This window comes from Oncorhynchus clarkii, chromosome 5 (assembly GCF_045791955.1).
Source record: "Oncorhynchus clarkii lewisi isolate Uvic-CL-2024 chromosome 5, UVic_Ocla_1.0, whole genome shotgun sequence".
Taxonomy (NCBI): Eukaryota; Metazoa; Chordata; class Actinopteri; order Salmoniformes; family Salmonidae; genus Oncorhynchus; species Oncorhynchus clarkii.
Genome location: NC_092151.1, coordinates 22,870,720 through 22,980,879, shown reverse-complemented (window position 1 = coordinate 22,980,879; position 110,160 = coordinate 22,870,720). Strand labels below are relative to the sequence as shown.

Below are 110,160 nucleotides of genomic sequence, written 5' to 3'. Positions count from 1 at the left end.
AGCTTTTTTGTTCCTAGAGCATTTAACCGTCTTAAAATACAGTTCATTTTCTTTTTGTAGGGTACGAAAATGTGGTTTTCTGTTTATAAATTTACATTTGTGTATATGAAATTTGGCCAAAAGAATAATGAAATGAATTACATAAAAATGCTTCAGCTTATTTCTATTGTATGTAAAGAATCCAAACAGTACATCTCTCCACAATAGTGTAAAATCTTCATAAATGTGTTCAATTATAAACCAACTGATGTCTTGCCACAGTTATCTTACAATGCCAAAAAAGATGCAACACTGTTTCTGGGTGGTCATTACAAAAGGAGCAATTTGAGTTGATGTTTTCCTTAAACCTCTTCGTATAGTGGTTGGCAGGATAATATTTATGAATAATTTTAAAGGAAACTTCCTTAATTTTGTTAACAAGTAGGTATGTGTGTGGCAACATCCAAACTTTTTTCCAACAGATATTATCAATAAATCCATTCCAATAAGGCATGACATACAACATCCTACTGAAACAAGGTTGGTATCACTCTGTTGTTGAATGGACCAAAAGAGAAACAAATCTTTCCTACTGATGAGTCAACAGGGTCAATAGAAGGTAGGCTCTGAGGGTCAGGTCTTGACACGTTCCTGAATAACATAGCAACACCTGAGGGAATGGCATCTAAAACAATTGCAAAATCTTTAGGTGTTACAGGGACCTTGTAAAGTGATAAGAATTCTTTATAACTGAGTAAAAGACCCTCTGCATTTACCAGTTGGTTGACCAATAGGATATTATTTCGGAACTAATATTCTAAAAACAAATTAGTATTTTTATACAATATATCCCGATTATTCCATATATAATATCTGTGTGGAGAAAAATTGTGTTTATAAATTAAGGACCATGACAAGAAAACCTGCTTATGAAAAGCAGAAAGTTTCACGGGAACTTTGTCAATATTATAATTGCAAAACAACATGAAGTTAAGGCCACCAAAAGTAGAGAAGACATGATGAGGAATAAAATTCCAGATAGAAGTGGGTCTTCTTAGGAATTGTTTTATCCAATTGATCTTAAAAGTATTATTTAAAGTAGAAAGTCCAGAAAATTCAGTCCACCATTCTCATAAGTGTTCATTACAACAGTTTTCCTAATGTAATGGGTACGGTTTCTCCAAAGAAAGTTGAGAAGCATCTGGTCTATCTCCTTGCTTATTTTACTGTCAAGATATAAAGATAGAGCACCATATGTTAGTCTAGAGATACCTTCGGCCTTGGTTATTAGGACTCTACCTTTTAAAGATAAGTCCCTCTGTTGCCATTGATTTAGCTTCTTCTGAGTTTTTTTTAATAAGAGGGTTAAAATTTAGTAAGCCTCTAGACTTCTGATCCTTTGTAATGGTTATGCCTAAATATATAAGTTATTATTTTACTGGAATACCATAATATGAAGGTGTCACACAATCTTTGACAGCTATGAGGTCACATTTATTAATGTTAAGATATAGACCAGACGCTTTGGAAAAGGATTGTATCACATTGATCGATATGGGAATTTGGTTAGCGTCTTTCAGAAAAAGTGTAGTATCATCAGCCAGCTGGCTTCCAATCATTTCTTTACCAGCTATGGAAATACCTTGTACAGGACTATTATTTAAAGAATTTGCAAGAAGTTGGGTGATTAATAAAAACAGGTACGGAGAGATAGGACAACCTTGCCTAATTCCTCTCTTTAACTCAAATCTAGGTGAGGTGCCATATTTAATTTTGATAGAGCTGTTACCATTTGCATAGAGAGTCTTGATAGCCTTACAGAAAAAATCCCCAAAGCCAAGTCTCTCAAGGGAGTGGAAGAGAAACTGATGCTCTACTGTGTCAAATGCTTTATAAAAACCTACAAATAATATGAAGCTATCCTCAGTTATTAGGTCTGAGTAGTCAAATATGTCTAATACTAGTCTGACATTGTTAGAAATATGTCTGTTCCTCATGAAGCCAGACTGTGTTTCATCAATGATTGCATCCAAGACTTCTTTAATTATTTTTGCAAGTAGTAAGGTTAATATCTTATAGTCATTATTAAGAAGACTAATTGGACGGCAGTTATCGATGAGCAGCACTTCTTTTTAGGCTTAGGTATTAGTGTTATTAACCCCTGACTCATTGTAGGAGGGAGAACATTGTTTTTAATACTCTCTAAAAAGACTTCAAATAGGAAGGGAGCTACTTGTTCAGAAAATAATTTGTAAAATTCTGATGTAATTCCATCAACACCTGGGGATTTATTGTTCTTTAGATGTTTGATATACTCTATAATCTCTTCAACTTTGATGGGTTCATCACACTGTTTAGATTCTATATCACTGATAGAGTGAACATTATTCAGTGAGTTAAAAAAACATATCTGTGGATTCCTGACTGTACGTAGAGCTATACAATTTTCTGTAAAAATTGCTACAGTATTTAGCGATTCATTTTTGGTCATCTGTAATAACACCATCAATGTTTAACTTATGGATAGTGTTATTTTTAGAGTGAAATTTCTCAAGTCTAAAGAAATAGGATGAATTATGATCTCCCTTCTCAATCCATTTTTTCCTAGATCTAATAAAGGCTCCCTCTGCTTTTAATTTATATATACTGTATTATCCAGTTTATTTTGTAACTCAATTAGTTCCATCTTCTCCTCCCCGAGAGGTCGGCTGGGGACCTCTGAGAAAGGGAAGTTATCTTAATGATCACCTTTTCCTCCTCAGCTCTTCTGGTTTTAGCAAGATTACCACCATATTTTCTAAGATATTTGGACACCTCAAATTTAAAGAGCTCCCAGTTCTTGCAATATGATTTTTCTTCACAAGCCCTTTCCCAAAAGTGTGAGAGCAGATCTTTAACCTCAAATTTAACTATATCATTATTTAATAATGAGCTATTTAGCTTCCAGTAGGATGCCCTACCAAAGTTAGTATCGGGGTAAATATTTTGATATCAATGTAAATAGCCCTATGGTCTGTGAGGGGAGTAGTACAAATATTTGTAGTAACACACTCACTATCAATACATTTTAATATAAGCCAAAAATCTATTCTGGATTGTCTGGAACCTGTTTTGTTACTCCAAGTAAATTATCTGTCGGCCGGAAACCTCTCTCTCCATAAGATCAAACTTTTCCATAAAAAGTATTAAACCCAAATTCTGATTGGTTGGCCTACCTGGGGACCATCTATCAATTGAATTATCTATAGTAATGTTAGAGTCCCCTCCTATCAATAATAACGAATTGGGAAATTTAGGTAACCAATGAAGTATATTTTTCTCTATAGATTCAAGCAGCTCATCATTCTCATGTTTGGTGTTGTACCTGTAGAAGTTTACAGTAATGAGCGTAATGTCATTGTAACTCATCATTCTCCTGTTTGGTGTTGTACCCGTAGAAGTTTACAGTAATGAGCGTAATGTCATTGTAACTGATCACAAGACAAATAAAGTGACCAAAGGGGTCACATTCCGAGTGTAGAATATTACCACCAAAGGTATTTTTCATTGTAGTGACACCAGCGGAGTGTTCAGATCCATGGGAAACCCAAATATCGTTGCCCCACTGTGACCTCCAGAAGTTGGCATCAGCCGAAATTGAGTGAGACTCTTGAAAAAAGCAAAAATCTGTTCGAAATTGTTTAGAAAATAAAAATAAGGCATTGCGCTTCACATTGTTTCGTAACCCCCTAGGATTAAGAGAAACTATAGACAAAGACAAAACAACAAAGATTATATAAAAGTATAAACTGTAGTAGGATGAGTCAAAGACTTATGGGGCAGTGAACATAAACGATAAGGAACCGAGATCTGCACCATTTAAGTCAATTTAAAGTGAAAATAGCTTATTCCATAACCTTTGAGCTAGACGTTATCTGGCTTTGAAATTCAACTCAACTGAAAATTATGTTCAAGACCAAACCAAGGGTTCTTGTAGTAAGAGAGACTAAAAACCCTCTTTAGTGTAATCAGGAACTATTCTGAGAAATAATTTAAATAAAAGGGTACCTACTATTTTAAGCGCATATGAAAACTGATCATAAAATAATTGAATAAAAAATGTTTTACATATAAACGTTCCTAAGACCTTTTTTGGAAATAAGTATTAATAACTAAATAGAGCAATAACCATGTAAAGTCAGAGCAGACCTGTATGCCCTTTAAAACAGTATCTTAGTTACTGTATACATTTAAAAAAATACAGCTTTCTATCTTCTTCGTAAGTTTGTAAACAAAATAGGTATTCTGGTCATACAAGAACAAACTAATACATTGAAATACCTGAGTATTCCTGAAAAATAGTCACCTGATGTTTGTTAGGTAAACAACATACGGAAAATGAGAATACCATGGCTGAAACAATCAACCTGTTCCTTCTAGTGAGATTTTAGGGAGGAATATGGATTTCTAAACCTTTGATGAAGCCTCGTTCTCCGACGAAGTAAGCAGCCTTTCCCTCATTTCGTGCTATCTTGATCGTTGGCCACAACTTGTTCCTTCTTTCTATGTCCTCCGGGCCAAGATGCTCGGTGAAACGCATACCATGGCTCTGAAGGAATGCATTCTTCCTAGCAGCTTTCCAGTGTCATGACGTTGGCCTGGGGGTAGGTTTATGACAGTCATAAATACCTCTTCCCCCCTTTTTCCTCTCTCTACCCTACTGAGATTACATTTGCAAAACCCTTGGTTAACATAGAGATTCTGGGAACATCAGAAGGTGGGGGGAAATTAACTATATTCTGGCAATCCGATCAATTGAACATATGCGGTGGTACTTAATGAATATGATGTCAGTTCGGTTGTCATCTGAGACATTCTCATCAATGATAAGATGACATCAACTCTACAGTGGAAAGTCTACACATCAGAGTTATCGAATTCACATGGAATTGTTGTTCAATCTAAATGTTTGAATATGAAATTATTCGTGATGGGATGAAATGTGATTTTAGCTTCTAAAATGTGAGATTTGGGTTTTCATAAGATAGGGCTGCTCAATCAGTGGCCCACCCCTGTGAAGGGACATGGGCTATAAAACTTTTCAAACACGCCCTCCTCTCCCTTCCTATATCAGCCCTTGACGACAATATAACTTCCTGTTCCGAGGACTTGAGGATGACGGTCCTATGTCAGAATGGTTCAGATAATAACTACAGAACGAAGCCAACATCAGCGTGAGCTTTGGTTGCAAATGGTATGAACTTTGAACTCTTATTCACTACAGAAGTGATACCTCCTAGCAGTTGAGTTAGCAACCGCAGATGCAAATGAGGGTTAGGAAGGAACAGACAGAGTATCCCGTCTATCACCCAACGACGTTACTACAACGTATCCAATTGACAACCAGAGACATTCTTCAAAGGACTCGGTTGGGTAACACGGCCTTCCATTCTACCACCAACCTACCGAAGCGCAGCTCAGAGTAAATATTTATTGCATTTTCCTTTTCCAAATGGGTGGTAATTTAGAATGCACAAGATACTGTATTTACGATAGCACAGCTTCTTCCCTTTGTTCCTCAGTCTTCCCGCTCTTTCACTCAAACCCAACCCCTTTTCTTTTGTGTAACCAGCTGTCATATCTGTTCCGCCTGCTAGGGACGTTTTCCTTTATGACGTAATTTTTAATCAAGTTATGATTTAATTATGTGTATGTGTAATTATGTGTGATTAGTTAGGTATTTAGTAAATACATGATTAAACCCAATTTTGTATTGCTGATTCAAATTGTTAGCCAGGGTTCGTGCAGATAACCAAGAATTTACAACTTTCAGATGAGACTGAATTAAGATGGCGATTAATATTGACTGCTATTGATGTAAAATATTACTAGATCTTTAAGAGTTTATTCGGAAGATAACAGCTCTATAAATATTATTTAGTGGTGCCCGACTCTCTAGTTAATTACATTTACATGATTAGCCCAATCAGGTAATATTAATTACAGAGAAATTATTTTATAGAATAGCATGTCATATCACTTCATCTGGCATAGCCAAAGACACGACACCAGACAGCGTCCCTGTAGAATCTGGCAGTGAAGAGGATGATGATACCCCTAGGTCTTGAATCGTTTTGCTGTTGCTTCTTGCCGAGGCGATGCACAACGTCGATAGTATCACCAACTTTGTTCTTCTCTGCAGGCAAAACTTCTTGGCAGATACGGATAGCCTCTCCTCGCACATCTTCATTCTCCACCTCTGGCAAGCCGTAGTCTCAGGTTCCATTTTCTTGTGTATTGTTCCAGATCAGTGAGACGTCTATGGTAGACATTGTTATTCTTTCCCACCCTTTTTTCAACTTTTGCCACTCTCGTTTTCACATCCTTGATTTCACCACATGCAAACTTCAGTCTTTTTCAAGCCTTCGATAACCATGGTGTTCGCGCCTACCATTTTCTCAATGGCGTCACACCTGGAGTTGATGAGTAAGGAGAGGGTAGCCACGATGTCAGAGTTTATGTTGGGTTTTTTGTAGGGTGGAGGTTTGCACGGAGTAACCGGTAAAGAGGGGAATTCGTCATCTTCAACAGCATTCGAAAGCACGATATTATCCATAGGCCAAGCGTAGTTATGGCAGTTGTCTATAAGCACGTTTCTCTCTTGTTGATTAGCAATAGAACGGCTAACTTCTTCCTTTCTTTTTTTGTCACGACTTTGCATGGACATGCCGAAATAAATTAGCCAATTATTATTTCCAGTCACAGGAAAGTTCTTATATCTTGAACAAATAAAAATAGTAATGACTGTAAACTTGTTTTTTTCCCACAATCTTTCTGAAGTTTGGTACGGAGCTCGGTAAAAAAGCGTTTGTTCAAGACGCCATCTTGGCACCTCCTGGAAATATCTTTGATGTCGTTGTCAGGCTCAAACCACGTGATTGGGTAATTATTGGGGTGCGGCCGGTTTGCGTCAGTGCCGTATTACAGCAGTTTGGGGCAAAAAAGTCTAAACTGAGTAGCAGTAGTAGCCTCCCACACTCATAACCCACACACGTTCAATGTTTCACTTAACTTGCTTTAGCATAATATTTTTTAACAAGAATTTAAGCTTTCTGCCAATATCAGATATGTGTTTGTCCTGGAAAATGTTCTTGTTACTTACAACCTCATGCTAATCGCATTAGCCTACGTTAGCTCAGCCGTCCCGTGGACGGGACACCGATCCTGAATTCTCATTTACAATGACGCCTACCCCGGCCAAACCCTAACGACGCTGTGCCAATTGTGTGCCGCCCTATGGGACTCCCAATCAGGCCGGTTGCAGAGGTGGAAAAAGTACTCAATTGTTATACTTGAGTAAAAGTAAAGATACCTTAATATAAAATTACTTGAGTGAAAATAACCCAGTAAAATACTACTTGAGTAAAAGTCTAACAGTATCATATTTTAAATGTACTTAAGTACAGTGGCGAACAAAGTACTAAATTGTCATACTTGAGTAAAATCAAAATCAAATTCCTTATAGGCAATTTCCTTTTTTTTGACAGCTAGGGGCAACTACAACACTCAGACATAATTCACAAAGGAAGCATTTATGTTTAATGAGTCCACCAGATCAGTAGCAGTAGGGATGACAAGAGACGTTCTCTTGATAAGTGTGTGAATTGGACCTTTTCCTTGTACTGCTAAGCATTCAAATTGTAACTAGTACTTTTGGGTGTCAGGGAAAATGTATGGTGTAAAAAGTACATTATTTTCTTTGGGAATATAGTGAAGTAAAAATAGTCAAAATATGAATTGTAAAGTACAGATACACCAAAAAACTACTCAAGTAGTACTTTAAAGTATGTTTTACTTAAGTACGTTACACCACTGGCCGGTTGTGATACAGCCTGGAATTTAACCGGGGTCTGTAGTGACGCCTCCAGCACTGAGATGCAGTTCCTTAGACCGCTGCGCCCCCTCGGGAGTCCAACATGGCTCAGACCAGTGCCAGTGGTGCTCAAGCCAGGAAACAAAGGGATCCATTCCCATTACAAGAGACGAACATAACTTCATGATGGACATAACTTCAATTTCTTTGACTAATAACAATAATTTGAGCTGTATAATGGAAACAATGGTCCCAAAACTGCTAATTTCAATTTAAATCAAGCACACCTAAAAATATTTTCAGGTGACCTATATCTGATAATAAGAGCAAATAGAGCCCCAACAGGGATCAAGTGGTGTAACATTAAGACATACTGGAGAAATGTTTCCAAAACTTCTCACTTCAGGGCCTTTGTCTGTGTCACAGGCTTTGACAATCAGCTTGCCAGAAAACATGCAAATGATCAATACCACACAATGATATGAGTTTGTAAAACATTAGGTGGATGCTCTGCTCAACATGAGAAATTTTGATTCAAAGGTACAAAACAGTTAATATTTACGTTGTATTCGGAAAGTATTACCCTTCCCTTTTCCACATTTTGTTACGTTACAGCTTTATTGTAGAATGTATTAAATACATTTTCCCTCATCGATCTACACACAATACCCCATAATGACAAACCGAAAACAGGTTTATAAAACGTTTTAAATAAAAAACATAAAGACCTTATTTACATAAATCTTCAGACCTATGCTGCGTTCATGTACTAGTTGGAACTTTAGACTTGCTAACAGTTTGTGGTTATATATGTGCCGCGTTCATGGATTCAGCAAGTCGGACATTTCCTTGTTCCAACAACATGTGAAGGCAGCACTACTCTGAGCTAAGGCCCCACGTTTTAACCACGCCCACCATTTGACGCAGTAACCAGACGATTTCCTCTTTCGCCATTTTTTGTGAGCGGATTACATCAGACCACTAGCCGTGTGCCTGTGGATGGGTCAATTGGACGTACACGACTCTTAAATGAAGGTACTTTTTTGTTGTTGTTGCTCTTACTTGTAAGCGATTAAGTTCAAATTACTTTTATGTTGTGAGTGGTTGATCTTATAATAGCGTGGCATAAAATGACCTTGATCTCGAGTGATTCGAGACATTCGCAGTCACACTGGATTTGGGCTGGAAGTGACAGCAAGCTAACGATGCTGCTGCTAACTACTACTAGTTAACTTACCATACTGTCAGATACGCAAGTTAATGAACGATGTAGTGAGATATGTCAGCTATAGCTGACAGCTACGTAATGGTGGTCACAGCTAGTTAGCTAGAGTTTGCTATTTGTATTGTTTACTAGTTACTGTAGCTAACGTTATCTCCTTTGCTAGCTAGCTATGTTATTAGTCTTGCCTAGTCATAACTCATAAAGCTAAGGTTAGCCAAGCGGTGGGTGTGTTCTTTCTGTCAGTCTTGTTTTGAAACATGTTAATTAACAGGGTTAGGGGGTTCGTTTTTTAAAGGTAAGTCACTCAGTGACCAAGGTGTGTGTGTGTGTGTGTGTGTGAGAGAGAGAGTGACCATGTTACTTTTTCGCCGTGCTTCCCCAGTGACCCCAGCCAGGTGTTAACCCTGTGTGTATCCACCATGTTGAATGGGGTGTTCAGGCTGCATGGCCTGATGGTGGCGTCTCACCCCTGGGAGGTGATTGTGGGCACCATTGCCCTGACTGTCTGTCTCATGTCCATGAACAACCTGGCCACTAGCGACCAGATCTGCAGCTGGAGCAATGGCTGTCCCAAACTACAGGAGGTGAGCTGGCCTGGCACACAATAGAAAGTGGACCCTCTAGGACAATTATTACGTTTTATTCTATTCTACCAAGATTAGTGTTGCATCTTAAAGCTGCTGTGACACCACCACAGCAAAGACATCCGTCATGTTTGGAAAGAATATTAAATAGAATACTTTCTCCTTCTACAGAGAATCCTAAACAGTGATGTAATCATTTTAACGGTGACACGCTGCATGGCCATCGTGTACATCTACTTTCAGTTCCAGAACCTTCGCCAGCTGGGCTCCAAGTACATCCTTGGTAAGTCTCATTTCACAAGAACTGTAACAATACAAACATCTATTGTCTTGTGTACATTTACATGTAACTAACACCCACCTGATGATGTATGTTATGATTGTTAATATGTAATGGTCTGTTCTGTGTTGCCTCTAGGAATAGCAGGTTTTTTCACAGTATTCTCCAGCTTTGTCTTCAGCACCGTGGTGATTCACTTCCTGGGGAAAGAGTTGACAGGCCTAAAGTAAGCATCCTCTTACTTGACTCGCCTAACCGTCTTTGAGAATAACTTTTCCAGATGTGAGATGCGCAACACCTCACAATATTCTGGCCTATTTTATTTTGTTATATTACATAATGTTTTTTACTATAAAATATGATACATTTTTGGCCGATACCGATATCTGATATTTTCCTCTGCAAAAGAAAAGATACCCGATATTTAAAATTATAGTGTTCTTTTAAGCATTCTAGTACAGTTTAATAGTTAACCCACACGGACACAGCGGTCTAAGGCACGGTATCTCAGTGCAAGAGGCGTCACTACAGTCCTTGGTTCGAATCAAGGCTGTATCACATCCGGCCGTGATTGGGAGTCCCATAGGGCGGTGCACAATTGACCCAGCGTTGTCCGGGTTTGGCCAGGGTAGGCCATCATTATAAATAACATTTTTTTTCTTAACTGACATGCCTAGTTAAATAAAGGTTACACACTGACCAAAAAATGATTTTGTTTGCATTTACGTATGTTCCCATTACTAGTAAAACATAATCAAAACCTATTTCTTTCACTTACTTGCTGTGCTGTTTCGTTGTTTAGTCGTTTCGTCGTTTCATTCTCAACCTGGATTTCTATTGAACGCCGTTTGGGTCTTTGCGTGTCAAAAAATAAAACAATGACCAGTAGAAAACATTATTTGTTATTTTTGTAAAAAATAAGCTTGTTGACCAATCAGGACCTAAATATGACTGCACGTTTCATAATAATTTAACGAGTTAATACTTTTTTTAGATATTGATTACACATTGATTACACTATCACTTGTATTTCATGTCACAACGATTAATCGATACGTATGCTATGATGCTGGTAAAGTTGTCTCGCGCACCTACAGTGCTGGTCGTGTGTGTGTATGTATGTGTGTGTGTGTGTATGTATGTATATGTATACTGCTCAAAAAAATAAAGGGAACACTAAAATAACAGATCCTAGATCTGAATGAATGAAATATTCTTATTAAATACTTTGTTTCTTTACATAGTTGAATGTGCTGACAACAAAATCACACAAATTATCAATGGAAATCAAATTTATCAACCCATGGAGGTCTGGATTTGGAGTCACACTCAAAATTAAAGTGAAAAACCACACTACAGGCTGATCCAACTTTGATGTAATGTCCTTAAAACAAGTCAAAATGAGGCTCAGTAGTGTGTGTGGCCTCCACGTGCTTGTATGACCTCCCTACAACGCCTAGGCATGCTCCTGATGAGGTGGCGGATGGTCTCCTGAGGGATCTCCTCCCAGACCTGGACAGTTGGCATGCGCCAACTCCTGGACAGTCTGTGGTGCAACGTGGCATTGGTGGATGGAGCGAGACATGATGTCCCAGATGTGCTCAATTGGATTCAGGTCTGGGGAACGGGCGGGCCAGTCCATAGCATCAATGCCTTCCTCTTGCAGGAACTGCTGACACACTCCAGCCACATGAGGTCTAGCATTGTCTTGCATTAGGAGGAACCCAGGGCCAACCGCACCAGCATATGGTCTCACAACGGGTCTGAGGATCTCATCTCGGTACCTAATGGCAGTCAGGCTACCTCTGGCGAGCACATGGAGGGCTGTGCGGCCCCCCAAAGAAATGCCACCCCACACCATGACTGACCCACCGCCAAACCGGTCATGCTGGAGGATGTTGCAGGGAGCATAACGTTCTCCACGGCGTCTCCAGACTGTCACGTCTGTCACGTGCTCAGTATGAACCTGCTTTCATCTGTGAAGAGCACAGGGCGCCAGTGGCGAATTTGCCAATGTTGGTGTTCTCTGGCAAATGCCAAACGTCCTGCACGGTGTTGGGCTGTAAGCACAACCCCCACCTGTGGACGTCGGGCCCTCATACCACCCTCATGGAGTCTGTTTCTGACCGTTTGAGCAGACACATGCACATTTGTGGCCTGCTGGAGGTCATTTTGCAGGGCTCTGGCAGTGCTCCTCCTGCTTCTCCTTGCACCAAGGCGGAGGTAGCGGTCCTGCTGCTGGGTTGTTGCCCTCCTACGGCCTCCTCCACGTCTCCTGATGTACTGGCCTGTCTCCTGGTAGCACCTCCATGCTCTGGACACTACGCTGACAGACACAGCAAACCTTCTTGCCACAGCTCGCATTGATGTGCCATCCTGGATGAGCTGCACTAGCTGAGCCACTTGTGGTAGCATGAGACGGAGTCTACAACCCACACTAGAGTGAAAGCACCGCCAGCATTCAAAAGTGACCAAAACATCAGCCAGGAAGCATAGGAACTGAGAAGTGGTCTGTGGTCACCTCCTGCAGAACCACTCCTTTATTGGGGGTGTCTTGCTAATTGCCTATAATTTCCACCTGTTGTCTATTCCATTTGCACAGCAGCATGTGACATTTATTGTCAATCAGTGTTGCTTCCTAAGTGGACAGTTTGATTTCACAGAAGTGCGATTGACTTGGAGTTACATTGTGTTGTTTAAGTGTTCCCTTTATTTTTTAAAGCAGTGTATATATAAGCTAGCTTGCTAGCTCATGGATGCAAAACATCTGTTTCAGTAGCTATAGTTAGCTAGCTAACATTTAAAATAACTCTAATTTATGAGACAGTTTTTAGTTGATTAATTGTGGTCGGGCCCATCTATGTGAAGCTAGCCACAATAAGGATTAGCCACAATAGTGGACTTTGCGGTTAGCCATCATAATAAGTGTATTGCATAATTCTGCTATTTGTATTAATTTGCATTGCTGTCAATTACACTTTTATTTTGAAGGCAAACCGCAAATTCCACCAAGCTAAAGCTAGCTACCCCAGAAGTTGCATTTGAACAAATTATAACAAGTCTTTTTTGACATGTAAAGACCCAAACGGCGTTCCATAGTATGTATGTCTTGAAGCTAATAGCAGCGACGCTATTACTGTGTAACTGCCGTAGGGCAACATCTGAAAAATAGCTCACATGGTAGTTAGTGTGTACTGGTGCTCGACCAGTCGACGAAAGCCAACTAATTAATTTAATTATATTGGCTTTAATGGATTTCGCATTTTGAGTTATCGCGCTGAAAATGTCCTACTCTTTCAAATGACTGCTTGATCCACACAGCAGACTTTGTGGGCTAGGTTATGAATGCTGTGTTGCACGTGTAGCACAATACTTACGTACGTAGGTACGTCAGCTTTGACATTGGTTTTGCACATCGGCGTTAAACTAAACATGGGCCGATACCGATGTTTGCATTTTTAGCAAATATCGTCCGATTCCGATATGTTCACCGATTTATTTTTTTATTTTATTCATTTATTTTTTTATTTATATCGTGCATCCCTACTATTAAATTGGTGTGTCATGACTGGTAAGTGCTCAGGAAATGAGTGTGTCTTTTCTGCTAAATTAACAAAACAAGGCTATTCCATAGGCTTCTATAAGAAACTCCACTGCTGAGGTTACTACCTTTTTGGAGATTGTTTTACAATATATAATATAACCAGTTGATTTTAAGGTTTCAGTAAATTGATCTTAAATGGCGCTTGTTTTTATTGATATTGTTGGGCAATTAGAATTTATTTGTAATAGTTATTATAAATTAGCCATTATTGCGCACTGTTGGCATATACACTAAACAAAAATATAAATGCAACATGTAAAGTGCTGGCTCCATGTTTCATGAGCTGAAAATAAGATCCCAGGAAGGTGTATTTCTCTCAAATGTTGTTCACAAATTTGTTTACATCCCTGTTGGTGAGCATTTATCCTTTGCCAAGATAAGACAGCCACCTGACAGGTGTGGCATATCAAGAAGCTGATTAAAATGGCATGATCATTACACCGGTGCACCTTGTGCTGGGGACAATAACAATAACAGGATAATGAACACAATTGCATTTTATCGATCTCAGTTTGAATGCCAAAAGTAACATGACGAGATCCTGATGCCCATTTTGAGGGCCTTTTTTAAAGGTATGTGACCAACCGATGCATATCTTTATTCCCAGTCATGTGTAATCCATAGATTAGGGCCTAATTAATTTAATTAAATTGACTGATTTCCTCAAATGAACTAACTCTGTAAAATCAATTAAATTGTTGCATGTTGCATTTATAGTTTTGTTCAGAATATATACATGCGCACCCATTTTTTTCAGTTTGGGCATTGTTCTAAAAATACCCGATTATTATTTTTTGAGTACTCTGAAAAAAAGTAAAGTGAGGACTCGAACAGTCAAATCCCAGTCCTTAAACTTGTCTTACACGTTATCCAGAACTTCTTTATGAAATGTAACTGTGTTTTCTCTCCTCAGTGAAGCTCTGCCATTCTTCCTGCTCCTCATTGACCTATCCAAGGCCTGTACCCTGGCCAAGTTTGCCCTTAGCTCCAACTCACAGGTAAGCAACCTCTCTCAGTGACTTCCACAGAGTATATAAAACACTAATACAGTGCCTTGCGAAAGTATTCGGCCCGCTTGAACTTTGCGACCTTTTGCCACATTTCAGGCTTCAAACATAAAGATATAAAACTGTATTTTTTTGTGAAGAATCAACAACAAGTGGGACACAATCATGAAGTGGAACGACATTTATTGGATATTTCAAACTTTAACAAATCAAATACTGAAAAATTGGGCGTGCAAAATTATTCATCCCCCTTAAGTTAATACTTTGTAGCGCCACCTTTTGCTGCGATTACAGCTGTAAGTCGCTTGGGGTATGTCTCTATCAGTTTTGCACATCGAGAGACTGAAATTTTTTCCCATTCCTCCTTGCAAAACAGCTCAAGCTCAGTGAGGTTGGATGGAGAGCATTTGTGAACAGCAGTTTTCAGTTCTTTCCACAGATTCTCGATTGGATTCAGGTCTGGACTTTGACTTGGCCATTCTAACACCTGGATATGTTTATTTTTGAACCATTCCATTGTAGATTTTGCTTTATGTTTTGGATCATTGTCTTGTTGGAAGACAAATCTCCGTCCCAGTCTCAGGTCTTTTGCAGACTCCATCAGGTTTTCTTCCAGAATGGTCCTGTATTTGGCTCCATCCATCTTCCCATCAATTTTAACCATCTTCCCTGTCCCTGCTGAAGAAAAGCAGGCCCAAACCATGATGCTGCCACCACCATGTTTGACAGTGGGGATGGTGTGTTCAGGGTGATGAGCTGTGTTGCTTTTACGCCAAACATAACGTTTTGCATTGTTGCCAAAAAGTTCAATTTTGGTTTCATCTGACCAGAGCACCTTCTTCCACATGTTTGGTGTGTCTCCCAGGTGGCTTGTGGCAAACTTTAACCGACACTTTTCATGGATATCTTTAAGAAATGGCTTTCTTCTTGACACTCTTCCATAAAGGCCAGATTTGTGCAATATACGACTGATTGTTGTCCTATGGACAGAGTCTTCCACCTCAGCTGTAGATCTCTGCAGTTCATCCAGAGTGATCATGGGCCTCTTGGCTGCATCTCTGATCAGTCTTCTCATTGTATGAGCTGAAAGTTTAGAGGGACGGCCAGGTCTTGGTAGATTTGCAGTGGTCTGATACTCCTTCCATTTCAATATTATCGCTTGCACAGTGCTCCTTGGGATGTTTAAAGCTTGGGAAATCTTTTTGTATCCAAATCCGGCTTTAAACTTCTTCACAACAGTATCTCGGACCTGCCTGGTGTGTTCCTTGTTCTTCATGATGCTCTCTGCGCTTTTAATGGACCTCTGAGACTATCACAGTGCAGGTGCATTTATACGGAGACTTGATTACACACAGGTGGATTGTATTTATCATCATTAGTCATTTAGGTCAACATTGGATCATTCAGAGATCCTCACTGAACTTCTGGAGAGAGTTTGCTGCACTGAAAGTAAACGGGCTGAATAATTTTGCACGGCCAATTTTTCAGTTTTTGATTTGTTAAAAAAGTTTGAAATATCCAATAAATGTCGTTCCACTTCATGATTGTGTCCCACTTGTTGTTGATTCTTCACAAAAAAAATCAGTTTTATATCTTTATGTTTGAAGCCTGAAATGTGGCAAAAGGTTGCAAAGTTCAAGGGGGCCGAATACTTTCGCAAGGCACTGTATATGTATGCCAATAAATAATATTGGGACTCAGCTGTTGTCTCAAGAAACAGTGGCTGGCTACTGGCATTTTTGGAGTAACTCACTATTATCATAGCTTTTCTGATGTGAGACTTCTGAACTAACATTTATGCAGGAGCTGCCCTCTTGACCAGCGGAACAGAGATTCTTTAAATCAATGGGATTTAGTGGTTTATGTAAAGGGAAATCCTAACCTATATGTGTGTTTTTCTATATAGGAGGAGGTGAGAGAGAACATCTCTCAGGGCATGGCTATCCTGGGTCCTACCTTCACCCTGGATGCCTTAGTGGAGTGTCTGGTCATTGGAGTGGGCACCATGTCAGGTGTGCGTCAGCTGGAGATGATGTGTTGTTTCGGCTGCATGTCTGTCCTGGCCAACTACTTTGTCTTCATGACCTTCTTCCCTGCCTGCGTCTCCCTGGTCCTCGAGGTAAGGATGGGCACAGGAATAAAGATTCTGAGCTGTGTGTCTGAAATTTTGTGTGTCTACGTTTGAGCTTGTATGTGTCTGTTCTCTCTGGTTTTTAAGATAAGAGTTGGCATGTGAAGGGAGTGTTTTCAGATGTGTGTGTAACATCTCCTCACCTCTTTGTGTGTGTAGCTCTCCAGGGAGAGCCGCGAGGGCCGTCCCGTCTGGCAGCTGAGTCACTTTGCCCGTGTTATGGCTGAAGAGGAGGACAACAAACCAAACCCTGTTACACAGAGGGTTAAAATAATCATGGTAAAAATTAACCAACCTTAGCACTACCCCGAACCCTTAGTTAACAACCGTAACCCAGACAGTCAAGATCATATGGAGAAATAACAGCATAAAGAATGTGGTCTCTTCTCTTCCTGTAGTCTCTAGGTCTGGTTCTGGTCCATGCCCACAGTCGTCTGGTGTCAGAGCAGCCAGGTCAGAACCGGACAGTCGTTGGCGCCAGCAGTAGTCTAGCTCTCGATGGGCCTACAGTCCAGAGGATGGACCAAGACTACACTCTCTGGCCGATACCGCTCACCAGGTAAGTCATTATATCACCTCTCCCACCTCTGGGTGGTGGACTGGACTATTTCTAGAACATTCTCCCTCTGCCCTTTTGTTCTTGGTGACTCGGCCTCAACTGGGGCGGCAGGTAGCCTAGTGGGTAGAGCGTTGGGCCAGTAACCGAAAGGTTGCTAGATCCAATCCCCGAGCGGATAAGTTAAAAATCTGTCGTTCTGCCCCTGAACAAGGCAGTTAACTCACTGTTCCTAGGCCGTCATTGAAAATAAGAATTTGTTCTTAACTGACTTGCCTAGTAAAAGTTAAATAAATAAAAAAGAAACTGAATCTGTGAAAGCAAAATCTTGGAAAGTTTTTCAGCTCTCTCTTCTCTCGTTAGTATGGAGCTGGAGCAGGTGATAACCCTGGGTCTGGCTCTGCTGCTGGCTGTGAAGTACGTCTTCTTTGAGCCGGCTGAGACAGAGTTGTCCCTAAAGAGCCCCATCTCCACCTCCATCTCCGCCCCTGCACTGAGCCATAAGGGGGCTGAGGACTGCTGCAGGAGGGATCCTGCACCTGCTAAAACATCCCCGACAACCAACAGCACCCCAAACCCTTTGGCTAAAACTGATTCTAACATAGCGGCCAAAGAGGAAAGAGGTAAGCTGAGCCAAGGTTATTGTGCTTAATTTGTTTTGAGACTCCTCTGGTTATACGTTTGTTGGTCTCATTGTTATCTTTCTCCCCTCCACTTTTTTTCTCTCTTACTCACTCTCTTTCTCTCTGTAGTTGAGGTGATTCAACCCCTGGTGGCCTCAATGTTGCAGAACGGTCCCTTCTCTCTGAATGGACCTCTCCCTCAGAGTTTAGGGGACAGTGTGTGTCCCCCACCTCCTTTCTTTACCCCAACTCCAGACACAACTACGTCTCTCCCCAACCCCCCCTCCCAGCCCCGCTCACTGGACCAGTGTCTGTCCATCCTCAGAAACCCTGAGGTGAGCTTCCCCTTTACACAACTGCGCTCAGGATCCAGCACCATACTATGTTAAACACAACTGTATTAAAACACAGAACAACCACTCAACACTTAGAAATATTACCATTCTTTGCTCACAATACTTAAACACGGTTCCTTTTCAGTCAATCAACTTCGGTACAACATACTATGGGGAGTTGCACTATCGTGACTTTGGTTGAAGGATCTACAATCACGCCTGACAAGGCCAATAAAATCTTCACCTCGCTGGAAGTCTCTTCTTCCACAGGTGATAAGCGTGACGCTCGGATTCATTCCTTAAATGATTCCGCTTTTAAAACAATTGGAACACGAGACTGTTTTGCATTGCGCAAACTGTCCATTATTGGTAGAGCTTGCTCACCCCCTGGACGTTGTGTGCTGAAGTTTGTATGGTTCTCATAAGTTTCCTAATCACAAACAATCAGTTATTCTTCGATGGCTAACGTGACCGAAACAACAAAGGCTAATAAGCCGGGTTCGTGACCATGCCCCAATGTCTGTGATGGTTGTATTTTATGTCTTGGCTCGGTGCATGTCCTTGATTTTTTTGTGTATGAGACTAGGGGACGGCTGGCACTGTTCCACTACTAGTGGGCGGAGGTTCTCTTGTCAATAGTGTAGGATTCTTTAGGGGTCTTGGTGTTGTTGATAGTGACTTCTTCTCCCGGGTGCCTGTACTTTGTCTGAGTTGCGGCGACGTTTCAAGTCGTTGGTCATGTCGAATGTCTCCTGGCTCCTATGCACTCTTTTGCTGGTTACGTGAGGCTATTCAACAAGTGGGTGAACAAATTATGTGGGTATAGCCCTGCTGCCTGTGTCTGCCTTGGTTAAGCACCGCTTGCCTCTCTTCCCAGAAGGATTTCGGTCCCGGTCGCTTGGTTATTCTAAACGGACTGTGCTGCCGTCAGAGCCTCCTGGCTAACGTCGTCTAGCATGCATAACTTCCTGTGAATGAAGCTTACTAGTGTCTCCCCAGCGCTTTGGCAACCCCATTCCTATTCTCAATTCCTGGAGTTGGAGGGAGTAGTGAGAGGGGGCTTGCATGCTACTCCTATGAGGAAGTAGCCTCCGAGCAGCTGCACCGCTCCACAAAAAATGTCTGTGACGACAGTGCCCCACGTCTTGTTACGGAAAATGGGGTATTACCAATGGTCAGCCATTGCCCTCTGTGCCCAGGCTTCATGCAGGTTATACAGAAGCACAATATATTTTGCAAGCTCGTCCATGTTTAACCTGTTGAGTGTAGGGGGCAGTATTTTGATGTTTGGATGAAAAACATACCCAAATGAAACTGCCTATTTCTCAGGCCCAGAATCTAGAATATGCATATAATTGTCAGATTAGGATAGAAAACACTCTAAAGTTTCCAAAACTGTCAAAATATTGTCTGTGAGTATAACAGAACTGATATTGCAGGCGAAAACCTGAGGAAAATCCAACCAGGAAGTGCTGTTTTTCCTGAAATCTCTCTGTTCCATTGCATGCCTTCCCTCCATTTAAAGGGATATCAACCAGATTTCCTTATGGCTTCCACATGGTGTGAACAGTCTTCAGACATAGTTTCAGGCTTTTATTCTGAAAAATGAGCGAGAACAATCACATCGCGTCAGTGGATGGCTGGGTGCCAGCAGAGTTTTGCATGCACAACAGCTTGGAGCAGACATTTTCTCTCACTCTCATATTGAAAAAGCTATGGTCCGGTTGAAATATTATCGATTTATTTATTGTAAAAACAACCTGAGGTTGATTTATAAAAAACGTTTGACATGTTTCTACAAACTTTACGGATACTATTTGGAATTTTTGTCTGCCCGTCATGACTTGCACGAGCCTGTGGATTTCTGAACAAAACGCGCCAACCAAATGGAGGTATTCTTTCTTACAAAAGGAACATTTATTGTGTAACTGGGAGTCTCGTGAGTGCAAACATCCGAAGATCATCAGAGGTAAGCGATTCATTTGATTGGTCACGAAAGTCAGAAAAGCAATCTACTTTGCTGCTAGCTGTTTGTAATGTTTTGTCTACTGAGAGAGATGTCCTAACATAAACGCTTGAATAGCTTTTGCTGTAAAGCTTTTTTGAAATCTGACACGCCAGGTGGATTAACAACAAGCTAAGCTGTGTTTTGCTATATTGCACTTGTGATTTCATGAAAATTAAATATTTTTCAGTAATTTAATTTGAATTTGGCGCTCTGCAATTCAGCGGATGTTGACGGAAATGATCCCGCTAACGGGATGGGTGCGCCAAGAAGTTGTAATGCCCCTCTGGTACCACGTGTTCCATGGTATTCACAGGGTTCAAGGGTTATATCAATCTCCACAGAGTGGGAGTAGTAAATTGGGCGATTCACTCTCTGTCCACAACGGGTAACCCCTCCCCCATAGGTGGCTCATTACTGGGATTCATTGCTGATTCCTGCCTGTATCTCACTAGTCCCTAATGAGGTCTCTAGTGAATAAGGTTATGGAACCTGTAGGCGATTGATGGTTGGTAGCGAAGTCGAGGGAACAAGCAGGGTTGGACACGACCATGCTATTATCCTACACACAGAAATTAGCTGTCTTTCTCCAGCTCAGCGCTTTTCATTCCTGGGAATAAGATTTGATTACGAATCGCCCGTCTGTTACCACAGAAGGGGTCAGTTTTTCAGAGAGCCATCTTTCCTATTCCCAGCTAGGCTACAAGGTGCTAAAAAGCTGGAGAGCCAATACCTGTCGCCAGTAACCCCCATGATAATGTTTTTTCCCCTGGGTCTATTTTTAATACGTGTGGTCCAGTGCTGGGTGCCAGCCAGGCTCGTTGTGACAACAGTACTGTCAATCGGGCTACATCACTTATTGCTGGAGCCATGGGACCCATTGTGGGTCAGACTTTAGGTAAATCTTTTTTTCAACTCAAGTTCCACAGTGTTCACGGATGTCAAAAGTGTTGTCTCCCACATGTGAGTTTGATGAAAAGTGTCCCTTCTCCACATTCACACAGACTGTTGTCAAGAGTGGTGGTTCTTCATCCATTTCCAATCTCTCCCAGTCCACAAGGTGGCGTCCCGCCCCTTCAGATGGAATGTCACTGGAGGCTCACTGTCTGTGAGTGACGCCAGGGTACAGGCTACAATTTGGTGTATTCATAACAACGTACAGGAACTCAAGTCCTTCTGCTCACCCAACCTAGAATTCCTTACAATCAAATGCCGGCCATATTATCTCCCAAGATAATTCTTGTCAGTTATCGCCACAGCGGTGTACATTCCCCTTCAAGCAGACACCAAGACGGCCCTCAAGGAACTTCACTGGACTCCATGTAAACTGGAAACCATATATCCTGAGGCTGCATTTATTGTAGCTGGTGATTTTAACAAAGCAAATTTGAGAACAAGGCTACCTAAATTATATCAGCATATTGATTGCGCAGGTGTAATACACTCAATCACTGCTACTCTAACTTCGGCAATGCATACAAAGCCCTCCACTGCCCTCCCTTCGGCAAATCTGACCACGATGCTATCTTGCTCCTACCATCTTATAGGCAGAAACTCAAACACGATGTACCAGTGACTAGAACCATTCAACGCTGGTCTGACGAATCGGAATCCACTCTTCAAGATTGATTAAGCGGACTGGGATATATTCCGGTCAGCCTCAGATAACAACATCAATCTATACGCTGACTCAGTGAGTTTATAAAGAAGTGCATTGGAGATGATGTACCCGCTGTGACTATTAAAACCTACCCTAACCAGAACCTGTGGATGGATGGCGGCATTTGCGCAAAACTGAAAGTGTGAACCACCGCATTTAACCATGGAAAGAGGTCTGGGAATATGGCTGAATATAAACCGTGTAGTTATTCCCTCCACAAGGCAATCAAACAAGCGAAATGCCGTTACAGGGACGAAGTGGAGTCGCAATTCAACAACTCAGTCACGTGACGTATGTGGCAGGGTCTTCAGGAAATTACGGACTACAAAAAGAAAACCGGCTACGTCACGGACACCGACGTCACACTTCCAGACAAACTAAACAGTGCCACCGTCGCGGCCCAATAACAAGGACTGCGCCTCTCCTTCTCCGTGGCCGTCAGCAGCAAGGCTGCTAACCCAGACGGCATCCCTAGCCGCGTCCTCTGAGCATGCGCAGACCCAGCTGGCTGATGTGTTTACGGACATATTCAATCACTCCATTCATTTTCTGGTGTATTTTCTATGTGTAATCTGTTGTTTAATGGTAAGATACCGGACTCCCTTGCAAAAGAGACCTTGGTCTCAATGGGACCTTGAAAATAAAGGTTAAATAATTAAATAAACATGAGCACACAAAAGGACAAAAGGTGAGTGATGATCCCCTACCTGGGACAGCAGCCTATTTTTGTTAATGTAAAACATGATCATATATGAAACAGACCTGTTCTTGTGTTGTGTGCCAAATAGTCCCTATACTGAGACACATACTAACATTGGGTCAGTAAATATGCAAAGGGTAAAATGTTCCACTGTCTCATTTGTTAATCATTGACCCATACAGACCAACGTTAACAGTGCTATTCCTTTGTATAACACTATAGTGGTAGGCTTGATTACCAACAACGACGAGACGGCCTACAGGGAGAAGGTGAGGGCCCTCGGAGTGTGGTGTCAGGAAAATAACCCCACAATCAATGTCAACAAAACAAAGTAGATGATCGTGGACTTCAGGAAACAGCAGAGGGAGCACCCCTCTATCCACATCGTAGGGACAGTGGAGAAGGTGGAAAGTTTTAAGTTCCTGGGCGTACACATCACAGACAAACTGAATTGGTCCACCCACACAGACAGTTTGGTGAAGAAGGCGCAACAGTGGCTATTCAACCTCAGGAGGCTGAAGGAATTTGGCTTGTCACCGAAAACCCTGACAAACTATTACAGATGCACAGTCAAGAGCATCCTGTCGGGCTGTATCACAGCCTGGTACGGCAACTGCACCTCCCTCAACCGCAAGGCTCTCCAGAGGGTGGTGAGATCTGCACAATGCATCACTGGGGGCAAACTACCTGCCCTCCAGGAAACCTACACCACCCGATGTCACAGGAAGGCCAAAAAGATCATCAAGGACAACAACCACCCGAGCCATGGCCTGTTCACACCGCTACCATCCAGAAGGCGAGGCCAGTACAGGTGCATCAAAGCTGGGACCGAGAGACTGAAAAAACAGCTTCTATCTCAAGGCCATCAGACTGCTAAACAGCAATCACTAAGTCTGAGAGGCTGCTGCCTCCATTGAGACCCAATCACTGGACACTAATAAATTGATCACTAGTCACTTTAAATAATGCCACTTTAATAATGTTTACACATCTTACATTACTCATATCATATGTGTATATACTGTATTTTATACAATCAATTGTATCTTGCCTATGCTGCTCGGCCATCACTCATCCGTCCATATATTTATATGGACATATTCTCATTCACTCCTTTAGATTTGTGTGTATTAGGTAGTTGTTGGGAAATTGTTAGATATTACTGCGCTGTTGGAACTAGAAGCACAAGCATTTCGCTGCACTCGCATTAACATCTGCTAACCATGTGTATGTGACCAATACAATTTTATTAGATTTTTTGCAAATTTTTACTCCTGAGCTGACTTAGGCTTGCCATAACAAAGGGGTTGAAAACTTACTGACTCAAAACATTTCAGCTTTTCTCAATTGAATACTTTCTGAAGGCACTGCATGTGTTAATATTGATATGTATTTATAGCTCTCTGACTATGCCTCTTTCCAGTTGGGCGCTCGTTTTCTTAGCAATGCCGAGGTGATGGAGCTGGTGACATCACGAAACATCCTGACCTATAAGCTGGAGGCTGTCATGGAAACACCAGAGAGGGGCGTTGTCATCCGGAGAGAGATGCTATCATCCAAACTACCATCACCCTCTGCCTTGGCCTGTCTTCCTTACAAGGACTATGACTACACTAAGGTAGCCTACTCCATAGGGACTACAACTGCCACTAATCCAGTTTACTGAAACAGAAAGTAAGCTTGGTCTGAAATCAACCCAGTAAGGTCTATTGTGGTCCTGCCCTCACCCATCTCATGTCTTCCTCTCTTATCAGGTGATGGGCACCTGCTGTGAGAACGTCATTGGCTACATGCCCGTGCCAGTGGGAGTTGCTGGCCCTCTCCTATTGGATGGGAAGCAGTTCCATGTTCCCATGGCAACGACGGAAGGCTGCCTTGTGGCCAGCACAAACAGAGGATGCCGGGCCATCGCTGTGAGTGTAAAGTATACGTCTATTGTAGTTTAACTCTTTGTCTCCTCTAACCTTCCTTTCTCTCTCCAGTTGAGTGGCGGTTGCAGCAGCAGGGTGCTAGCTGACGGTATGACGCGGGGTCCTGTTGTACGGCTGCCCTCAGCGTGCCGGGCTGTAGAGGTCAAGACCTGGCTGGAGACCACAGAGGGCTTCAGGACCATCAAGGATGCCTTTGACCACACCAGCAGGTCAGGGTCAAGGGTTAAAGGTCACAGACACCTCAGGGTCAAAAATATCAATATATAGGTTGGGTCATGTTATAATGATCAGATTATCCAATCATACCTGTAACCTCACCTAATGTGGTTTATAGAACATAACTGACCCTAGGTCGGTGACTGGAGGCAACTTCTAGTTACTCGGATCTCAATGATGGAGTTTAAATTGGCTGTCACATAGTATTGTTCTGTTGTACAGTAGTTGCATATTTGCCTCTGTCTGTTAGGTTTGCCCGTCTGGACAAGCTATTGGTAGGTCTAGCAGGGAGGAACCTCTACATCCGCTTCCAGTCCCACACTGGAGACGCCATGGGCATGAACATGCTCTCTAAGGTCAGACTATGCTCTGTGTGTGTGACCATTCTAAAAGGTAATACAGTGGATCAGTAAAGGTGTCCATTTTAGAGAGGCTACATTCTTCAGAGGAATTACTTACTGGTGATTGAATGGACTTCACAGAATAACAAGAATGCTGTTTCTGGTGTCTAATAGCACATATTAACTGTCTCTGTGTGTCTGTAGGGTACAGAGCAGGCAGTGAGCAGGCTCCAGCAGCAGTTCCCTGAGCTCCAGGTTCTAGCGGTGAGCGGAAACTACTGCACTGATAAGAAACCTTCAGCCATGAACTGGATCCTGGGCCGGGGAAAGTCTGCTGTGTGTGAGGTCACCGTCCCCGCCAGGGTGGTCCGAGAGGTAAGTTACAGCTACAACAACCACACTCACACACAACCACACACACACCCACAACCACACTCACAACCACACAACCACACACTCACAACCACTCACAACCACTCACAACCACACACACAGATACTCAAATGGAGACACACACACGCTCAAATTTGTTGGTACCCTCCACAAAAAAAAAAAAACACAATTCTTTCAAACTGTAATTGGCATCCACCATTGTTTATTCCATATTTAATAAAAACCTGACTTTGCTTTCGATTTTATTATTCAACATAATATTGTAAATAATAAAATGGCATGGCCAAAATGGCATGGTAACCTAATATTTTGTTGCACAACCTTTAAAGGCAATCAGTGCAATCAAATGTTTTCTGTAGCTCTCAATGAGACTTCTGCACCTGTTAACAGGTAGTTTGGCCCACTCCTCCTGAGCAAACTGCTCCAGCTGTCTCAGGTTTGATGTGTGTCTTCTCCAGACTGCAAGTTTCAGCTCTTTCCATTGATGTTTGATGGGATTCAGATCAGGACTCATAGAAGGCTACTTCAGAATAGTCCAATGTTTTGTTCTTATCCATTCTTGGGTGCTTTTAGCTGTGTGTTTTGGGTATGTATCCTGTTGGAGGACCCATGACAGTCTTTCTGACACTGGGCAGTACGTGATAGTCTTGATTTCATTGTGACCTGCACAGATTCAAGGCATCCTGTGCCAGGCGCAGCCCCAAAACATAACCGAGCCTCCATGTTTCACTGTAGGTATGGTGTTCTTTTATTTGACTCAAAAAGCGATGGATGGTGCGATCAGAAACTGACATACCTTCACCTTGGAGTTCAGCTTGTATCTCTTTGGCAGTTATCCTTGGTTCTTTTTCTACCATTCACACTATCCTTCTTTGTGGCCGCGCCCAGGGAGCTTTGGTACAGTTCCATGGACCTACAACTTCTTAATAATATTTGCAATTGTTGTCACAGGAACATCAAGCTGCTTGGCGATGGTCTTGTAGCCTTTACCTTTACCATGCTTGGCTATTATTTCTTTCTGATCTCATCAGACAAATCTCTCCTTAGCTTTCTCTGGTCCATGTTCAGTGTGGTGCACACAATGATACCAAACAGCACAGTGCCTACTTTACTCTGGTCCATGTTCAGTGTGGTGCACACAATGATACCAAACAGCACAGTGACTACTTTACTCTGGTCCATGTTCAGTGTGGTGACCACAATGATACCAAACAGCACAGTGACTACTTTACTCTGGTCCATGTTCAGTGTGGTGACCACAATGATACCAAACAGCACAGTGACTACTTTACTCTGGTCCATGTTCAGTGTGGTGCACACAATGATACCAAACAGCACAGTGACTACTTTACTCTGGTCCATGTTCAGTGTGGTGACCACAAGGATACCAAACAGCACAGTGACTACTTTACTCTGGCCCATGTTCAGTGTGGTGCACACAATGACACCAAACAGCACAGTGACTACTTTACTCTGGTCCATGTTCAGTGTGGTGACCACAATGATACCAAACAGCACAGTGACTACTTTACTCTGGTCCATGTTCAGTGTGGTGCACACAATGATACCAAACAGCACAGTGACTACTTTACTCTGGTCCATGTTCAGTGTGGTGACCACAATGATACCAAACAGCACAGTGACTACTTTACTCTGGTCCATGTTCAGTGTGGTGCACACAATGATACCAAACAGCACAGTGACTACTTTACTCTGGTCCATGTTCAGTGTGGTGCACACAATGACACCAAACAGCACAGTGACTACTTTACTCTGGTCCATGTTCAGTGTGGTGACCACAATGATACCAAACAGCACAGTGACTACTTTACTCTGGTCCATGTTCAGTGTGGTGACCACAATGATACCAAACAGCACAGTGACTACTTTACTCTGGTCCATGTTCAGTGTGGTGACCACAATGACACCAAACAGCACAGTGACTACTTTACTCTGGTCCATGTTCAGTGTGGTGCACACAATGATACCAAACAGCACAGTGACTACTTTACTCTGGTCCATGTTCAGTGTGGTTCACACAATGATACCAAACAGCACAGTGACTACTTTACTCTGGTCCATGTTCAGTGTGGTGCACACAATGATACCAAACAGCACAGTGACTACTTTACTCTGGTCCATGTTCAGTGTGGTGCACACAATGATACCAAACAGCACAGTGACTACTTTACTCTGGTCCATGTTCAGTGTGGTGACCACAATGATACCAAACAGCACAGTGACTACTTTACTCTGGTCCATGTTCAGTGTGATGCACACAATGACACCAAACAGCACAGTGACAACTTTACTCTGGTCCATGTTCAGTGTGGTGCACACAATGATACCAAACAGCACAGTGACTACTTTACTCTGGTCCATGTTCAGTGTGGTGACCACAATGACACCAAACAGCACAGTGACTACTTTACTCTGGTCCATGTTCAGTGTGGTGCACACAATGATACCAAACAGCACAGTGACTACTTTACTCTGGTCCATGTTCAGTGTGGTGACCACAATGATACCAAACAGCACAGTGACTACTTTACTCTGGTCCATGTTCAGTGTGGTGACCACAATGACACCAAACAGCACAGTGACTACTTTACTCTGGTCCATGTTCAGTGGGGTTCACACAATGATACCAAACAGCACAGTGACTACTTTACTCTGGTCCATGTTCAGTGTGGTGCACACAATGATACCAAACAGCACAGTGACTACTTTACTCTGGTCCATGTTCAGTGTGGTTCACACAATGATACCAAACAGCACAGTGACTACTTTACTCTGGTCCATGTTCAGTGTGGTGCACACAATGATACCAAACAGCACAGTGACTACTTTACTCTGGTCCTTGTTCAGTGTGGTGACCACAATGATACCAAACAGCACAGTGACTACTTTACTCTGGTCCATGTTCAGTGTGGTGACCACAATGATACCAAACAGCACAGTGACTACTTTACTCTGGTCCATGTTCAGTGTGGTGACCACAATGATACCAAACAGCACAGTGACTACTTTACTCTGGTCCATGTTCAGTGTGGTGACCACAATGACACCAAACAGCACAGTGACTACTTTTCTCCATTTAAATAGGCTTAATAACTGATTACAAGATTGGAGACATGTGATTCTAATTAAAGAAACAAATTAGTTTGATATATCACTATAATTGAATTATTTATATTTTCTAAGGGGTACCAATAAATGTGTCTGTGGCATTTTAGAATATCTCTGTAGAATAAGAAATAATTCATCTCTTTTCACGTCTTCTTTGCTTTATTCTATGACATACCAAATGCATGCAAGTATACATGTATAATACATGTATCTAATTCCATCCCTCTTCGGGAGGAAGGAAGCATTATTTCAATGAGCTGTAAGGTACCAAGAAATTTGAGCTCGCCTGTACGTTGAGACACAAGGTACATACACACTGAGACATACTGACTTGGAAGAACTGAACATTTTAGACACTACAGTGATTTTCCCCCTTCCTTTGTTTTGAGATGATGCTCTCTGTCTCTCCAGGTCCTAAAGACCAGTACTACTGCCCTAGTAGAGTTGAACATCAATAAGAATCTAGTGGGCTCAGCCATGGCTGGTAGTATAGGAGGCTTCAATGCTCACGCTGCTAACATCGTAGCTGCCATCTACATTGCCTGTGGACAGGTACTTAAAAAGAAAAGTCTGATCTCCTGAGATTCTGTCTTACCTAAACCAATAAAAATATATTTTTTCCTATATAATCTCCCTCCCTTCTCTCTCTCTAGGACCCAGCCCAGACAGTGGGCAGTAGTAACTGTATAACTCTGATGGAGCAAGTGGGTCCTGAAGGAGAGGACCTGTATATCAGCTGTACCATGCCCTCTATAGAACTGGGCACTGTAGGAGGGGGCACCAACCTGGCACCACAACAATCCTGTCTACAGGTACAGTGTGTGTGTGTGTGTGTGTGTGTATTAACCCCTCCAATAAGGGTATGTATTAACCCGTATGCGTGTCCATTGTAGATGCTGGGTGTGCAGGGTGCCAGTCTAACTGGTCCAGGGGATAATGCCCGTCAGTTGGCCAGCGTGGTCTGTGCCACCGTCCTGGCAGGAGAACTGTCTCTGATGTCCGCTCTCGCCGCTGGACACCTCGTACAGAGTCACATGACCCACAACAGGTAAACTACACTACCCATAACCCCCCGACTCACAGTAGGTATACTACACTTAACCCTCATGGCTCACAACTACACTCCAGAGACCTCTTCTAAAAGGGAGAATGCTACTCTGTTCACTCTATTCCTGAAAAAGATTGGTGACTGCTTTACTTTCAATGTTTCTTTTTCCCTCTCAGATCTGAAGCCAATGTGCCACAAATAGCTCAATCCCACTCAGAGGAGGCTGCGTGACAGATACATTACAACCAATCACAATGAGCCTTCTAGTGATAGAGGACCTGCAGTGAATTCTGGGAGCTGGAGGATTAGCCCAGTGTGAGCATGCTCCTTTCATCTCAGAGCATCCAGCCTGCAACAATACATCCTCCTACCCAGAAGATGGCTGCTGTTTATTTATTACAACAGAAATAAAACTGCTAATGGAACAGTTTTGGAAAGGAGTGGTTTGGGCTGGACACTGGGGGAGAAGTACTTCTGTCTGCTGCTAACCTCAGATATCTGACTCGTCACTTGGTTAATACACAGTGCAGAATGGAACTCAAAGGACTCTGTTTATTCACTGTGTGTGCAGTGGGATTGTCTGAATGGAAAAAAAAGATTTTGTATTTTATGATTTTTTTTACTTTTGCAAATTCACAAATGTGCCATTGTCTTTAAAATGGCCACTGGAATTATGTGGACAGACTGACCAAGTTGAAATTAGAATTTAATTTGAAGAAGGATTTGGCCTTTAACCTCTGTGTGCACACAGCCACACAACCCCCTATATCATGGACAACAGGTTTGTTGTGATCAAATGCCCTGAAGTAATATATATATTTTTGTAATGGGTACATTCTAGAGGCACACATTCAGTGGATGTGCCAATGATCAGCTTCTTACAGTATCCGGAGAAGTGACAGGGCAATATGATACTGTAATCTGTGCAGGATTGGGCAGAATGCAACCCAAATCTCCTGACTAAATCTTTGGTTAAAATGTTGCTAAGGGTGAGATATTTTGCACTAAGTTGCCAAATAGTTGTTTGAGAGGCAAGCCTAGTATTGCTGTAGATCGTTTCGTTTCAAATTAAACCTGCCATACCTCCTGATTTTAATGTATTTAATTTGTTGAATTTGTTTTATCGATAATGTTGGATGAAAATGTCAAACCAAGGTGCTAGCTATAATGTGAGTGTACAGTATGATTGAGTGTTCTTGGTCTGAGTATATATGCCTTACACTGCAGTGTTTTGAGGTACCTTTTAATTGGGAATGTGTAAGAAATGGTTTGACGGTCTCTGGGCTTGATTCAATCCGTAGCACTGAAAATCCGAGGTATATTACAACTTGAAATTTGAGCCGACATATGCAGCGTTGAAACATTGCCTTTTAAATTTAAATTTCGCTATTAGTCTGCCTTTTAAATGGTGTCTAAACCACTACAGTTGAGGTTTGGGACTAAAGTTGCATTGCTTCAGCGAGTGTTTAGATGTATGTGGGAATACCGGATGAAACAGCCATACAAGTCGCATTCAATAAACTGCTTTTAAGAGACAACCTTTTCCAATAAATAAAGTTCATGTTTGCTATTTGTTGTAAAGCAGCTCACTAGTGGTCTATCGATTTGTTGGGATGCTTGGCCTTATGGCAGCATTTCCCAAACTCGGTCCTCGGGGCCCATATTTTGTTTTTTGCCCTAACACTACACAGCTGATTCAAATTCTCAAAGCTTGATTCGTTTATTTAAATCAGCTGTGTAGTACGAGGGCAAAAATAATGTGCACCGCTTGGGAAACCCTGCCGTAGGTTCATTCCAACAAGCCATATGTCAACTGGTTTTCGTCACAACCTAAATACCAGGACTCATTGGCTTTCTGTATAATTATACTGACATTGAGTTTGTAGATGGTGAGAGAAGGAGGGGAAACTAGGATTCAAAGCACACTGAACTGGAGAAAAATTTGAATTCTATTTTTCTTTCCAAACAGAGCTAAAGAAGTGCCACATTTTCACAGTATGGGTTTAAATCAATCCCAAGAGATTTTGCATGACTACTTTTATTTACATTCAGTGCAACTTAATTCATAGGAGAGATATTGGGGCAGTTTCTCAGACCCACATTGTGCCTATTCCAGGACAAATTAATGTAGAACATGCATTTTTAGTCCAGAAGTGGACTCAATCAGAGTGGGGGAAACCAGACTTATTGGATGACTTTGCACATTGGTGAACGTACAAAGTAAAAATCACTTGATCCAGTTGGGGAATGAAAGCCAGTATACAGTTCACATCCTCCAAGGATATTTTATGTGAAAATCAATTTCTGCTGATTGCAATATCACAATTAAGAGGTATATGAATTTGACATTAACCCCCAAACCCTTTTAGTTTCAAATAGGTATCTGAAATGAAAGACTTCGGTTTTCACTCAGTGGAGACAGTCATTGTTTCACTGAAGTGCCCAGCAGGAGACCAAGCTTCTGTCCTCTGTGAAACATAGGAGCTGTCTAAATACCTTGAAAGGGCCTGCTTCCTTCCTCCCTTTCTAGAAGTAATGACTGACCGAACATCAGCCCAATTGGATAAGTGAAAGTCAAGTTTCAGGGTTGATTATTTCAATGAAGGGAGAAGAGAGGAGGATAATCAGGTATTGGAACTCGGGCCTAGGCACTTCTCTAGTGATTTCATATGGGTGTACGGTCTATCAGCACCCTCTCACCTACCCCATTCCAAAACATACTGGGTTATCTCCCCAGTCTAAGGCATATGGAGTCGATTCAGTCACAAAAAGCATCTGCAGGCATTTAAAAAATGACAGTTCTGAAGCAGAAATGGTTGCTGACATTATATACAGTTATAATCAAGATATCTAAAACCCCAACTCTAAATTGTGCTGCTACATCATGTCATCACTAACCACGTTTCCAACCAGTTTTTATGCGAAGTTATATTGTATTTGAAAAAAAAAATCACAACAGCTGTGCTAGAAACTAACTTTCAGTAAATTGTTTTAAATGCCAACAGGTCATTTGTTCGTTCAACATGTTGAGATCTTTGTGTCAAATGAATTACAAGTGAAATGGTGGAAATACTTTTATGCACAAATATTGATATAATCATAATATTGTGAGTCACACAATGATATGGTGTGTGGAACTCCCACTACGACTTGGGAAACCATGCCGTTTATTAGGCTAAATTATGAATTTTACAGGGTAATGAAAGTGCAAGGTGATGAGTTTGATGCTCCTTTCCAATAAATAGAGGATTTTATTCCGGTGACATGATGATCGATGCTTGACAAATATAAATATTCTCGCTCTAATCCATAATAATCTCATGTAGACTAGCCTACCAGCACTGTATCTGCGAGTTGTTGGCTAGAGCGCACGTGCCAAGACAAGAGTAGGCACATTTGCTATTTATGGCAACAGCGATGGAAGGACATGGGATTTTAGATTTTTATTCAGTACATGAAAACTTAAGTGAAAAAGTGCACCGTGTCATCACGCACTGATTTTTATCACCAACAAGTCAGTTTGGTGGAAACACCACTGGTGGGAAAATTCTCATTCTTTATGCAGATTTCTGAATATTTGCATGAAAATCTGTCCCCAATTGGCTGGAAACCTAGCTATTGACTCAAGTACAACCACCAAAATAAAGAAACAAATACATTTTCAACATTTGAAAACAAAATAAACTTTTAGTCTCGTCCCTCCATCAGCACCAGCAAAGTGGTGTTTTCACCAGGGAGACAAAGACCAAAAGGTCAAGTCTTATGTCATAGGGGTCATAATTCAATGACAGCCCTCTACACTTTTTTTTTTTTTACAAACACAACATTCATTCTAGGGGGAAAAAAGAGGCTAAATTGTTTTGTTGTACTTGAAAAATTAGCAGCATGAGAGTAAGCTGTGACACCACTGATTATTATAAAAAGCAAAATCAACACAAAATAGGAACACTCCATTTCTTAAAAAAAGGTCAACTACAAAAAGCAGGACTAAAATAGAGCCATGTTTTTTCTTTATGTCTTAAATTGCTTTCTTATAAATTTCTTAACGCATACATTTATATATTATATCTCTGCCAGAAAATGGATTTGTTTTATTTTTTACATTTAGGCTATTCTCACAGGTCTTTCTGCATTAGCATGCTAGCTAATGTGGGAGCTAGCATAAGAACTAGCTTGAGAGCTAGCATAGGAAACTAGCATGAGGAGCGAGCTAGTATAAAGAACTAGCATGAGGTGTAGAATGGGAAACTAGCATTGACGCTAGCATGAGGGCTTACATTGAAGCTAGCTGGAGACCGAGCTAAAGACCAAGCATGAGGACTAGTTAGTGTACACTAGCATGAGGGCTAGCTATGTTCGGGTTGTCATGGTATGCTATGTTCAGAACAGTCTTGTGTGGACAGTGGTGTAGTGAGTCCTGTGAACCTCAGAAGAGAATAGGTTTCACTGATGTTTTCTCCTGGACGTAGCCAGTGAAACGTTTGAGGAACTTGGGGTACTCCCTCTTGGCCACGGCCCTCAGGACTGAGGCAGGAGCCCAGCCTCCCGGGTTCACTGAGATGAAAAGGAAATACACGTTACACAGGATATCACAAAGAACAGGTTCATTCACAACACCTGTAGATTCATATACAATATATAGTCTAATGATATTGGCCCTGCTTCAAATATCACAAACCCCAATTGAAGAATACATAGTTATTGGTACTGTATATAAACTCAGCAAAAAAACAAACATCCTCTCACTGTCAACTGCGTAATAATGTGTCCCTGAACAAAGGGGGGGGGGGGGGGGGGGGTCAAAATAAAAAGTAACAGTCACTATCTGGTGTGGCCACCAGCTGCATTAAGTACTGCAGTGCATCTCCTCCTCATGGACTGCACCAGATTTGCCAGTTCTTGCTGTGAGATGTTACTCCACTCTTCCACCAAGGCACCTGCAAGTTCCCGGACATTTCTGGGGAGAATGGCCCTAGCCCTCACCCTCCGATCCAACAGGTTCCAGACGTGATCAATGGGATTGAGATCCGGGCTCTTCACTGGCCACGACAGAACACTGACATTCCTGTCTTGCAGGAAATCACGCACAGAACGAGCAGTATGGCTGGTGGCATTGTCATGTTGGAGGGTCATGTCAGGATGAGCCTGCAGGAAGCATACCACATGAGGGAGGAGGATGTCTTCCATGTAACGCACATCGTTGGGTTGGCTTTTTATGACAACAAGCTCAGTCCGATGATGCTGTGACACACCGCCCCAGACCATGACGGAACCTCCAAATCGATCCCGCTCCAGAGTACAGGCCTCGGTGTAACGCTCATTCATTTGACGATAAACGTAAATCCAATCATCACCCCTGGTGAGACAAAACCACGACTCGTCAGTGAAGAGCACTTTTTGCCAGTCCTGTCTGGTCCAACGACGGTGGGTTTGTGCCCATAGGCGACGTTGTTGCTGGTGATGTCTGGTGAGGACCTGCCTTACAACAGGCCTACAAGCCCTCAGTCCAGCCTCTCTCAGCCTATTGCAGACAGTCTGAGCACTGATGGAGGGATTGTGCGTTCCTGGTGTAACTCAGGCAGTTGTTGTTGCCATCCTGTACCTGTCTCGCATGTGTGATGTACCGATCCTGTGTAGGTGTTGTTACACGTAGGTCTGCCATTTCGAGGAGGATCAGCTGTCCGTCCTGTCTCCCTGTATCGCTGTCTTAGGCGTCTCACAGTACGGACACATGCAATTTATTGCCCTGGCCACATCTGCAGTCCTCATGCCTCCTTGTAGCATGCCTAAGGCACGTTCACGCAGATGAACAGGGACCCCGGGCATCTTTCAGAGTCAGTAGAAAAGCCTTTTTTGTGTCCTAAGTTTTCATAACTGTGACCTTAATTGCCTACAGTCTGTAAGCTGTTAGTGTCTTAACGACCGTTCCACAGGTGCATGTTCATTAATTGTTTATGGTTCATTGAACAAGCATGAGAAAGTGTTTAAACCCTTTACAATGAAGATTTGTGAAGTTATTTGGATTTTTACGAATTATCTTTGAAAGACAGGGTCCTGAAAAAGGGACGTTTCTTTTTTTGCTGAGTTTACATGGCTATTGTAATACTGCTTATTTGTCCATTCTAGCAGGTCATCTGTCGTGGCTATCAGAGTGATTTAGGAGGTGAGCTCACCGTTGGCGACGTAGGTGATTTTACAGGTGATGTTGTCTCTGCTGATCTCTCTGTCGCCCTCTGGTGGGCTTACCAGGGTCTGGCAGATCATGGCGATGTTGATTTTGGCACGGACACACCTGTTGGTGGGCTGAGGGGGGACAATGACATGAAAGATCATCAATTCACAAGCATTGACCAAAGAAAATACAATATAAATATTTGTATGTATGTTTAGTCTCTACCTTGACGAACCTGGTTGTTATTGTAACAGACCCCCCCCCCCCAAAAAAAAAATAGATTAAGGTCAGTCTGGGGAATCAGGAATTCCTGGAAAAGCCCATCTCAAGAAGACTAAACTGAGATTGACCATGGCGTTGTCGTGGTCCACAGAGAAGTTGCAGACCAGCCAGGTGTCTGGGTCGCCAGGGGTAGGGGGGGTTATACTGACCATGGCATTGTCGTGGTCCACAGAGAAGTTGCAGACCAGCCAGGTGTCAGGGTCGTTCTCGTTGTTAGCCAGGATCTTCCTCATGGCAGACAAGTAGAGCACATCTCTCTGAGAGGCAGGCCACACCCTCTGCAACACACACACATAGATTTTCCTTCCAGTCATTTAGTAAACACACTTAAAAGGCACTCTTTAAAGGGTCTTTATTGTGGTGGGATGTTCAGTGCAACACATTTTAAAAACGCCGAAGGCGTCTGGGTTTGAAACCTTGGCATCTGTGTTTTACTCATTCTCTCTTACCTTGTGTGTCTGATAGACGATAACAGCATTTTCTGATAACGTCTCCACAACGTTGAAGTTCTCAATAGTAGCTGAATTAAAGTAAAGAGAGAGCAGAATAAGAACATATCAAATAAATCACTCAATTATTGAACATTGAGACCTTACTACAGAGATTGGCAACATTGCAGAAAATGACAGTATTGAAAACTGAAGTGCCAGATGCAATTCAGTGTTTTAAAAACATTTATCAAGATCCTGTTGTTAGAATTTAAGTGATCTGACAAATAAAATGACTTTACAATGCACTCCAGGGATGGTGCACCTCCCCAGCTTTGTTTGCCTTACATAATGAGCCCCTAGCCCAAACGATAAGGTAACATTAGGAACTACAAAGTATTACCATCTGAGGAAAATAGCATAAAAATCACCTTGTATGCCGAGGACGTGCTAGTTTTTAACACTTGCCTCCCAAAACTAACAAATATGTTGGAAGGATATGGTTACAATTCAGGACACAAACTAAATTATACAAAACACAAAATCTACTCTAACTACACCCAATCACAGGAAATATAATAGAAGGAAGCATGAATTCTGCTCTGAATCAGAGAATTCTACAGAATGTCAGGACATCCGTCTGTGAGCTGAAGTGCAGCGGGGTCATGCAGCAAGACAATGATTCAAAGCACACAATCAAGTCTACATGAAAATAGCTAAAAGAAACAACTCATTTTAAGTTTTGAAATGGCCTAGTCAAAGTCCCTAATCCCAATTGAAATCGTGTGTCAGTTTATGCCTGAAAATTCACAAATGTCACTGAGTTAAAGCAGTTCTGCATGCAAGAGTGAGTCAACTTTCCTCCACAGCGAAGTGAGAGACTGCTCAACAGCTAAAAGGTGGCACAACCAGTTAGAATGGAAGGGGGCAATTACTTTCTCACACAGGGGAATTGGGTGTTGAATAACTTTGTTAAATAAATAAAATAGGTATACTTTTGTGTTATTTGTAAACTCCGGTTCCGTTAATCTAATATTAGGTTTTGGTTGAAGATCTGATAATTCAGTATCAAATATATGCAAAAATAGAGAAAATGAGAAATGGAGTAAATAGGTTTACATTGCCGTGAAAACGTAACAAAATACATTATAAAGCTATAACAAATAAGCCAACTATCCAAAATATTAATGAAGATATAGAGATGGTCACTTCTTCCCTTAGATTTCAGCTCTAGAATAAAGGCAGTGAAAATGAATAGTCCATAGACTGCTGTATTTATTCCCCTCTCTACCAGCAGAGGTCCCCCCAAAACAGTTCAACCTCTGGGACAAATTACTATCAAGGATCATTACACAGGTGCACCTTCTGCTGGGGGACAATAAAAGTCCAAATGTGTAGTTTTGTCAGCGAAGCTTTTATTCAGCGTCTCAGCGAAGCTCATCTGAGTGCTCGTCATCCTCACCACGGTCTTGACATGACTGTAGTTCGGCGTTGTAACCAACTTCAGTGGGCAAATGTTGACCTTTGATGGCCACTGGCACGCTGGAGAAGTGTTCTCTTAACAGATGAATGACAGCGTGTATGGCGTTGTGTGGGCAAGCGGTTTGCTGATGCTAACGTTGTGAACAGAGTACCCCATTGTTGGTGATGGGGTTATGGTATGGTCAGGCATAAGCGACGGACAACGAAAACAATTGCATTTTATCGATGGCAATTTGAATGCACAGAAATACAGTGATGAGATCCTGAGGCCTGTTGTCGTGCCATTCATTCACCGCCATCATCTCATGTTTCAGTGTGATAATGCACGGCCTTATGTCACAAGGCCACTGCACGGCCACTGTACACAATTCCTGGAAGCTGAAAATGTCCCAGTTCTTCCATGGCCTGCATACTCACCATACATGTCACCCATTGAGCATGTTTGGGATGCTCTGGGTCTACGTGTACGACAGCGTGTTACAGTTCCTGCCAATATCCAGCAATTTCGCACAGCCATTGAGGAGTGGGACCACATTCCACAGGCCACAATCAACAGGCTTATCAACTCTCTGAGAAAGAGATGTGTCATGCTGCATGAGTAAAATGGTGGTCACACCAGATATTGACTGGTTTTCTGATCCACGACCCTACCTTTTTTTTTTAAAGGTATCTGTGACCAACAGATGCATATCTGTATTCCTAGTCATATGAAATCCGTAAATTAGGGCCTAAATAATTTATTTACGGCTACACAAAGGGGATGCCGGCAGGACATTTTAGGCATTATCAAGTGCTTGTCAAATTGTGAATGAGTGACTGATATGGTGTGTATAGCCTGCGTAAAAAAACAAAGCAGAGCTCATGCCTTTCAAGATACCTTTTTCAAATCATAATTAGTCATCATGCAGCCTTACAATGTATTACAAATCTAAACATACGTTTGTAGAACAACTAAAGTTACATTAATAACTCTAAATGAAGCATATAGCAGGACCTATTTCTTTGTTAACTGCTCAACACAGAATAGCCGCCTGTGCGCACTCCCTAAATTGTTTGGAGAAAATATCCTTTCTATTTTATTCAGCTTTGTTCAATTGTATTCTTCATACTATAAAATAATGCCACGGAAGTCGAAGCAAATCTTGTCTGCTAAATGAATAGCCGTTTGGCATAGCCAGATCAGGACCTAACATACGGACAACTCAGAGTATGCTATTCTGTGGTTCTGAAATAGACTACATTTTCTTCATATCATGTTTCTTTAGACCTGTCTAAAATAAATCATGGATTTATTGTGAAGGTGTAGGCTACAGTGGGGCAAAAAAGTATTTAGTCAGCCACTAATTGTGCAAGTTCTCCCACTTAAAAAGATGAGAGGCCTGTAATTTTCATCATAGGTACACCAACTATGACAGATAAAATGAGAAAAAAAAATACAGAAAATCACATTGTAGGATTTTTAATGAATTTATTTGCAAATTATGATGGAAAATAAGTATTTGGTCACCTACAAACAAGCAAGATTTCTGGATCTAACAGGCCTGTAACTTCTTATTCAAGAGTCTCCTCTGTCCTCCACTCGTTACCTGTATTAATGGCACCTGTTTGAACTTGTTATCAGTATAAAAGACACCTATCCAAAACCTCAAACAGTCACACTCCAAACTCCACTATGGCCAAGACCAAAGAGCTGTCAAAGGACAACAGAAACAAAATTGTAGACCTGCACCAGGCTGGGAAGACTGAATCTGCAATAGGTAAGCAGCTTGGTTTGAAGAAATCAACTGTGGGAGCAATTATTAGGAAATGGAAGGCATACACGACCACTGATAATCTCCCTCGATCTGGGGCTCCACGCAAGATCTCATCCCGTGGGGTCAAAATGATCACAAGAACGATGAGCAAAAATCCCATAACCACACGGGGGGACCTAGTGAATGACCTGCAGAGAGCTGGGACCAAAGTAACAAAGCCTACCATCAGTAACACACTACGCTGCCAGGGACTCAAATCCTGCAGTGCCAGACGTGTCCCTCTGCTTAAGCCATTACATGTCCAGGCCCGTCTGAAGTTTGCTAGATAGCATTTGGATGATCCACAAGAAGATTGGGAGAATGTCATACGTGCAGATGAAACCAAAATATAACTTTTTGGTAAAAACTCAACTCGTCGTGTTTGGAGGACAAAGAATGCTGAGTTGCATCCAAAGAACAGCATATGTGAAGCATGGGGGTGGAAACATCATGCTTTGGGGCTGTTTTTCTGCAAAGGGACCAGGACGATTGATCCGTGTAAAGAATGAATGGGGCCATGTATCGTGAGATTTTGAGTGAAAACCTCCTTCCATCAGCAAGGGCATTGAAGATGAAACGTGGCTGGGTCTTTCAGCATGACAATGATCCCAAACACACCGCCCGGGCAACGAAGGAGTGGCTTCGTAAGAAGCATTTCAAGGTCCTGTAGTGGCCTAGCCAGTCTCCAGATCTCAACCCCATAGAAAATCATCTTTGGAGGGAGTTGAAAGTCTGTGTTGCCGAGCAACAGCCCCAAAACATCACTGCTCTAGAGAAGATCTGCATGGAGGAATGGGCCAAAATAGCAGCAACAGTGTGTGAAAACCTTGTGAAGACTTACAGAAAACGTTTGACCTCTGTCATTCCCAACAAAGGGTATATAACAAAGTATTGAGATAAACTTTTGTTATTGACCAAATACTTATTTTCCACCATAATTTGCAAATAAATTCATTAAAAACCCTACAATGTGATTTTCTGGATTTTTTTTCTCATTTTGTCTGTCATAGTTGAAGTGATATGTGATACCTATGATGAAAATTACAGGCCTCTCTCATCTTTTTAAGTGGGAGAACTTGCACAATTGGTGGCTGACTAAATACTTTTTTGCCCCACTGTATGTGTAAGGTAGTTGTTGTGAAAATGTTAGGTTAGATTACTCGTTGGTTATTACTGCATTGTCGGAACTAGAAGCACAAGCATTTCGCTACACTCACATTAACATCTGCTAACCATGTGTATGTGACAATAAAATGTGATTTGATTTGTTTATGTTAATTACGGTCAATTACCGTGAGATCAACAGTTATTTGCTTGACAATCACCGGCTGACGAAATTTCGTGACCGCCACAGTCCTAGGTGAGACAGCATTTTGTACCATTGCAGAGGACAGAGCTCTTTTTTATTTATTTAACTAGGTGAGTCAGTTAAGAACAAACACTGATTTACAATGACGGCCTACCCCGGCCAAACCCAGACGACGCTGAGCCAATTGTGCGCTGGCCTATGGGGACTCCTAATCACGGCCGGTTGTGATTCAACCTGGAAATTCAACCAGGGTCTGTGGTGACGCTTCTAGCACTGAGATGCAGTCCCTTAGACCGATGCTCCTCAGACCAGAGCTTTTAAATTTTCTGAATCTAAAGGTGAATTGTGGTATGGAAAAAATGAGTTATTTTCAGATACTTACAGTTAAAGGATTATTTTGAAAATCAGATCAAAATGAAAGATACAATACCAAATGGGACTATCATGTCATTCGAAATGTTATATAAACAAGGAACATCCAAGACAATTTCTTCACTCTGTCATGACCTGATTGCTTCTAGAAAAGATTCAACCTTTTATATTAAAGCAAAATAGGAGAAGGAATTAAAGACTGATATTTCAGAGGAAGATTGGGACAATATATGCAAAACACAACATACTTCTACAAACGTAAGAACATGGCGGGAGTTTTGTTGGAAAAATATATCACACCTAGAATCAAAAAGCACCCGCTAGGTAAACAACAACCATGCTGGTGTCTGTGTGGCCATGTAGATGCCAACCACACATCTTTTGGGAATGTAAGAAATGGACAGTGTTCTGAGAGAATGTATGTTCTGTAATAAAAGAGTCCCTAGAACCTGTAATGTACCGTGGCAATGTTCCAGGAGTTGTGACTAACAGTGATAGATACTTGATTTATGTTTGCCTTGCCGTTAGTACAAAAGTCATTACCAGGATTTGGTAAAAAAGTAGAATACCCAAAGTCTGAAGAATTGTAAAGTATAAATCAATAGATTTTTGCTATGGAAAGATTTACATATGCCTTAACAATTAAAACATTTTCTTTTTAAAGAAACTGGGAGAAATTGCATGCTTTCACAAACCAGGCTGACCTGATTCATTAAGTTAAAGAAAGACATGGTAAAAAGTCTTATCATAATTGCTTTCATATATTGTACTGTGCTTACCTTATGGCAACAGTTGTTTTGTTTGTTTCTGCATTGCTATTGCGAAGCTCTGTTTTACATAGAAAAAAATTGAAGATGAAACTTACTTTCCCAGTCGTTGCGTACATCTGTGTCCCAGAAATAGTGGCACACCTCGTGTCCGGTCACTCCCTTTACGGAGTGAGTGGCCTTCAGGGGGTCCAGGACAATACCGTTCTCCTCTACCTCTCTCCTGTACACCTTCACAACACACATACAGATGGAAGATGTAGAAACAGGTGTGGGACTCAAACTGCTCCAGTTGGCTTAGATGATGGGTGCATGTGTTATTCATGTACATTTTTATTACATTTGTATAACAAGACTGACAGTGGCAATATAATCATCATCTCTCTCCTCTCGCTCTCCCCCTCTCTCCTACCTTCATCTCCCCCTCCTCCACCACCAGCTGCCAGTTGGCGTCTCCGCCCATATCCTGCAGCGAGTAGGTCATGTGATTCTGCACCATCTCCTCCACCTATCACAGTCAACCAGGAAGAGGAAGGGACAGACAGGGTTAAAGGTCAGAGACATAAATGTTCACCGATAAATATAAAAGTGATACAGGAAAGACAAGCCAACGCTTGTATTGTGAGGTAGTCGCTATGACATGCAGAGGCCAGTAAATCTGTGTGCTAACAGACAATACAGTATTATCTCAACAGCAACATAGCATCGTCAGAGGGGCAGCCAACATCATGCTGGAAGCTAGCCTCATGCTGAAAGAGACAGATGCCTGTGGGGTGAAAGTGTCAGACACACACCGACAGACAGACAGACAGACAGACAGACAGACAGAGACACACACACACAGACACACACACGAGACACACACACACGAGACACACACACACGAGACACACACACACGAGACACACACACACGAGACACACACACACGAGACACACACACACGAGACACACACACACCGACAGACAGACAGACAGAGACACACAGAACACACACGAGACACACACACACACACGAGACACACACGAGACAAACACACGAGACACACACACACACACACGAGAGACACACACACACACGAGACACACACACGAGACACACACACACACGAGACACACACACACACACGAGACACACACACACGAGACACACACACACACACGAGAGACACACCGACAGACACAGACAGACACACACACACACAGACACACACACAGACACCGTCACACACGAGACACCGACACACACGAGACACCGTCACACACGAGACACCGACACACACGAGACACCGACACACACGAGACACCGACACACACGAGACACCGGCACACACGAGACACAGGCACACACGAGACACACACACACACACACACACACACACGAGACACACACACACACACACGAGACACACACACACACACGAGACACACACGAGACACACACACCGACAGACACACACACCGACAGACACACACACACACACACACACACACTGACAGACACACCGACAGACACACACACCGACAGACAGAAAGACACAGACACACACACACCGACAGACACACACACACAAACAAACACACAGACACACACCGACAGACAGACACACACACCGACAGACAGACACACACACCGACAGACAGACAGACACACACACAGACAGACAGACAGACACACACAGACAGACACACACACAGACAGAGACACACACCGACACACCGACAGACACACACACACACCGACAGACAGACAGAGACACACACACACCGACAGGCATACACACACACACACACACACACAAACAAACAAACAAACAAACAAGACAGACACACACACACAAACAAGACAGACACACACACCGACAGACAGACACACACACCGACAGACAGACACACACAAAAACAAACACAGACACACACACACAAACAAACAAACACACACACACACAAACAAACACACACACACACACACAGACAGACACACAAACAAACACAGACAGACACACACACCGACCGACAGACACACATACGACAATTAGAGTAGAGAGAAAGAGAGGCAAAGAAAAAGGGGGAGAGGACGAATGAAAGGGAGAGAATGATGGTGATAGGTAAAGTAAGGTGCTCAGGACTAAAAGAGGTGAATAACCTTGTCGGCAAATCTGTGTGATCCCATGGTGGAGTAGACATCTCCTGGGGGAACTGGACTGGACCTCTGTATCCTCCACTTCTCAGTGTGAGACTAGACACACACACAGGGCCAGGATCAAACATATGTACTCAATGTAATACGAAGATGTATCATTATTATTATAGAATGAGATGTATTCTATACCAATTGAGGCCGAGGGGTTTTGCCCTTGTTCTGGTACCTGTTCCTCTATCTTGTCTTGTCTGTCAAGAGCTGCTTCAACTGCATCAAAAAACTCATCCTCATTGATCAGGCTGTTAGGCCCCTCCTGGAGAGAGCGAGAGAGGAGATAGAGACAGAGAGAGAGAGAGAGAGAGAGAGAGAGAGAGAGAGAGAGAGAGACAGAGAGAGAGACAGAGAGAGAGACAGAGAGAGAGAGAGAATAGAGAGAGACAGAGAGAGAGGATAGAGAGAGACAGAGAGAGACAGAGAGAGGATAGAGAGAGACAGAGAGAGGATAGAGAGAGACAAAGAGAGACAGAGAGAGGATAGAGAGAGAGAGAGAGGATAGAGAGAGACAGAGAGAGGATAGAGAGAGACAGAGAGAGGATAGAGAGAGACAGAGAGAGGATCGAGAGAGACAGAGGGAGGATAGAGAGAGACAGAGACCAAGAGACAGACAGAGAAAGACAGAGAGAGAGAGACAGAGAGAGAGAGAGACAGAGAGAGAGAGAGGAGGAAAATAAGGATTAAGAGAAGAGAGCAACATGGAATTGATTACCAGAGGATGAGACTGAGATGTATTTTCACCTGCCTCAAAACAATCATAGAACTGACAAACCATACAGGAAACAGTCTTCTCACCTCGTAATCAGGGCCTCTGAAGTGAGACTTCTTCTTGAGCTCAGAGAGAGCAGACTTGTAGCCCTCCTCTATCCTCCTCCTCTTTTCCAGCTCCTTGTCCAGTCTCTTCTGCCAGCTGTCCTCTCTCTTCACCATCAGGTCCATGCAGTGGGACAGGGTGGCCAGGATCCCAGCTGTGGTGGCCTTGAACGTGATGGCTTCGCCCTTAAAATCTATCCCATTGATGTCCTTAGGGCTCAGAGACTGGAATACTGAGCAGGAGAGGAATATTTGTTAAAATGGATGTTTGAAACATTGATTTAAGACAGAATGAACCTGTTTAAAATGTTTCTCCAGTCCCAAAGCCTTCTCTGTCCATTACATAAGAGAACAAGAACTACACTTGCTTTTTCAGACAGAATGCTAAAAAATAAAATGATCAAAGTTTGAACTAAGTGGAAACGTTGTAACTTTTCTTTAGAGGATATTCTGCTTTACTTACGCTTCTCCTTGCTGCCGTTGTTGTTGTGGATGAACTCTCCATCTGACCGAGTGTTGGGGAAATCATCCTCATCATCATCCACAACTTGAGAGAGGAGGAGCAACAGCGAAAGAGAAGTCAGCCATGGTCATACAGTACACTAGTTCCTACAAAGTCCCTGCAGAGCCACTAACAGAGCCAGAGTAGGGTAGTGCCAAGAGTTGCTTGTGCATGCACCCAGCCATAGAGCATGGCAGGCAAACAGACTAAACTCTACTGTACTCAATGCCACAACAATGCCCTGGCCTCTTCTGCAGGAGCGAGGGATGGACGGAGGAAGCGAGAGAGATGAGAGGGGGGATAGAGGGAGGGACTTGATGGGTGACAAAGAAACTGTTTGATTGTCTGTGGTCATTGACAGCTGTCGCTTGGCACGGTGACAATGCACAAACTCTACCACGAGCAAATGTTCAGGCAGCCCAAAGATAGAGCGATGGATGGAAAGAGGGAGAGAGAGCAAGAGAAAGAGAGAGGGGAGAGAGAGAGGGGGGGTTAGAGGATGGCAGAGAAAGTGGGAGGGAGAGAAGGGGAGCGAAAGAAGGGGAGCGAGAGAAGGAGAGAGCGGGGGGGTTAGAGGAAGGCAGAGAAAGTGGGAGGGAAAGAAGGGGAACGAGAGAAGGAGAGAGCGGGAGGGAGAGAGGGGGGGTTAGAGGAAGGCAGAGAAAGTGGGAGGGAGAGAAGGGGAACGAGAGAAGGAGAGAGCGGGAGGGAGAGAGAGAGGGGGTAGAGGAAGGCAGAGAAAGTGGGAGAGAGAGAAGGGGAGCGAGAGAAGGAGAGAGCGGGAGGGAGAGAGAGAGGGGGTAGAGGAAGGCAGAGAAAGTGGGAGGGAGAGAGGGGAGCGAGAGAAGGAGAGAGCGGGAGGGAGAGAGCGGGGGAGAGAAACAGAGCGAGAGAGAAAAGAGACTAGAAAACCTGCATCTCAATAATGGGGCTGACAGAACACATTCCTCTAAAGATTCTGCAAATGTTTCCCCAAAGCCAAATATTTTCGTGATCCTCACATTTGGCATTTCTTATTTTTGTGGTATTCCATTGTTTTTTGAGTTAGGTAATATTTTGTGACCAAAAGTTTGTGGCAATAAGTAGGAACCCATTGGTTTTGGTCTCACAGATCAACTGCATGTGATTTTTCTTCCCACTTGACCTCCTAATACTGGGTGGCTGTCTAGTTAGCACTGAAGACTTGATTGACAAATGCTTCTGATTGATTGATCCATTGATGGTCTTACTTGTGTCTCTCTGCAGCTCGTCCTTGGAGACGGCATCGGCACAGCCGTCAAAGTATTTCTGCAACGTGTCGACCTGTCTGCACAGGATGTCTCTGAACGTCTCCATCTCTGCCAGCTTCTCCCTCAGGCTGTGGCCCTTCAGAACCAAACGGGAACGCATGGTCAGCAAACACCCTGGGCTCTATTTTAACGAACTTAACGCAAAGGTAGGTCTGGGGCTGTGTCAGAAATATTTGTGAATTATGAGCGCAATAGCTGGCCGTAGCGTGAAAGGGACAGGTTTTGATGTATAGTTGTGACGAGGGCTTGGCCACTCACTGACCAATCGACACGTTTCATGGCTTAATACACGTTTCGTCTTAAGTTCTGTATTGACTGGTTATTGACTGGTTATTGACTGTCTCTGCGATGTCATCAACTCCAATTCGGATGAGGGCACAGAATATTCTCTTTGTGGATTGATACAGTTGATTAAATAACATAGGCTAGTAATGAGTAATAGCAACAAACAGTCAAAAATAATCCAGTGTTTGCTCAATAAAGTGTTGTGTTGACACTAGACAACGTTGTAATTGGCGTCAATGAGTATAGGGCTTTACGCATCGCACTCCTCAGATAAAACATACTTTGCTCCTGTAAATCGTATTGTATGTGAGGCACGTCCTAAACAAGCAAGATATAGCCTAGGCCTACCGTTGATATGGCATTATAGGACTGAATTATTTGAATATGTTTGGAGGAGTTTGGTAACTGAACAAGAGGCGCTCTTGGGAAATGGACACAGGTCGAATGGAGTAGCCTCTGCACTGCAGGTAGGCCTGTGTGAATTGTGAGTAATGGAAAAGCCTCAGGAGTAGACCATTTAGAAACCTTTCATGGACAGGCTCCTTGGCTAATGTACGGCCAGGATAAGACACCAGACTCATTGCGGTTGAACCAGATTTCATTTTAGTAGGGTAAGGGTAGCCTGTAAGGGCTTGTTTTTTAATCAAACAAAACAGAAAACAAGCAATAACTAAACATTTTCTAAATGTCACCAAATCACATCATCTCTCGTCCCCTGATAAGCATATAGCCTACATGGAGGGGTTTACACACATCCAAAATAATAACGGGAGCTGGCGAAAATAAAGTATAATAGCCTACATAAATAAAAAGGGGATACTCCCAAGCTTGATATTTTAATAAAGCTTTGGTGATTAAGATGTATTTCAAGGCGGTCTTACGAGCCAAACTCTTCATAATAGTCTTGACTACTTGGCGAATGCATTGGGAGGAACAAATCAATAAATGACCAGCCTTCATTGAGGAGAGGGGAGGCTTTATTGTCAATCAAATGAAACGAAATGGGGAAAAACATAACTTTTTTATGTTTCTATATACACAAGGTTTACAGGCACAAAAAGCACATCTCTTTTTCCATGTGTATTTGGGCACGGTGCTTCACAGCTGGACAGACTGTGAAAATCCATGCCTCGTTACCGCAAAGACCAGCTTTTGGATCATCTTAAATATCCCCACCAGCGCTGCCTGAAATTGGCACTTTTGGCACACATTTCTAAGGACACACCTCAGATATTGCCCCCACTCCCACTCCCACCTCAACGCAAGCGAGCTCATATACAGTAAGACAGGTAAATAACTAATCCTGGCACAACAGAAAAGCACCAGCTTTATCAGGTCAGAAAAACGAGCAGGAGTTTGATAATTGCACTGGCTTAATGTCAGCTGAAAGTAGTGTGTGTGTTAAGTCAAGACTCACCTTGAAGGAGGAGGTGGATGTGGTGGAGTAGCCGCTGGTAGCAGACGTGAGAGACACCATAGAGCCATGTCTTCTCAGACTGGACTCTGAACCATACCCAGACTCAGCCTAGACACATGGCGCGAGAGAAAGACATTAACAGATATGAAAGTATATATCGAAAACAGATATCATTAACTTTACACAACAACACATCAGCAAAATATCAAGTCTATTAAGGGGTGACATACAATCACCACATCACATCAATATATCTACCACCAAATGTAACAGATCTCAACTTGCTATCACACAGTCAGTATATTCAGTTACTAAACCTCAACTAGAAAACCTAATGATCAACAAGCACCTTCACCTCTACTAGTCACACTAGGACAGAGTATGAGGTTAATGCAAATACTCTCCATCCCTACTTATTTTCTCTCTGTCACAGAGTTATTTCTATGACCCTGAAAGTGCAGTAACCATAGAAATAGAATGAAAGGGAAGAGCATCTCCTTTCAAGTCAATGATGGCATAATGCATGGACTTGCAGTCATTTTGAGTGGAAGTAAAAGCAGGAAGTGTAGCCTTCAACCTGTGCTGTGATTTGTTGATTCAACTCAACTAACATTACACAAATACATTGCATAGGCTTTTATCACAACCATAATTGTCACATCCGGTCAGTGATCTGGCATCTGGCAAAATAGAGTCGCAGCCGCTATTTTTTACAACTTCTCTGGCAAGACATTTAACTTGTTTAGTATAGTCTGTTTGTAACACTACTCACTACTGGTAGCTGTATAGTCTGTTTGTAACTCTACTCACTACTTGTAGCTGTATAGTCTGCATGTAACTCTACTCACTACTTGTAGCTGTATAGTCTAACTCTACTCACTACTTGTAGCTGTATAGTCTGTAACTCTAGTCACTACTTGTAGCTGTATAGTCTGTAACTCTACTCACTACTTGAAGCTGTGTAGTCTGTTTGTAACTATACTCACTACTTGTAACTGTATAGTCTGTAACTCTACTCACTACTTGTAGCTGTATAGTCTGTAACTCTACTCACTACTTGTAGCTTTATAGTCTGTAACTCTACTCACTACTTGTAACTGTATAGTCTGTAACTCTACTCACTACTTGTAGCTTTATAGTCTGTAACTCTACTCACTACTTGTAACTGTATAGTCTAACTCTACTCACTACTTGTAGCGTTATAGTCTGTAACTCTACTCACTACTTGTAACTGTATAGTCTGTAACTCTACTCACTACTTGTAACTGTATAGTCTGTAACTCTACTCACTACTTGTAACTGTATAGTCTGTTTGTAACTCCACTCACTACTTGTAGCTGTATAGTCTGTAACTCTACTCACTACTTGTAACTGTATAGTCTGTAACTCTACTCACTACTTGTAACTGTATAGTCTGTTTGTAACTCTACTCACTACTTGAAGCTGTATAGTCTGTTTGTAACACTACTCACTACTTGTAACTGTATAGTCTGTAACTCTACTCACTACTTGTAGCTGTATAGTCTGTAACTCTACTCACTACTTGTAGCTGTATAGTCTGTTTGTAACTCTACTCACTACTTGTAGCTGTATAGTCTGTTTGTAACTCTACTCACTACTTGTAGCTGTATAGTCTGTTTGTAACTCCACTCACTACTTGTAGCTGTATAGTCTAACTCTACTCACTACTTGTAACTGTATAGTCTGTAACTCTACTCACTACTTGTAACTGTATAGTCTGTTTGTAACTCTACTCACTACTTGTAGCTGTATAGTCTGTAACTCTACTCACTACTTGAAGCTGTATAGTCTGTTTGTAACACTACTCACTACTTGTAACTGTATAGTCTGTTTGTAACTCTACTCACTACTTGTAGCTGTATAGTCTAACTCTACTCACTACTTGTAGCTGTATAGTCTGTAACTCTACTCACAAACAGACTATACAGCTACAAGTAGTAACACTACTTACTACTTGAAGCTGTATAGTCTGTTTGTAACTCCACTCACTACTTGTAGCTGTATAGTCTAACTCTACTCACTACTTGTAGCTGTATAGTCTGTAACTCTACTCACTACTTGTAGCTGTATAGTCTGTAACTCTACTCACTACTTGTAGCTGTATAGTCTGTAACTCTACTCACTACTTGTAGCTGTATAGTCTGTTTGTAACACTACTTACTACTTGAAGCTGTATAGTCTGTTTGTAACTCTACTCACTACTTGTAGCTGTATAGTCTGTAACTCTACTCACTACTTGAAGCTGTATAGTCTGTAACTCTAGTCACTACTTGTAGCTGTATAGTCTGTAACTCTAGTCACTACTTGTAGCTGTATAGTCTGTAACTCTACTCACTACTTGTAGCTTTATAGTCTAGTCTGTTTGTTTGTGTTGTTGGTCTTGGCTAGCTTAATGATCCGGTTGGTTGCTAGCTAGCAGTCAATCAAGTGACTGCTAGCACAGTCATGAAAAGTGGCATGAGGGAAGCACTACAATATTATGTTTTTCTAAGTAGTGAGAACACCAGGGAGCAGGCAATGTGGAAAAGTCATCTTTAGACAGTTATTTCCTTAAATATAGCTTTGTAATTGACAAAAACAAGCCGAGAAGAAAATAGTTTTTGAAAAGGGTCACGTTTTTGCTGTGAGCCAAATGTGGTAACCTAGTAACACACAATGTCAGAATGCGGTCTAGGTGCTGTGGTCCCCCTATCTTATCACAACTGAGCAAGTTTTCCATCATGGTTCCCAATCTTGAGCCCAACCTCACCAACTTTGGGTCAGGCTGAGCTTTGTTGGGGAAGGAGAGTACGTGGCTGAAAACCTACTGCTCCAATCTCAGTGGATCACTGCTGTAGATGTCTACTCCTACATAGCCCTTCCAAATCAGCAAAAATAGGAAATATACTTTTTCTCACCAAACCCCCTACGCCAGTTTCTTGAATGCCACAACTTAAATGCACATGAGCAAATATGGAGTGACTGGGAAGTGAAGTCCCGATTCAACTTGTATGAAAAGACTATAATGGTCAGGTTCTGGAAAGGAAGAGTTTCTGACCATGACATAGAGCTGCAGCTGTACTCTCCTTCAGCCTGACATGAAAACAAAAAAGCAATTAGATATGATGCAAAACAACTTGTCTTAATCTGTATCTCATAAACAGAAAGTAATTTATTTTAAGTCAGGGACTATACCAGGGAGCTATTGCTAGTGTACCCATGAGTTTACCAGTCAAATTTCCAGAGTTAGCACTTCCAAGCACCTTCTATTCTTTCCATTTCTATGGCAGCAATGTAGTGTGACCATGGCAACAAGGATCATGACAACCACAGAGCGATGTCACAGGATGACTTCCTGTAAAAAAAGTGAGGATGGATGGAATCCCTCTGGCCTCTCCCTTTACAGCTCTCTGACTTACATTACCCATAAACTTAAAATAGAGGGGAAGGGGGAAGAGAGAAAAGGAAGGAGGAAAAGGGAGAGAGATTGGGAGGGAGAGACTGGTGGGAAAAGAGGGAAGCTCTCTCTGGAGATTACATTATTTGACATGGTGATTCACCCTGTGTGAAATAGCACTCAGAAAATATGACAGATACTCTGTGGGGCCTAGTATTACAGGAGTTAAGGGTTAATGTGGAAGAGAGCATGTAGCATAGTTAGTAAACAGCAGCACGTGATATGAGCGATGGAGAGAGATGTGAAGAGAAGTGAAAGGGAGCAGATTTACAGCCTTGCTCTATCCAATCGTAGCAGTAGGATCAAGTTACAACCTGCCCATTTCTTGACAGATAGCTGAACTAGTCAATTGAGTTGTTACAAATTTCATCCTAGAAGCTGAGTTGTTTAGAGATAACAGCTAAAAAAACAAACAGCAGTGCCTATATGATGTCCTTCCATACGGGTGTGACATGCTGGAGTGATGCTTCTATGCAAACGTTGTTGATCAGTAGACTTATATAAGTCCCAAATGGAAGGTCAACAGATTATGGTGCTATAGATGACAAACTCCACTGATCAGCCAAAACAATAACTCAATGCATGCACACTCCTATTGAATATGCATTCACCTTGTGAGTAGGCCTATGCCATCAAAAATGTATCCAGTTTATCACGAGATTTACCATTCAAATAAAATCATTACCATTATGTTGTTATTTAGTCAAATGTATTGTTTGATTTTAAAATGGATGCATACACGGCTGTCTCTGGGAAATGTTGTCATCAAAATGTTCAAATTTAATGAAATTGAATATTGGCTAAAATATCAGCCCCCCCATGCTCACAGGTCCACTATTTGTTCTGCTGTGTTCAGAGTGCCTTTTTTTCACCTTCACACCACCTGCAACCTCACACACCATGACCACTGCATAAGCAAACCCCTCCCTAGGAGATTGGCTCAGAAAGTCACTGAGGAATCCCTGCTCTGTCTGGAATTAGGTCCTCCCACTCCTACACTCCTCCTGCCTCATATCTTATCTTGCCTCTCCTCCTCTCTATCCTGCTCTCTATTCTCTATGCTGATCTATCCACAACGCTCTCCCTCCTCCTCTCTCATGCCCTTCTCTCTCCCTCTCTTTCAAATCTGTGACCTACTTGATAAGGACTTCTTACTTTCATTTGATCTATTCATTCTCTCTCCTTCTCTCTGATGAGTAATAGGACATAATTCCAGAAGGATCAGGGCATCTGTGGAAAAGATTAGAAGCTGGATCAGCGATGCAGAGTCCTGTACAACACATTACTCTGTGTGTGTGTGTGTGTGTGTGTGAACTCGAAATGACAATGAAAAGGTTCCAGTTTAACAAAGTTTACTAAAACGTATTAGCACACTACATGGTTGCCATTGCACTCAGGCCAGGTCCATCAACAGCGAGACCCCTACGCAGGCGCACTAATAACAGAGTGATAGCCCCGTAACAACAGAAATATAGGGATACTTAAAACATGAACTTAACAATCTCCCACTTTTCTTTAAAGACAAATAAAACATCAACAACATAATTAACTTTCCATTACTGAGAGCCTTTAGGAGCACAAGAGCAGATGCTCCTTTTTTAGTCAGACAGTCAGCAAGCTGTTCCTTTGTGGTCGACCACAGAATCCGCTGGATTCTCTGTGCTTGAATAAGTTCCTTGATGCTGCTAATCTCAAGACGAAGTCTTTTCTCTGTGACAGACTTGGTTGACTTCACAGCATCAACTAAGGAGTAGTTGTCAGTGACACAAACTACAGGTAGAATGTGCTGTTTTGTCTCACCAGTGGTAAGCTCTGAGAACAGAGTTGCAAGAAATATAGCATTGTCAATTCCATCCGCAAGAGCAAGTGTTTCTCCAGCCAGTGTGCTTCAGACAACCCTTTGATCCTTTTTGACTGCCGACAGATAGGTGAGAATCTTCCTCCGTCACCCATTAACACGATTAGATGTCCACCTTGTGTGCCTCAATCAGTAAGGTTCCCTACCGAAGCATCACTGAAGACAACTAGTTTCAGAGAGTCATCTTTTCCAACATGCTGAAACTTTAGAGTCACTTGTTGTGATTTCAGTTTACCAACAAATTTGTTTGCCTCATGAATGGTTTGTACATCGGCATGTTCTGTTGGATGCCAAGTTGAAGCCATCAAACATTCCATCAGGTCTACTCTGTCTAGCAACAGACCCATCTTTGACCTCAATTCATCAGCTTCAACTCCACAGAGAGGGGAATTCCTTTGTATGGCTCTTGAATTATGCATGTGGATAGGTTGAAGATTATTGATATAGTTCTCCTGTTAAATCAGTATTTTTCCATCAACTGTAATCATTCTTGTTATGTTGGCATAGAGTTTATCATGCTCCTCATGGCTGACCTGGAAAACAGCTTTGAGGTGTGAAATCACAGTTGTAGCAAAGGCCTGTGAGCCACCCCAGATGAAGTCATCAACATGACAGGCAAGTACCTCAGTCACATTGCAGTCTTGATCAAGCCAATAGAAGACCTGTACTCAGCATTGCTGCCTTTACTTTTTTTGTACCAGTAGAGTGATGCATCTGCCAGGCCATACACACACTTTACTTTCCACAGTGTTCCTTCGCTCTTACCTTCAGGCGTAGGTCAGATGTAAATGTCCCTTGACATCTCTGTTCCCTGCAAAAATGCAGATTTGATATTTATGGAATGAAGTTTCCATTTTTTCTGGCAGATCACTGTCAGCAGCAATCTGAGTGACTCTGAGGCGCATGTCGGTGAGTCTTTTGGGAGTTCTTTAGCAGCCAGCTCCTCAAAACCTCTAGCCACAAGACGTGCTTTTGGCACTATTCCAGTTAAGGATTCTTTAAGGGTACACACCCACCTTGAGACACATTTTTGTCCAATGTCTGACTTCCTCAAACAATCAATTTTTCCTCCAATTACTGAGCTCATCTAGCTTAGCTGAGTCAAATGACACGTCCTTTGTTTCAAGTATATCATTTTGAATGTCATTCTGTTTTTCTTGATTTTCCATTGGTTCAATTCTGAGATTATCTACAAGTGACAGGTCAGCTGGCCCTGTTGTACCAGAAAGTGTAGCTGGTTCAGAGTACTGCAAGTTGTACCAGTTCTGGTGTTTTCCTTTGGCTTTTCCTGCTCGACTGTTGCTGTATGTGGAATACCACTTTCTCTGTCCATGTATTTAACAGTTTGTCCAGTTTTCAGATTGTTGTTCCAACGTTGTCTATGAAAAGCCAACTGACATTTACTCCTGAGGTGCTGACCTGCTGCACCCTCGACAACCACTGTGATTATTATTATTTGACCATGCTGGTCATCTATGAACATTTGAACATCTTGGCCATGTTCTGTTATAATCTCCACCCGGCACAGCCAGAAGAGGACTGGCCACCCCTCATAGCCTGGTTCCTCTCTAGGTTTTTTCCTAGGTTTTGGCCTTTCTAGGGAGTTTTTCCTAGCCACCGTGCTTCTACACCTGCATTGCTTGCTGTTTTGGGTTTTAGGCTGGGTTTCTGTACAGCACTTTGAGATATCAGCTGATGTACGAAGAGCTTTATAAATAAATTTGATTTGATTGATTAACATGTGGCTCTTATTGAATGTTTTCCTCATTTGTTTTTCCTGTGTTTCAGTGTCCATATCATTGGATGCGACACCTGGTAGGTTTGTGTCTGTTAATTTGTATTTTTTGTCATTTTAATTAAGAGGTTGATTCTCAGCAACAGCCCCTCCATCTTGTTGATCATTTACTTTCCGCAATCTTGAGTGATGCACCCTGACAATGGCCTCACAAATATCACCACACCATCTTGGCCAATGACTTCTCCCGGTCCTTTCCACTCTTGAGAGTCAACTCGTTTGTACTATACTTTGTTACCAGTCTCGTACTTCTCATCGGCGGGTGGGTCAAAGCTGTTTACGTAGAGCCCTGCGAATTCTCTGAACACTCTGCTTCAGTGAAGGTTTTCTCGCTGCATGTAGTGCTGAAAGGTGCTGTCCCACCCATTCAATCACACTGGTCCATTCTAGTTGATATGAGCTGTAGCCATGAACATTGTGCATTGAGCATTTTGCCATCAAAGCCCAATCTAGGGCTGTTTTCCAGTCACATCTATTGTCTTGCTTCACTTTCAGCATAATCTTTGAGTGTTTGATTATGTCTCTCCAGAAGTCCATTCCTCCATGGACTGTATGCAGAAGTTGTCTTTACCTCCATGTTGAATTTCTCTGCCATTTCTCTTTTTTCATTATTATTGAATTCTCCTCCATTGTCACTACAAATTCTGGGGCGGGACATGCACACTTATCCAGGAATGTATGAAGTGCTTGATGATTTCACTGGGTTTCTTTGTATTCAAAATGCTTCCAGCACTAAAGTGTGTGAAGTGGTTGACTATGTGAAGGTACCACACACTTGGTCCTAGCTCATGTAGATCTACAGTCAATGTTTCATTGTACTTGGAAGCCAGTGGCAAACCAACAGCTGGTCTGGGATTAAGTTTGCTGTATTTCTGACATGTCTCACAACTGTTAACTGTCTGCTGTAGAATGGAAATACTCTCATCATCATTATTGAGTCATTTCTGAAGTCTGTCAACTGTAGCATGTCCAAACTGTTTTTCCTTTGTGTTCATGTTCTCTGTGACTGTCAGAATCTCCATGTGCTCTGTGTGCATCAGAATTATTACATGGACTCTGTGTGATGTCTTTGTCTAAAATGTTTATACAATAGTGGCCTGAGGTAGTAAGTTCAAGGGTCACTGGTTGTTTAAATATCATTTTTTTATGTCTAATACAGCCCCTGCCTTCTTGAGGGAAGCTTTGCTTAATTGTAAGGGGATATCTGTAGGGACCACTTTCAATGTAACACTTAGTCTGACACATTTTTGCTGGTATCTTGACTCTCTTGGTAGAATGGACGATTCTCCCATCTCCAAATTTGAAAGCTCAGTTGCTTGGTGTGTCAATCATATTTTGTACTTCTTTCATATTTAGTTCACTGACATTGCTATCAAGCCATTTTGCACCATGCAGTATCAATCACAGCAGATCCTAAACCAGATCCTCCATACATTTTATCAGCCTATTGAATGCGCGACCCGGGCCGGCAAAATCCTGGATCATTGTTATTCTAACTTTGCTACATATACAAAGCCCTCCCTCGCCATCTGACCATGACTCCATTTTGCTGCTCCCAGCCTATAGACAAAAACAAAAAAAAGAAACAGCCGTGCTCAGGTCTGTTCAACGCTGTTCAATTCGACCAATCGGATTCCACGCTTCAAGATTGCTTTGATCACGTGGACTGGGATATGTTCCGTATAGCGTCGAACAACAACATTGATGTAAACGCTGATTCGGTGAGTGAGTTTATTAGCAAGTGCATCGGTGATGTTGTACCCACGTCGAATATTACAATTTTCCACAACCAGATACCGTAGATTGATGGCAGCATTTGCGCAAAACTGAAAGCGCGAACCACTGCTTTTAATCAGGGCAAGGAGACCGGAAACATGACCGAATACAAACAGTGTAGTTATTCCCTCCGCAAACCAATCAAACAAGCTAAGCGTCAGTATAGAGACAAATTAGAGTCGCAATTCAACGGCTCAGACACAAGAGGTATGTGGCAGGGTCAACAGTCAATTACGGACTACAAAAAGAAAACCAGCTCTGTCACAGACCCTGATGTCTTGCTCCCAAACAAACTAAACAACTTTGCTCACTTTGAGGACAATACAGTGCCACTGACACGGCCCGCTACCAAAACCTGCGGGCTCTCCTTCAACGGAGCCAACATGAGTAAAACATTTAAACGTGTTAACCCTCGCAAGGCTGCCGGCCTAGACGGCATCCCTAGCCGTGTCCTCAGAGCATGAGCAGACCAGCTGGCTGGTGGGTTCACGGACATATTCAATCAATCACTATCCCAGTATGCTGTTCCCACATGCTTCAAGATGGCCATCATTGTTCCTGTTCCCAAGAAAGCTAAGGTAACTGAGCTAAATGACTATTGCCCCGTAGCACTCACTTCTGTCATCATGAAGTGCTTTGAGAGACTAGGATCATATCACCTCCACCCTACCTGACACCCTAGACCCACTCCAATTTGCTTACCGCCCCAATAGGTCCACAGACGACGCAATCACACTGCCCTAACCCATCTGGACAAGAGGAATACCTATGTAAGAATGCTGTTCATCGACTACAGCTCAGCATTTAACACCATAGTACCCTCCAAACTCGTCATTAAGCTCGAAACCCTGAATCTCGACCCCACCCTGTACAACTGGGTCCTGGACTTTCTGACGGGACGCCCCCCAGGTGGTGAGGGTAGGAAACAATATCTCCACCCCGCTGATCCTTAACACTGGAGCCCCACAAGGGTGCGTTCTGAGCTCCCTACTGTACTTCCTGTTCACCCATGACTGTGTGGCCATGCACGCCTCCAACTCAATCATCAAGTTTGCAGACGACACTACAGTGCTAGGCTTGATTACCAACAACGACGAGACGGCCTACAGGGAGGAGGTGAGGGCCCTCGGAGTGTGGTGTCAGGAAAATAACCTCACACTCAAAGTCAACAAAATAAAAGAAGATGATCGTAGACTTCAGGAAACAACAGGGAGCACCCGCCATCCACATCGACGGGACAGTAGTGGAGAAGTTGGAAAGTTTTAAGTTCCTCGGCGTACACATCATGGACAAACTGAAATGGTCCACCCACACAGACAGCATGGTGAAGAAGGTGCAACAGCGCCTCTTCAACCTCAGGAGGCTGAAGAAATTTGGCTTGTCACCAAAAACATTCAAACTTTTACAGATGCACAATTGAGAGCATCCTGTCGGGCTGTATCACCGCCTGGTATGGCAACTGCTCCGCCCACAACCGTAAGGCTCTCCAGAGGGTAGTGAGGTCTGCACAACACATCACCGGGGGCAAACTACCTGCCCTCCAGGACACCTACACCACCCGATGTCACAAGAAGGCCAAAAACATCATCAAGGACAACAACCACCCGAGCCACTGCCTGTTCACCCCGCTATCATCCAGAAGGCAAGGTCAGTACAGGTGCATCAAAGCCGGGACCGAGAGACTGATAAACAGCTTCTATCTCAAGGCCATCAGACTGTTAAACAGCCATCACTAACATTGAGTGGCTGCTGCCAACATACCGACTCAAATCTCTAGCCACTTTAATAATTAAAAATTGGATGTAATAAATGTATCACTAGTCACTTTAAACAATAACACTTTATATAATGTTTACATACCCTACATTATTCATCTCATATGTATATACTGTACTCTATACCATCTACTGCATCTTGCCTATGCCGTTCGGCCATTGCTCATCCATATATTTATATGTACATATTCTTATTATTTTTGTTGTTGTTGTGAAATTGTTAGATATTACTGCATGGTCAGAACTAGAAGCACAAACATTTCGCTACACTCGCATTAACATCTGCTAACCATGTGTATGTGACCAATAACATTTTATTTGATTTAAGGATTCTATCAACTATCAAGATCCCAGTATCAGAAGTAGATTCATTTGAAAACAGTGTAATGTTAAACTGCTCTCTCGCTGTGTTTACATTTTCCTCTGTTAGTTTAACTTGTTCATTTTTATGAGGACAGTCTTTAACCCCAGGGTAAGTGCTTTGAGGAATAGCACATTTTGATCTCCTTCCATATTTGTCCAGTGGATTTGTCCCGGGAAATGGCGCCCTCTTCTGGTTGTCTTGAGTATGGGACTTGTTGCCGCCTTTTCTCTGCTGCTCAGTGTAATATGCTGCGTCACACACTTGCATTCCATCTGTTATTGGCACGACAGATGTGTTTTCACCCCAGAATTTTTTTTGTGCCCACTTCATTGATGCAAAAGTCAGCACAGTACAAGCAGTCAAAGCCAACTGTTTCTCCCAACCATCCAGACAGGTAGCATCTAGCAACTTGAAAGCTAACACTGCATCCGGGAGAACCATGTCGTACTTGTGCATCCTAGTGTACCTCTGTTCAAAATCAATGATGTAGTCCATCATTGCAACCGAAATGTCTCTAGTAACACTGTCAAAGTTTGAATATGCCTCGTAGGCACGGTCTTTCTCTTCTGTTAGAAACACAGAATCCAGTGCTCTGATCTAAGTTCCCATACCATCATCTCGTTCAAATCCTCCAGGGATATTTCCAGTGCTGTATCTCTTGCTCTTCCCTCGAGTGATAATACCACCACAAGTGCATGCTTCATCTCATCCAGATTAGTAACCCGTGTCTCGAGTGATAATACCACCACAAGTGCATGCTTTATCTCATCCAGATTAGTAACCCGTGTCTCGAGTGATAATACCACCACAAGTGCATGCTTTATCTCATCCAGATTAGTAACCCGTGTCTCGAGTGATAATACCACCACAAGTGAATGCTTTATCTCATCCAGATTAGTAACCCGTGTCTCGAGTGATAATACCACCACAAGTGCATGCTTTATCTCATCCAGATTAGTAACCCGTGTCTCGAGTGATAATACCACCACAAGTGCATGCTTTATCTCATCCAGATTAGTAACCCGTGTCTCGAGTGATAATACCACCACAAGTGCATGCTTTATCTCATCCAGATTAGTAACCCCTGTCCAGATTCCAAGTTATTTTCCCAACTTTCATACAACCTCTTGTCGTCGAACCGAGGTGGCACATTGTAGTTATTAGCCATCCTCTGCTATCAATGTTAACTCGAAGTGACACAATGACCAGGTTCCAGTTTAACAACATTTTTAACACACTACATGGCTGCCATTGCACTCAGGCCAGGTCCATCAACAACGAGACCCCTGCGCAGGCGCACTAATAACAGAGTGATAGCCCCGTAACAGAAATATAGGGATACTTAAAACATGAACTTAACAGTGAGAACCCCTCCCTGGAAGCTTTGTCCTTCATTCTGAGTGTAAAAGAGGTGCCACTCACTCCCCCTTATTTGACCTGTTTTTAAATGGTGAGAACAGCAAATGACAACTCCGGATAAAAGGACACACACACACACACACACTATATTAAGGGTACTGTGCTATAGGGAAATAGATCAAACAGTAGCTTTGGGTTTAGTATAGATAGACTTGCCATTAAACACACTGCTGATGGAGGGACTAGGGAGGTCCTCTGGATGACTCCACTGTCTATCCTCCCGTCTCTAAGGCTCTAGTAGAAACAGACACATCACACACGGTTAATACAGTTTAATCTATGAGTGAATGTGTGTAACAGGGAATGTTATGCGAAATGACTGAAACAACTCTCAACCAACTATGTACCACAAGTGACGATCAAGAAATTTTGGACGACGATTATTTGTCAGCCAAATGACCGTGGTCACCGTTGTAACCATTCGAATAGCAAAACATGTTTAATATATATACACACACATACAGTTGAAGTCGGAAGTTTACATGCACTTAGGTTGGAGTCATTAAAACTCGTTTTTCAACTAACTATAGTTTTGGCAAGTCGGTTAGGACATCTACTTTGTGCATGACACAAGTAATTTTTCCAACAATTGTTTACAGTGATTATTTCACTTATAATTCACTGTATCACAAATCCAGTGGGTCAGAAGTTTAAATACACTAAGTTGACTGTGTCTTTAAACAGCTTGGAAAATTCCAGAAAATTATGTCATGATTTAGCTTTAGATGCTTCTGATAGGCTAATTGACATCATTTGAGTCAATTGGAGGTGTACCTGTGGATGTATTTCAAGGCCTACCTTCAAACGCAGTGCCTCTTTGCTTGACATCATGGGAAAATCAAAAAAAAATCGTCCAAGACCTCAGAAACAAAATAGAAACAAAATTGTAGACCTCCACCAGTCTGGTTCATCCTTGGGAGCAATTTCTAAACACCTGAAGGTACCACGTTCATCGGTACAAACAATAGTACGCAAGCATAAAAACCATGGGACCACGCAGCCGTCATACCGCTCAGGAAGGAGACGCATTCTGTCTCCTAGAGATGAACATACTTTGGTGCGAAAAGTGCAAATCAATCCCAGAACAACAGCAAAGGACCTTGTGAAGATTCTGGAGGAAACAGGTACAAAAGTATCTATATCTACAGTAAAACGAGTCCTATATCGACATAACCTGAAAGGCCGCTCAGCAAGGAAGAAGCCACTGCTCCAAAACCACCATAAAAAAGCCAGACTACGGTTTGCAACTGCACATGGGGACAAAGATCATACTTTTTGGAGAAATGTCCTCTGGTCCGATGAAACAAAAATAGAACTGTTTGTCCATAATGACCATCGTTATGTTTGGAGGAAAAAGGAGGAGGCTTGCAAGCTGAAGAACACCATGCCAACCGTGAAGCACGGGGGAGGCAGCATCATGTTGTGGGGGTGCTCTGCTGCAGGAGGGACTGGTGCACTTCACAAAATAGATGGCATCATGAGGGAGGAAAAGTATGTGGATATATTGAAGCAACATCTCAAGACATCAGTCAGCAAGTTAAAGCTTGGTCGCAAATGGGCCTTCCAAATGGACAATGACCCCAAGCATACTTCCAAAGTTGTGGCAAAATGGCTTAAGGACAACAAAGTCAAGGTATTGGGAGTGGCCATCACAAAGCCCTGAACTCAATCCTATGGAAAATTTGTGGGCAGAACTGAGAAAGCGTGTGCAAGCAAGGAGGCCTACAAACCTGACTCAGTTACGCCAGCTCTGTCAGGAGGAAGGGGCCAAAATTCACACACAACTTAATGTGGGAAGCTTGTGGAAGGCTACCCAAAATGTTTGACCCAAGTTAAACAATTTAAAGGCAATGCTACCAAATACTAATTGAGTATGTAAACTTCTGACCCACTGGGAATGTGATGAAAGAAATAAAAGCTGAAATAAATAATTCTCTCTACTATTATTCTGACATTTCACATACTTAAAATAAAGTGGTGATCCTAACTGACCTAAAACAGCTAATTTTTACTCGGATTAAATGTCAGGAATTGGGAAAAACTGAGTTTAAATGTATTTGGCTAAGGTGTATGCAAACTTCCGACTTCAACTGTGTGTGTATGTGTGTATATAAAATACATTTTATACCCTCCTCCGCTCCTGACTATGTGCTGCAGGCATTGGGGGGTGTTGCCTAGGCAACTGAAGACTCATTTTCTACAACACCCTGCTTGTTTCAGCAAGAAGAAAGTCCATTTTACCGCAGAAACTGATTCGATCGCACGAATGTCCAGGCTTCCTATCTTCAGTCAGCTGTTTGAGTAAAGTCATATAAAAAATATAAGCTGTGATGGAAACAGGAAGTTCCAATACAATTTTATAAATGCAGAAAGATCCTTTGTTTGTTCAAAATGGCAATGGAAACACCTTTATGCGCAAATATTGATATAATTACCATCATATCAAAGTAAACTTGGAGTCACACGATGACAAGGTGAGTGGTCTTCCCACTACGACTTGGAAAACCATGCAGAATATTAGGCAGACAAAATAAGTTATGACAAACTTTACAGGGTGGTGAAAGTGGGCCTCCCAAGTGGCGCAGTGGTCTATATTTGCATGAAAATCTGTTGCCGATTGGATGGAAACCCAGATAGTGGTAAATATACTGAACACAAATGTAAAGACAACATGTAAAGCGCGGTCCCATGTTTCATGAGCTGAAATAAAAAAAAATCCCATACGCACAAAAAGCACATTTCTCTCAAATGTTGTGCATATATTTGTTTGCATCCCTGTTAGTGAGCATTTGTCATTTTCCAAGATAATCCATCCACCTGATAGGTGTGGCATATAAATAAGCTGAATAAAAAGCATCGTCATTACGCAGGTGCACCTTGTCCCGAGGACAATAAAAGGCCACTCTAAAATGTGCAGTTTTGTCACAAAACACAATGCCACAGATGTCTCAAGTTTTGAGGGAGCGTGCAATTGGCATGCCAACTGCAGGAATGTCTACCACAGCTGTTGCCAGAGAATTGAATGTTAATTTCACTACCATCAGTCATCTCCAACGCCATTTTAGAGAATTTGGCAGTACGTCCAACTGGCCTCACAACCACAGACCACATGTAACCATGCCAGCCCAGGACCTCCACATCCGGTTTCTTCACCTGCGGGAACGTCTGAGACCAGCCACCTGGACAGCTGATGAAACTGAGGAGAATTTGTCTGTAATAAAGCCCTTTCTGGGGAAATACTTCTGATTGGCTGGGCCTGGCTCCCCAGTTGGTGGACCTATGCCCAGGCATGCAAAATCCATAGATTAGAGTCCAATTTATTTATTTCCTTATATGAACTGTAATTCAGTACAATAGTTTAAATTGTATGTTGCGTTTATAAGTTGTGGCAATAAAACCTGTAATTTAAAGAAGAATACAGCAGAGGAAAGAACCAAGTTAGATCCATTCCATTTCAAAATGACAGAATTCAAATACAATACAATTAGAAAGACATATGGCAAACTCTGGTGATGTGTGTCTCTTACCCTGTGTAGTTCGATGGAGTTGATCCACTGGTGTCTGTGTTCGGAGTCTATGGCTCTCAGGTACCACACACTGTCGTTAACACTGATGTCAAGCCTGCACTCATCAAACTCAAGGGGCTGAGGGTAGAGATAGAGAGAAAGGGTAGAGAGAGAAATATGATTAGTATATTTAAATCATATCAACATCAACAAAACATTTAACATTGTGGGCCTGTCAAAAAAGAAAGAGGGGGGAGGGGAATATGAAGGGTAAACTGTAAGTGCTGTTATTGTGAAGTGGAAACGTCTCGGAGCAAAAACAGCTCAGCCGCGAAATGGTAGGCCACACAAGCTCACAGAACGGGACCGCTGAGTGCTGAAGCGCGTAGCACGTAAAAATAGTCTGTCCTCGGTTGCAACACTCACTACCAAGTTCCAACCTGCCTCTGGAAGCAGAGTCAGCACATGAACTGTTCGTCGGGAGCTTCATGAAATGGGTTTCCATGGCCGAGCAGCCGCACATAAGCCTTAGCAATGCTAAGCATCGGCTGGAGTGGTGTTAAGCTCACCGCCATTGGACTCTGGAGCAGTGGAAACGCATTCTCTGGAGTCACCTTCACCATCTGGCAGTCCGACGGATGAATCGGAGTTTGATGGATGCCGGGAAAACGCTACCTGCCCTAATGCATAGTGCCAACTGTATAGTTCGGTGGAGGCGAAATAATGGGGATGTTTTTCAGGCTAGGTTCGGGCTAGGTCCCTTAGTTCCAGTGAAGGGAAATCTTAATGCTACAGCATACGACATTCTAGACGATTCTGTTCTTCCAACTCTGTGCCAACAGTTTGGGGGAGGCCCTTTCCTGTTTTAGCATGACAATGCCCCCGTGCATAAAGCGATGTCCATGCAGAAATGGTTTGTTGAGATCGGTGTGGAAGAACTTGACTGGCCTGCACATAGCCCTGACCTCAACCCTAACGAACACCTTTGGGATGAATTGGAATGCTGACTGCGATGCCTGACCTCACTAGCTGAATGGAAGCAAATCCCTGCAGCAATTTTTCAACATCTAGTGGAAAGCCTTCCCAGAAGAGTGGAGGCTGTTATAGCAGCAAAGGGGGGACCAACAAGTGTGCGGTTAAAATTGGCACACACATTTCTTTCCACAGGGCCGGGGGTTGAGACAGGGATGCAGCTTAAGTCCCACCCTCCTTAACATATATATCAACGAATTGTCAATGGCACTAGAACAGTCTGCAGCACCCGGCCTCACCATACTAGAATCTGAAGTGAAATGTTTGCTACTGTTTGCTGATGATCTGGTGCTTCTGTCCACAACAAAGTAAGGCATACAGCAGCACCTAGATCTTCTGCACAGATTCTGACAGACCTGGGCCCTGACAGACCTGGGCCCTGACAGACCTGGGCCCTGACAGACCTGGGCTCTGACAGTAAATCTCAGTGAGACAAAAGGTGTTCCAAAAAAGGTCTAGTTCCCAGGACTACGAATACAAATTCCAACTAGATACCGTTGCCCTAGAGCACACAAAAAAAACTATACATACCTCGGCCTAAACATCAGCGCCACAGGTAACTTCCACAAAGCTGTTAACAATCTGAGCGACAAGGCAAGAAAGTCCTTCTATGCTATCTAAAGGAACATAAAATTCAACATACCAATTAAGATCTGGATCAAAATAATTGAATCCGTTATAGAACCCATTGCCCATTATGGTAGTGAGGTCTGGTGTCTACTCACCAACCAATCATTTAAAAAATAAAAAAAATAGGACAAACACTCAGCATGCAGAATTCAGCAAAAATATCCTCTGTGTACAACATAAAGCACCAAATAATGCATGCAGAGCAGAATTAGGCCGACACGAACAAATTATCAAAATCAAGAAAAGAGCCGTTAAATTCTACAACCACTTAAAAGGAAGCAATTCTCAAACTTTCCATCACCCACGATGAAATAAACCTGGAGAAGAGCCTCCTAAGCAACCTGATCCTAGGGCTCTGTTCACAGACAGCAACACAATTAAACCCAACCAAATCATGAGAAAACAAAAAGATAATTACTTGACAAATTGGAAAGAATTTACACAAAAAAACAACTAGAATGCTATTTGGCACTAAACAGAGAGTACGCAGAATACCTGACCACTGTGACTGACCCAAAACTAAGGAAATCTCTAACTAGGTACAGACTCCGTGAGCATAGCCTTGCTATTAAGAAAGGCCGCCGATGGCAGACCTGGTCCTCAAGAGTGCACAAACTGAGCTGCACTGGAAACCACAAACTGAGCTGCACTGGAAACCAAAACTGAGCTGCACTTCTAAACAACCTGCCAAATATATGGCCATATTAGAGAGACATATTTCCCTCAGATTACACAGACCCACAAAGAATTATAAAACAAATCAAATTTTGATAAACTCCGATATATATATATATATATATAGAGAGAGATATAGATATAGATAGATATATATATTGGGTGAAATACCTCAGTGTGCAATCACAGCAGCAAGATTTGTGACCTGTTGCCACAAGAAAAGGGTAACCAGTGAAGAACAAACACCATTGTAAATACAACCTATATGGGTTATTTATTTTCCCTATTTGCACATCATTACAACACTATGTCTTTATTATTTTGGAACTTTTGTAAGTGTAATGTTTACTGTTAATTTTGTATTGTTTATTTCACTTTTGTTTATTATCTATTTCACTTGCTTTGGCAATGTAAACATATGTTTCCCGTGTCAATAAAGACCCATATATTGAAATTGAATTGAGAGCGAGAGGGGGAGAGGGGTAGATTTAGTGAGGAGGACGTTCTGACCCATAAACGTTCTGACCCATAAACACAGCAGGGAGATGTCAAATCTCTTTCAGTAAACAACAACAGCATCCAAGTCTGAGACCAGGGTGTTTGACTGCTTTACTGTTTGTTTTGAATGTAGTGTGTGTGTGTGTTTGGTTTTACTATCCTTGTGGGGACCAGAAGTGCTCAAAGATAGGAAAACAGTGACAATTCGGGACATTTCGCCAGTCCCCACATGGAAAATTGATATTTTAGGCTTAGGTTTATAATTAGGGTTAAGTTTAGGGGTTAAGGTTAGGGAAAATAGGATTTTGAATGGGAATCAATTGTTTGGTTCCCACAAGGATAGTAAAACGTACGTACGTGTGTGTAATAACCTGGCCAGTTAGTTCAGGTCAGAAATCTTCTGATGTCGCAGATCAACAGCTATCAGAACCAGAGGACTACCAGAGCGGGAAACTAATCAATCCCTCATATTCACAGCTAGAATTGGAGCAATAGTTGTAGTTAATGTAGAGGCAGAAAGTCTAGTAAGCAAATAGGTTGGTAGTCCAATCTCCCTTTCACCTCATGTAACACTTGATAAAGCTTCATGGCAGACCAGGACCATTTATCTCCGTTTTGTTTGTAGCTACATCTTGTTTGGCCAGTATTGTGTCAAGTCACTCTGGTTAACACTGACCGTGGCGTAAGCAGAAAGTAGCCCATCACTTTTTTCTTTTTTATCTGTCAATAGCACCTCCTAAATTTAGGGCGTCAATGTTGAGAAAAGTAGCAAAACTTTTGTTGTTCTCAACGGCTAACGTTATATCTTTCAAAAATGGCGTGGTATAAAGGACTGTCAACACTGAACAGCGCATGTTATAGACAGAAGCAGGCTACATGACAGACCAATCCAAACTCCTCTCCCGGCATGTCCAGCCCATCTATTATCTCAGCCAATCATGGCTAGCGGGAAGGTTCCTGTTTTTTTCCACCACCTATGTTCGTAATTTAACAATTGTATCCATATTTATGGATGGAATACAAGTTTGTTACTAAGGCACATGAAAGTATGTTCAAATTACGCTCCGGTAAAGTAGTGACATACGCCTAGTTTCCTGAAACGAGTCACTTCTATTAACAATTAAAACTGAAATATGACACTTACATAAGTATTCAGACCCTTTACTCAGTACTTTGTTGAAGCACCTTTGGCAGTGATTACAGCCTCGACTCTTCTTGTGTATGACGCAACAAGCTTGGCACACCTGTATTTGGGGAGTTTCTTCCATTCTTCTCTGCAGATCCTCTCAAGCTCTGTCAGGTTGGATGGGGAGTGTTGCTGCACAGATATTTTCAGGTCTCTCCAGAGATGTTCGATTGGGTTCAAGTCCAGGCTCTGACTGGCCTACTCAAGGACATTCAGATACTTGTCCCGAAGCCACTCCTGCGTTGTCTTGGCTGTGTGCTTAGGGTCGCTGTCATGTTGGAAGGTGAACCTTCACCCCAGTCTAAGGTTCTGAGAGCTCTAGCGCAGGTTTTCATCAAGGATCTCTCTGTAATTTGCTCTATTCATCTTTCCCTCAATCCTGACTAGTCTCCCAGTCCCTGAAAAACATCCCCACAACATGATGCTGCCACCACCATGCTTCACCGCAGGGATGGTGCCCGGTTTCCTCCAGGCGTGATGCTTGGCAATCAGGCCAAAGAGTTGAATCTTGGTTCCATCAGAACATTCATCAGACATGTTTCTCATGATCTGAGAGTCTTTAGGTGCCTTTTGGCAAACTCCAAGCGGGCTGTCATGTGCCTTTTACTTGCTAAATTTAGAGTCTCACAGCAAAGGGTCTGAATACTTATGTAAGGTATATCTGTTTTTTTTGTGTTTTTTTTACAAATTAGCAAACATTTCTAAAAACCTGTTTTTTCTTTACCATTATGGGGTATTGTGTGTAGATGGATGACTTAAAAACAGATTTTTAATACATTTTAGAAAAAGACTAACGTGACAAAAAGTTAAGGGGTCTGAATACTTTCCAAATGCACCGTATATTAGTCGTAAGTAGCTAACTTATATGTATAACATTACTTGACCTTCTGTTGCATTTCTGATTTCTGGTCTGAAAGCCACACTGATATTGGCTAACTAGCTAGCTACTTCACACAAGTCACTGGTCCACTGGAGCGGAATAGGCATGATCATAAACCGCAGTTCAGATACATAAGATGAAACACAACAATTTGTTTCATCTTAACTGTCTAGTTTTAGAACGTCTCATGTCCTTGGCTGGAGTTTCAAAGATTCAACATGTCAAATCTTTAGCCAAAGTTAAGAGCCATCCACACCAAGGACGATAACTATAACGATAAATTATACATCACTATAAATGTTGTCGAGCATCCACACCAGCGGACCGTTTAACATTCTGCAGTACAATTGTCAATCAAGTGAGCAACGCATCCTACTACACGATGTAGGCCTATTAATAAGGTGGTAACAAGACCATTCAGTGCTCCAGGGTGTGTTCATTGTCAGTGACAACTGCAAATAATACTTCAATGTACACAAAAATATAAAACGCAATATGTAAAGTGTTGGCCCCATGTTTCATCCGCTGAAATAGAAAGACCCCAGAAATTTTCCATACATACAAAAAGGATATTTTTCTCAAATTCTTGGTACAAATTTGTTTACATCCCTATTACTGAGCATTTCTCCTTTGCCAAGATAATCCATCTACCTGACAGGTGGTATATAAAGAAGCTGATTAAACAGTACGATCATTACACAGGTGTACCTTGTGCTGGGGACAATAAAAGCCCACTATAAAATGTGCAGTTTGGACACACAACACAATGCCACAGATGTATCAAGTTGAAGGAGTGAGCAATTGGCATGCTGACTGCAGGAATGTCCACCAAAGCTGTTGCCAGATAACTTTTTTTTACCCATTTTTCGTGATATCCAATTGGTAGTTACAGTCTTGTCCCATCGCTGCAACTCCCGTACAGACTCGGGACAGGCGAAGGTCGAGAGCCGCGCATCCACCGAAACACGACCCCACCAAGCCGCACTGCTCGCTTAACCCAGAAGCCAGCCGCACCAATGTGTCGGAGGAAACACCGTACACCTGGCGACCATGTCAGCGTGCATTGCGCCCAGCCCGCCACAGGAGACGCTAGACCACGATAAGACAAGGACAACCCGGCCAGCCAAACCCCCCCTAACCCGGACGACGCGGGCCAATTGTGCGCCGTATCATGGGTCTCCAGGTTGCGGCAGTCTGCGATACAGCTTGGGATCGAACCAGGATCTGTAGTGACGCAGCTAGCACCGCGCCACTAGGGAGGCCCCTGTTGCCAGATAATTTTATGTTAATTTCTCTACCATAAACCGCCTCCAATGTTGTTTTAGAGAATTTGGTAGTACGTCCAACGGGCCTCAAAACCGCAGACCATGCACATGGCGTTGTGAGGGTGAGCGGTTTGCTGATGTCAATTTTATAAACAGAGTTCCCCATGGTGGCGGTGAGGTTATGGTACGGGCGGGCATAAGTTACGAACAATGAATACAATTGCTTTTTATCGATGGCAATATGAATGCACATCGATACTGTGACTAGATCCTGAGGCCCATTGTCGTGCCATTCATCCGCCGCCACTACCTCATGTTCCAACATAATGATGCACGGCCCCATGTTGCAAGGATGTGTACACAATTCCTGGAAGCTGAAAGTGTCCCAGTTCTTCCATAGCCTGCATACTCATCTTACAAGTCACCCATTGAACATGTTTGGGATGCTCTGGATCGACGTGTACGACAGCGTGTTCCAGTTCCCGCCAATATTTAGCAACTTCCACGCCCCTATTTTTTTTTTTTAAGGGATCTGTGAGCAACAGATACATATCTGTATTCCCAGTCATGTTATATCAATAGATTATGGCTAATGAATTTATTTAAAATTGACCAAGTTCCTTATATGAACTGTAAAATCAGTCAAATCTTTTACATTTTTGCATGTTGCGTTTATATTTTAGTTCAGTATACACGTAATGAAAAATATAGAAATGTAGCAACTCAACAACAGACGCTGTTTAGCCTGCACATCTTTTACATCATGTCATTGTTTGCCTCGATGCTCAAGTGGTTTGCAAGTGCCTTCCACTTTTCTTTCATTTGGCCTAGGCCTATTTTATATTTTACAAGAGCAAGCCTGTTTCTCTTCACAAGAAAGACCATTAGGCTTAGTATATAAAAAAAACATGCCCTATAGCTTTTGTAACCTATAGCTTTTCCTGGGATTTCAAGTGAAGAGGAACAGCGGAGGCTTGCATAGCCTATAGCACATGGGAACAGAATTGATTAGGGATCCCCATTAGCCTCTGCCAAAGCAGCAGCTATTCTTCCTGGGGTCCAAACACATTAAGGCACTTACATCACAGTTGACCGCAGTGGAGAAGGTGAAAAGCTTCAAAGTTCCTCAGCGTACATGTCACTGACAATCTGAAATGCCGTTTTACGATCCTGTAACCAAATGTGCTATTGTGTATGTTTTCGCGTTATTTGTAACTTATTTAGTACATAATGTTTCTGCCACCATGTCTTATGACCGAAAACAACTTCTTGATATCAGGACAGCGATTATTCACCCCGTACTGGAGGAATGTTTCTTCAACGAGTCAGATGGGAAGGATTTACTCCAGACACTCAACAAGGCCCTCATCCCAGTCATTCGCAGGAGGAAAACATGGAAGTATTGTGGATGACTATCCAGGTGCCTTGTGAGGATCCGTCGCAGAGAGAGTAATCTACCTTTACCATCAGTCCTATTAGCCAACTTACAATCAATCAATAATAAAATAGACGAACTATGAGCACGTATAGCCTACCAACGAGACACTAAAAACTGTAATATCTTATGTTTCACCGAGTCGTGGCTGAACAACGACATGATTAACATACAGCTGGCAGCTTTTAAGCTTTTTCGGCAGGATAGAACAGCAGCCTCTGGTAAAACAAGGGGAGGCGGCCTATGCATATTTGTAAACAACAACTGGTGCACGAAATCTAAGGAAGTCTCAAGGTTTTTCTCACCTTAGGTAAAGTATCTCACGATAAGCTGTAGACCACACTCTTTACCAAGAGAGTTTACATCTATATTTTCCGCAGACCGATGCACTAAGACCCGCACTCAATGAGCTGTATACGGTCATAAGCAAACAGGAAAACGCTCATCCAGGGAGGTGGCGCTGCTAGTGGCTGGGGACTTTAATGCAGGGAAACTATAGGTTATGACTGTAACCCCGGTTCTCTGATAGTATGAGTGAGGTACTTCACTATGGGATACCCTCCTAGCGTATTCGTCAGAAGCCTTATTATACTACGCCAGCCATGATTGGCTGGACGTCGAGACTTGTGCGTCGGGGAAGGGTGTCCCTCCTACCCTATAAAAGGGCCCGACACAGCGTCTCAGTCATTCAAGAATAAGACACACCTCTTTCTCGTTCATGCAAGGAGGGTGTTCTGGTGAAATACCTCTCATACCATCAGAGAACCGGGGTTACAGTCGTAACCTATTGTTCTCTTTCAAGTATTAATTTCGGTATTTCACTTTGGGATATACTGACTCCCTTATTGCCAGACAAGCTTATCCTGACGACCGACTGATCTGTGCTATATATATATATATATATGATACACTGCCAATTTTGCAGGTTTTCCTACTTACAAAGCATGTAGAGGTCTGTAATTTGTATCATTAGGTACACTTCAACTGTGAGAGACGGAATCTAAAACAAAAATCCAGAAAATCACGTCTCGACGTCCAGCCAATTATGGCTGACGTAGTGTAATAAGGCTGACAAATACGCTGGGGGCGTATCCCATAGAGAAATACCAAAACTAAATCTTGAAAGAGAACTCAAATCAGTTTTACCTAATTTCTATCAGCATGTTAAATGTGCAACCAGAGGGGGGAGGGAAAAAAAGAAAAGAAAAACTCTAGACCACCTTTACTTCACACACAGAGACCCGTACAAAGCTCTCCCTCCATTTAGAAAATCTGACCATAATTCTATCCTCTTGATTCCTGCTTACAAGCAAAAACGAAAGCAGAAAGCACCAGTGACTTAATCAATAAGAAAGCTGTCAGATGAAGCAGGTGCTAAGCTACAGGACTGTTTTGCTATCACAGACTGGAATATGTTCCAGGATTCTTCGGATGGCATTGAGGAATACACCACATCAGTCACTGGCTTCATCAATAAGTGCATTGATGACGTCGTCCCCACAGTGACTGTACGTACATAGCCCAACCAGAAGCCATGGATTACAGGTAACATTGGAACTTAGCTAAAGGGTAGAGCTACCGCTTTAAAGGAGCGGGACTCTAACACGTAAACCTATAAGAAATCTCGCTATGCCCTCCGACGAACCATCAAACAGGCAAAGCGTCAATACAAGACTAAGATTGAATCCTACTACACCAGCTCCGACGCTCGTCGGATGTGGCAGGGCTTGCAAACTATTACAGACCACAAAGGGAAGCACAGCCACGAGCTGCCAAGTGACACAACCTACCAGACGAGCTAAATTACTTAATGCTCGCTTCGAGGCAAGTAACACTGAAACATGTATGAGAGCAACAGCCGTTCCGGACGACTGTGTGATCATACTCTCCGTACTCGATGTGAGTAAGACCTTTAAACATGTCAACATTCACAAGGCTGCAGGGCCAGACAAATTACCAGGACGCCTACTCTGAGCATGCACTGACCAACTGACAAGTGTCTTCACTGACATTTTCAACCTCTCCCTGTCTGAGTCTGTAATACCAACATGTTTCAAGTAGACCACCATAGCTTTCTTGGGCACAGGGCCAAAAAGATAATCAAGGACACCAACCACCCGAGCCACGACCTGTTCATTCCGCTATATAGCGATTATTTAAACCGTGACAGAGGTCCATATCATTGGAAGATTTTATTTTCATATTTAAAAAAAGTTTGACTTCTGTTGCATTTAGGGGAGCGAACGTCTCATTCAGAGGAGCGTGCTGATCATTCTGTGGTCTCCGAAAGCCTACATTCAGACCAATACAATGTTTTTAAAAATATTTTTTTATTATTTTTTTTTTTACCCCTTTTTCTCCCCAATTTCGTGGTATCCAATTGTTGTAGTAGCTACTATCTTGTCTCATTGCTACAACTCCCGTACGGGCTCGGGAGAGACGAAGGTTGAATGCGTCCTCCGATACACAACCCAACCAGCCGTACTGCTTCTTAACACAGCGCGCATCCTATCGACCAATCCCTCCCTAACCCGGACGACGCTAGGTCAATTGTGCGTCGCCCCACGGACCTCCCCGTCGCGGCCGGTTACGACAGAGCCTGGGCGTGAACCCAGGGACTCTGCAGTACAGCGCCCTTAGCCACTGCGCCACCCGGGAGGCCAGACCAATACAATGTTAATGAGATGTACTGTTATGCTCTGAGAATAGACTCATTCTATTAGCACATCTGTCCTGAGTTTGACATTGTAATTTAAACTGCTTAGAATGCTCCTTTCCCTGTCATGTAAATTGCCTATTTTAATATTGAGTTGTAGGCTTGAGGTGGTGTCTGGTTCGAGGCTTGCTCATGTGTAATGGACTTTCTCTCCCTGGCAATGTCTGTTCAACCAAACTCCGGCATAATGATTTCGGGACAATCCATCATGCTGGTCTGGATCAAGGACATTGTCCACCCTTTCTGGTTCTGCTGTAAAACTGCAGACAGAGTGAGGTTCATGGTGACTACTCAATTTACCTTGCAAACAACTACAATTCATTGCGTAGATATGATAGCTATTTACACAGCGGGCAATATGGTTCTGAGGAGTCTCTAATGCAATACGTTACTCAGAAACATATCAGATGGAATCCAAGAAACACCTCAAGTTATACAGTATCTTGTTGAGCAGACATAGAATACTTTTCCAGCCTTTTCTTAGTTAATATCAACTGAAACATTATGCTCAGCTGACTGCCTTCCACACAAGTTGCTTAAGATATTTACTGTACATAGTGGAGGTTGCCATGCTCTCAATGATGCATTCTCAAATAATTTCAGAATCTGTGGAGGTGTGTCTTGCATCACGTGGTCAAAGAACATGAATGGGCCTTCGGCTGCAGCCAGCATGTCAATCTGGAGGAGAACCGCAACAAAGACCGGATGCAGCAGGGAACTTCACTGACCCAAATTGTCTTGAAAAACATTGAGACGGACTGAAACTTTAGGTGAGAAATCATTGGTCATTCTGCCACATAGCATCCTTCTCTAATAATTCAAATACTTACTAAACTGAATGTATTTACCTTGGAAATCTAAGACTGATGGTCATCAAAGGCAAGTCTGTCATAGTTGGCAAGTGGTATAGTCAAATTCCAGAGGCTAGAACCCTTTTTGGCAGCACTTGACTACAACCATCAAATAATCTTCTCCATGTCTAAGGACATGGCCAGAAGTACCGCTTTCAGTAGACATCACATGAAGCCCTCCTGCAGTTTGCACACCTTTGAACAGGGGAGAACCTGAGATCTCATATGTAAATAAGGGACGTTTGTGTGGGAAAGAAACATGTTTGAGAAACAATATTTGTGCATTCTTTATCTAGCATATAGGCATCATTATTTTACCTTTGGAATGGTATTAGATTTGTTTACTAAACTACTCTATTCTAAACCTGAAGGTTTCAACCCCAAATGACCTAACCAGATGATCTAACTATCCTGGTGTAAATACAGTATGAAACCAGTCTGGATGATTACACAGATCAGGCCAAATAAAAGGTTTATTACAGATATGTTAGAAGAATACAAGATACTCTGTAACCTTCTCAAACTAACAAAGACCACAGTGCAAGTAAAGAAAATAACAATAGCAGTTGTGCAAAAATACCACAAGACAAATAAGATCAAATAAAAAAACATTGATGAAATACTGAAATAGCAAAGTACTGAACTACTATTGCCCTGGGCCGGTTTCCCGATATTGATGGAACTTAGGTTAATATGAAATTGAGTAATATATCACATTACTTCTTACTAATAGATTTCTGTTTTGAAACATTAGGCTTAATTTTGACCAAAATATATTTTGGCTGGTAAAAAATCTGAGTTTGCTGGTAGATTTATTTAATCTACATGCCACATTGGCTGGTGGGCCAAAAAGTCAATTTTATGCACGGCTTGCGAGACATGTCACTTCGCATACATACACGATCCATATGAAGAAAATATTGCAGAAATAGGCTAATGCAAGGCATGTATCAAATTGTTGCTTATTGAAACTCCCAAAGTCCTCCAAACGTTATAATAAATATAGATTTTCACATCTAGGCAACTCCAAAAGCCTGCGGAGGTTGTGAATTATGGACACACAAGATTGCTGTAATGTTCTATGCACATCATGATGAAGATAGTGTGTGAAATTGGGGCATACGCCTGCTCCCTACTAGGCGTAGAATCCAAGCCCAGGCATAGCACAAACTCAGCAAAAAAAAGAAACGTCCTCTCACTGTCAACTGCGTTTATTTTCAGCAAACTTAACATGCGTAAATATTTGTATGAACATAAGATTCAACAATAGACATCAAGTACCACAGACATGTGACTAACAGAAATTGAATAATGTGTCCCTGAACAAAGGGGGGGGGAAATCAAAATCAAAAGTAACAGTCAGTATCTGGTGTGGCCAACAGCTGCATTAAGTACTGCAGTGCATCTCCTCCACCAAGGCACCTGCAAGTTCCTGGACATTTCTGGGAGGAATGGCCCTAGCCCTCAACCTCCAATCCAACAGGTCCCAGACATGTTCAATGGGATTGAGATCCGGGCTCTTCGCTGGCCACGACAGAACACTGACATTCCTGTCTTGCAGGAAATCACACACAGAACAAGCAGTATGGCTGGTGGCATTGTCATGCTGGAGCGTCATGTCAGGATGAGCCTGTAGGAAGGGTACCACATGAGGGAGGAGGATGTCTTCCCTGTAACGCACAGCGTTGAGATTGCCTGCAATGACAAGCTCAGTCCAATGATGCTGTGTTGCCAGTTGTTGTTGCCATCCTGTACCTGTCCCGCAGGTGTGATGTTGGGATGTACCGATCCTGTGCAGGTGTTACACGTAGGTCTGCCACAGCGAGCGCTATTAGGCATCTCACAGTACGGACATTGCAATTTATTGCCCTGGCCACATCTGCAGTCCTCATGCCTCCTTGTAGCATGCCTAAGGCACGTTCATGCAGATGAGCAGGGACCCTAGGCATCTTTCTTTTGGTGTTTTTCAGAGTCAGTAGATAGGCCTCTTTAGTGTCCTAAGTTTACATAACTGACTTTAATTGCCTAACGTCTGTAAGCTGTTAGTGTCTTAACGACCGTTCCACAGGTGCATGTTCATTAATTGTTTATGGTTCATTGAACAAGCATGGGAAACAGTGTTTCAAATCAAATCAAAATCAATTAAACCCTTGACAATGAAGATCTGTGAAGTTATTTGGATTTTCACAAAGTATCGTTGAAAGACAGTCCTGAAAAAGGGACGTTTCTTTTTTTGCTGAGTTTAGAAGGGCTTACACCCAAGTGGTGCAACACGTAGAATTTTCAAGTCCAGTTTAGAGTGAATTTTAAGTTGGATGTAGAGTTATGACCCACTTATGACCAACTGGTGCAACCGGCCCCAGGTCAGCGGGCATCTCCCGTCAATTTTAGGTAGGTGCACCAGCGAGGTTGTCCTCAGTCTGGGATGTCTGGAGATCCTGGGATAGCCATCTGCAAATCCATTATGTCCAACATCACGCCAAGTAAACAGGTAGCGAACTGCTCCAGCACCTTTCCCCTTTCCTCAAATGACAGCTCTCTCAACCTAGCCTGAATTGATAGTGAATAAAAGGAGAAACAGTTAATTACAGAAAAGTCAAATATTGTGTAAAATTATTTTTGAAATGAGAAACAGGTATACAGAATCACAGGTGAAAGATTTTCACCAACCTTTATCTGGGTCACCCTCTCCTGTCAGTCAGCCCTCACGGTCTTCCTGATTCTTTCTGCAGCCCTACACCCTAGCTCTTCTTCTCCCCCTTCCGCTAGCTTCTCTACCCACAGCAGATGGGAACTATAAGGCTCTTCAACACTGGAATCCTACGGAAAAAAACATGCAAACATTGTTAGAAATATATTGTATTGTTCAACAGCCTATACCTTTTTTCCATGCAGAAGGGTCATGTATCACACTTCTACAATTAATACACAACACCTTGATACCCAATGTAGCGAATACAAAAATCAGCACTTTTATAGATACCAAATGAAATGCAGTAGTTGTTGATAAAATGTTAATCAAATTGAATGTCTTAGGGTATCCTTCCTAATATTCTGTTTTACTTTGGTGCACATTTACCACCACTTGTCTCATTCACATTAGGGTCTATTACATCTAATTATGGGAGCTTTGTTTGTTTTTACTGCAATCTAAAAATCAGGCACATTTAGATTGTTAGCTAGTCTAACTAGGTAGCTAGCTCAGGACTACCAGCTAGTTAGAGAATGCAAGGGGCCATACCCAGTATTGGAATCAGAAGGGCAAAGGACTAAACGTTACCAAGCATGCCAAAGCCATGTTATTTTCTGTGAATGCAGCACTATGAAAGTCCAAATGCATTGTGATAGCTAGCTAATGTACCAAGACAGCTTGCTAGCTATCGCCACATTAATATCTAATTTTTTACCAGACAGAGAAATTCCCGGTAACAACTTTAGATAAGTTAGCTAGATAGTTATCTATAATAAAGTTAACCATGTACCTTGCATTACTATTAAAAAAAACGTTTTATTACATTCTAAAAATGAGAATTATACCCAGCGTATCACATTTTTACCTGTTCTGAAGACAAATGGAATTGATTCATCTTTTCAATCTTGATCGTAGCGGTTATCGCATCCACTTGCAGTGTCGAATTTTCAGCAGACTAAACTGCGTTCAGAGAGGATGCTGATGTACCATATGATTCCCTGCGGACTACCTATGAGAAAGAGAGAGGAGGTTTCTTGGAAATTGTGTTCAAATCTAGGTCTCCAAAAACCCCTGTACACATATAATTACACAGCGCAGCTTTAAGATGGTACACTCCATTCCTATACCACACCTCACACTGGCAGATTGAGTCTAAAATAATGAGAGAAAATGTGTGCGTCACAGCAGAATGAGACTGCTTTAGTGAGTTGGCAGTCATTTAACCCATCCGGCCAGCGCTGGAATGGGACTCAATGGACGAGTGTAATTTAGCTGAAACTTGGTGGGGAGAGAGGACACGATCAGATGCCCAGTTTGGCTGAGATATCATGCAATAGGCAATGGCACACACACAGCCAATGTGTAGCTGCTGTCCATGACAAGTTAGTTTCTGCAGAAGTGACTGTCCATTCATCAGGGCGTATATTGGTTTCACACACACACGTCTTTGACATTCTAACTACTCATGGAAAAAGGGTCCCTATGGTAGAGGTCGACCGATTAATCGGAATGGCCGATAACTTGAAATCGGCCCCAATTTTTCATAACAATCGGAAATCTGTATTTTTGGGCGCCGATTTGCCGATTTTTTAAAATACTTTTATTTAACTAGGCAAGTCAGTTAACTTCTTGAGAATACTTGACACGCAGACGTCCCAAGTATGCCCCTGGAAATGCAAATGCGCTACGCTAAATGCTAAATGTACTCGTTACAACTCAATCTTTGATCAAAATTCACAAGCAGGGTATTGAATTAAAGCTACACTCGTTGTGAACCTAGCCAGCAAGTCAGATTTTTAAAATGCTTTTCGGCGAAAGCATCAGAAGCTATTATCTGATAGCATGCACCCCCCAAAATGCCAGCTCGACACGTAAACAACAGATTTTGCGATAGCCGGCGCTACCCAAAGCGCAGAAATAAAATATAAAACATTCATTACCTTAGACGAGCTTCTTTCTTGGCACTCCTATATGCCCCATAAACATCACTATTGGGTCTTTTTTTCGTTTAAATCGGTCCATATATACCCAAAATAGCTTTGTATGGAAGTTGTGTCATTCAGAAAAAAATCATCGTTTTTAAACGCTGCGTAATTTTTTAAAATTAAAAAAGTCGACGATAAACTTTCACAAAACACTTCGAAATCCTTTTGTAATCCAACTTTAGGTATTAGTAAACGTTTATAATCTATCAAAATGATTACAGGGCGATGTCTCTTCAATAGGTCTTCACTTCAAAAACAATGCCATCTGATATCTCCCTCAACTGCATCCGGGTGAAGACTGGGAAAATGGAGGTCAGATAGATGGATTTTCCAACAATTAATTCAATTGAAAATTAGGACAATGGCGCCATCGTGCGGAATTTGTATGAATTGCAGGCAGATTCCCATTAAATTCTGTTCTCTTTTAACAACTGGTGGAAGTGACTTATGGAAATTATTTTTTGCTTTCAGAGAGCAGTTTTTCTTGCGTTTTTCAATGAAACACACAATCTGTTATAGTCACAGCCGTGATTTAACCAGTTTTATAAATTTCAGAGTGTTTTCTATCCACACATACTAATCATATGCATATACTATATTCCTGGCATGAGTAGCAGGACGCTGAAAAGTTGCGCAATTTTTAACAGAATTTTCAAAAAAGGAGGGGGTAGAAGTAAGAACACATTAAGAACACATTCTTATTTTCAATGACGGCCTAGGAACGATTGGTTAATTGCCTTGTTCAGGGGCAGAACGACAGATTTTCACCTTGTGAGCGCGGGGGATCCAATCTTGCAACCTTACAGTTAACTAGTCCAACGCAATAACGACCTGTCTCTCTCGTTGCACGCCAAGGATACTGCCTGTTACGCGAATGCAGTAAGCCAAGGAAAGTTGCTAGCTAGCATTAAACTTATCTTATAAAAAACAATCATAATCACTAGTTAACTACACATAGATATTATCTAGAGTGTCCAGTCCTATAATCTGACTGAGCATACAAGTATCTAAGTATCTGACTGAGCGGTGGTAGGCAGAAGCAGGCGCGTAGACATTCATCCAAACAGCACTTTAGTGCGTTTTGCCAGCAGCTCTTCGTTGTGCTTCAAGCATTGCGCCGTTTATGACTTCAAGCCTATCAACTCCCGAGATGAAGCTGGTGTAACCGAAGTGAAATGGCTAGCTAGTTAGCGCACGCTAATAGCATTTCAAACGGCACTCTCTGAGCCTTCTAGTAGTTGTTCCCCTTGCTCTGCATGGGTAACGCTGCTTCGACGGTGGCTGTTGTCGTTGTGTAGCTGGTTCGAGCCCAGAGAGGAGCGAGGAGAGGGACAGAAGCTACACTGTTACACTGGCAATACTAAAGTGCCTATAAGAACATCCAATAGTCAAAGGTTAATGAAATACAAATGGTATAGAGGGAAATAGTCCTATAATTCCTATAATAACTAAAACCTAAAAAATTAAAAATAAACATTGAGGGAAGAGCAGCTCTTCTCAAAGCAGCCTGTAAAGCCTCTCTGAGATTTAGAACCAATGTGGAGGGAGACCAAACCACTCAGATCCTGGGAAACCAATCAAAACATTCAGCCCACCACATATCTACATAGATAAACATGACTTCCCTTATTTCTGTATGCTTCTGTGTTTTGGTGCAAATAATGACAAAGCCTGAAAGGGTAGATGGGTCGGGTCACAGGGGGAAGGAGGAGACTAGAATGGGAGAGACTGACCTAGCTAAATGGGAGAGAGAAGGATTGGACAGGAGGATAGGAGAGAAAAAGACAGAACAGGATGGAGAGGGTCATGACAGTCACCACAGAACAAAAATCTTATTCTCCTGTGATATCAGCCCACAGGAAGTTACAAGGGCCAGACCAGAGGAAGAGACCCACTTCCTATTTCAACTAACACTTTCTAACATCTCCCCCCATAGCCTGTGTTTCTTTTCCTTCCATCCTACCCACCCCTCCACTCTCAAACTTTAGAAAACCCCTTCAAAACAACTCTGATTGCCCCTGCTCTTCCTCTCCCTACAATATTACTGAACAACCCAGATTCAGCCATTCCTTGGACATGTTAAACCAATCAAAGAGCTTCCCTCTGCAATAACACCCTAAATGGGCTGGAGGGTTTGAGGTGGGCAAAGTGAAGAATGCTGAATTTACTGACATTGACATCTGCAAATGCTTCTTGAACTGATTTGCCAGCTTTGCTCAGATAGTATCACTGCCGATGGCCTTGGCTGAGAGAGAGCATCAATCAACAGTGGCTCCCTCCTGTTTCGTCTGTCTCCTAGCCCCTAAGGGGAGGGGAGCTGGAGCTAAATCTGGAGCTAATGATGGATACTAGTGTCATTCTGAGTGGTGAGGCCAAAGGCCTATATTATTATGTTACACTAATCAGGCAGGGTTCTTGCTGATCTCCAGCCTTTTGAACTGAGGAATTGATCCCTAAATCCCTAAAGAGTGTGCTTTGCTGTAATCATAAGCAGGGTCACTCACACTTTTATTAATGTGCTGGGAATAAACAAATGGACCATATTCATTCTCAGACCACCCACTGAAAAATAGGCCCAATGTCAAAAAGATCCAGGCATACACAAGGCCTACGAACAATGCTACATACTATGTTCATGTTTGCTCTTCTTGTAGGGTTAAGCAGAACACAGATTTTCATACTGTTTCTGTACCATACCAGGGTATACGGTATTATCGAATGGGCAAACAAATACATTTAGGCAACAAGTATCTGGATGCAGGAGGAGATTGAATGTCTATGCAGTAACCAAGAAGCTTGATCTTGACATCTAGCCACTTCACTAGCAAGTTACCAACCAAATGCATACCTGGATCCCTGACCTGGATTTAATTTATTTGGCACATCTTCGATTTCTTAGTTATACTTCAATTTAGATTTAAGCAATGGCGTCGCACACACCAACCCACGCAAATAAAATATTATTTTTAAATACAGTATATCTCCCAAGCCTCTTTTCTAGTACTGCTATGAAAAGCCAGAGTGACAATAGGACATGCACCTTCTTTAAACATCAGTCCCACTGTCTGGTGGACGACCTGTTTGTGTGTAGCCAGGACAGCAGGCTTTATTCTCTTTCACAAACTGGTTGACCCACACACACGGACACACGGACACGTCCCCCTTCTGTTCAGTTGTGTTTATGCTTTGAGCAGTCACATTTTAATAGCATTCAGCTGACAGTCTAAATCCACACACAGAGAAAGAATGAATTAGAGAGGAAATGCCCATGCTGCAGATCGACAAGAATCTGTGCTATTTGACCACTCAACCGATACACTGGCTTGAGCTTCGGATTTACCACAGACCACACACACCCCCAGAGGGAGGGAATAAAAGCGAGACCTCTACGGTTAATTTCCCACCAAATCAGCTGAATGGCTGCAGAGCAGCAGCAGAGACTGCAGACAGAAAGACAGAGCAGGGGTTTAAAGCATCGTTAGCCCCATCTGGCTCAGAAGAGGCAGAGTCCCTCTGAGTTTCTAGCTCTCTTTCCCTGGGTCGTTTCTTTCTCGGTCTTCCTCTGTTTTCTCTGCTTCCCTCAGGGTACGGACGGACGGGGACACACTGCTCAAGGTGCTATGAGCTTAAGCGTAACCCTGTGACCTCACATACACACCTTCCTCTGTCTTGCTGTGACATGACAACATGTCTGTTAACACTGACAAGGAAGTAAAGCCACCTGCATGTTCTAACCTGACTGGTGATCACTGAGCACTGGAGACTTGACGATGCGTGTGTATATTTTGCCTGCCGAAACAGCCTCAGGCAAGCAGCAGACCCCTCTTCCACTTCAGAGAGAGACACACTAACAGAGGAGTGTAAACCTTATTTGGGAGTCTTCAATACAAGAGGAGTTGTAGAGTATGACAGAGCCAAATGCACACTCACATGCAAAGGCTGATATTAATATACACATAGTGGGGCAAAAAAGTATTTAGTCAGCCACCAATTGTGCAAGTTCTCCCACTTAAAATGACAGACAAAATGAGAAAAAAAAAATCCAGAAAATCACATTGTAGGATTTTTTTATGAATTTATTTGCAAATTATGGTGGAAAATAAGTATTTGGTCAATAACAAAAGTTTCTCAATACTTTGTTATATACCCTTTGTTGGCAATGACAGAGGGTCATACAGAAAACTCTGTAAGTCTTCACAAGGTTTTCACACACTGTTGCTGGTATTTTGGCCCATTCCTCCATGTAGATCTCCTCTAGAGCAGTGATGTTTTGGGGCTGTTGCTGGGCAACACGGACTTTCAACTGCCCCCAAAGATTTTCTATGGGGTTGAGATCTGGAGACTGGCTAGGCCACTCCAGGACCTTGAAATGCTTCTTACGAAGCCACTCCTTTGTTGCCCGGGCGGGGTGTTTGGGATCATTGTCATGCTGAAAGACCCAGCCACGTTTCATCTTCAATGCCCTTGCTGATGGAAGGAGGTTTTCACTTAAAATCTCACTATACATGGCCCCATTCATCCTTTTCTTTACACGGATCAGTCGTCCTGGTCCCTTTGCAGAAAAACAGCCCCAAAGCATGATGTTTCCACCCCCATGCTTCACAGTAGGTATGGTGTTCTTTGGATGCAACTCAGAATTCTTTGTCCTCCAAACACAACGAGTTGAGTTTTTACCAAAAAGTTATATTTTGGTTTCATCTGACCATATGACATTTTCCCAATCTTCTTCTGGATCATCCAAATGCTCTCTATCAAACTTCAGACGGGCCTGGACATGTACTGGCTTAAGCAGGGGGACACGTCTGGCACTGCAGGATTTGAGTCCCTGGCGGCGTAGTGTGTTACTGATGGTGGGCTCTGTTACTTTGGTCCCAGCTCTCTGCAGGTCATTCACTAGGTCCCCCCGTGTGGTTCTGGGATTTTTGCTCACCGTTCTTGTGATCATTTTGACCCCACGTGGTGAGATCTTGCGTGGAGCCCCAGATCAAGGGAGATTATCAGTGGTCTTGTATGTCTTCCATTTACTAATAATTGCTCCCACAGTTGATTTCTTCAAACCAAGCTGCTTACCTATTGCAGATTCAGTCTTCCCAGCCTGGTGCAGGTCTACAATTTTGTTTCTGGTGTCCTTTGACAGCTCTTTGGTCTTGGCCATAGTGGAGTTTGGAGTGTGACTGTTTGAGGTTGTGGACAGGTGTCTTTTATACTGATAACAAGTTCAAACAGGTGCCATTAATACAGGTAACGAGTGGAGGTCAGAGGAGCCTCTTAAAGAAGCAGTTACAGGTCTGTGAGCCAGAAATCTTGCTTGTTTGTAGGTGACCAAATACTTACTTTTCACCATAATTTGCAAATAAATTCATTAAAAATCCTACAAATGTGATTTTCTAGATTTTTTTCCTCATTTTGTCTGTCATAGTTGAAGTGTACCTATGATGAAAATTACAGGCCTCTCATATTTTTAAGTGGGAGAACTTGCACAATTGGTGGCTGATTAAATACTTTTTTGCCCCACTGTATATAGAGACATACAGAAAGGGATAGACATACAGAGAGAGGGAGGGAGACTGAGTGAAACAATAGAATGAGTAAGAGATAAAGTGTGTGTGTGGGGGGGTCTTCATTCCAGACTAAAGGCAATCTGTTCAATTGAAGAGCAGTAGATAGTATTCAATCCAGTCACAAGAACTTGGAACCCAATTGTCCTTCCTCATGACTCCTGACTGCAAACCATTCTCCACCGCCTGGCTAGTGTGTGGGTGTGTCTCATTTGACATTCTAATCAGATTGTGTCTGAGCCAGGGGCATTTAATAATCCTATGGTTGTTTTTGATGATTGTTTATGATCAAAGCCATGGAAGCTTCAGTTATGGAAAGTACACTCCCCAGGTCTGGAACATGGCCAACATTACAGTGGAAGTTCATATTTACAGTGGTAGAGAATTGATGAAGCTGAATAAATACAGACTGAATAGGTTGACAATTCTGACCAGCCTGGGAACAGGTCACTCATTCATCCCGCTGTGTGTGTGTGTGTGTGTATATATATATATATATATATATATATATATATATACATACACACACACACACACAGGCAACCGCAGGGTGCATGTGACGAGTCTAGTGCAGTAGTGCCACGGTAGAGGTAAGTTGCATGCTTGCTTACCAGTTGCTTGCATACTCTCGCTTACAGCTCGTTGCAGCCGGCTAGCCCTTGTGGTAAATTGGGGAGCAGCTTCATGCACAAGTCTCAAAGCCAAGACAACGCAGGAGTGGCTTCAGGGCAAGTATATGAATGTCCTTGAGCGGCTCAGCCAGAGCCCTGACTTGAAACTGATAGAATATCTCTGTAGAGACCTGAAAATATCTGTGCAGCGAAGCTCCCCATCCAACCTGACAGAGTTTGAGAGGGTCTACAGAGAAGAATGGGAGAAACTCCCCAAATACAGGTATGCCAAGCTTGTAGCGTCATACCCAAGAAGACTCAAGGCTGTAATCGCTGCCAAAAGGTGCTTCAACAAAGTACTGAGTAAAGGGTCTGAATAATTATGTAAATTTGATATTTAAAAAAAATATTATAAATTAGCAAAAATGTGGAAAAAGTCAAGGGGTCTGAATGTTTTCCTAGGGCACTGTATATAGCAGTTACCATGAGAGCCTGACCTTTGAACCCAACCTTTGTCATTCATGTCATTATCCTCCTTGTTATTAGTGAATGACATAATTGGACTGGTCAAATCTATGATAGTATAAGGATCAAGGCTAGGTGACAGCTGTTAGATCAGTGGTTACTTCAAGGAGCGGCAGGATAGCCTAGTGGTTAGAGTCCAACCCCCGAGCTGACAAGGTACAAATCTGTCGTTCTGCCCCTGAACAGGCAGTTAACCCACTGTTCCTAGGCAGTCATTGAAAATAAGAATTTGCTCTTAACTGACTTGCCTGGTTAAATAAAGGTAAAAGGAAGGAAGGACCAGCCTCTCCAGGATTATGTACGGATTTTTTGTGATATTTGTGGGCAAAACGGTTGATTTTGCTGCAGCAATTCTGACATCGTACATGGCAGTATGTGTTGTGATTTTGTCACAAAAATGCACTGACAATGGAAAATGTTTGTTGACGTGTCGCTTTATTGAAGCATATTTGTGCGGTGATGGGTTGAAAAAGCAGCCCCTCTTTTTGTACTGCGGCAATGGGGCAGTTTTATGTGATAACATTTCAATGATTTGACATTTTTATGCAAAAATAGTACAGTGAATGGCCAAATTTGCAGGCCCTCACATAACATGCAGGGAATTGTTGATTTTGCAAACAAAATTACCATCGCAGAATCCTGGAGAGACTGATGGATAGATGCATTGTGAAAGGATCTGAGTAGGGCTGAGTAGAGCCTAAGTTGATACCTAGATAAGAGTGTTGTGTTAAAACCAGCAGTTACCTGAGGAGCTACTTACCCTCCAGCAATAAGTCTAAATCAGGAGTTCTGTGTTGTTTTTAAATGCAAACAGTATTATGCACTCAACTCTCATTTCTCAGTTGCTTATAAGGAGTGCACATTTTAGATCCAATGCACCTCTCAGAGTTAATATTAAATGGATATCCATGTCAATAGGTTATCCCTCTCTAGCTTGTTACACTGTCAATAAAATACCACTTCCAGATCATTCACATATCCATTCAGTCAACTGGTTCTCAACTGGAGTCAGAAATCAATAAGAGCTCAGAAGTATGTGATGGATCTTGATATTGGCAGGGCACCAAGACAAGACACTGTGTTGTAGGTTTGAAGTTGGGTGTTTCTAACACACAGGAACCCTTCCTCATCTTACGTTTTGGTTGATATCATGGATGGTCAGTACCTGCATCCATAGCTCTGTCTATGAACTTAGAGTGGTTACATTTCTCCAGCCCCATCACTCAGCTTTTTGCCAAAACAGTGGCGGGGAGGATGCTTTGTTAATATTTATACTGCTGACTGGCCCTATAAGCATCTATAAAGTAGTACAGTAACATAGTATAGTAGTCTACTCTATAGTATTGTGCAGTCTACTCACAGTGATGACAGCCTTGCTGAGACACAGGGACCCTCTGCAGCCAAACTCTCTCTCGTCTTGAGACTTGTAGTAGCTCAGAGTGTTGTTCTTCAGAACCACCCAGCGATCCTGCCAGCCGTGGATGTAGTTGGTCCACTGCAAATTAAAAAGTTACTTAGCTATGAGGGAGGGAGGAATTCACAATGTGGTCATGCTATAACGAGGATGCGCACGATAGTCGAACACAATACCTTTTTTGGCCTATGTAACGACACATTGTTGGCACAAGTTGGCCACTGCAGTCTGAAAAGGCTAAATGAGACACTTAGATTGGATGTCAACAACCAAATTCAATCACACAATGGATAGTTGATGAAACACTAGGAAGGTAGAATCATATGATTAATTTAACTTCTAAATTCATATCCATTTGTTGACTACTGTTTTGATGCAATATTCTACGGTGGCATTAATCTGATGTAATAATCTGTGGCAAGCAAGCACTCACAAGATTGTATGAAACAGTTAACTACGTAAAGAAAAAACCCATTCATCCATCTAAAACTAATTTATCAGATAACGCAGGTGAGTTTAGCATGATTATGATGTGCAATATTCTCAACCTGTTTGGGGGTTGGCCATTTTGGCCACATAAATAGAATGATCATTCTATTTCTATGGTCAGACAGACTTTAGAATGGCAACCCACACAGCTTTCAACTAGATGCTTACATAGATAATGTTATATGCTTGCTAATGCCTAACGTTAGCGAGCTACCGTTTTATTAAAGGCTTTCAGAAACCCCCAACCAGAAGCCACGGTCGAGTTAAGATGGGTCAGCTGTCAGCCAGACAGTTCGTGTGCCTGGTTTGGTGACCTTTGTTTGGCAAGCTAGTTTGAAATGTAAAACCATTTACCAAAAAAAACTAAACAATAGCTAGCGCGCTTTGGTTCTTGTTCACAACAGCAGGACTGACACTTTGTCAACCAACACTATCGTGTAATTAGTCCATATCACTACAGTTGGCTTATAGGCTATGTATATTTTGGGCTAATAATATACATAGCGTAATTGCGGTGTATAGCCAGATCGGGGCTCTACCCTAACCTTTTATACTTGGAGCACATACATTGGGAATATACATGCACATACATGTAGGCGCACACAAAACATTTAGGAGCACAAAGGTAATAAAGTTACAATCTTAATTTTTTTCTAGGCGCACCTAAACAATAATTACGGGTCGCACAGTAAAATAGGTAGGCGCATATGCGAGTAAAATGGTCGCGCTGTAGAGCCCTGCATTTGGCTAGCTAGCTGTCTCTAGCTACCCATCTCAACCACCCAGAGCTAGCTAGCTACGGTAGTTAAAGTTAGCTAGCTAGCTAATGAACTAAAGTCAGGTTTGACGTCAGATCAGTTAACGTTACCTTGCTGAGGATTCCACTGTACTCAGCGATTCCAACAACAGGCTGTCCGACTCCCGATTCCGCGGTCTCCAAATCCTCATCGGAACCCGAAGAATTCCAGCTCTGGTTATCCGACATTGTTGGTGTTGTCTAGCTAGCTAGGAAGCTAAATGAATACAACTAACGTTAACTACAGAAAGTTTTTTTTTAAAATTACAGAGCGCAATAAAATAGCGTTAAGAAATAACTGTTACACATCTAACGTTACTAGCCACATCTAACGACGTTAACTATAAAATGTCTTAGCTATGCCCTAAAATTATTATCATTATTAGCTAGTGTTTGTCTAAATTGACTTCACCTGGAGGACTGTCTGTGTCACTAGCCTGTAACGTTAGATAAGCTATAACGATAGCAGACTGGCTAGTCAGGTAGGAACTAGCAAGGAATGACTCGCACCCGCCCCTTCATTTTTTCTTCTAGCGGCAAACCTTCCATCCAGCTTGAAATACTCAAAACACTAGCAGCTAGTTGAAATAAAGAGTATCACACTACTAACTAACTTGGTAAAGGTAATAAAATGTAGTATTTACTATGACGAAAACATCTTTATATCAGCTACGCCATATTCGCGCTTGTAAGGGGCGCTGGCTGCTCGGGTGACGTCACTAAATCCATTCCCCCAAAAAACAAGTAAACCCCTCCTACATATACAGTAAGTAGTACGACATATGCATTAAGTAGCATGGCATGGCAGGTCATATCAATGATTACATTACATTCTTTCTCACTGACATGAGATCACTGATGGCATAGTCTGTAAGGAACAGTACACCAACATTTACTGATTCCAGTGTATTAGTGTGTTTGTGTTTCAATAACAACCCATTAGAACAGTACCATTGAGGAAAACTACACCTAAATGTATAATACCTGTGTTTTCATATAAAACAGACACTGTGCCATGAGTGGGAAATCAGTGATTTATGTGGGCCCAGGAGTGCCATACACACACACACACACACACACACTCACACACTCACACACACACACACACACACACACACACACACACACACACACACACACACACCAACAACATCCCTGACTCAATTCTTAAAGCCCTCCCTCTAAGCGTCAATGACATAACCAAAGCCCACTAAAATCCCAAGTTCTTTTATCTTTTTAGCACACCCCCTTCTTCTCGGTCCCTGCCTTCCCTCCCTCCCTCGCTCTACCAGTCATATGTAAGGTCACATGCTCTGACTCACAGGAAAGCCAGAGCTTTAAGTATAAGTCACAGTCATGTGATATTCCATGCTCAGCAGAGCGGCTCTTCCTGTCACACACGCCTGTGTGATATTCCTCATTCCCCCCTCTCCTCCAGTCCTAATCCATTTGGTGGCCTACACAAATAAAATATATTTGTATTTGTCACATGCTTCGTAAACAACAGATGTAGACTAACATTGAAAAGCTTACTGGCGGGCCCTTTCCAACAATGCAGAGAAAGAAAATAGATAAATAATAGAAAAGTTAACCATGCAATAATAAAAGTAATAATAGATACACAATATATACATACACAGGGTACCAGTACCAAGTCGATGAGCAGTGGAACAAGGTAATTGAGGTAGGTACAGTATGTACCCTGAACAAAAATATAAATGCAACATATAGCAATTTCAAAGATTTTACTGAGATACAGTTCATATAAAGAAATCTGTAAATTGAAATAAATTCATTAGGCCCTAATTTAAGGCTGTCACATGACTGGGAATACAGGTATGCATCTGTTGGTCACAGATACCTTTAAAAAAAAAGTTAAGGGCGTGGATCAGAAAACCAGTCAGTATCTAGTGTGCAGCGCGACACATCTCCTTCGCATACAGCTGATCTGAGTGTTGATTGTGGCCTGTGGAATATTGTCCCACTCCTCTTCAATGACTGTGCAAAGTTGCTGGATATTGGCAAGAACTGGAACACACTGTCGTACACGTCAATCCAGAGCATCCCAAACATGCTCAATGGGTGACGTCTGGTGAGTATGCAGGCCATGGAAGAACTGGGACATTTTAAGCTTCCAGGAATTGTGTACAGATCCTTGCGACATGGGGCCGTGCATTATCACGTTGGAAGGTGAACCTTTGCCCCAGTCTGATGTCCTGAGCGCTCTGGAGCACATTTTCATCAAGAATCTCTCTGTACTTTGCTCCGTTCATCTTTCCCTCAATCCTGACTAGTCTCCCAGTCCCGTCAGCTGAAAAACCTCTCCACAGCATAATGCTGCCACCACCATGCATAACCGTAGGGATGGTGCCAGGTTTCCTACAGACGCAATGCTTGGCATTCAGGCCAAAGAGTTCAATCTTGGTTTTATCAGACCAGATAATCTTGTTTCTCATGGTTTGAGAATCCTTTAGGTGCCTTTTGACAAATAAAAGCGGGCTGTCATGTGTCTTTTACTGAAGAGTGACTTCCATCTGGCCACTCTAGTATAAAGCCTGATTGCTGGAGTGCTGCAGAGATGGTTGTCCTTCTGTAAAGTTCTCCCATCTCCACAGTGGTACATTGGAGCTCTGTCAGAGATTCCATCGGGTTGTTGGTCACCTCCATGACCAAGGCCCTTCTCCTCCGATTGCTTAGTATAGGCCGGGCTGCCAGCTCTAGGAAGAGACTTGGTGGTTCCAAACTACCTCCATTTAAGAATGATGGAGGCCACTGTGTTCTTGTGGAACTTCAATGCTGCAGAAATTTGTTGGTAACCTTCCCCAGGTCTGTGTCTTGACACAATCCTGCATTGGAGCTCTACGGACAATTCCTTCGACCTCATGGCTTGGTTTTTGCTCTGACAACTGTGGGACCTTTTTTAGACAGGTGTGTGTGTGCCTTTTCAAATCATGTCCAATCAATTGAATTTACCACAGGTAGACTCCAATCAAGTTGTAGAAACATCTCAAGGATGACCAATGGAAACAGGATGTACCTGAGCTCAATTTCGAGTCTCATAGCAAAGGGTCTGAATTCTTATGTAAATAAGGTATTTCTGTTTTTTGTTTTTTATCAATTTGAAAACATTTCTAAAAACCTGTTTCCGCTTTGTCATTACGGGGTATTGTGTGTAGATTGATGAAGGAAAAAAAATATTTAATACATTTTAGAATAAAGCTGTAATGTAACAAAATGTGGAAAAAGTCAAGGGGTCTGAATACTTTCCGAATGCACTGTATCTGTGTCACAGTGGTAGGCATTCAAGCTTCAGTGTGTGTGTATGTGTTTGTGTTTAAATTACCTGTAAACACTTATCTATGTCAGTTTTGTGGATTTTAAACGGGTATTTAGCAAGGGTAAACTGATCCTAGATCTGAGCCTAAGGGAAAACCTCTCCTCTACTAGCGGGTCACCACGTGGCGGAGTCATGGGTTCTATGGCTCTGACTTGGAGATCAGTGTGGTCATGAGACCCATGATAGTAAACCACAAGACCTCCATCCATTAGTTGAATATACGCACGCACGCACGCGCGCACACACACACACACACACACACACACACACACACACACACACACACACACACACACACACACACACACACACACACACACACACACTATGTTAACCGAACAACAATACCAGCCCTCTTCCCTCCAAGCAGCAGATTAAGTTCAGCTCTGTGGATTCCGGGCATAGTTTAGCATTATTTAGCAATGTTAGAGTTTGTGCAAGATCCAGAGCTAAGGGTGACTGTGACCAACCAGTTATTAGCTCACTCAGCCAAAACTTTTGCCTTTATGTGGGAACACAATTATTTGGGTCTCACTCAGGGAGATTACTGAACCAATGTTAGCAATGTTAGGCAAATCAAATCAAAGTGCCAATGTCAGCAAGTAAACAAACTCTGAATGGGGAGGGAGGATGAAATTAATGTGTCTGGATTTGGGACTGCCCGTGTACATCTGTATACTGTAGCTGGAGGCTTACATTGTGTTGCTGGGTCACTCCTAACTTCCTCTTTAGATTACCCAGTCAAATACAGGTTTCCTCTCAGAGGTGTATGAAAACATTGCTGTATATAGAGACAGTATATGAGGACATTATCTAAGGGCATTGCATGGGGATTCAAAATGCTTGTGCAGTTGGCAAACCCCTGCACCCTGGCAAAAACAGGCTAGACAATACACAAATATACCTATATTTCAGCATGTACAGTTGTAGGCCAATATAATTAGCTCCATTCCTTCCTATTAGTCAGCCTTTAGAGGCTCAGCCTGTCTGTCTGCTTACTGGGAGCATATGTTACTACTGAGGCTCTCAGGGGCCAGGATTTGCTCTAGTCTTTAGAGAGTGGGAGAGACAGTGGTGGAAAAAGTACCCAATTGTCATACTTGAGTAAAAATGAAGATAACTTAATAGAAAATGACTCAAGTAGAAGTGAAAGTCACCCAGTAAAATACTACTTGAGTAAAAGTCTAAAAGTATTTGGTTTGAAATATACTTAAATATAAAAAATAAATGTAATGGCTAAAATATGCTTAAAGTAAATGTATTAATAATTAAAAATGATTTATATTAAGCAAACAAGACGGCACCATTTTATTTTTTCTTTAGGAATTGCCAGCGGCACACTCCAACACTCAGACATCATTTACAAACAAAGCATGTATGTTTAGTGAGTCCATCAGATCAGAGGCAGTAGGGATGCTAAGGGATGTATTATTGATACGTGCATGAATTTGACCATTTTCCTGTACTTTTTGGTGTCAGTGAAAATGTGCGGAGTAAAAGGAACATTATTTTCTTTAAGAATGTAGCGAAGTAAAAGTTGTCCAAAATGTAAATATTAAAGTACAGTTACCCCTAAAAGATACTTAAGGAGTACTTTAAAGTATTTTTATTAAGTACTTTACACCACTGCCGAGAGGGAGGGGGAGATAGAGAGAAAGAGAGAGAGAATGCAGGCCAGCATGTATGTGTGCAATCCAAAACCAATTTTCAGTCCACAGTTAAAGAGTTGAAGAGTAACACATCATCTCACCTCAAATTTTGAGGTCAGCTCTAGTTGTTTTGCCACTACAAATCCTCCCCAAAATCTTTTCACATCTCATTATGCTAATAGCAGAGCCAAAGGGAGTGCTTGCAAATGGCCTGTTGTTTAATATTAGAGTGGATGAGATTAAGGATCTGATTCAATCACCATGAGATGTAAAACAGCCTGGACTCCCTGGAATTGTTTTCAGTTAAGGGATGTGAGTCAACGGCTGGGAGTCAAGAGACAGCAGGTTGATTCAATCACATCTTGCTCATATGGCATATTCCTCATTTGATGGCTGTTGAGCCCAGTGTATGTGTGTGTGTATTTTTGGAGCTCAGTAAGGTACAACAGCTGTGGCAGCTGTATAGGCACACTGACAGGATGATGTCACTGAGCTGACTGACCTGGCAAGACTGAGAGGGACGCATTAAAATCTTGCTGCACTGTGTGTGTTTGTACGAAACAGTTGGGATAACCTATGTTTACATGTATTTCTTCTTTATGTAACCTTTATTTAACTTGGCAAGTCAGATAAGAACACATTCTTATTTACAGCCAAACCCTAACAGACCACAGTGAATAAGAGCACTTCAAATGTTCTTCTCATTTTCATTTATAGCTTCATTTAGCTACAGTACTGGTACAGATCATCTTCCATATCCTATCTGATAATGCAAATGGTTTAGCTACATAATCCATTTTATGCCATGATCTGCCTAATTTCTATTTAAAATAAGGGGAAATTCCCTTTCCTTAAATTCTCGATTGATCATCTACATTTTATTTGACCCAAAGGTCAATACAGCAACCTACAATAACCCCATCTTCAGCAACCTACCCCTTCCCCCTCTTGCTCCTGCAGTTTTCAGGCCCCGTGTTTACCTCTCTCCCCATGTCTCTCTCTGTTTGCTGATGATGGCAGGCTCTGTCTGTCGTCCTCATTCATCCTCATCACAGACACACACACACACATAAACACTTTATTCAACTTCTGCCAGCGTTGGCAATGAACAGGTGACAAGACAAACAGAGTGGACGGTTGGTCAGACAGCAGACAAGTACAGAATTTCCCTGGGGAGCGAGGTGAGCATAGAGGGACAGGTGTGTGTGTGTGCTAAAAAAACTAAATATTCTGGATTTTTTTAGCTGACATGGCTAGTTGATCTTGACAGTTATAAATAGCTCTCGAAGGTTTGTAATGACTAACATGACAATAGGAACTGATGATGCACTACTCAATTTTGAAATTGCAACTTGTGCATTCTACTATTACAACTTTCAAGAGTAAATTTAAATCCAGACTGAGTTCCTTGGGGGCCAGAGAGAGCAAGAGAGAAATGGTTGTATTTTTTCAGTGGTAAAGGGTCTCTCCTCTTTGACACCCTGCTGACTGGTGGAATCAATTCCTTTTTGTCCTCCAGTCTGCTCTGAGTGTTACTGGACAAAGCAACTCTAGATTGATTCCCAATATTCTCATCCAAACCGCAGCTCTTTTCTACTGATTCAGCTCTGTTCCACTAATGTGTTTATAGTGTTGTTCTGTAGAAATAGCTGCACGACCACATTTGTTTTTATGATACGATTAAATTATATCATTCGCCAGAAGTAAAAGTCTGAATGCATGGATGGTAGTATTGCTTCTGTTTAATGTGAGTACTCAGGACTTTTTCAGTAAGGTTGGAAACTCTCAGTGAGATTAACCCAATAGGCTCTATGCATTATACCGCCTCCAACGTTCTAATTTACTTCCGATCGGGTTGATGACTTCCGCTATTGTTTTTATCATTAGTTAACTAGCTATCGTCAATGCATTTCTGACTGAAATAGGTCGCAATGACAACGTTTAAATTACAGCCCCGCAAAGGAGGTGCTAATGAACATTGTTCAGTGCCTCTGTGTTCAGTTTCTTCCAAATGTATTGGTATTGTGAGCTTCCATCGTTTCCCGGGTGATGTAGAGCTCAGAAACAGGTGGTTGGTGGCAGTACGTCGTGACAACTTTGCTGTCACCAAACACACAAAGGTGTGTAGTACACATTTAGTCAAAAGTGAGTTTGTTGAGGGAAAAATTAGGGGGGCGACAATACCTAAAAAGAGGTGTTCCTACTGTCTTCGTGTGGAACTGGCACATTCAAAAGAGACATGGTGTTTGGGAAAGAAAGACTGAAACCCTCCTGCTCCGACTGAGGGGGATGAAGAACAAGGTGCGCTGCCTATGGACTGTGCCATCTCTGATCCGGTCCAGAGCATGGGCCAAGCCAGTGTAAATGTACATGTGTTTATTTGCTAGCAGCAAAATAATAATTTATTTATCTACGACATGTATCAATCATTTGTGTGGAGCTTGTATTGGCTTTAATTAGGCAATGAGTAACAGGGGTGGGGGAAAGAAATCAAGTAAACACAGAATAGCCAGAATGCAAGATTGAATACAATGTTAGAGATGTGTAATTGATTAACTGAACTGTTGAACATTTGCTGAAATACATTTTTTTAAAACATCTATTCTACTGAAGATTTCTTCACAAGAACATCAATATTTATTTTTCATAAAACCACTAAACTTGGCACCCATGCAGGGGATCCATTCAGGTGCGAGAGACACTTCTGCAAGTAGTGGTAAAAATAAAAGTGGTCAACCTTCTCTCTTGTAGTTTTTGAAACCTGTAGATCTTTATATATCCTTTCAACTAGGACGTCCTCCTGTGCACAGATGACAAAGTCACACCAGCTACAACCTGTGAGAAGGATTTGACCTTGCACCTGCCAGTAGTAAGCATGAGATCTCTTCAACTTCAGCTCTCCATTCTGTATCTTCATCTCCATGGTCTGCATACCAGATCCCTTGAACATTCGCTCAGCTAGGTGGTCAGCTGAGGTCTCTCCCTGGACATGGCAAACCTCTCGGAAACGAGAGGATGTTATTCTCATTTTCCTGAACTGATTCCATTCCGGGCTGCTGCTCTGCTCCCTTGTAGCAACCTCGACTTTGTGTGACATCTCGTAGGTTGTCTCTAATGCCTTGAGGTGGAACTGCTCCTGATGGCTAAGGACGTAAGCACACTGGGAAGCCTGAAGCCTGTAGCCATCTAATGGAAGTATTGGTGGAGAAGTGGCATCGGCAATCTTCACAATTTCACGGGTCTTTGGCTGTGGAAGCTGATAGGACAGAACACTGCCGGCTTGCACTGGCCCAAAGGCGGACTCAACCAGGGGCACGCCAGTTGACATTTCCATTGTTGTCACAAGAGGGGCAGTAAGTGGAGAAAAGTTGGCATACGTTTCTGAGACGCGAGAAGGTCCATGTCAGGCATGAATCCATTGAGTGCTTTGTAGAGAGAACTTCTGCAAAACATTTTAAAACCTTAACATCAGAAACAGCACAAGCCCGAAAGTTCAAATAAAATGAATTAAAATATACAGATTTATAGATTATATATTTACACCCAGTCTTTGTCCCAAACATTTGTCATTATCATCTGGATACAATCACAAGAAAATGTTTTCTAAAATGTTTCCATTCTAGGAACCTCCAACTTACCTTATTCCATCAGCACAAGAGTTAGTAGATTTACGGAACTCTATCTCATCAACCGGACCTGGTTTCACACCCTAATTAACAAGGATGTACTGTTACATAGGCTGAATATTTTTCAGGTGCATTTTGATAGACTCACAAGTGTTCTTGGCTTGTGCCAACACTGTTCTGTGTCTGTGCAGCTGTGAACTGGTGGTGCAGCAGGAATGTTTAGTTGAGAGTAGTGCGCTGTCTGATAAAGAAGGGCCACCAGATGATTGCACAGAGCACTTCCTGCAACACAGGAGCAGTGGCTTTGGACCACTATCACTGGTATGGAGTGCTTTAACACCATCTGTGAAGTGACTGAAGTGAGAAACAAGAATGATGCGGCCCATAAATAACAATAAACATAGTAGTATCTAGTCTTATTAACTAGGGGCTCATTAAACTATACAGGAATAGATTGCGTCTCAGTAACACAATTACCAAACACTGCATCAACAGATCTTTACCAAATAACCTGTTACAGTGCCTTGCGAAAGTATTCGACCCCCTTGAACTTTGCGACCTTTTGCCACATTTCAGGCTTCAAACATAAAGATATAAAATGTTATTTTTTTGTGAAGAATCAACAACAAGTGGGACACAATCATGAAGTGGAACGACATTTATTGGATATTTCAAACTTTTTTAACAAATCAAAAACTGAAAAATTGGGCGTGCAAATTTATTCATGATTTTGTCCCACTTGTTGTTGATTCTTCACAAAATAATACAGTTTTATATCTTTATGTTTGAAGCCTGAAATGTGGCAAAAGGTCGCAAAGTTCAAGGGGGCCGAATACTTTCGCAAGGCACTGTAAGTGGGCAATTCTAAATTGGGATTGGGACCCATCATTAATATCTATCTACTGATAAGATTAAACGTTGACACTGTCTCCAACACATTTTGACCATGATGACAGTGTCTCACAGGAGATGTTTAACAAGGTCTCAAGTAGCTATCTATAACCTTTCCCTACTCTCATGCTGTGCGGCTTTTCACTCTTCCTCACCGACCTGTGACAGGCAGCCCTCACGGTGATCTCCCCTGTCAAAGTATCTTTGTTAGATACTGTGTAGAAGACATGAATAACAGTTATTTTTAGCTAGCAAGCATAACTTAACCAAGCTAACGAAAATACACACATTCTCAGGTAGATTGTCAACGTTACATCATTTTACCAAGTAACTAGCTAGCTACAGTCTATAGTTAAATTAGCTAGCTAATGATTGTATCTAGCTAACGTTATATCGGTCACTGACTTGGTACTCATCTTCATAGTTGTCTATGTAGCTTCCTATACACATCTTGAACCCCTTTTCAGTCTTGCTAGCAGGAGTCTCGGATGCTGATTTAACAATTCGATGTACATCATTAATATTAATTTGAGGCAAGTCCAAAAGACACCTAGTAAAAAACTGCGACATAGTGGCAGTAACGTTATATCGTCGATAACAACTAGACTGACCGGAAATTGCCACACCGATAGGAAGTGTGTTTAGAACGTTCTATCATGGACTGTGCATAAGGGCTATTGTTATCAACAATGATATCACTTTCTCCTCACATTATTCTCAGAGGCAAATGAATGCTATTTCACATCACTACTGCCTGGTCCTTCATAACAGTTCTATGGGCAGTTCAACACTATTCAGGTTATACTATACAATGAGTGTACAAAACATTAAGAACACCTTCCTAATATCGAGTCGCACCACCTTTTGCCCTCAGAACATCCTAAATTCGTTGGGGCATGGACTCTACAAGGTATCGAAGTGTTCCACAGGGATGCTGGCCTATGTTGACATCAACATTCTGAAGGCACATGGGGAAAAGGAGGTCAAAATCCACAGCCAGTCCATTCATTTTCTCTGTTAGGCTGAGAAAAAAAAGAAAGCATTACATTCCAATCAGTCACTGGAGGAAAAATGAATCAAATCTCAACTCTGCTTCCTGGCAATGCTGTGGGTATGGAAGGGAACAAAAAGGATGGAATTCACAAGCGCAGATGAAGCCCTAATCAAGCTACAAGAAACCTCACCAGAAACCTTCCCAGTTGAAGGAGGAGAGCCCCCTGCTTTAAGAAGAGGTCGAAGTAGGAAATATCGATGAGCGCACTAGGCTCAGTGATGCCTGAGACCAGCTTATCATAAGTTGAGACAATATCATTTTCCCCTCCCCCCAATACAATCTATACTCAACTTTACTCAAATAATGATAGAAGTAGCCGATGCCAATGGACAGTGAAATTGACAAAGGGCTAAATATAGCATGTTTGTCAATAACTGTTCTATGATTGTGCGTGTGTGTGGATGTGTGCGTTTGTGTATATGAATAGCAGGGAGAGGGATGATGAATATGTGTAGGATGGTGGGAGAGAATGAGTGTGGATGCATAGGGTATATGTTGTCCCAGACCTGCTTTTTTCAACACTCTCTCTCTACCGCACCTGCTATTTTAACCCTGAATGCCCGGCTATGAAAAGCCAAGTGACATTTACTCCTGTTGCACCCTCTACAACCACTGTGATTATTATTTGACCCTGCTGGTCATTTATGTACGTATGAACATCTTGGAGGTCAATCTGTCCTTAATGGTCATGTACTGTTATAATCTCCACCCGGCACAGTTCTGATGAATTTATAGTTGAAGTATTTATTTCAAAACCTGTACTCTGTCATTTATGCTATGGTCATTGATCTCCTGAAGAGGATGTTCCTCTATCCCACCATGCAGCAGGTGGTGTCCAAGGAAGGTTTTTCGAAGATGGTGGAAATGGATGTATTGTTTGAAGCTGCTGGCGAGTAGGGTGAAGATGAGAACCCGAAGAGTGATAATGAGTGGGTTACAATGGCCAAAAAGAAAGGAAACAAGAGAAGTAAAGTTGTGGTGTAAAATAGCAAACTCAAACTGGTTTTTAGTCGGAGTGAGGGTTTTGGACCAATGTAACCTAGGAGAACCTTTTGAAGTCTCCATTAATGTCATGGATGTGTTGGGTGAAGTGCCATCCGCGAGGGTCACAAGAAGTGGGCTGCGGAGCGGAGTGGGCCTCAAGAAGATATATGAGTGAAATGTTTTGTGTATGGATCTTCAAATCAGAGTGCTTATCAGTATTTATTAGAGACAATATGTTTGTGGTGTCTGTCTTCTGTTTACACACAGGTATTCGTAGACACAGCTAGCTAATTAGCACAGGTAGTCCACTCTGTCTTCCATAAACAAGCACTGTAACATGGAAATATGGCCGTTTGAGAACCCTTACCCAATCAAGGTGTGTATCAATTTAACCTTTTGTTTTTTGAAAACAACAGTATTTCTCGCTGACATGAAAGATAAGGTCCTTATGCTTCCGAAACCATACCGCAAGCAAAGACGCCTTTGTCCAATGACTCAAGTGTAATGTAATAGAACTGAATCCTGATCAAGGGTGGCGCATAAAATATGTGCAGATGTAATACCTGAGGAAGTAAGTGAAGTGGACAGTGCACGTAGACTGACCCTTCAGGTAGATGAAGTGAAGAAATTAACTTCATACATACTTTTGTTCTTTGATGAAGTCTCTCCCTTCTCATGTAAAGTTAGGCTAAATGAGATAACCTGTAAGAACCTTCGTGCAAACCCCTTCAGTGCCATAAATGCAAAAGATTTGGACATATGTCAAGTGTATGTAGACGTGAAGAGTATTGAATGCAAGGGGAGGTTAGATAATGTAATTGTGGTGATGAACACCCGCCGAATTTCCGGATTGCCCTGTTAGGATGAAGGAGACAGAGGTGACAAGAGTAAGGGCTGTCAGCGTGTCTCCTACCTGAAGGCTGTGAGAAGAGCTGAAGAAGTAATGGTAGTAGATCCTACACCAGAAGTAATGGTAGTAGAGCCTACACCAGAAGTAATGATAGTAGAGCCTAAACCAGAAGTAATGCTAGTAGAGCCTACACCAGAAGTAATGCTAGTAGAGCCTACACCAGAAGTAATGCTAGTAGAGCCTACACTAGAAGTAATGCTAGTAGAGCCTACAACAGAAGTAATGGTAGTAGAGCCTACACCAGTGACTGTTCCCCGGCAGCTGAGGGATCCTGGTATGTTCAAAATATGGACTATGTAGCATTTATTGCAATGGCCATAAACGGCACAGCACAAACGGAGAAGAAATCATAGAAAAATGGATTCAAAGTGAGTGCAGCAGAACGCATTTTGGGACTCAGTGAGTTTACAGCCGAGGCATTGCAAGAAATCCTGTCAAAGGATGTTCTACCCTTAGGCCTCAGCCTGTGTAGGGATGTGACTTGAATTGGACTGTGACTGAAGGAGTGGGATGGGTTTTTAATGTCTATTTGTTTTTGTATTTTGAATGATGACGTCCCCCCATTCCTAAAATTGATTTTTTTATATATATATAGTTTCCCACCTGTACAGTAGGTGGTGGCATGCACCTATAATGATTGTTTGCAGACCGCCATAGTACCATAGAAGAAAAATAAGAAGCAGCTTTCCCTTTTCCTTTCTTTCTGTGTTCCCACATTTGTTTGATATATTGGTAAACTTACCAGGTTGTTAGCTAGCTAGACAATGAGGTAACATGACTGAACAAAGTGTAAACAAATGCCGAACAGCCCACAGCATTGTTCAATAATGTGAAATGTGGTCCCGGCAATCCGCTATAGGAAGAGGAAAATGTTGAGCCGGTAATCTGGGTCAGGGTCCGGTTTCCTGATAGCGATGGAAATTATTTATTGAATACAAAAATGTACTTCTAGTTATACACTACAAATACACTCCTGATAACTGAGAGTTATCAAAATGCCAAGCCGTTGTTGTGTTGTTATAGCAGTACTTTTGTTTGTGTGTGAGGTGCATAGTGTAGGCTACATAACCTGTGTACAGAGCTATGTGCATGCATGTGTGTGTGTTTACTTCACTGCTTTGATGGTGTGTATTTGTGGGGAAGAGGTGTGCATCCTGTTGTTGTGGGAGGAGTTCCGAATTGGCTGTGTTGATTGGCCAAACCTGCTGAACCCAGCTTGACTGACAGCCAGCTGATTCAGAGTAAAAGAGAGACACACAAAGAAGAATAGAGAAAGAGTGAGAGATTAGATAGAATGCAGTCAAAGGAAAAGTGTATATCGGTGATGTCACAGTGTACCTGAGAGAGGGGGCGGTGGCATTCCACCAGGACGGGCTACAGAAGGGCGGATCGTCCCTGTTACCCTCAGGTTGCTGTGGAGACGACTGACCTTGACTCTCCCAGAGTCACAAGGACCCGTGTTGCAAGCAGACTGTCCTCAGAACTCTCTGTCACCAACGGACACCAAACAACAAGCCAGGAGAGAACATTTTCACTACAACTCGTTTACTAAGTCGATTCAACTTTAATGACAGATACACACCAGTTTACGCATCCCTCATTTGCTGTCTAAGTATTGTAGCAGTACAGCCAAAATATGCATCATAATACAGTAACGTAAGACTTGTCATGAGCACCTATGGTACCCTTGTAATGTCTTACAATAATCTCATAATAATCCTAAATTAGCATAATCTACTTTAAAGTGCACTATAAGGGGAATAATAGGGTGTCATTTGTGAGGCAAGCCAGTGACCCTTACCTGTTTGATGGTGGATGTGGTGCCACCTAGTGGGTAAGAGCTGGTAAAGCCAGTGTGTTTGGAGAAGGTAGGTACACCTGCTGAATATTCCTGCTTCTCATTTTCTTCTCCTCACATTTTTATTTTCCTCTCCTCTCCTCCTCTACCTTTCATTACCACCCGCCTCAGAGCGGGAATCACTATCTGAGAGATACAGGGCAAGAAAGCTATATTAACAGTGATTAATAACACATCAATATTCACAACCAATTATATATTTTCAATGTTGTAGCAATCAGCAAGTATTGTCCTCAGTCTCATAATAGAGTGGCCGCATCAGGGTACATCTCCCATTCTAACTCTCATCCTATGTCTAGCAAGCAGAAACTATCATCAGTTTCTTGCCAGGTCTCTCTCAAAAAATAAGTTCTCAACCTCAAGATATTTGTCTGGTATAAATGAAAGGTTAAATCAGTAGAATAATCAGTAGAGGCCCGAACAAAGTGGTGTCTGTGTGTGAAGGAGTCAGAGGGAAGCACTAGGTTGAGCTCAGAGGAGGCCAGCAGGGGGACCAAACTACTGCCACCAGCCTCATCACATGGCGGAGGGATACTATCTTCAGAGAGGAGTTGTATGAGTTATTTTTAAATATCATGATATTCACAATTCTCTTGGAATTTGGGAATGTTACAAATACTTTATATCTAGCAAATATTTGGTATGAATGAACAAGAAAACAAAATGTGTCTTCTGGAAACAAAGTTGCAAACTTTAGAATATGAATTGGACCAGCAAGAAAACAGAGACGAAACAACATGAGAAATTGTCCTTTCCCGAAGACGAGGAAAAAGGGGACATATCCAGCTACGTGGTCAAGCTGATATCAGAGGAACTTCACATGGATACAGCACCAAAGGACCTGGAACGATGCCATGGGATTGGCATGAAACAGGAGAATGCTAAATACCCTTGAATGGTCATCTTCAAGCGGTGGAACTATATCACGTTCAAAAGTTTGGGGTCACTTAGAAATGTCCTTGTTTTTGAAAGAAAAGCCATTTTTTTGTCCATTAAAATAACATCAAATGTATCAGAAATACAGTATAGACGTTGTTAATGTTGTAAATAACTATTGTAGCTGGAAATGTCTTATTTTTTATGGAATATCTACATAGGCATACTGAGGCCCTTTATCAGCAATCATCACTTCTGTGTTCTAATGGCACGTTGTGATAGCTAATCCAAGTTTATCTTTTTAAAAGGCTAACTGTTCATTAGAAAACCCTTTTGCAATTAAGTTAGCACAGCTGAAAACTGTTGTTCTGATTAAAGAAGCAATAAAGCAGGGCTTCTTTAGACTAGTTGAGTATCTGGAGCATCAGCATTTGTGGGTTCGATTACAGGCTCAAAATGTCTTTGAAACAAAGACTTTCTTCTGAAACTCATCAGTCTATTCTTGTTCTGAGAAATAAAGGCTATTCCATGCGAACAGACGGCCTCACAAGTCCTCAACTGGCAGCTTCATTAAACACCAGTCTCAACGTCAACGGTGAAGAGGCAACCCAGGAATGCTGGCCTTCTAGGCAGAGTTGCAAAGAAAAGGCCATATCTCAGAACAACATTCTGAAGACACAGGGGGGGAAAGGAGATCAAAATCCACAGCCAGTCCATTTGATTCATCCAGAACCTGTTTGCTAGGTTGAGAAAAAAAACGTAAGCATTGCATTCCAATCAGACAGTCACTGGAGGGAAAAGGAATCAAATCTCAACTCTGCTTCCTGGCAATGCTGTGGGTATGGAAGGGAACGAAAAGGATGGAATTCACAAGCGCCGATTAAGCCCTAATCAAGCTACAAGAAACCTCCCCAGAAACCTTCCCAGTTGAAAGAGGAGAGCCCCCTGCTTTGAGAAGAGGTCAATCTAGGAAATAACGATGAGCGCACTAGGCTACATAAAGTGATGCCTGTGACCAGCTTATCATAAGTTGAGACAATAGCCTTTCCCCCCTCCCCCCATTACAATCTATACTCAACTTTACTCAAATAACTATTCTTCTCTTTGAAATAATAGTAGCCGATGCCAATGGACAGAAGCTGGGAGAAGCTTGGCTTGGGTGAATAAGGACGGGAGGTCGGGACAAGCTTGGCTTGTGTGAATAAGGACGGGAGGTCGGGACAAGCTTGGTTTGTGTGAATAAGGACGGGAGGTCGGGACAAGCTTGGCTTGGGTGAATAAGGACGGGAGGTCGGGACAAGCTTGGCTTGGGTGAATAAGGACGGGAGGTCGGGACAAGCTTGGTTTGGGTGGGTAAGGATGGGACAAGCTTGGCTTAGGTGTGTAAGGACGGGTGGTTAGGACAAGCTTGGCTTGGGTGGGTAAGGACGGGTGGTTAGGACAAGCTTGGCTTGGGTGGGTAAGGACGGGAGGTTGGGACAAGCTTGGCTTGGGTGGGGTAATGAGGGGAGAAAACAGGGAGGGGATGTGGAGAGGGATGGGTTTGGTTTGGGGGTTAGAGAAGGAAAGATTTAAATATACTATATGTAATTGTATTTATTTTTGTGACTTTCAAACCTGCAGTAAAAGGAATTAGTTCTCCACAGATTAGGAGAGGATGTCATTATTACTCCTTGTTTGTCATTATAGCTAAGATTCAATGGTGGTTATTGGTGAGAGTGGAGAGGGGCTCTATCCAAAGGGGTTGGGAGAGGGTGACTGGGAGGAACACTTCTTTGAGGTGTGTATGGGGGGCCTCCACTCATCTCACGTTCCATGATGGGGGAAAAGCATGTGGTTCTTGAAAACTTAGAGATTGTCAGCAGATGTGGTTTTCCTGCAAGAGTTACATTTCAAAAAAGGATAAATGTCATATTTAAAGAGGAGCTGGGTCGGAGAGGCCTATGCTGCTACCTAATGTAGTAACAGCAGAAGTGAAGGCGTCCTGATAAATAAGAATACACCCTTCACCTTATATCCCAGCACTTGGACCAAGTAGGTTGTTCACCCTCCGCTATAAATAAGATTTATAGCGGAGGGTGAACAGCTAAGGGCTGTTCTTACGCACCATTTCATCGATGGCAATTTGAATGCACAGAGATACAATGACGAGATCGTGAGGCCCATTGTCATGCCATTTATCCGCCGCCATCAACTCATGTTTCAGCATGATAATGCATGGCCCTATGTCGCATGGATCTGTATACAATTCCTGGTAGATTAAAATGTCCCAGTTCTTCCATGGCCTGCATACTTTCAGAACTGGCTACGTCGTTATAGCAGCTCAATGGGTGTACATTTTGTTGACAATTTCAATACCTTTTGTAAACAAAACACAATTTATAAGGAGGATGGGATCGATCTGAATAATTTGGGTTCCTGGATCCTTTCACAGCCTTATAAGGCTGCGTTGAGACAATGATTTATCACTGACTCAATCCCAGCTCAGTTAATGGCCTACCATTGTATCACCTTGAGTTGTCATAATGCTTCTGCAAATGTACATTATACCAGGGGCTTTGGTAGACACAATGTAAGTAACGTAATGTATGTCCCTCTAACTGCCCTGGATGCCTCTGCTGATCCTACAGCTATTGTATGCAGTAATCATGTGCCTATGAACCAGAGTTATACTGTTAGCACTGAGGCGGTGTGCCCTAAATCAAATCAAATTGTATTGGTCACATACACATGGTTAGCAGATGTTTTTGCGAGTGTTGTGAAATGCTTGTGCCTTTAGTTCCGACAGTGCAGCAATATCTAACAAGAAATCTAACAATTCTACAAGAGCTACATAATACACACAAATCTACGTAATGGAATGGAATAAAAATATATACATATAAATATATGGATGAGCAACGACCGAGCAGCATAGGCATGATGCAATAGACGGTATAAAATACAGTATATACATATGAGAAATGCAAGATATGTAAACAATTATTAAAGTGGCTTTCTTAAAGTGACTAGTAATCCATGTATTAGTAGCCAATGATTTTAAGTATGTACAGTTGAAGTCGGAAGTTTACATTCACTTAGGTTGGAGTCTTTAAAACTCGTTTTTCAACCACTCCACCAATTTCTTGTTAACACACTATAGTTTTGGCAAGTTGGTTAGGACATCTACTCTGTGCATGACACAAGTAATTTTTCTAACAATTGTTTACAGACAGATTATTTAACTTATAATTCACTGTATCACATTTCCAGTGGGCCAGAAGTTAAATACACTAAGTTGACTGTGCCTTTAAACAGCTTGGCTAATTGACATCATTTGAGTCAATTGGAGGTGTACCTGTGGATGTATTTCAAGGCTGACCTTTAAACTCAGTGACTCTTTGCTTGACATTATGGGGAAAATCTAAAGAAATCAATCAAGACCTCAGAAAAAAATTGTAGACCTCCACAAGTCTGGTTCATACTTGGGAGCAATTTCCAAATGCCTGAAGGCACCACATTCATCTGTACAAACAATAGTACGCAAGCATAAACACCATGGGACCACGCAAGTATAAACACCATGGGACCACGCAGCCGTCTTACCGCTCAGGAAGGAGACGCATTCTGTCTCCTAGAGATGAACGTACTTTGGTGCGAAAGTGCAAATCAATCCCAGAACAACAGCAAAGGACCTTGTGAAGATTCTGGAGGAAACAGGTACAAAAGTATCTATAGCCACAGTAAAACGAGTCCTATATTGACATAACCTGAAAGGCCGCTCAGCAAGGAAGAAGCCACTGCTCCAAAACCACCATAAAAAAGCCAGACTACGGTTTGCAACTGCACATGGGGACAAATATCATAATTTTTGGAGAAATGTCTCTGGTATGATGATACAAAAATAGAACTGTTTGGCCATAATGACCATCGTTGTGTTTGGAGGAAAAAAGGGGGGGACTTGCAAGCCGAAGAACACCATCCCAACCGTGAAGCATAGGGGTGGCAGCATCATGTTGTGAGGGTGCTTTGCTGCAGGAGGGACTGGTGCACTTCATAAAATAGATGTCATCATGAGGCAGGAAAAGTATGTGGATATATTGAAGCAACATCAAGACATCAGTCATGAAGTTAAAGCTTGGTCGCAAATGGGTCTCCCAAATGGACAATGACACCAAGCATACTTCCAAACCCTAACCCAAATGGCTTAAGGACAACAAAGTCAAGGTATTGGAGTGGCCATCACAAAGCCCTGACCTCAATCCTATCGAACATTTGTGGTCAGAACTGAAAAAGTGTGTGCGAGCAAGGAGGCCTACAAACCTGACTCAGTTACACCAGCTCTGTCAGAAGGAATTGTGGAAAGCTTGTTGTGGAACTTATTGTGGAAAGCTTGTGGAAGGCTACCCGAAACGTTTGACCCCAGTTAAACAATTTAAAGGCAATGCTACCAAATTCTAATTCAGTGTATGTAAACTTCTGACCCAATGGGAATGTGATGAAAGAAATAAAAGCTGAAATAAATCACTCTACTATTATTCTGAATTTTCACATTTAAAAAATAAAATGGTGATCCCAACTGACCTAAGACAGGGAATTTTTACTAGGGTTAAATGACAGGAATTGTGGAAACACTGAGTTTAATTGTATTTGTCTAAGGTGTACGTAAACTTCCGACTTCAATTGTATGTAGGCAGCAGCCTATCTGTGTTAGTGAGGTCTGTTTAACAGTCTGATGGCCTTGAGATATAAGCTATTTTTCAGTCTCTCTGTCCTAGCTTTGATGCGCTTATCCTGACCTTGCCTTCTGGATGGTAGCGGGGTGAACAGGCAGTGGCTCAGGTGGTTGTTGTCCTTGATGATATTTTTGGCCTTCCTGTGACATCGGGTGCTATAGGTGTCCTGGAGGGCAGGTAGTTTTCCCCCGGTGATGAATTGTGCAGACCGCACCACCCTCTGGAGAGCCCTGCGGTCATGGGCGTTGCAGTTGCCGTACCAGGCGGTGATACAGGATGCTCTCAATTGTGCATCTGTAAAAGTTTGGGAGGGTTTTAGTTGACAAGCATGACCACGTAGTCATGGGTGTACAGGAGGGGGCTGAG

General features: G+C 42.3%; 2 protein-coding genes across 8 annotated transcripts; one reads left to right on the top strand and one right to left on the bottom strand.

Annotated features, from left to right (window-relative positions):
* Nucleotides 1-8,765: 8,765 nt before the first annotated feature.
* On the top strand, nucleotides 8,766-32,606 carry LOC139408532 (3-hydroxy-3-methylglutaryl-coenzyme A reductase-like). Its single transcript, XM_071152526.1, has 19 exons — nucleotides 8,766-8,866; nucleotides 9,439-9,640; nucleotides 9,812-9,923; nucleotides 10,059-10,146; nucleotides 14,438-14,522; nucleotides 16,438-16,650; nucleotides 16,822-16,941; nucleotides 17,061-17,221; nucleotides 17,582-17,841; nucleotides 17,971-18,176; nucleotides 23,965-24,159; nucleotides 24,296-24,454; nucleotides 24,524-24,681; nucleotides 24,939-25,044; nucleotides 25,234-25,404; nucleotides 28,963-29,103; nucleotides 29,205-29,363; nucleotides 29,445-29,599; nucleotides 29,776-32,606. Exons 2-19 carry the CDS (start codon nucleotides 9,476-9,478, stop codon nucleotides 29,828-29,830), a joined length of 2,709 nt encoding a protein of 902 aa, XP_071008627.1. The 5' UTR covers nucleotides 8,766-8,866; nucleotides 9,439-9,475; the 3' UTR covers nucleotides 29,831-32,606.
* A 421-nt stretch (nucleotides 32,607-33,027) lies between these two features.
* Nucleotides 33,028-90,629, bottom strand: LOC139408533 (ceramide transfer protein-like). 7 transcript variants are annotated; one of them, XM_071152528.1, is made up of 17 exons: nucleotides 90,539-90,629; nucleotides 89,967-90,111; nucleotides 88,556-88,690; nucleotides 64,678-64,794; nucleotides 61,307-61,384; nucleotides 48,707-48,814; nucleotides 46,945-47,080; nucleotides 45,677-45,760; nucleotides 45,196-45,446; nucleotides 44,573-44,659; nucleotides 44,350-44,442; nucleotides 42,617-42,712; nucleotides 42,303-42,435; nucleotides 36,503-36,573; nucleotides 36,203-36,331; nucleotides 35,773-35,902; nucleotides 33,028-34,153 (listed from the first exon to the last, which is right to left on the bottom strand). In XM_071152528.1, the coding sequence occupies exons 2-17, from the start codon at nucleotides 90,081-90,083 to the stop codon at nucleotides 34,026-34,028; spliced, it is 1,893 nt and encodes a 630-aa protein (XP_071008629.1). In that variant the 5' UTR covers nucleotides 90,084-90,111; nucleotides 90,539-90,629; the 3' UTR covers nucleotides 33,028-34,025. The 7 variants fall into 7 exon arrangements, with proteins under 7 accessions (XP_071008629.1, XP_071008633.1, XP_071008631.1 ...); XM_071152532.1 differs by having other exon boundaries at nucleotides 61,319-61,384; nucleotides 90,307-90,615; XM_071152530.1 differs by having other exon boundaries at nucleotides 90,405-90,612.
* Nucleotides 90,630-110,160: the final 19,531 nt, after the last annotated feature.

Bases quoted from the DNA above. Each gene is read 5' to 3' on its own strand.
- LOC139408532 (XM_071152526.1), top strand. From the start codon at position 9,476: ATGTTGAATGGGGTGTTCAGGCTGCATGGCCTGATGGTGGCGTCTCAC. The intron at 16,942-17,060 runs GTAAAAATTAAC...CTCTTCCTGTAG, and splicing joins AGAGGGTTAAAATAATCATG to TCTCTAGGTCTGGTTCTGGT. The intron at 24,160-24,295 runs GTAGCCTACTCC...CTCTCTTATCAG, and splicing joins AGGACTATGACTACACTAAG to GTGATGGGCACCTGCTGTGA.
- LOC139408533 (XM_071152528.1), bottom strand. From the start codon at position 90,083: ATGTCGGATAACCAGAGCTGGAATTCTTCGGGTTCCGATGAGGATTTG. The intron at 47,081-48,706 runs GTGAGTCTTGAC...TTGGTTCTGAAG, and splicing joins CATCCACCTCCTCCTTCAAG to GGCCACAGCCTGAGGGAGAA. The intron at 34,154-35,772 runs GTGAGCTCACCT...TTTTCATCTCAG, and splicing joins AATCACCTACGTCGCCAACG to TGAACCCGGGAGGCTGGGCT.